This window comes from Scyliorhinus canicula, chromosome 16 (genome assembly GCF_902713615.1).
Source record: "Scyliorhinus canicula chromosome 16, sScyCan1.1, whole genome shotgun sequence".
Classification (NCBI taxonomy): domain Eukaryota; kingdom Metazoa; phylum Chordata; class Chondrichthyes; order Carcharhiniformes; family Scyliorhinidae; genus Scyliorhinus; species Scyliorhinus canicula.
The window spans coordinates 140,869,823-140,989,325 of record NC_052161.1 but is presented as its reverse complement, the minus strand read 5'-3'; the positions used below and the strand labels follow the sequence as shown (position 1 = coordinate 140,989,325).

Here is a 119,503-nt window from a genome sequence, read left to right as displayed (position 1 = left end):
AGCTCCAGGGTCCCAGGTTCGATTCCCGGCTGGGTCACTGTCTGTGTGGAGTCTGCACGTCCTCCCCGTGTGTGCGTGGGTTTCCTCCGGGTGCTCCGGTTTCCTCCCACAGTCCAAAGATGTGCGGGTTAGGTGGATTGGCCATGCTAAATTGCCCGTAGTGTAAGGTTAATGGGGGGATTGTTGGGTTACAGGTATACGGGTTACGTGGGTTTAAGTAGGGTGATCATTGCTCGGCACAACATCGAGGGCCGAAGGGCCTGTTCTGTGCTGTACTGTTCTATGTTCTATGTTCTAATCACTGATTGCAATTGCAGCAGACTGAGCACAGAAATTCCCAGCCTGATTTTCGGTATAGAATGAAGCATTCCTTTTATGCTGCAACAGAACATTTTTAAAAAGAAATCTGGTGAACAGATTTTAAATCTTTCCAGCAAAGTCAAACCCCAGATCATATGTAATCAAACCCTTAGGTTCTACATTAGAATTTGGCATTTTGTCAACACCATTACCCTTGAGTTACAAATCGGGACTAGGACTCGCAAGTTCTTGGTACAAACTGGTTTGGGACCAATAAACTTTTGTTCTGAGATAAGGGAAGTTAGATCTGGCAAAGTGGAAACGTAACATCCCCAGATAGACTCCCCTCCCCGTGGGGTTAACCAGAAGTATTCGGTCTCATCCAAATTTAACCTTATCCAAATTCCTGGGGCATTGGAACCGGTTCTGAGGGTGTCACAGACCTGACGGTCTGCACCTGGGCAGTACTGGAACCAATGTCCCAGGGGGGTGTTTGCTAGTGCTATTGGGGAGGGGTTAAACTAATGTGGCAGGGGGATGGGAACCGATGCAGGAAGTCAGAGGGAAGTAAAACGGGGACAGAGAAACAAGGCAGTAAGAGGGGAAAGTGTAAGGCAGAGAATCCTTAGTCAAAAATCAAAAAGGGCCACAGTACAAGGCACAGTGACTGAGGAAAGCTCAGTGAATAGGCCCAGTAATACTGAAAGGAATGAAAGAAATGGAACTAACCTCATTTGAAGCATAGTTGGGAAAATGCGATTATTATTATTAAATGGAAAGCAACGCAGCAGTTTGTCACATGAAGACGACATGGGTTCAACGATAAGGAAAATTAGGAGAAAAGTTAAAAGGAAAAATAACTTGGGAGAGGTTACTGATTGAGGATCAAAGACTTTATGGTGGAATAGTTGAGGAACAGTGGAGAACCTGCCAAGCAACCTTTCAGTGCTCAGCAGAAGTTTATACCAACAAAAAGAAAGGACGGTAGAAAGAGGGAATATCGACCGTGGATATGTAAGGAAATAAGAGAGAGTATCAAATTGAAGAAAAAAGTATGCAAAGTGTCAAAGATTAGTGGGAGACTAGAGCATTGGGAAATCTTTAGAGGGCAACAGAAAGCTATTATGAAAAACTATAAAGAAGAGGAAGACAGATAATGAGAGTAAACTTGCTCAGAATATAAAAGCAGATAGTAAAAGTGTCCACAAAGATATAAAACAAAAAAGAGTGGCTAAGGTAAATATTGATCCTTTTAGAGGGTGAGAAGGGAGATTTAATAATGGAAGATGAGGAAATGGCTGAGGAACTGAGCTGGTTTTTTGGGTCGCTCTTCACAGTGGAAGACACAAATAACATGCAGTGACTGATGGAAATGAGGCTATGACAGGTGAGGACCTTGAGACGATTGTTATCACTAAGGAGGTAGTGCTGGGCAAGCTAATGGGGCTAAAGGTAGACAAGTCTCCTGGCCCTGATGGAATGCATCCCAGAGTACTAAAAGAGATGGCCAGGGAAATTGCAAATGCACTAGTGATAATTTACCAAAATTCACTAGACTGTGGGGTGGTCCCGGCGGATTAGAAATTAGCAAACAGGACACCAAGGTTTAAAAAAGGTAGGCAGAAAGCGGGTAATTATAGGCCAGTTAGCTTAACTTTGGTAGTAGGGAAGATGCTGGCATCTTATCAAGGAAGAAATAGCGAGGCATCTGGATGGAAATTGTCCCATTGGACAGACGCAGCATGGGTTCATAAAGGGCAGGTTGTGCCTAACTAATTTAGTGGATTTTTTGAGGACCAGTGTGGTAGACAACGGGGAGCCAATGGATGTGGTATATCTGGATTTCCAGAAAGCTTCTGACAAGGTGCCACACAAAAGGTTGCTGCATAAGATAAAGATGCATGGCATTAAGGGTAAAGTACTAGCATGGATAGAGGGTTGGTTAATTAATAGAAAGCAAAAAGTGGGGATTGATGGGTGCTTCTTTGGTTGGCAATCAGTAGTTAGTGGTTGTCCCTCCAGGATCAATGATGGGCCCCCAATTGTCCACAATTTACATAGATGAGTTGGAGTTGGGGACCAAGTGCAATATGTCCAAGTTTGCAGATGACACTAAGATGAGTGGTAAAGAAAAACGTGCAGAGGATACCGGAAGTCTGCAGAAATATTTGGATAGGTTAAGTGGGTCTGGCAGATGGAATAAAACGTTGACAAATGTGAGGTTATCCATTTTGGTAGGAATAACAGCAAAAAGGATTATTATTTAAATAATATATTAAAGCATGCCACTGTGCAGAGGACCTAGGTGTCCTAGTGCAGGAGTCGCAAAATGTTGGTTAACGGGTGATTAAGAAGGCAAATGGAGTTTTGTCCTTCATTGCTAGAGGGATGGAGTTTAAGACTTGGGAGGTTATGCTGCAATTGTATGAGGTGTTAGTGAGGCCACACCTGGAGTATTGTGTTCAGTTTTGGTCTCCTTACCTGAGAAAGGACGTACTGGCACTGGAGGGTGTGCAGAGGAGATTCATTAGGTTGATCCTACGGTTGAGGTCGTTGGATTACGAGGAGAGGTTGAGTAGACTGGGACTGTACTCGGAATTTAGTAGAATATGGGGGGGATCTTATAGAAACATATAAAATTATGAAGGGAATAGATGCGGGCAGATTGTTTCTGCTGGCGGGTGAAAGCAGAACTAGAGGGCATAGCCTCAAAATAAGGGGAAGTAGATATAGGACTGAGTTTAGGAGGAACGTCTTCACCCAAAGGGTTGTGAATCTATGGAATTCCTTGCCCAGTGAAGCAGTTGAGGTTCCTTCATTATAAAGATAGTTTTTTGAAGAATAAAGAGATTAAGGGTTATGGTGGTCAGGCCGGAAAGTGGAGCTGAGTCCAGAAAAGATCATCCATGATCTATTGAATAGAGGAGCAGGCTCGAGGGGCCAGATGGCCGACTCCTGCTCCTAGTTCTTATGTTCTTGACATACCCAGAGAAGGAGCCAAAGCTCCCAAGTAGCTTCATTATCTCAACCATAGTGGATACTAGGTCTGTAATATAAAGAAGCTGGTCATTCGTGTACAAGGACACCTTATGCTCCACCTCTCCCCAATTTACCCCCCTCAATGTACTGGATGATCTCAGCACTGTGGGCAACACTTCTATTGCCAGGGCAAACTGGAGCAGAGACAATGGACATCTTTGCTTCGTGCCCCTATTTAGTGGAATGTAGCCAGAATTCAAAGTATTTGTGAGATCATTATACTCACTTTTATTAAATTTAATATATTCACAAAATCTCTGGCGGACGCTGGGAGGGACCTGACTTTGACACCAAATCAACAAAATGTGGGGCATGGTCTGAAAGCACAATGGCTGAGTAGCCAACCCCCTCCACCAAAGGGAGCAGTGACCTCTCCACCACAAAAAATTCCAAAGGCGAGTATACCTGGTGGACATGTGAGAAAAAGGAAAAATCTTTATCACCTGGGTGCAAAAAAATGCCATGGATCTGCCGATGGCCAACAATGCCCTGGCCATCCCTGATGGAGTCAGTGATTTGGGCCTGGACCGATTCATCCCGGGGTCCAGAACATAGTTTAAGTTACCGCTCCCCCCCTCCCCAATATAAACTGATGAGAATCCGGGATGGAGGCCAGCAACCTGTTAATAAAACCCGTATCATCCCAGTTTTGAGCATAGATATTAATCAAGACCCACAGGCAGCCAATAATAATCTTAGTGACAGAAAATGGGACCCATTGATTATAATCGCTGCACCCCCGGGCCCGACCAAAGGCTGGAAGAAAAACTTGTCCCACCCACCTCTCCCACAACCTTGTCTGGTCTCTGACCCGCAAATGAGACTCTTGCAGAAACGCCACATCGGCATTCAAACTTTTGATGTGAGAAAATACCCTCCACCTTTTCACTGTGGCATTGCACCTGCTGACATTCCAGGTGACCAACCGAATTGCCCCCCCCCCAACATATCCGGAGTCTGCCATTTCTGCCCCATGGGAGATTATTCAACAGTTACACAGGAAGTACAGCAACCAGGCCCACCCAAGATGGTCGCCAAACTCACCAATAAGACTAAACAAGGAGAGCTCTGCAGTCACCGTCAGCAAACTACTCCTGCCCCCACCCCTGCCCTCAGACTCTGCCACACCCAAATACGCAGACAGCAAACAGTAAGGCGAACATAAACCACTAAAACCCACTTCTAGTAAACTAACCTCAAACCGAACAAAAACACTAAGCTTATTAACTAAAAGAACTAAAATAATGAGCTGCAGTCAACCACTCAGTACAACTCCGATTAGCTAACTCTTCAGCGAGCAGGGTGGCTACCGCCCAGTGAAAAGAAAAATGTTTACAGAAAAAAGATAAAAAATATAAAACCCGCATAAATCATAGTATTCTAACGGAGCTATATGTTTTCACACAGAACAAATAGAACAAAAACCCACAAAAACTAAACCCCCCTATTGAGTGGTTAGCCACTGCTGCCTCACAGACAGGGTCTCCTATGTGTGGGAGGGATGTTTGACTTCCCCAGGGATGGTTTGAGGACATCCCTGAAGTGTTTTGTTTGCCCTCCTTGGAATCTCCTTCTGCGACTGAGTTCCAAGTGGAGCAGTCACTCCAACATTGATATGTTAAATGAAATAAAGGGCAGCACGGTGGCACACGTGGAGAGCACCGTGGCTTCACAGTGCCAGGGTCCCAGGTTCAATTCCCCGCTGGGTAACTGTGTGTGGAGTCTGCAGGTTCTCCCCGTGTCTGCGTGGGTTTCCTCCGGGTGCTCTGGTTTCCTCCCACAGTCCAAAGACGTGCAGGTTAGGTGGATTGGCCACACTAAATTGCCCTTACTGTCCAAAAAAAGATTAGATGGGGTTATTGGGTTACGGGGATAGGGTGGAAGTGAGGGCTTAAATGGGTCGGTGCAGACTCGATGGGCCGAATGGCCTCCTACACTATGTTCTATTTAAACGTTACATACGTAAAAACTTAGGAAGAGGAATAGGCCATTTGGCCCTTCGTACCTGCACCAACATTCAATAAAGTGATGGTGATCTGGTTGTGGTATCATTTTTGTATAGATTTCCTCCCATTCTTCTTCTAAATTCCACTTTGCTTATTTTAAAATAAATTTAGAGTACCCAATTCTTTTTTTCCAATAAAGGGGCAATTTAGCGTGGCCAATCCACCTAACTTGCACATCTTTGGGTTGTGGGAATGAAACCCACGCAGACATGGGGAGAATGTGCAAACTCCACACGAACAGCGACCCAGGGCCGGGATTTGAACCCAGGTCCTCAGTGTCGCATTCCCAGTGCTAGCCACTGTGCCATATGCCGCCCCTTAAACTCCCCTTTGCTGTGTGCCCTCCCCCCACCCCCCTGCCTGTAACCCTTGATGAGATCAGTTGTGTCACAGCACCAAACAAATGCCTTCAATCTGAGTTAGCTGCCCTAAATGCACTTTTGCAAAAATTACACTTTTGTTTACCCTTGCTTTTGCCTGGCACAATTGATCAAGTAACTTGGTGTGAAAATAGAAAATGCTGGAAAAACTCTGTCCTGGTCCACTCACGTTGATGCAACAGTCAAGAAAGTCCAACAACGTCTCTACTTCCTATGGAAGCTAAAGAAATTTGGCATGTCTGCATCGACTCTCATAAACATCTGCAGATGTGCCATAGAGAGCATCCTATCCGGCTGCATCACAGCTTGATGTGGCAACTGCTCAGCCCAAGATCGCAAGAAACCGCGGAGAGTGGTGAACTCAGGCCAACCCATCACACAAGCTTGCCACTCTCACATTGATTCTGTATGCAACTCCTGCTGCCTCAGGAAGGCAGACAGCATTATCAGAGACCCCTCCCACCCAGGCATTGCCTTCTTCCAGACCCTTCCATCAGGCAGATGGGCAGAAATCTGAAGACCCGCACATCCAGACATAGGAACAGCTTCTTCCCCACAGCTACAAGACTCCTCAACGACTCTCCCTTTGACTGATCTGTTCCCTGTAAGAACACTATTCACAACACCCTATGCTGCTCTTGCTCATGTATTTGCTTTGTTTGGCCCCTTGTCCCGCACTGTAACCAATCACTTTTTTTTAAAAAATAATTTTTATTCAAATTTTCACATTTTCACAAAAAAGAAAACAATAACAGAAAATTCTAAGAACAAAAAAAAACAGAACCCCCCCCCCCCCCCCCCCCCCGGCCGTAAATACAAAAGAGAAACAATAAATTAACATCTGTCATCGGCAAAAAACATATTCAACCCAAAACAAAAACAAAGAGACAACCCCCCCCCCCCCCCGGTTGCTGCTGCTGCTGACCTTTTGTTTTTACCGTTCTGCCAGGAGATCTAGTAATGGTTGCCATCTCCTGAAAAACCCCTGCACTGACCCCCTTAGGGCAAATTTCACCCTCTCCAATTTAATAAACCCTGCCATATCGTTGACCCAGGCCTCCATGCTTGGGGGCCTCCCATCCTTCCACTGAAGAAGAATCCTCCGCCGGGCTACTAGGGGCGCAAAGGCCAGAACACCGGCCTCTTTCGCCTCCTGCACTCCAGGCTCCACTGCAACCCCAAATATTGCGAGTCCCCAGTCTGGATTGAGCCTGGATCCTACCACCCTCGATACCGTCCTTGCTACACCCTTCCAAAATTCCCCCAGCGCTGGGCATGCCCAGAACATGTGGACATGGTTTGCTGGGCTCCCTGAGCACCTAATACACCTGTCCTCGGTCCCAAAAAAACCGGCTCATCCTTGTTCCGGTCATATGAGCCCTATGCAGTACCTTAAACTGTATGAGGCTAAGCCTCGCACACGAAGAGGAGGATTTCACCCTTTCTAGGGCATCCGCCCACGTCCCCTCCTCAATCTCTTCACCCAGCTCCTCCTCCCATTTATCTTTCAGCTCCTCCACCGAGGCCTCGTCTACCTCCTGCATCACCTGGTACACTTCCGAGATCCTCCCCTCTCCAACCCATACCCCCGAGAGCACCCTGTCCTGGACCCCACGCGGCGGCAGCAGGGGGAACCCCGCCGCCTGACAAACGCCCTTGCATGTACCTAAAGGTGTTCCCCGAGGGGAGCCTGAACTTCCCTTCCAGCTCACCCAGGCTCGCAAACTTTCCGTCTATGAACAGGACCCCCAGCCTCCTGACACCTGCCCTGTGCCAACTCGGGAACCCGCCATCAATTCTCCCCAGAACAAACCGTTGGTTCCTCCGTATCGGGGACCCCATCGAGGCCCCCACCTCCCCCCTGTGCCGCCTCCATTGCCCCCAAATCCTGAGGGTAGCTGCCACCACCGGGCTCGTGGTATACCTCGTCGGAGGGAGCGGCAGCGGCGCCGTTGCAAGTGCTTCCAGGCTCGTACCCACACAGCATGCCATCTCCAGCCTCTTCCATGCTGCCCCCTCCCTGTCCATTACCCACTTACGCACCATCGCTGCGTTAGCAGCCCAATAATACCCACAGAGGTTGGGCAACGCCAGCCCCCCCTATCCCTGCCCCACTCCAAGAACACCCGTCTCACCCTTGGAGTCCCATGTGCCCACACAAAGCCCGTAATGCTCCTGTTAACCCGCCTGAAAAAGGCTTTCAGGATAAGCATGGGGAGGCACTGGAACAGGAACAGAAACCTCGGGAGCACTGTCATCTTGACTGACTGCACCCTACCCGCCAAAGACAGCGGCAGCATGTCCCACCTCTTAAACTCCTCCTCCATTTGCTCCACCAGCCTTGTGAGGTTTAGCTTATGCAAGGCCCCCCAGCTCCTGGCCACCTGAACCCCCAAGTACCTGAAGCTCCTCTCCATCCTTTTCAGTGGGAGCCTCCCAATCCCCCCCTCCTGGTCCCCCGGGTGTACCACAAACAGCTCGCTTTTCCCAAAGTTAAGCTTTTACCCTGAGAAATCCCCATATTCCTGGAGAATCCCCATCACCACCGGCATTCCCCCCACCGGGTCCGCCACATACAACAATAGGTCGTCCGCATAGAGCGACACTCGGTGCTCCTCCCCACCCCGGACCAGCCCCCTCCAATCCCCCGACTCCCTCAACGCCATAGCCAGGGGTTCAATTGCCAGCACAAAAAGTAGGGGGGACAGGGGACACCCCTGCCTCGTCCCTCGGTATAGTCGAAAATACTCCGACCTCCTTTTATTCATGGCCACACTCGCAATCGGGGCCTCATACAACAGCCTCACCCAACTGACAAGCCCCTCCCCAAACCCGAACCTTTCCAGCACCTCCCACAAGTACCCCCACTCGACCCTATCAAAGGCCTTCTCCACATCTAACGCCACCACTATCTCCGCCTCCCCTTCCACCGCCGGTATCATAATAACGTTCAAGAGCCTCTGTATATTAGTGTTCAGCTGCCTCCCCTTCACAAACCCCGTTTGATCCTCGTGGATAACCTGCGGCACACAATCTTCTATCCCCGTGGCTAAGATCTTTGCCAACAACTTGCCGTCCACATTCAGGAGTGAGATCGGCCTGTATGACCCACACTGCAGGGGATCCTTGTCTCGCTTAAGGATCAAGGAGATCAACGCCCGAGACATCGTCAGGGGCAAAGACTCCCCCTCCCTCGCCTCGTTGAAGGTCCTAACCAACAGGGGGCCCAGCAGGTCTGCATACGCCTAGTAAAATTCAACCGGGAACCCGTCCGGCCCCCCCCCCCCCCCCCCCCCCCCCCCCCCCCGACCGCATGTTCCCTATCCCTTTAACCAGCTCCTCAAGCTCAACTGGCACCCCCAGTCCCTCCTCCACCCTCGGAAATCTCAGCCGGTCCAAAAAGTGCCCCATCCCCCCCTTCTCCGCCGGAGGTTCAGACCGATATAGTCTCTCATAAAATTCCCTGAAGACCCCATTAATGTCTACCCCCCTCCGCACCACATTTCCTCCCCGGTCCTTAACTCCACCAGTCTCCCTGGTCGCATCCCACTTACGGAGCTGGTGTGCCAGCATCCTACTCGCCTTCTCCCCATACTCATGCACCGCACCCTGAGCCTTTCTCAATTTCTCCGCCTTTCTGGTGGTCAACAAGTCGAACTCAGCACAAAGGCTGTGCCGCTCCCTCAGCAATCCCTCCTCCGGGGCCTCCGCATACCTCCTGTCCACCCTCACCATCTCCCCCACCAATCTCTCCCTTTCTGCTCCCCTCTCTCCCTGTGGGCCCGAATGGAGATCAACTCCCCCGAACCACCGCCTTCAGCGCCTCCCAGACCGTCCCCACGCGGACCTCCCCATTATCGTTGGCCTCCAGGTACCTCTCGATGTATCCTCAAACCCGCCCCCTCACATCCTCGTCCGCCAGCAGCCCCACCTCCAAGCGCCACAACGGCCGCTGGTCCCTCTCCTCCCCCAGCCCGAGGTCCACCCAATGCGTGGCATGGTCAGAAATGGCTATCGCCGAGTACTCAGCGTCTACTACCCCCGCAATCAGCGCCCTACTCAAAACAAAGAAATCGATCCAGGAGTAGGCCTTATGCACATGGGAGAAGAATGAAAACTCCCTGGCCCTCGGCCTCGCGAACCTCCAAGGATCCACCCCTCCCATCTGGTCCATAAACCCCCCTCAGCACCTTAGCCGGCGCAGGCCTCCTACCCGTCCTAGAACTGGATTGATCCAGTGGCGGATTCAGCACCGTGTTGAAATCCCCCCCCATTATCAGGCCCCCCGCCTCCAAATCTGGAATCCGGCCCAACATGCGCCGCATGAAACCCGCATCATCCCAATTCGGGGCATATACATTGACCAGCACCACCCGCTCCCCTTGCAGCTGGCTGCTCATCATCACGTACCTCCCGCCGCTGTCTGCCACCACACTCGACGCCTCAAACGACACCCTCTTCCCCACCAGGATCGCCACCCCCCCGGTTTCTTTGCATCCAGCCCCGAATGAAACACTTGGCCCACCCACCCCTTCCTCAACCTGACCTGATCCGCCACCTTCAGGTGCGTCTCCTGAAGCATAGCCACGTCCGCCTTCAGCCCCCTCAGGTGCGCGAACACGCGGGACCGTTTGACCGGCCCATTCAGTCCCCTCACATTCCAGGTGATCAGCCGGAACCAATCACTGTTTGTTGATGTACCATTTGTCAATGGTACTCTTTTTACTCTGTTGATTATTCTTTTTGTCTACTATATACGTTCCCTTGGCTGCAGAAAAATACTTTTCACTTCGGTATATGTGACAATAACTCAAATCAAATCAGGTCTGGCAACAACAGTGGCGAGAGAAAGAGTTAATGTTTTGAGTCACTGTGACACTTTTTGGTGTACCTGCCGCTTAAGGTGCCCGGAGGGCAGAGGAACACACTGCCTGGGACGGTGGGAGGATGTCTCACAACCTTGAAAAAGTACCTGGATGAATACTTGGCTTGTCATAACATTCAAGGCTGTGGGCCAAGTGCTGGCAAATGGGATTAGGTGGGCAGGGCAGGTATTTTCGGGGGTCCGTGCAGATTCGAAGGGTCTACACTGCACTGTGTAATTCTGTAAAGCAGAGCAAGCTGATCTCTCATTGCATTTCCATTGTAATTATGCTTTTTTTTGTCGCAAGTTCACCTTAATATTGAAACCATTGGTTCATTTTTTTTGCTGGAAGACAATGATTTGTATGATATGTAACTCTAAAAAAATTAAGAGTCCAAAATTCCAACTTAATGAATTAGAATTGAAGTTATTGTCAGTTTAACCAGTGCTGCTTTCTGGAGGAGCTGGTTTTCACTTCTCTTTTTGAGCCTCTTTGCAAGTTTTCTAAGTTGGTAAGTGTGCTTTTTAATAGCCATGATGTGGAGATGCCGGCGTTGGACTGGGGTGAGCACAGTAAGAAGTCTTACAACACCAGGTTGGAGCTTTAATAGCGACCTGGCAGAGTCCGCAATTGTAACTCGGGGTTTGCCCATCTCGGCCTGAGTGGCTGGGGGATTCTACATTTATTTCATTCTGTTAACTTTGTGATGAGAAGCAGAAAACCGCAACCGTGACAGTTGCTGAGTGGCGCCCTTGCCGGTTGTGCCCGCTGCTGTTTTATTCCGCCCGGAGAAAGCGTCCAAAACTTGTCCGGCGGGTCCGCAACTTTCCACCAGACAACAACAACAACTACAACAACTTGCTACAAACTTCAGGCTGCTGAGGAGACTGCGCGGGGTTGGGCCAGGGCGCGTGCGCGGGGGATGGGTTAGGGCGCGGGGGAGCCAAGACGCGGGGGAGGGGCCAGGGCGCGTGCGCGGGGGATGGGTTAGGGCGCGGGGTTGGGCCAAGGCGCGTGCGCGTCGCGCTGGAGGTGACGCGTTGCAGATGCGACGCCGCGGGTGAGGCTCGGGCGTTGGGGGCTCTGAGGGAACGAGGTGAGGCCTGAGGCCGGGGCTTTGCCCTCGAAGATTTGACTCAGGTAGAGACCTCCTCCCCGACTCCCGGTATTATTAAATAATGTGAAGCTGGCTGTTCTTCATCATTGTCCTGTCCAATGGCGGGCGGGCCTGCCACTGAGGCCGACATTCTCCACTCCCGGGAAACCTGGGCCCACAAGAACGGATAATAATAATAACAACCCTTTATTGTCACAAGTATGAAGTTACTGTGAAAAGCCAGCCCCTAGTCGCCACATTCCGGCGCCTGTTCAGGTAAGCTGGTACGGGAATTGAACCTGTGCTGCTGGTCTTGTTCTGCATCACAAACTAGCTGTCTGGCCCACTGGGCTAAACAAGCTTTAATGCAGGTCTAATACTGGCCATGTCCATTAGAAAACGGGCCTTGTCCATTAGAAAACGGGCCTTGTCCATTAGAAAACGGGCCATGTCAATTAGAAAACGGGCCCTGTCCATTAGAAAACGGGCCCTGTCCATTAGAAAACGGGCCCTGTCCATTAGAAAACGGGCCCTGTCCATTAGAAAACGGGCCCTGTCCATTAGAAAACGGGCCCTGTCCATCAGAAAACGGGCCTTGTCCATCAGAAAACGGGCCATGTCCATCTGAAAACGGGCCATGTCCATCTGAAAACGGGCCATGTCCATCTGAAAACTGACCCTGTCCATTAGAAAACGGGTCTTGTCCATTAGAAAACGGGTCTTGTCCATTAGAAAACAGGCCATGTCCATCTGAAAACGGACCCTGTCCATCTGAAAACGGACCCTGTCCATTAGAAAACGGGCCATGTCCATCTGAAAACGGGCCATGTCCATCTGAAAACGGGCCATGTCCATCTGAAAACGGGCCATGTCCATCTGAAAACAGGCCTTGTCCATTAGAAAACGGGCCTTGTCTATGAGAAAACGGGCCTTGTCCATTAGAATACGGGCCTTGTCCATTAGAATACGGGCCTTGTCCATTAGAAAACGGGCCTTGTCCATTAGAACACGGGCCTTGTCCATTAGAAAACGGGCCTTGTCCATTAGAAAACGGGCCTTGTCCATTAGAAAACGGGCCTTGTCCATCTGAAAGCAGGCCATGTCCATCTGAAAACAGGCCATGTCCATCTGAAAACGGACCATGTCCATTAGAAAACAGACAGGCACCGTCAGACATCTGGAAGGTACATTAATCTCTCCTCCCCTCCCTCCAATTTTCTGTTGCCCCCATTGAGAGAATACATCTGGTCACTGGGAGGCAGATGCTGGTTCCAGTTGGGAGAAAGGGGAGGGGAGAACTGGGGTCAAATCCAGCTGAGGTAATCGGTGAAAAGATTCCTCATGGTGAATCCGGGTTTCATTTTGAACCCTGCTGATGTGCCCACTGCCTCAGCTTGTGGGGGCGGGGCGGGGGGGGGGGGGGGGGGGGGGGGGGAGGGAGGGAGATGCGCTGACCGGCCCCTTGTAATGTAGTTGCGAATGATCAGTGTTTAAAAAGTGTCATGAAATAACTTCATTGCACAGTGTTATATGTTCATTTTTGTGTCCCCTCTCCTGAAGGTGCTGATTCTATCGGTCCATAGGTGCTAGCAGTTCTCTATTATCTTGCCCGAATATTCCTACTTCATATGGGAACCTGGACAGGAGAGTTGGTAGGTTTTTTGATCACGAAAGGCATCACGGCTGAGTCCAAACCCCTCCTGCATACTTTCCATTAAGGGTCACTTAATGATGACCAGACGTAATCCTGAATAATTTCTAGCAAATTTTGGTAACCAAACTTGTTTTTTTTAAGAGGCCCCTTTACTGACTAGTCTTCAGTAAGCAATGATTCATTCATACATTAGAAGTCTGTAACTGACAGATCAGTTGTACTTCAATCAGCTAATCGTTTTTGGTTGCAAGTAGGTCAAAGGGCATCATGCCAGGCTTCAGAGGATTGTATTTGTAGCAAAAAACTGGATTTTAGTAAGGTTAGTTGGTACCGTAATCACTGTCATTTATTAAGGTACAAAAGTTAGACTGAAAGTTTAACTCCTGTTGACAGATAAGACTATGAAATTGATTTACCATTTACGTCATTTTCTTGTAATATCCTGTTATTTGCTATTAATGTGCCCAGAGTATAGTTTGGAGGCAAAGTCTTATTGCGGTGTTAATTTTATTCTCAAAAATGAATCCTACCGTAATTTTTGTTCTGGAATTGTGAAATGGTACTTTGTCACCCTCATGCTTTTGACGCAGAAAAGCCACTGTAAATTGTTTCCTTAATATTTTCTGACGTGCAAACAGTATCAATCCTGCACCCGCAAGTGCAGAAAAATGGTTTTTGCATAGCAGTATTTGCTAATGATGAGCTATTAAGTAAGGAATGATCTCTCTGAATGATTTCAAACTTAGTACGTTCTGTAAATACATTGGCAATTCTTGAGAAACTTTAATACCATTATCTGAAATGAATCATTTGGTCTCTACTGCTTAATTCTGGGTAGCATTTCATTATTTAAAAAATACCATGTTACATACTGAATTCGTATTTTTCGCTTTGGTGTTACATTATCTACTAGGTTAATAAGTTTATAAAAGATGCAATAACAAATTATAGCTCTAATTGATGCCTTTTGCTTTCAGTGTGCTGGGTAAAAACATTCGCAATTCTCTTGGAGCAAGAGTTCATTTTGTAAGTCCGAACAGTCACTACAATGACACTTGTAGCAACAACATTCTAGTGGTAAAGTTACATTTTGTGTTTTCTGTCTTGCTTAGTGTTTGAATTTAATCCTGTTCTCGGCTAGAAAACCTTTAACATGCAGCTTTCCTTTAAGTTCTCCGTAGATGGGTTGTTGGAAGTACAGTGGAGTCCTCATTTATCTGTCTGATCATAACAATTTATTTGAAACTCCAGCTCGTGAATGGATGCCAGTTAATTTTTGGTCTAAAAATGCTGCCATTTTTATTGTCAATTCCTGCCAATTTTAAAATTTTCACAGAAATGTTCATATTCATGTAGGCTTTATTATGGTTTTTTTTTGTCACTTCAGGTTAACTGCATATCAAGGAACAAGGAAAGACACTTGAATGGGAGCTTTTTCAAACCAAGCATTAATTCTGATCAGTTCATTTTATTGACAATTGAGGAGGCAAGGCTCATCAGGAAATGAGATTTACAAATGAGCAGTGACATATCAATCACACGATGTAAAAAGAATGCAATTAATTCCAATATAAATATGTACTTTAAGTTTCTAATATGTATTTGTATGAGGTTTTGCAGTCATTGTGCTGTGCTGGTTCACAGCAGCAGTTCAATACAGGTGTGAACAGATCCTTGTAAGTGGTAGAACAATGTCAATCGTCACAATAATGGCAGTAGCAGTTACTACAAAAAGTGGTTCTTATTTATTTTCTATTGATTTTGCAGAATATTTCATCTTGAATGTTTTAGTAGAATAATGTATCTTGGGAGAACAGTTACCATTTATTGTCACTTTTTTTAGCTGGCAAATTGGAAGTGACAATAAAAGGACTCCACTGTACTGCAGTAATAGACTCACCATTGGTATTACCTAAATCAAGGTCTAGGATACATGTATGTATCAATACAATGACACTCTTGAAACATGTGTAGACAATGTTTTGAGAAGTGAATACTATGTTGATGTGAAGTTTTTTTTTACACGTACCTGCACAAGCTGTTTAGAGCAGTGTTGTCTGTCACTGTGTGTGGTAGCTTGGTATCGTCTTGTCTAAATTCAAAATCTGTCACTATTTTGACATGACTTTGTGGTTAAAATTAGCTTGAGCTGTTTTGGAGTGGGATACACGCTAATCTTCACATTTAGGTGGAAGCATATGAACATTCTGGGATACTTTTCAAAAAATTATTTTAAATTGGCTTGAAACCCAATTTGACTTTATTTTATACTTGTATTAATATGAAGCAGAAGTCAAAGTTGCAATGACTGGATTGTTGTTGCTGAGATGTGTGATATAGTTTGCACAAAAAATAAGGTTCTGAACTGAATTTTCTTGAATATCCAACTAAATAATGAACACCAACTGTCCTTGAAGTCATTCTCAATCCCTACCCTAAACATTGGAAATTATTTATTTTTAACTAGGGGAAATAGATGTCTCTTTGCAAGCCAATAATGGATTGAATTGGTGTTGGTAGCAGCAGGTGGAATTTGATAATTGTTTAGTATATTGGTGTAAGTTTATCCTGCAATTTATTTTTCCAAGAACCGTCTATAGTATGAGTGGGGTAAGACTTTTGAGGGGGGGGAAAGTGTTTCCAGGACTTCTGCGTGCAGTTCGGTAGCAGATCTGAAGAAAGAAATCGTTTGCACTGCACCTTAAGAAATGGAAATAGTCTACAAATAAAATGTTTTAAAAGTTTTTTTTTAACTCCAGCATGAGACGGTGAGGCAAAGAGATTGTGTCTCTTCTAACCTAATGACTAGCATGTAACTGATTCTGTTTTAGCTCAGTGTGGTCTGTTCCAATGGGAGATGAAAAGGATAACTGGAAAGTAAAAACTCTTGAAGAAATTTTGCAGGAAAAGAAGCGACGAAAAGAGCAGGAGGAAAAGGGTGACGTGAAGCGTCCAAAAAATGTAAGTAGTAAATGCTGTCAGCATTTTGTATCCTACGTTGGTGTGTTTTTTATCATGGTGTTCACTTTAACGACTTTAAAACTGTTTGCATTATTGAGCTAAACCTAATTCAACTACTTGTAATTCCAGCCTAAGAACCACGTGGCCAACTTGGTTCACGTGTGGCCTCCACTCACAGCCCGCCTACTATAAGGTGTTGCCAAAGTTGCGATTTAACCTCTTTTTTTTTTTCTCTCCTGCAAGGAAGGCTGCTAGGAAATTATGCCATCGTTAGAGCATATGAACGTGTTTATACAGGCTATATACTTAGCTTTATTAGCGCTATCAGTCCGATGTTCAACATGGCAGCTGCTGGCGTTGACATGTTCAGAAGCTTATTGTGTGGCAGCTTGGGTGCAGACTCTCAATCTGTCACTCTGGTACAGCATTTTGAATCGTTCCTGGGGGTGGTTCTCGAACAAGGGACTGCTCGCAATTGTAACTTTTTACCAAAGGTTTAACCAGGTCGGTCAAGGCAGCCTTGAGGAGGAGTTTATAGAACGTATCCACGATAGTTTCTTAGAACAGTATGTAATGGAACCTACGAGCGAGCATGCAGTCCTAGATCTGGTCCTGTGTAATGAGACAGGATTGATTAATGATCCCATAGTTAGGGATCTTCTCGGTAGGGGCGATCACAATATGGTGGAATTTAAAATACAGATGGAGGGTGAGAACTTAAAATCAAATACTAGTGTTTTGTTCTTAAACAAAGGAGATTACAATGGGATGAGAGAAGAGCTAGCTAAGGTAGACTGGGAGCAAAGACTTTATGGTGAAACAGTTGAGGAACAGTGGAGAACCTTCCAAGCGATTCTTCACAGTGCTCAGCAAAGGTTTATACCAACAAAAAGAAAGGATGGTAGAAAGAGGGAAAATCGACCGTGGATATCTAAGGAAGTAAGGGAGAGTATCAAATTGAAGGAAAAAGCATACAAAGTGGCAAAGATTAGTGGGAGACTAGAGCATTGGTAAATCTTTAGGGGGCAACAAAGCTACTAAAAAAAGCTATAAAGAAGAGTAAGATAGATTATGAGAGTAAACTTGCGCAGAATATAAAAACAGATAGTGAACGTTTCTACAAATATATAAAACAAAAAAGAGTGGCTACGGTAAATATTGATCCTTTAGAGGATGAGAAAGGAGATTTAATAATGGGAGATGAGGAAATGGCTGAGGAACTGAACAGGTTTTTTGGTTCATTCTTCACAGTGGAAGACACAAATAACATGCCAGTGACTGATGGAAATGAGGCTATGACAGGCGAGGACCTTGAGATGATTGTTATCACTAAGGAGGTAGTGATGGGCAAGCTAATGCGGCTAAAGATAGACACGTCTCCTGGCCCTGATGGAATGCATTCCAGAGTGCTAAAAAGATGGCTAGGGAAATTGCAAATGCATTAGTGATAATTTATCAAAATTCACTAGACTGTGGGGTGGTCCCGGCAGATTAGAAATGAGCAAACATGACACCAATGTTTTAAAAAGGAGGTAGGCAGAAAGCGGGTAATTATAGGCCAGTTAGCTTAACTTCGGTAGTAGAGAAGATGCTGGAATCTATCATCAAGGAAGAAATGGCGAGGCATCTGGATGGAAATTGTCCCATTGGGCAGACGCAGCATAGGTTCATAAAGGGCAGGTCGTGTCTAACTAATTTAGTGGAATTCTTTGAGGACATTACCAGTGAGATAGACAACAGGGAGCCAATGGATGTGGTATATCTGGATTTCCAGAAAGCTTTTGACAAGGTGCCACACAAAATGTTGCTGCACAGATAAAGATGCATGGATAGAGGATTGGTTAATTAATAAAAAGCAAAGAGTGGGGATTAATGGGTGTTTCTCTGGTTGGCAATCAGTAGCTAGTGATGTCCCTCAGGGATCAGTGTTGGGCCCACAATTGTCCACAATTTACATTGATGATTTGGAGTTGGGGACCAAGTGCAATGTGTCCACGTTTGCAGACGACACTAAGATGAGTGGTAAAGCAAAACGTGCAGAGGATACCGGAAGTCTGCAGAGGGATTTGGATAGGTTAAGTGAATGGGCTGGGGTCTGGCAGATGGAATACAATGTTGACAAGAGTGAGATGTCCATTTTGGTAGGAATTACAGCAAAAGGATTTATTATTTAAATGATAAAATATTAAAACATGCTGCTGTGCAGAGAGACCTGGGTGGGCTAGTGCATGAGTCGCAAAAAGTTTGTTTACAGGTTCAACAGGTGATCAAGAAGGCAAATGGAGTATAGTCCTTCATTGCTAGAGGGATGGAGTATAAGACTATGGAGGTTGTGCTGCAATTGTATAAGATGTTAGTGAGGCCATACCTGGAGTATTCTGTTCAGTTTTGGAATCCTTACCTGAGAAAGGACGTACTGGCGCTGGAGGGTGTGCAGAGGAGATTCACTAGGCTAATTCCAGAGCTGAAGGGGTTGGATTACGAGGAGAGGTTGAGTAGACTGGGACTGTACTCGGAATTTTGAAGGATGCGGGGGAATCTTATAGAGGCATAGTAAATTATGAAAGGAATAGATAGGATAGATGCGGGCAGGTTGTTTCCACTGGTGGGTGAAAGCAGAACTAGGGGGTATAGCCTCAAAATAAGGGGAAGTAGATTTAGGACTGAGCTGAGGAGGAACGTCTTCACCCAAAGGGTTGTGAATCTATGGAATTCCTTGCCCAGTGAAGCAGTTGAGGCTCCTTCATTAATTGTTTTTAAGATAAAAGATAGTTTTTTGAAGAATAAAGGGATTAAGGGTTATGGTGTTCGGGCTGGAAAATGGAGCTGAGTCCACAAAAGGTCAGCCATGATCTCATTGAATGGCGGAGCAGGCTCGAGGGGCCAGATGGCCGACTCCTGCTCCTAGTTCTCATGTTCTTATGTTTGTCAGTAAAGTTTTAAAGAAAAGTCTCCTGTATTTCCCTCCACCCAACAGCCCTTCTAAATGCTAAAGTCTACGAAAATGGTGTTCGAGTGGAAAGCTATCATAATTAAATCTTGTTTGTCAGGGCAAGATTCCACTACCTCAGCAGTCAACGGACGGAGCTTTATTCAGCTGAATGAATTGGAGACTGCAGCAAGTGGTGATCCATAGATTGTTTATTGGTGCTGTCGAGATGCCCATAAAGCTTGCTAAGACAGTTAGTCAGACTCTGGAACTATAACTTATTGCATTTTCTGCTGTCTCGGGTCATTTTACCTAAAACGACTTGCATACTTAGCAAAAAAATAAATAAATGTTAACTTTTTTTGTAGTTGAGAACTTAAAGACATAATATTTTGTTAGTGTACTAAAAAGTCATTCACCTCCTTAATTGAAGGCAATCATTGCTATTGATCAATGAGATTTCTGATACTGCTTTTGGGTTAAACAATAGCAGATATTCACTGAAGTTTGGTAAAGGCAGGAATGTTCTGAATCAACCAAATGAGTGAATTGTGGCCTTACTATATTTTACTATAATGTTCAGCTATGCAGTAAGTATTAAATTGATTAAATAATTCAGAAAAGCATTTAAATTTGATTGTAAACACTATTTTGCTTCATTCTGTTTTGCTGAATTTCCTCTTTTGCGACGAAGATGTAGAAGAAAAACACGTATTAGTATGTTATGTACTTTTTTAATAACAAAGATATTTCCTCTACTGTACTGAACATACAGTATTAGACTTATTGGCTAGCAGCAGGCAAGTGGAATTGTGACAAGTTGTGAAATTAAAAAGTAATTAAACCAAGTGATACATGAGCTATTACCAGAAAATGGCCATTAAAACTGCCTTGATTGTCTTAAGAACTAACTGGTTCACTAATATTCTTCAAGGAAGGGAACCAGCCATATTTACCTGGTCAAGTTGAAATATAACTCCAGCCCCACACCATATGGCTGACTGCCTTCACAGCTATTAGAAATGGACATCAATATTGTCGTCCCACCAACACTCTCAAACCAAGTACAAGTCATTTTCTTATAATTCGCAATAGTCCGTTTACTAATGTTCCTGTAAATATCTGTCAGTGTAACATAAGAGGTAATCAAGTTAATTCAGTTCAGAAATCTTTTCATAATCTTGCAACATTTTAGTATGTACTGCTGGTTTCAAATAATTGGAGAAGGCAGCTGTTAAAGGGAAGTCCTCATTGTGAGCTTGTTCTAAATATTGGTGAATGCTGAAACGAAAAGTCAAACCCTTTGTTTAATTCCATAAAGCTCTATTTGAGTTCCCTTTCCAAGAAAAATGTATTTTTTGGTTTCATCTGTCGACCTCGTTGTGGAAAAGCCCATCCAGAATGCTGGTTATATAGTTGGTTCTTTATTAATCTATAATTAGTACAATTATTGTCATACATTATAATGTGTGTATGACTCGTAATGATTTGCTTGGTTTCTCAAACCTATACCATCCTTTTCATTCATTATCTACATTGAAAAGGGTCAGATTTAGTTCAAACCCATTTTATTTTATTAGTTTGTCTAATTACAGGACAGGTTGGCAAAAGTTAGCAATGAAGTGTATTTGACCTTATCTGTCAATACTTTTATATCAGTTTTGAAATCTCCTAGTGTAATGGTCATGTTTGCTTATCTAGGTACCATTACGCAGTATTGGGTAACCAGCAAGGATACTTGTTCACAGCCTCTCCCATGTTGTCATGTATGACAGCGCATCCAAGGTTGAGCTGTGGCATCTATGATGTGACCATGTCAATTTTAAAGGTCTGGGCTTTCAATTGCCTGGAAAGCTCAATGTTTTAAAAAGCGTATCTACATCTGGAAAACCACTTGCAGGCAAAAGGAGCAAGATAAGTAAAAGATTTCAAATTACATTTTTACAGGCAAAAAGAATTAGCAACAGTAGATGTTAAATAATGAAAGTAATAAATTATATCATTACTAAAATAAGGACTGTGCGCTTAAATCTTAGAAAACTTTGCCATATAGGTTCTCACTATCTCTTCGGGAAGCTTGATTTTTCTCATTTGTGTTAAACTGCTGTCGTTGTCAGAAAATAATGGAAAAGCTCATTAGGTCTGGAAGCATCTGTGGAGAGTCGAATATGACTCTTCATCAGAACTGGGGAGAGGTACAAATGTGACATTTCATATGTGACATCACATATCTACCGTTCCCAGGTTCTGATGAAAAGTCATATTAGACTCAGAACGTTAACTCTGTTTCTCTCTCCACAGATGCTGCCAGACCTGCTGAGTTTTTTCAGCATTTCTGTTTTACGATTTCTAGTATCTGCAGTTTATTTGCTTTGATTACTCGCGGCAATATTTCTTATCACCCTGTCTTAAAGCCTCAAGTCAGTCCAAGGGTCAAATATTGCTCCCATATCAGGGGGAGTCTTTTCTGACTCCTTCCTCACAAGGACATGATATGCAAACAGTGTCTGGTGTTATAATCTCAGTTGATGATGTAACTGGATGGGAAGATTCCAGAATTTAACCCAAGCTCAAAAGACTGTAACTTTTCCTTTTATATCGTAAAAAGTGGAGGGACAGAGTCACAGGACTGCAATTAGTTTAACAACATAAAAAAATTGGATTATAATACAATATTTCTTTACTCCCCCTTTAAGCTGAAGAAATACAGTTTTAAGGTTAACACGGATTGCAAAGCACATCTTAAGCTACAATGGTCCCATTAACTCTCAGTCCTTTTTAAGCACAGATTGGCTGTGGTCAAATAACTCGGCTCTGAACCCAAGTTGGTGTCCATGGTTTTCTCCCCTGAATGCCCCCAGATGATTTTTATACTGCGAGACACCCTGTCTCACTGAACTGCCAAGTGAATTCAAATTCCACTTTCAAAAAGCCACACTTCCAAGTATTCTTTTAAATTATGCTTTCCCTCCATTGCTTACATCAAGGTTTTGCTTTCAGGTTTTAAACTTCTCCCTTCAGGTTTCCTTTGTTTGAAGGCTTTTACACAAACTCCAGATCCAGTCACTGATTTTCACTATTATTTCTAATAATGTCTCCCAAACTGTAGTACTTGCTCACAAACCGTAGCAATACAGCAGGATATCCTTCTGACCTCTCACGATCCAATGCATTTTCAACTCTCTGTGACTTTACTGAACAGCAGTCTGTTCTGGTTCCCAGTTTCATCTGTTCCGTTAACTCCAGACTTATTGGAAACTTCTCTTCATTTCTCTAGTTTCCTTAACTAGCTGGACTTTGGATTTCTGGCATCGGTTTTCTTAACCATGACTCCATAGTATGGCTATTCCTTTAGCAAGGCTGAAAGAGATGTTTTCTCTTTAGCCTTCAAAATCCAACTGTTTCTAGCAGAGCTGTGAGAGCTGCCTTCTCTCTCAGTACCTATCCAACTGTAATCATATTCAGCTAAATTAAAGCTTCTCTACTTTACAAGGCCCCAGTTGTTAAGCAACCACCACTGGTTTATTTACTCTTCACACCATAACCTTCTCTAAGCACAATATCTACAATCAATGTTGGAATTGAAACAAACCCCTTCCCCACACACGCACACACACACCTTTGCCAGCATGAATCTAAGTGTGAAGTGTGTTTTACTCTTCCAGTCACAAACATTATATTAAACACTCTTAAAACTCTACCTTTATTTCTAAGTTTACCAATACAAATATAAATCCCTTAAAACTACCGTTTCCCAACACTGATGGATGTTTTTTAACTGTGACATCTTAACTCGGAGGAGGCCTCCTTGAATCTATTCTGCTATTTAGTGAGATCATGGTTGACCTCCGATCTAACTCCCCTTTGAACCACATCTCTTAATACTTTGGTTAACGAAAATTTAGCAGTGATTTAAAACTAACAATTGATCTGGCATTAGTTGCTATTTGTGGAAGAGTTCCAAACTCCTTTTGTGTCTTGAAGCTTTTCCTAATTTCACTCCTGAAAGACTTGGCTCTAATTCTCAGTCAGAGGAAATTGTTTTTTTCTATCTAACTTGTTTGTTCCCCTAAACCTAAGAAAACCTTGATCAAAACAACCTTTTAGCTTTCTAAATTTCAGCATAAACAACCCTAGTTGGTATAATCTCTTTCTCCCTTGTAATTCTTTTTGTATTTATCAATGCTATTGTCGTAATTGCTTCTCTGAACTTTCCTTATGCTCCATATGTGTTCTTTCTCCTCACTAGGTTGCCACTCAGTTGGTTTATCCACCAACCCAGAGAAGTGTTTGAAATTGCAGCCTGTTACCCTTTTAACCAGCAGTGCAAGAACATTTTATTTTATTTTTTTAAAGTGATTGCATGTTGATGCAACTACATGTACAGTGTCTCAAAACAGGCAACCGTGGGACCTCGGCTGTGCCAGATTTCAGATCTCGCCAGATTTCGGGTTGGACGGTTTGGGCCATGGGTGATTCGGGTTGGGTGGGGTCAAGGGTCGCTCAGAACGCGGAAATAGACCGCGCAAGCAGCAAAGGGGATAACTAGTCGGGTGCCACACCATTCCAATGCAGTGTCTAGCTGGATCATCCAGGTAAGTTTCTTTAAAAAAAAATGACTGAATTAAAATTGGTGCAAGGCACATTCTAAAAGTGTCCAGTTTTTTTGACTACTCCAGAATTTGGACCGCCGGATTTGAGGCACTGCACTGTATAAGGTTTAAAGCTGCCCTGAACTTTGGATTTTAACCAACATTGTAAACTGTGCAAGTATTTTTCATCTTACTGAGTGAAAGTACTCCACAGGCACACTGCATATTCTATCCCCTGAAGCTAATGGTAGAAATGTGTCAAATAAGGTGAAACATAAGTACAACTTTAAGTTAATGGTGAATGTTTGTTGCTTAAGGTGTCAAAAATGTCTTGTTTTCGAAATAGTGTTGGAGAGTGTGTGTTGTCTATACCACAGTGGAGTCCTTTTATTGTCCCTTTCAATTTGCCAGCCCAAAGAAAAACCTTTTAAGGAGGTGACAATAAAGGTGTTTTCCCCAAATAATATAGTTTTCTCTAGAAAAATGTTCTGCTTTACAATATAGGTTCGGGGAAATGAATCCTTTTTACAGCAACTGCTACTGTTCTTATGAAATTTTTATTTACACTGTCAATTTGGAAGTGGCTGTTAACACTTTGCTGTGATTAAGCTGCAGAATGTTGAATGCCCACCGAGCACCGTCATCAAGGCTGCTAAGAAACCTGTGATAATCAGGTGTACTGATTAAGTTGTGTGACTTCTCTATGCCACTGTTTTTCATTTTAGATTCTTTACAAGCCTTGCCTTTCTCAAAACGATCTGTAACTCATGAAGACATTTCAGGTTCACAAATGCTTAATGAATCAGAGATGATAAGGAAATAGTAATAAAATGTAGTTCGAAACGGAGCAATGATTATGTGGAAACTGAGGATGAAAATTGTCATAGGAGTAGATTAATTGGAACATGAGAAAAGTGTCATAGACAAGATGTGAAAACTAAAATGTCAACAATACGTGAAGCAGTCCAGAATTACCATCCTATTTTTATGCATCTCAGTTGGATGACAGGGATTCTAAGCGGGACTCACTGGAGGAAGGAGAGCTTCAAGATCACAAGGACAAGATGGAAATAACTATACGCAATTCACCACACAGACGAGAAGGATCTATAGATGATCGGTATGTTTTCTAATTTAATAAGCAACACCTATTTCCTTGTCCTCCCAATAACCTTTGTTGTAAATGACTATTTGAAAATAAAATCAGGTCAAATAATTTTTTTTGCAGATCAGTGAAAGATGTCATTGGCCATTAATGTAGACCGTTCACCAGCTTGATCCTATTCTTCAAGCTCAGAATGTTTTCTAGTGATTGCTAAAGTATGATTTTACACAATGCACTCATTGCCGTGTTTTAAAGCAAAAAAAAAGCCAGAGGACACCTATTTTTCAACTTGTCTTTTCTTGATAGCGATTTGAGTTTAGAAGGCTGATCCAGTGTAAAATTTGTCTTTGTTTGAGGACCATGTTACAGACATATGAATTGGGCCTCTGTCTCCTGATGTCATGCTTGGTAACTTCATGTATTGGTACGGTGGAGCTTCCTCTTTCAATGCCTGGTGAAAATAAAACCTTCAAACATTTTCTGGCTTTGATTTTACAATGTTGTGATGGGTATGGCCTCTGTGAGTTAGGTCGGGAAATATGTCGTGTAATTCTATTATCATTACTTTGGTAACAGTTTCGCTTTTGTATATAGTTTCATGGCCATGAAAAATAGAAAACATTTTCTACTGTGGAAGTACAGTACAAAGGTTTTTAAAAAAAAAACTTTTATCTGTATAAATTTCTCTCAATCATTGTTACTGCACTCCAGAAATAAGTAATTTTGTCAAGCCTTTTGCGATATTTTTAAGGCATTGTATAATTAGAGACTTTGATGATATCCATGGATTTATTTTACACATGGATAATTTAACAAAATATGGAAGTTGCACATTTAAAACTGCTTCCATTTATTGTACTGGTTTCAATGGGGAAAATATTGAATAACTGTTCCAAAGTTTCTAGACCGTTCCATAAATAAAGTTCACAAGTCCTGATGGCCTGCTTTCTCAATCAAGCTAAGATAATTAATTTGAAGTAAACCTTTAGCTAGGTTACCTTTTTATTTTTACAGATGGCTATTTTAAAACTCACACGTCCTATGATTTTGGAAATCAGGATATCCAACTTTTGTAACAATTACATTGTTTGTCTATTAGGAAGCAAGGCAGGGTTGTTTGTTTGCCAATCAAATACATTCATTTTAATATTGTTAAATATTTTTTAATCATCTAGAGGGGAGGAGGATGATTCCTTGGCAATAAAACCTCCTCAGCAAACCTCTAAGAAAGAAAAATCACATCACAGAAAGGAGGAAAGGAGAAAGGAAAAGCGAAGGCATCGCAGCAGATCGGCTGAAGGTGAGAATATTTGCGATGTTTAATATTTTATCTTAGACAGCTTTACACAATGTGAAACACACTGCAGTATTTGGAAGAAAATTAGTGTTGACAGATGTCCTATAAAGTAAGATTTCTAATTTATTTTTGCAAGTAATGGGAAAGGTGAAATGTTGGGATTTTTACTTAAATGAAAATTTTAAAGCAGTACAGGAATCATGTAGAAGGCACTTCTGTGCAGTTCATATTAAGCAAGGGAGAGTAATAAAGTAATTAATTTTACTAAAAATTTTGGCAAGTAAAGCGAGAGATAGGGAAGTGTAATGTCCAGAGTAAAGAAATTAATATAAGATGTTGAGACTTGAGTTTAAGATTTTATTTTGCTGAAACAAGGAAAATGGATAAACAGAGGCACCTCAAACATGATTTCAATCATAAAGGAATTTGGTGTAGCTCAGGGCATAGGCTTGTCTGTGAAACACTACCGCACTGGCTGAAGAACACAAAGATTAGCAGTAAGTGTGAAGACGGCAGCAGAATTAATGAGGGGAGAAATTGCTGATGGGGGTGGGGGAATGAGTAATTGACCAACTGTTGGATCTTCAGTAGATGAACAGGCAGATTCTGAGCTGTTCAAGACATACTCGAGAGGCCACGGTTAAAGCAATGGAACAAATCTTGAGAGACGGAGACAGAGAAAAGGGGCATCAGAAAAGCGAGAGAGTGCAAAATTTCATAGTTGTATCTAGTCTCCGATATAATTGAAATTTGGATATTAGTTTGCTTGATATTTAGTGTTTAGCTATAACAATTAACATGCCAGTAGTTGACTGCTTTGATTCTAAAGGTTGTTCTGTGCTTAATTTTAATATTGCTTTTAAAGATCAGGCCAAGGAATCAGATGTAAGGATTTAGAGGAATAAGTTTGCCAGAAGAATGCTAGGAGGTAGAAGAGCAGATAAATGGGTTGTTTAATGACCCCTGCCTTCTCTGTGTGAAGGAAACAAAAAGGCTGCAGTGGCTGAGCAAAGAGGTCATTGTCAATTTGGTGAAGGATTAAGTTAGTTGAGGATGACTGAAATGAGTGTTCGGATAGTTGAACCATAGGATAACAGGGGGAATCTTTTTTTTCATTCTGTGTTTGAAGTGGGAGACTGCTTAAAAACTTGGAAAGAAATTTAAGGGATATTGGATAGAAATGTTGAGGGATTACTAAATGGCAGAAGTGTTAAATGAATTCTTTACAACAGTCTTCAGAAATGAATCATGGGAAACGAAGACTGTTACGAAGAAACTCAAAGAGTTTAATGTCTACAGGTCACTTAAGGCAGATGAGATGAACTTTAGAATCTTCAAGGAAATGAGCCAAGAAATGGGTAAGGCTCTCAATTGATATATTTAGGAGGGCTGTAAATACAGAGGATGTACATAAGGATTGTGAATGTTATCCTAATGTCTGTATTTTTAAGGAATGAGACAAGGAAACTTAACCCAGTCGGTCTATTGACTGTACTGTGAAATGCTGTAACATTTTACCGGATGCTGCAGCGACCATAAGGATTAACCAGCATGGCGTTAAATGTTATAGCTCATGTCTCACTACTGGAATGGAGGTAATTAATTTAGTACATAAGGACAATGAGGTACAATTGACTTACCAAGTCGAGTGGCCACACAATATTTTAACTGCAGCTTAATCTTTTGTGTAGCATTAACATTTCTCCTTTGTTTTTAAACTCTCGTTCCCTGTTAAAATTAGGATCCCATATCCTTGTTTATGGCTTTATCAACTTGTCTTTGTTCTGTTTAAGATTTATGTATCTGAAGCCGTAATAGTCTGAAATATTATTTAGTGTGTGTATATATGTTATATGTATCATATGTTGTATACTTCTTTCTTCCTACCGAAATGTATAAAATTACACATTTATCTGCATTACATTTTATCCAACATTTGTTTGCCGTGTCCAACGATCACTCTTTTTTCCAAAAACACTCCTCTTATTTAACTACAGTCCCTATTTTTGCGCAAAACTTAATATTTGAAGTTTGTGTCACTTCTGCACAAGCCCTGATCTTTTTTTAAATACTTTTAGAGTACCCAATTATTTGTTCCAATTAAGGGGCAATTTAGCGTAGCCAATCCACCTACCCTGCACATCTTTGGGTTGTGGGGGCGAAACCCACGCAGACACGGGGAGAATGTGCAAACTCCTCACGGACAGTGACCCAGGGCCGGGATTCGAACCCGGGTCCTCAGCGCCGTAGGCAGCAATGCTAACCACTGTACCACCGTGCCGCCCCTGCCTTGATCTTTATTGGTACAGAATATCTGTGGTCCCAGTGAGGACGACCCTTGTTTACAATCCTGCTAATTCACACCTTCTGGTTCATACTGCCATATTCCCTCTAATACCGTGTGCCTTAGTTTTATCAGCAAGTTTCCAAAGCAAACAACTCTTGAAAATTAATCCACATAACATTCATACTGACATATATACGTACATAGAAATTTGGAGTAGGCCATTTGGCATTTGAAGTCTGCTCGGCCGATCTGTTTGTGACCTCAACTCCACATTCCACTTACCCCCAATAATGTTTGACTCCCTTGTTAGTCAATAATCTGTCTACATTTGCCTTAATATTCAGTGACCAGCCTCTGGGGTAGACAATTCCAAAGAGTCACAACCCTCTGAGAGAAACAAATTCTTCTAATCTCCATCCTAATTGGGAGACCCCTTCTATTTAAACTCTGACCCCTAGTGCTAGTCTCTCCCATAAGGGGAAAGATCCTTTCAACATCCACCCTGTCGAATCGCTTCTCAATCTTCTAAACTCTGGATACATGTCCAGTCAGCCCAGCGTTTGTTTGTAAGATAACCTCATCCACCCCATCTCCATCCCAGGTATCAGTCGAGTGAACCATCTCTGAACAGCTTCTAATGCATTTGTATCCTTTCTTGAATAATGAGACCAAAACTGTACACGGTACTCCAGATGTGGTCTAACCAATTACAGCAAAAATATCCCTACTTTTATATTCCATATCTCTTGCATTAAATGACAACATTACATTTGCCTATCTAATGGTGTGTTGCACCTGCATACTAACCTTTCCTGATTCATGGACCAGGACACCCAGATCCCTCTGTGCTTCCGAGTCCTACAATTTCTCTCCATTTAAATTAAACAATGCTTTTTCATTTTTCCTGCCAAGGACAAGTTCACATTTTCCCCACATTATATTCCACATATCATATTTAATGAACATCCTTTTTCAGTGCATGCTATTCTATTTTTCTCCAAACATCTATAGATTAGATTTGTGGGCCATCAAACACCTTTAGAAATCTGTCCTGGCAATTATTTTCTAATTGAATATTCATTGTACCCTGAAATATGGCCTCTAAATTCTTATTACTGATTTTAGGCTGGCTGGTTTCCAATCCAATTGTTTCACTTTACTCTTTTCATTTCCAATTACCATGCTCCGTGAAACACTCATTTAGCACCTGCCATTCCTTAATCTCCCAAAGGATTTCCTGCCCAGTCCTTTTTTAAAAATAAACATTTTATTGAGGTATTTTTGGTATTATAACAATAACACAATAAACAATGTACATGAAACTATAAACATAGTGCAAAAGCCGTCTCCCTCCCTTACAAGTCCCGCCTTTATTAACCCCCTACTCTAAGCTAAAGAACATGAGAACTAGGAGCAGGAGTCGGCCACCTGGCCCCTCGAGGCTGCTCCACCATTCAATGAGATCATGGCTGATCCTTTGTGGACTCAGCTCCACTTTCCGGCCCGAACACCATAACCCTTAATCCCTTTATTCTTCAAAAAACTATCTATCTTTACCTTAAAAACATTTAATGAATGAGCCTCAGCTGCTTCACTGGGCAAGGAATTCCATAGACTCACAGCCCTTTGGGTGAAGAAGTTCCTCCTAAACTCAGTCCTAAATCTACTTCCCCTTATTTTGAGGCTATGCCCCCTAGTTCTGCTTTCACCCGCCAGTGGAAACAACCTGCCCGCATCTATCCTATCTATTCCCTTCATAATTTTATATGTTTCTATAAGATCCCCCCTCATCCTTCTAAATTCCAACGAGTACAATCCCAGTCTACTCAACCTCTCCTCGTAATCTAACCCCTTCAGCTCTGGAATTAGCCTAGTGAATCTCCTCTGCACACCCTCCAGCGCCAGTACGTCCTTTCTCAGGTAAGGATTCCAAAACTGAACACAATACTTCAGGTGTGGCCTCACTAACACCGTATACAATTGCAGCATAAACTCCCTAGTCTTAAACTCCATCCCTCTAGCAATGAAGGACAAAATTCCATTTGCCTTCTTAATCACCTGTTGCACCTGTAAATCAGCTTTCTGTGACTCATGCACTAGCACACCCAGGTGTCTCTGCACAGCAGCATGCTTTAATATTTTATCATTTAGCACCTGCCATTCCTTAATTCCCCCCCCCCCCCCCCCCCCCCCCCCCCCCCCCCCCCCCCCCCCCCCCCTTCTGCTGACGATTAATTTTCCGCGAAGAAGTCGACAAACGGTTGCCACCTCCGGGCGAACCCTAACAGTGACCCACTCAAGGCGAACTTGATTTTCTCCAAACAGCTAGCCATGTCTGATAGCCAGGTCTCCAACTTCGGGGGCTTTGAGTCCCTCCAAGCTAATAGTATCCGATTTTAACTTCCCCAACATTGAATGGGACTCTTGTAACGTTGGAGGCGTAGATGGAGCAGAATTTGTAAGGAGCATCCAGGAGAGTTTTTTTAGAGCAGTACATAAATAGTCCAACTTGGGAAGGGGCCATACTGGACCTGGTATTGGGGAATGATGCCAGCCAGGTGGTTGAAGTTTCAGTCGGTGATTACTTTGGGAATAGCGATCACAATTCCGTAAGTTTTAGAATACTCATGGACAAAGACGAGAGTGGTCCTAAAGGAAGAGTGCTGAATTGGGGAAAGGCCAAGTATAACAAAATTCGGCAGGAGCTAGGGAATGTGGATTGGAAGCAGCTGTTTAAGGGTAACTCTACATTTGAAATGTGGGAGTCTTTTAAGGAAAGGTTGATTTGAATGCAGGACAGACATGTCCCTGTGAAAATTAGGGATAGAAATGGCAAGATTAGGGAACCATGGATGACAGGTGGAATTGTGAGACTAGCTAAAATGAAAAAGGAAGCATACATAAGATCTAGGCGACTTAAAACTGATGAAGCTTTGGAGGAATATCGGGAAAGTAGGACAAATCTCAAATGCGCAATAAAGAGGGCTAAAAGCGGTCATGAAATATCTTTAGCTAACAGGGTTAAGGAAAATCCCAAAGTCTTTTATTCGTATATAAGGAGCAAGAGGGTAACTAGAGAAAGGATTGGGCCACTCAAAGACAAAAGAGGGAATTTATGCGTGGAGTCAGAGGAAATGGGTGAGATTCTTAATGAGTACTTTGCATCGGTATTCACCAAGGAGAGGGATATGACGGATGTTGGGGCTAGAGATGGATGTTTAAATACTCTAGGTCAAGTCGGCATAAGGAAGGGGGAGGTTTTGGGTATGCTAAAAGGCATTAAGGTGGACAAGTCCCCAGGTCCGGATGGGATCTATCCCAGGTTACTGAAGGAAGCGAGGGACGAAATAGCTGGGGCCTTAACAGACATCTTTGCAGCATCCTTGAGCACGGGTGAGGTCCAGGAGGACTGGAGAATTGCTAATATTGTCCCTTTGTTTAAGAAGGGTAGCAGGGATAATCCAGGGAATTATAGACCTGTGAGCTTGACGTCAGTGGTAGGCAAACTGTTGGAGAAGATACTGAGGGATAGGATCTATTCACATTTGGAAGAAAATAGACTTATCAGTGATAGGCAGCATAGTTTTGTGCAGGGAAGGTCATGTCTTACAAACCTAATAGAATTCTTTGAGGAAGTGACAAAGTTAATTGATGAGGGTAGGGCTGTAGATGTCATATACATGGACTTCAGTAAGGCGTTTGATAAAGTTTCCCATGGCAGGTTGATGAAAAAAGTGAAGTCGTATGGGGTTCAGGGTGTACTAGCTAGATGGATAAAGAACTGGCTGGGTAACAGGAGACAGGGAGTAGTGGTGGAAGGGAGTGTCTCAAAAGAGTTGGGCAGAGAAATGGCAGATGGAGTTCAATCCGGGCAAATGCGAGGTGATGCATTTTGGAAGATCTAATTCAAGAGCGGACTATATGGTCAATGGAAGAGTCCTGGGGAAAATTGATGTACAGAGAGATCTGGGAGTTCAGGTCCATTGTACCCTGAAGGTGGCAATGCAGGTTGATAGAGTGGTCAAGAAGGCATACAGCATGCTTGCCTTCATTGGACGGGGTATTGAGTAAAAGAGTCAGCAGGTCATGTTACAGTTGTATATGACTTTGGTTAGGCCACATTTGGAATACTGCGTGCAGTTCTGGTCGCCATTACCAGAAGGTTGTGGATGCTTTAGAGAGGGTGCAGAGGAGGTTCACCAGGATGTTGCCTGGTATGGAGGGTGCTAGCTATGAAGAAAGGTTGAGTAGATTAGGATTGTTTTCGTTGGAAAGACGGAGGTTGGGGTGACCTGATTGAGGTCTACAAAATTATGAGAGGTATGGACAGGGTGGATAGCAACAAGCTTTTTCCAACAGTGGGGGTGTCAGTTACAAGGGGTCACGATTTCAAGGTGAGAGGGGGAAGTTTAAGGGAGATGTGCATGGGAAGTTTTTTTACGCAGAGGGTGGTGGGTGCCTGGAACGCTTTGCCAGCGGAGGTGGTAGAGGCGGGCACGATAGCATCATTTAAGATGCATCTAGAAGGGCAGCATGGTGGCCTAGTGGTTAGCACAGCCGCCTCACGGCGCTGAGGTCCCAGGTTCGATCCCGGCTCTGGGTCACTGTCCGTGTGGAGTTTGCACATTCTCCCCGTGTCTGCGTGGGTTTCGCCCCCACAACCCAAAAATGTGCAGAGTAGGTGGATTGGCCACGCTAAATTGCCCCTTAATAGAAAAAATAATTGGGTAATCTAAATTTAAAAAAAAAAAAAAAAAAAGATGCATCTAGAAGACAGATATATGAACGGGCGAGGAACAGAGGGAAGTAGACCTTGGAAAATAGGCGACAGGTTTAGATAAAGGATCTGGATCGGCGCAGGCTGGGAGGGCCGAAGGTCCTGTTCCTGTGCTGTAATTTTCGTTGTTCTTTGTCTCCGGGCTACCAGGGAAGCAAAGGCCAGAATGTCTGCCTCTTTCTCCTCCTGAATTCCCGGGTCTTCCGACACCCCGAAAATCGCCACCTCTGGACTCAGTGCCACCCTTATTTTTTTTAAATAAATTTTGAGTACCCAATTATTTTTTTCAATTAACGGGCAATTTAGCGTGGCCAGTCCGCCTATCCTGCACATCTTTGGGTTGTGGGGGTGAAACCCACTCAGACAAGGGGAGAACGCGCAAACTCCACACGGACAGTGACCCTGGGCCGGGATTTGAACCCGGGTCCTCAGCCTCGTAGGCAACAATGCTAACCACTGTGCCACAGTGCTGCCCTCCACCCTTGTTTTTAACACCATGGACGTGACATCTGCAAACCCCTGCCAAAATCCCCTAAGCTTCGGTCATGTCCAGAACATGTGGACATGGTTCGCTGGTCCTCCTGCACATGTTGCACACCCATCTTCCACCCCAAAGAATCTGCTGAACCGGGCCACTGTCATGTGAACCCCGTGAACAACCTGAAATTGTTTCCTGCCCCGTCCTTAATTAGTCCTATCCTTTCTGCAGTAAACCTTCATGAAAAGAGTAAATACTAATTTGAAGAAAAGATCTGGATATCTGACTTGTAAGGATAAGCATGAATTTGTTTATCAAATATGGTATGGAGCAGTTGCTCATGGGCAGAAATCTAACTGGATAAATGGAGTAATTACACCGCTTGTGCATGGCGAAACATGCTTGATGGTGTCATAACTATTGTTCATGCTTACTTAATCGTGGATTTCTTGTGTCGCTCACGTGACTGCAAATGTTTACTCGCTAATCTGGCCTATGCCATTAATAACCAATCCATAGGAAGTAGGAGCCAGAATAACTTAACCATCTAACCAAAGAGGTTAAATTCTGAAGACAGGTTGCATCAACAAGGCTTGTATTCCTTGAAAACAGAAGATTAAGATGTGGAATTTAAATTCAATAAAGAATCTAGGATTAAATGTTTAATGATGACTATAAAACCATTGTTGTTTGTCATAAAAACCCTTCTGTTTCTTTAATGTCATTTAGGGAAAGAAATCTGCCGTCCTTGTCTGGCCTTTGTGTGACTCCAGATCCACAGCAATGTGGTTGACTCTTAAATAACCTTTGAAATGGCGTGACAAGCTATTCAGTTGTATCAAACTCCTAAAAAGAATGAAACTTGATGGACCACTGGCATTGATCTTGGCACCTGAAACGATGATGGCAACTCGGCAATGTCAGCCCTACTAACGTCTTTCGTACTAACATATGGGCCCAAAATTGGGAGCAGTCATGCTCACAGAATTGTACCTTACACACCACGCAGGGAGCACTGAGGGTGGCAAGGGCGCAGAATGTACTCTGGGTGGGGAACTTCAATGTCCATCACCAAGAGAGGCTCAGTTGCATCACTACTCACTGAGCGGGTCAAATCCTAAAGGATATAACTGCGAGACAGGGTTTGCGGCAGGTGGTGAGGGAACCAACAAGAGGGAAAAATCATATTGACCTCACCCTCACCAACCTGCCTGCTGCGGATGAATCTGTCCGTGACCATATCAGTAGGAGTAACCACGACACAGTCCTTTGTGGAGTCAAAGCCCCCTCTTCGCATTGAGGATACCCGCACATCGTGTTGTGTGGCACTACCACCATGCTATAAGAGAGAGACTTTGAACAGATCTAGCAACTCAATACTGGAAAAATATGAGGGGCTGTGGGCCATCAGCAACAGAGTTATCTGTAACCTCATGGCCCAGCACATCCCGCACTCTACCATTACCACCAAGCCAGAGGATCAACCCTGGTCCAATGAAGAGTGCGGGAGGGCATGCCAGGAGCAGCAGGTGTACTTAAAAATGATGTGGCAACCCAGTGAAGCTACACACAGGACTACATGCGTGTCAAACACCATTAGCAGCAAGTGATAGAGCTATGCGATTTCACAACCAATGAATCCGATCTAAGCTCTACTGTCCTGCCACGTCTGGTCATGAATGTTTTGGGATAATTAAACAACTCATTGGAGGAGGACCATCCTCAATGCTGAGGGAGCCCAGCACTTCACTGCAAAAAATAAGGCTGAACCATTTGCAACAATCCTCAGCCAGAAGTGCCAAGTAGATGATCCATCTCAGCCGCCACCTGAGCTCCCCAGAATCAGAGATGCCAGTCTCTAGCCAATTTGATTCACTCCACATGGTAGCAAGAAATGGGTGCAGGCACTGGATACCACAAAGGCTATGGGCCCTGACAATATACTGAAGGCTTGTGCTCTGGAACTTGCTGCACCCCTAGCCAAGCTGTTCCAGTACGGCTGCAACACTGGCATCTGACCGACAATGTGGAAAATTGCCCAGGTACGTATATCTAACCAACCCAGCCGATTACCATCCCATCAGTATACCCTCGATTATCGATAAAGTGATGGAAGGAGCCATGAACACCTCTATCAAGCAGCACTTGCTGAGCAACAACCTCACTGACGCTCAGTTTGGGTTCCACCAGGGCCGCTCAACCTCATTACAACCTTGCTTCAATCATAGACAAAAGAGCTGAACTCCATAGGCATGGTGAGAATGACTGCCCTTGACATTAAGGCAGCATTTAACCGAGTGTGGCATCGACGGGTCTTAGCAAAACTGAGTTGATTTATTTCTAATTTAAAGTGCGCAATTCTTCTTTTTCCAATTAAGGGGCTATTTAGCGTGGCCAATCCACCTACCCTACACATCTTTGGGTTGTGGGGGTGAGACCCATGCAGACACAGGGAAAATGTGCAAACTCAACACGGGGCCGGGATCGAACCTGGGTCCTCGGCGCCGTGAGGCAGCAGTGCTAATCACTGAGCTACCATGCCGCCCTGCAAAGCTGAGTTGATAGTTGGAGTCATACTTGGCATAATGGAAGGTGGTTATTGTTGTTGGAGGTCAGTCACCTCAGCTCCAGGAGGTCCTCGGGTCATATCCGAGGCTCGTTCATCTGCTTCATCAATTACCTTCCTTCCATCATAAGGTCAGAAGTTGGGATGTTCGCTGATGACGCAACAATGTTCAGCACCATTTACGACTTCTCATGTTCAAATGCAGCAAGACCTGGACGATATCTGTGCTTGTGCTGAAAAGTTTTAAAATAATTAATTTACAGGTTGTGGGCATCGCTCGTTAGGCCAGTCATTTATTGCCCATCCCTAGTTGCCCTTCAGAAGGTGGTGGTGCGTTGCCTTCTTGAACCGCTGCAGTCCATGAGGTGCAGGTTGACCCACTGCTGTTAGGGAGAGAGTTTCTGGATGTTGCCACAGCGAAAGCGAAGGAATTACTGTACATTTCCAAGTCAGGGTGGTGAGAGACTTGGAGGGGAACCTGCAGGTGGTGAGATTCCCAGGCCTGCTGCTCTTGTCTTTCAAGATGGTCATGATTGTGGGTTTGGAAGATGTTGTCTAAGGAACCTTGGTGAGTTACTGCAGTGCATCTTGTAGATGGTACACACGGCTGCCACTGTTCGTCGCTGGTGGAGGGTTTGAATGTTTGTGGAAGGAGCAGCAACCAAGTGGGCTGCTTTGTCCCGGATAGTGTTGAGCTTCTTGAGTTGTTGGAGCTGCACTCATCCAGGCAAGTGGAGAGTATTCCATCACACTCCTGACTTGTAGATGGTGGACATGCTTTGGGTGGTCAGGAGGTGAGTTACTCGCCGTAGGATTCCTAGCCTTTGACTTGCCCTGGTAGCCACAGAATTAATATGGGTAGTCCAGTTCAGTTTCTGATCAATAGTAACCCCAAGGATGTTTATTGTGGGGGATTCGGCGATGGTAATGCCATTGAATGTGAAGGGGCGATGATTAGATCCTCTCTTGTCGGAGATGGTCATTGCCTGACGTGTGTGGCGCGAATGTAACTTGCCATTTGTCAACCCAAACCTGGATATTGTTCAGGTCTTGCTACATTTTGACATGGACTGCTTCATTACCTGAGGAGTTGTGAATGGTGCTGAACATTGTGCAGTCATCTGCAGACATCCTCACTTCTGACCTTATGGAAAGGAGGTCAGTGATGAAGCAGCTGAAGATGGTGAAATTAAATGAAAATGAAAATCGCTTATTGTCACAAGTACGCTTCAAATGAAGTTACTGTGAAAAGCCCCTAGTCGCCACATTCCGGCGCCTTTTTCGGGGAGGCTGGTACAGGAATTGAACCCGCGCTGCTGGCCTGCTTTGGTCTGCTTTAAAAGCCAGCTATTTAGCCCTGTGGTAAACCAGCCCCTGCTTTAGCCCCTAGGTTGGGCCTAGGACACTACCCTGAGGAACTCCTGCAGTGATATCCTGGAGCTGAGATGATTGACCTCCAACCACCACAACCATCTTCCTTTGTGCCGGGAATGACTCCAACTAGCGGAGAGTTTCTCCCCTGATTCCCATTGACTCCAGTTTAGCTCGGGCTCCTTGATGCCATACTCGGTCAAATGCTGCCTTGATGTCAAGGGCAGTGACTTTCACCTCACCTCTGGCACTCAGCTCCATGTTTGAACTAAGGCTGTAATGCGGTCAGGAGCTGAGTGACCCTGGCGGAACCCAAACTGAGCGTCCGTGAGCAGGTTATTGCTGAGTAAGTGCCGCTTGATAGCACTGTTGATGACTCCTCCCAACACTTTGCAGATGATGGAGAGTCGACTGATAGGGCGGTAATTGGTTGGGTTGGATTTGTCCTGTTTCTTGTGTAAAGGACACACTTATGCAATTTTCCACATTTCTGGGTTATGCCAGTGATGTAGCTGTACTGGAACAGCTTGGCTAGGGGTACAGCAAGTTCCTGAGCACAACTCTTCAGTACTATTGTCAGGGTCCATTTGCAGTATCCAGTGCCTTCAGCTGCTTCTTGATATCACATGGAGTGAATTGTGTTGGCTGAAGACTGACTTCTGTGATGCTGGGGACCTCTGGAGGTGACCGCGATAGATCGTCTAATTTGTACTTCTGGTTGAAAATTGTAGCAAATGCTTAAGCCTTATCATTGAGGTGGGGATATTTGTGGAGCCTCCTCCAGTAAGTTATTTAATTGTATACCGTGACCATTCACGGCTGGATGTGGCAGGACTACAGAGCTTAGATCTGTGCGTTCATTGTGGAATCGCTTAACTTTGCCTATTACTTGCTGTTTATGCTGTTTGGCACACAAGTAGTCCTGTGTTGTAGCTTCACCAGGTTGACACCTTTTTCGGTATGTCTGATGTTGCTCCTGGCATGCTCTCATGCACTCTTCATTGAACCAGGGTTGATCCCCTAGCTTGGTAATGGTAGAGTGGGGGTCATGCTGGGCCATGAGGTTGCAGATTGTGGTTGAATACAATTCTGTTGCTGCTGAGTCTTGAGTTGCTAGACCTGTTCGAAGTCTATCCCATTTAGCACAATGGAGGGTATCCTCAATGTGAAGATGGGACTTTGTCTCCATGAGGACTGTGCGGTGGTGACTTCTACCGATATTGTCATGGGCAGATACATCTGCAGCAGGCAGATTGGTGAGATGAGGTCACGTATATTGGTTCCCTCCCCACTTGCTGCAGTACCAGTCTAGCAGCTACAGGACCCAGCCAGCTCGGCATGTGGTGGTACTACCGAGCCACTCTTGGTGATGGACATTGAAGTCCTCCACCCAGAACATATTCTGTATCCTCACCACCATTAGTGCTTGGTCCAAGTGGTGTTCAACATGGAGGCGGATTGATTCATCAGCTGATGGTGGCCGGTGTGTTAATCAGCGGGAGGTTTCCTTGCCCATGTTTAACCTGAAGCCATGATACCTCATGGGGTCCAGAGTCGATGTTGAGGACCTCCCGACTACTATACCACTGTGCCACCCACCACCTCTGCTGGGTCTGTCCCGCCATAAGATCGGACATATCCTGGAATGGTGTTAGTGGTGTCTGGGACATTGTAAGATATGATTCTGTGAGTATGACTGTCAGACTGTTGCTTAACTAGTCTGTGAGACAGCTCTCTCAACTTTGGCACAAGCCCCCAGATGTTAGTAAGAAGGGCTTTGCAGGGGCGGCATGGCTGGGTTTGCCGTGTCGTTTCCGGCACCTGGTTTGATGCCGAGTGGTCCATCCAGTTTCATTCTTTTTTTCGTGTTTCGTAGCGGTTGAATACAACTGAGTGGTTTTCAGGGGCATTTAAGTGTCAACCACATTGCTGTGGGTCTGGAGTCACAGGTAAGGATGACCGATTTCCTCCCTTAAAGGACATTAGTGAACCAGATGGGTTTTTCCAACAAATGACAATGGTTTCATGGTCATCATTGGACTTTTATTTCCAGATTTTTATTGAATTCAAATTCCATGATGGGATTCAAACCCGCGTTCCTGGGTCTCTGGTTTACTAGTCCAGCGACAATACCCGTGTGCCACCACCTCACCTAGTGGCGAGTAACATTCTCACCACACAAGTGCCAGGTAATGACCATCGCCAACAAAGGAGGATCTGACCATTGCCGTTGACATTTAATGGCATTACCATCACGGAGTCCCCCACTATGAGCATCCTGGAAATCTGGACAATTCCCCAAAACCTTTTGAAGCGGGCTGAGGTGGGTGTTCAATTGAAAATTTCAAAACTGATAGATTTTTGTTAGACAAGAGTATTATAGAACCAAGATGAGTGTATAGAGCAAAATGAAATGAAATGAAAATCGCTTATTGTCACGAGTAGGCTTCAAATGAAGTTACTGTGAAAAGCCCCTAGTCGCCACATTCCGGCGCCTGTTCGGGGAGGCTGGTACGGGAATTGGCTATGAACTAATGGAACGAGAAAACAGATTGAATGGCCATCTTCTGTCCCTATACAAAGCTGAGGTGAACCCAGAGGACATTTGTTACTGATTGAAAATTTTAGACTTTGGGTCTGATTAGCTTGTTTTACATCTGTCATAGAATATTGTATAGCATGAAGCAATGTGGGTGAGTCTGAATGTGTGTAAAAATAAAAACAATTAAATCTGGTGAGTCTGCTGCACAACATGTTTCCTGAAGCAGAAAATTGAGAAACTACTAATGATTCAGTTTGTGGCTTTTAATTTACAGCTGATCACTGGTCTTGGGTTTAATTAAGGTGCGAGAGAGGTATAACATACAAATGTTTGTAAACAGGAAAACACATCAGAGGGAAGGAGAAAGATAAGGAAAAGGAGAGGGAGCATGAGCGAAGGAAACGTCAGCGAGAGGAGCAAGATAAGGCACGTAGAGAACGGGAAAGACAGAAACGGAGAGAACTTGCCAGAGAACATTCCAGAAGAGAAAGGTGAAGGGACAGAATTTTCCGTTGGGCTAACGGGCTGTGAAACAGCTGTTTTAAAAAAATATACAAATATGACGATCTTAATTATGTTTCCATAAAGCATGAGATCAGAAATCTTGTTTACTCTATTTTCCATCTTGCTGTGAGGATTTTGAGCGCTCCGCAGTTTTATCTGTTTTAATTTTTAAGCATATCAAATGATTTAAAGAAAACATATAATACCATCTCTGACGCTAGTTGCTTCCAAATGATCTGGAATGACAATTTATGCATACGGTATTTGCTAATGTGCCGTCACCAAACCTTTAAACAAAACTTTGCTATTGCGAAAATGCTACTTGAATTGATACCAGTCTACTTGGAATGAGAGGTAGACTATAAACACTTGAATAGTAATGGTTAAACAGCATGTGATCAATAGAGCCAATTTTCATTTGAGTACTTAAAGGGCAGTGTTCATAACATAATCTATATGTGGATTTAATGTACACATCACTTCCATGTAGACTGCAGTGCAGCAGTATTAGAGGAATGAATGGGTTGCAACAAAGCTGAAAATGATCCTTTCTAATGAGGATCAATGAAAATCTAGTCTGTCTTTCAAATTTGGATAAGACTATTGCAGATTAACAGGAACTGAAACCGAGATGATGCTTGTGGCCCACAATGATCCTTTCCTGGTGTAGCTTAAAATTCAATAGTTTAGCTCCTTCCAGAAGTTGAGATAAAGTATTCTAACATGGATTTTTTCAGATCTATTGCCTTGAGTGAATATTGTGGTTTAATGAGATGCGCAGTGCCTAGGTTGAATTATGTTGAATGTAACTCACTTTAACCTGGGTATAAAATGAGGAAAATGAAAATAAAACTCTTTTCTTCATTGCTCTCAAAAAGCTATTGGTACAGAAGTCCAAAGTTAATCCCATGTTAAACTTTATTTCCTCAAATAACCGTCCAAGAATGCAACAGGCCTTTGCTGATGCCATTTAGCTCAATGTTTATTTCTCTCGCCGATAAGCAAAAGCTGTGATTTTAGAATACAAACTGGATACAAAAGTCCCTTACATTGGTGACTGCAAAATTAATTATCAAAAATATATATTTTAAGTGAGTTGAAATGCCATCAGGATTGATGTTTCTGCCAGTGTCTTTTCAAAATTGCTCATAGCTTGTTGCTTGATTATCAGTTTTTACAAATTCCCCATCATCGGATAGTAGGAGAACATGGCTGCTTCTGCTCTTCAGACATGTTTTATCCATTTCTAATTTCACCTTTTGCTGGGGTTTTTCCTCCCAAGCCTCGCATCTCGTGTCTAATTGAATGGCCAGTAACATTTTAGCCACAAGTTTATATTGGATGCTTCTCACCCAGTTAACTCTTCCTCCTTCACTTGGCTCGCTGCCTTCTGCACAGTTTTACTGGGATTCGAGTATCAGTGAAGCAGAGGACTGAATCTGCATCCCACTGGTCTGACACAGTACATTGGTGCCACGTTGTGTGTCAATGTAACAAGAAAGTCAGTAAGCAGTGCACAGTAACGTGTTCAAATGTAGACTTTTTATAAATTTAAAATAAATCAAAATTGAAAAGTAATTAATAAAAGATTAAATGTTAGGCTCCTTGACTCGTGTCCTGCCAACTGTTTTGATGCTTAACAATGAGCTTGACATTGATTGGCTGCGGGATATTGATCAGCTTCACAAATCGAAGCATTGGGTGTAATCTTCTAAAATGCCCTGGATTCTGGATATGTCCCCACGCAGATGTACATCCCTATTCAAGAAAGGAAGGAGGTCGAAAGCAGGAAACAATAAGAAAGTTTGTAGGGAAAATGCAAGAGTCCATTATTAAGGAGATAATAGGACATTTAGAAAGTCAATATACAATTGGGATAGATGATCTTGTGGTTGCAGGGAATAACGTCCCTGCCTTTGAGCCAGATGTTCTGGGTTCAGCTTCGACTCCAGGATGGCCAAGGAGGGCAAGTTCATAATGTGGCCAGAAGGTTTGTGCATCGACTTGTAAATCCTTCCAACACATCCCAATGGCAGGCTGCAAGAGCGGAAAAGGTTCCTGGTCAGCCATGTGATGGAAAGAATGTTGGAGCCTGCACCAACACTATTCATAGCTGCAGGCGACAACATGTACGTAAGAGTTGCCAGAGCAACTCTTAACTCCTTTTTGGGGGGGGGGGCAGTGTAAATCGGATTAATGCCAGCATCATGCCGTTCAATCACCGTTCTGGCTGGAGTGGATTGGGTCCTACCTTCTTGTCCTACCCATGGTGGAGGTTGTGGCCAGGCGGAGAACTTAAGAAAAAAGAAGAGTACAATCGGGCAGAGTCAGCGTGGTTTTGTGAATGGGTAATCATTTTTGATTAATTTATTTGAGTTCTTTGAGGAAGTAACAAATATCGTGAATAGGGCAGCACGGTGGCACCGTAGTTAGCATTGCTGCCTATGGCGCTGAGGAGTTTGCACATTCTCCCCGTGTCTGCGTGGGTCTCACCCCCACAACCCAAAGATGTGCAGGATAGGTAGATTGGCCACGCTAAATTGCCCCTTAATTGGAAAAAATAATTGGGTACTCTTTAAAAAAAAATAAAAATATTTATATATATATAACGTAAATAAAGGGGAACCTTTCGATGTGTACTTGAATTTCCAAATGGCATTCAATACGGTGCCTCATTAAACGTAACTGAATAAAATAAGAGCTTATGGTTTAGTGGGGTAACATATTAGCATGGATAGAGGATTGGGTGGCTAACAGGAAGAAGAGAGTAGGTACAAGAATAAAAACAAATTACTGTGGGTGCTGGGATCTGAAACAAAAACAGAAAAATACTGGACCATCTCAGCAGGTCTGACAGCCTCTGTGGAGAGAGAGAACGGAGTGAACATTTCGAGTCTGGATGACTTTGTCAAAGGGATAAGAATGAATGGGTAATTTTGGGGTTTGTAAGCTGTAACTTCAGTGGTGGAGTGCCAGAGGGATCAGTGCTGGGGCCTCAGCGATTTGCAATTGATATCAATGACTTAGATGTAGAGACTGAATATATGGTAGTTACATTTTCTGATGATGCAGCTAAGACAGGAAGTTACAAGAGGACATGAAGAATATACAAGGATATAGATAGGCTAAGTGAGTGGGCAAAAGTTTGGCAGTTGGACTATAATGTGGGAAAATGTGAAATTGCGCACGTTGGCAGGAGAAATGGAAAACCAGTATGTTAAATGAAGAGGGACTGCAAAACTCTGCAGTGCAGAGGGAGCTCTGTATCCTGGTGCATAAATCACAAAAAGTTAGTATGTAGGCACAGCAAACAACTAGGAAGGGAAAAGGAATGTTGGCATTTGTTGTCAGGTGGATTGAGTATAAAAATAGGGAAGCTGTGCTACAGCTGTACCTTAGTACTCCTGATACAGTCTCACTGTGTACAGTTTTGGTCTCCTTAAGACAGGATATAATAATATCAGAAGCAGGTCAGAGAAAGTGCTGGGATGAAGGGGCTATTTTATGAGGAAGGGCTGAGTCAGTTGGTCTTGTACACGTGACGTTTGGTATAATGAGAAGAAATGTTGAAATATACAAGACCCTGAAGGGACATGCCACGATGGATGTTTCCCCCTGTGGGGGAGTCTAGAACTGGGACACAGATTAAAGATTAAGGGTTTCCCGTTTCAGATGGAGATAATTTTTTCTCTTGAGGATTGCTATTCTGTGAAATTCTCCCCCTAGAGAGTGATGGAGGCTGGGTTATTGGATATATTCAACACTGAATTAGATTTTTGATTGACAAGTGAGTTGAGGGTTACGGCAGCCAGAATGAAAAGTCCAGACGACAATCAGGTCGGCTGTGCTCTTTTTCAATGGCAGTGCAGACTGGAGGGGCTTGTTCTAATTTGTATCAGCTAATGTTGCAGTTTATTTTTTAAAGACCCTGTGAGGAATGTTGTTGGATCTAATTATACAATTAAGATAAAGTCTTGTTGGGTGGGGTGTTTGTATTAGTAATATTTCAGAATGAAACTCAGCCTTATTCTTTCGTTGTTTTAAAAACATTTTTAAAAATTGTCGATTTAGCTACTGGTTCCACATTTGAAAGTACAGTTTTGGCAATTTAGCGTGGCCAATTCCCCTACCCTGGGTTGTGGGGGTGAGACCCACGCAGACACGGGAGAATGTGCAGACACCATACGGACAGTGACCCGGGGCCAGGATCGAACCTGGATCCCTGGTTCAATGAGGCAGAAGTGCTAACCACTGCGGCACCGTGCCGCCCCGTTACTTTTTAAAAATTGTGTCATTAGTTTATTGATAAGTAGTACCCTGTACCAAGCTTTTAACCTTATGCCCGTTGTTGTGAGTCGTCTTCTCGTCGGTATTTGTGTTTAATGAGTCTAATTGAAAATAAATAAATGGCTGAAGTAGTCGTGAAGGTGCATTTTTCAGAAAACAGCATTTATATTTTTGCTTGACAAATATTTTAGCTATTCCTTTTATTATCTGCATTTGTCAACCAGACTGATTGAAGCCAAGACAAATTTTAATCTTTTGCTATTTAACAATGAATAGATTTCATTGTATTGGTATTGGAGTATTTGGTTGCGAAATATATATTTTCTAAGTAATTTGGCTGCCCTTTCTCCATCTGACTCTGGTAAATTCAACTTCCACAAGCATAAAGTTCATGAGAGTGAATCAATTGCATGTCACACACCTTATTTCCCTTTCTGTTAATATCGATGTGCCACTTGCCCACTAGCAGCTCTTTGCTTGCCTGCAGTTTGGTTGTGGTTTCTCCAAAAGCTCAGATTTGAAATTTCTGTGTGTGTGGATTGTCCTGCAATTCGAGGCTGAGTACATTGGGCTTTATTCACTGGAGTTTAGAAGAATGAGAGGTGATCTCATTGAAACCTACAAAATTCTGCAGGGTGGATGCTGAGGGATTGTTTCCGCTGGCCCGGGAGTCTAAAACACGGTGGCTTGGGAGGTCTCTGGAGAAGAGGCCGATCATTTGGGACAGAGAGGAGGTGACATTACCTTAACGTTGTGAATTTGTAGGAATTCTATACCTTAGAGGAATGTGGATGCTCCCTTGTTGAGGCTGGGATGGGCACATTTTTCATCACTTGAAGAATTGAGGGATACGGGCAGCGGACAGGAAAATGGAGTTAAACCCAAGATCAGCCATGATCAAATTGAATGGTGGAGCAGGCTCAAGGGGATGTTCAGCCTACTTCTGCTTCTATTGTCTTTGTGTGTGACCTCATGAGGGAGCTTGATTGTTGACAAAAGACTATCTGGTTATGAGTGAAGGAATCCCATTGGGACAACCTGAAAAATCATGGCAGCGTTTTGTATTAAATTTATCTGCAAAGCAGACATACCCCTCATTAAAACTAGAGGGGAAACAAACTGTATATCCTATGACATACCAGACCGTGGTGCTGCAATTAAGCTTTCTATCCAATAAAAATAGTGTAAAACTAAGTTTCTAGAACATAGCTCATAGCATTGGTCTTCTAAAACTAAAATGTATCAAACCAACCATTGAAATAAAATTACCTGGATTCTACAGTAGGGTTATTCAAGTGGGTTTTGTTTTTGTTTTGATAGGCACATGAAACCTTTTATAGATACAAGCAATGTGGGGCAGGGCAGTCCTTGGTGAGTGACGTGAGCTGTTGTATGTGATATGTGAAAACACCAGTTGACTTTTCTTTTTGAATGCTTTTTATAAACTTACAACCTTGTGGTGAATCTTCCAGGGACCGTCTTGAACAACTCGAGCGTCAGAGGGAACGGGAGAGGAGAATAAGGGAGAGAGAACAAATGCAAGAACGAGAAAGGCGTAAAGAACGAGATATCAGGAGGGAAGGTATTTATGCTGCTTAAGAATTCCATAATTTCTCAAATCCAATGTACAATTTGTTCTGTCAATTTTTAGAAACCGGTTATTTTATTCCAATAAAGATACTTCTGTCTAGACATAACTACCTAAACCATATTTATCAGGCTTGTCCAATCTGTTGCCCACAGAGCCCATGAAATTTGAAGATTCTGCAGTTCCTGTTCCTCCAAACACATGCCATTTCTCTCATGCTTGCTGAGCCTGTCAGCAGCAAATATGGTAGAGAACCAGTCTCTGATTGGAGGAGCAGCTTCCTTCAATCTGAGGCTGAAGAAATGGCATGACAGCATCAGTGACTCTGTTGGGGAGGGAAAGTTTCTGGAGGGGGGGGCGGGCACTGCCGAGCATCTAGAGCAGGGACTGCGGAGCTGGGGGGGGGGGGGGGCGGGGAGAGAGTGGCTGCATGTTGAGGCATGGGTGGGGGAAGAGGATAGTTCCAGGTAGTGGGAGAAGGAGGGACTGCAGGGGGAGTGGGGGGCCATGGGGAGCACGAGGGCGGCTGCAGGGAGAGTGGGGGTGAGGGTGTTTGCTGGTGGTGGATAGGTGAGAGTGGCTACTGGTGAGCAGTGGAGAGTGACAGCAGGGGGCGGGGATGTGGTGGATGTAGGGAGGGAGTGAAAGTGACTGCAGGTGTGGTGAGCGAGTGCTTGACTCACACGCAGTCTCCAGGTTCTCACTCATTCTCACCCCCACACACCAACATATTCATACCAGCTCACACAGTGGGTGAGGGTGAGTGAGTAAACACCCTGAAACTGGTAGTGAGTCGGAGAAACACAATTTGACCCTCTTGCAATCAAACAGTCGTCTTTATGAATAACTTTTTTAAGTTACCAATTTATTGCCATGACTCATTTTTGCTCAGGAGGCTCTTTCCTGCCCTCCTACCTCATTGAAATTCATGTTTAATACTGTGGACAAGGTTTGGACAAGCCTGATCAATATGACGAGGTATTAAAAAAGCAGAATAATTATACTCCAGACTGTTCAGTGTGCCCGCCTTCACATTGCTCTCAAACCCCAAATACTCTGTACTTGCGACTCCAAAACATCGCCTGATCACTCCCAGTTCACTGCCATAGAAACCCTGAGGGATGTATCTCTGACCTTCAGGCTGGATTACTCCAACCAGCACCAGGATTTTTACATTAGGATGTTGTATGCAAAGGTTTGATTTTTAATGGGTGTTCTGATTTGAAACTGGGATGTGGGCATCGCTGGCTGCGCCAGTATTTATTGCCCATCCCTAATTTCCTTGAACTGAGAGGTTTGCTTGGCCATTTCAGTGGGCTGTACGAGTCAACTACATTTGTTGTGCGTTCTGGTGTCACGTGTAGGCCAGGCCGGGTAAGGACGGCAGATTTCCTTCCCTAAAGGACGTTAGTGAACCAGATGGGTTTTTACAACAGTCGTTGACGGTTGTCATGGCCGCCATTACTGAGACTGCTTTATATTCCGGATTTATTAACTAAATCTGAATTCCACCAGTTGCCATGGTGGGATTTGAACCCGGGTCTGGAGACCATTGGCCTGGGCCTGTGGATCACTACTTTGGCTTGTTTTCCTGTACTGCTGCAACATGAGTGCTATGGGACAGGTGACCATGGGCAAGTTGTGGATTATGTAGCTGAGAAACCGTTGTGAAACCCAGCAGATATTCACTGTGAAATGCAGACATAAATTAAGGATCTTGTGTTTCACTGTAAGAGTTTCTCAATAGGGGTGGGATGTGCGTAGTGGTTAGCACTGGGACTGCGGCACTGAGGACCCGGGTTCAAATCCCGGTAGCCCTAGGTCATTGTCCGTGCGCAGTTTGCACATTCTCCCCATGTCTGCGTGGGTTTCATCCCCACAACCCAAAGATATGCAAGGTAAATGGACTGGCCACGCTGAATTGCCCCTTAAATTGGAAAAAAAATAATTGGGTACTCTAAATTTTAGGGGAAAAAATAGTTTCACAATGGTTCAGTAGTGATTGATGCATTGTTCAGTTTGAGCAGTTTAAAACTTAGAATGTAACATGTTTCATCTGGTTTTACATTCCAACTGCGTCTTTATCGATCGAGAAATAAGAACTGTTGATCCATCTTCCAGCTGCAACGGGTGTAGAATATGGGGTTAAGACCTAGACAGCTGCCACTTAACACCCTGGAAGAGTGTGCAGTGACACGCATAGCATTTAAAGCTTCCCTTTTCCAAAATGTAGCCTTTTAACTGTTTTAATGCTTGGCCATTTTGTTGAATTGGATTTGACTTTTTTTCCTGTTTCTTCAGCCATGATGCACCACAGAGGGTCGAAGGTGGGATACGGTGAAAAGTTAAAACCACACCACAGAAGTCATAGCCCAATGTGGTGCCACACAGAGAGGATTGAAGTTGGGGTTGGAAGAAAAATTGGTATGGTCATCAAATGATTGATTTCACACTGAGGATAAATCTCAAATGACACGTTTTACGTAGGAACATAGGACCAAGAGTAGGACATTAAGTCTGTCTTAACCTGCTTCGCCATTCAATTAGGTCAGGCCTGTCCAACATTTTTGCTCAAGGGCCACATTTCGATGTTTTTCTCACTCGGGTCGATAGCATATTTCAGAAAGGTAAAGTTTGGCACAACAACATACTGAATTTTGAAAAGTTTGAGGGTTTAAGGAAATTGCTGAATAAACATAACTCTATGTCAGAGCAAGAACTGTTGAGTTTTTTTTTTAAAAAGAGCAATAAAAACAACCGGAATGTTAGAGGGTCGGTGTATGTGGGTATGTGGTGGTGAGAGTGAGTGAGAAAAGTGAGGACGGTAGACTCTCATTCACTCACTCCATCACTCGTTCCCACTCCATACCCACAGACATGGTCACTCAGTTACTCCCAGAGACACAGTCACTCCTTGCGTGCACGCACACGCGCGCGCACAATCAGGATCAATCCCACCCACCACACTTGGCCTGTCCATGCCTCCTGGGAGCCTCCTTGAATCCTCATCAAAACTTGGGTTTCCTAGTTTAGTGTAGTCAGCAAAGTTAGGAATGGTCCCCATATCCAAATTCTTTATATTGATTGTGAACAGCTGTGGTCCCAGCACTGATCCTTGTGGTGTACACTAACAGCCTGCCATCGTTCATGGGATGTGGGCGTCGTTGGGCTGGGCCAGCAGTTGTTGCCCTTTAATTGAGTGGTTTGCTCGGCCATTTCAGAGAGCATTTAAGAGTCAAACACATCGCTGTGGTTCTGGTGTCGCGTATAGGCCAGACCAGGTAAGGAGGGCAGATTTCCTTCCCTAAAGAACATTAGTGAACCAGATGTTTTTTTTTACGACAATCGACAATGGTTTCATGGTCATCATTGGACGTTTAATTCCAGATTTTTATTGAATTGAAATTTCACCATCTGCCATGGTGGGATTCGAAACCGGGTTCCCAGAGAATTAGCTCGGGTCTCTGGATCACTCGACCAGTGACAATACTACCTCCCCGTGATCTATTTATTCCCACTCTCTGCTCTCGTCTGATAACCAATTCTCAATTCATACTAACAGGTTGAGTATCCCTTATTCAAAATTCGAAAAGCTCTTAAATCCGCACTTTTTTCTCAACCCCGAAATCATGTTTCTGGTATAAAAAAGACATGATGTTCACCTGAGATCTGCTAGCTATGCAGCATTTCACAACTATACCTATACAGGTATTCCAAAATCCGAAAAAGTCCGGAATCCGAGATGTTCTTGGACCCAAGCATTTTGAATAAGGGATGCTCAACCTGCATATATTCCCCCCCAATTTCATGTGTTTTGATTTTATTTACTAACCTCTTGTGTGGGACCTTATCAGAAGCCTTCTGAAAATCCAAACCACCTATTCTCCATGTTGCCTGAACAATATGGATAATCCTATCCAAATTTGGTGTACTGGCTTGACCGCTATGACACTGACTTGACAGCAGAAATGAAGCCTGAAAGACCTGTGACACAGACTGAGTTGCTGAATCATGCTGTGGATCTTGCTTCTACCACACACTGTGTAGTATTGATGCATACTTGAATATTTTAAATAGTATTTTATCTGTTCCTGATGGAAGATTTGTTTTGTGCAAACATGTCGATTATAAATTGAGAAGTAGAACATGGGAAAGTTTAAATTGGAAACCTGTCTCCAGCTTTGATCAAGTTGGGATGAAATTATGACTAGGCTGTTCCATGCCACCTTTACAAGGAAAGTCACAGCTGCTAAATATTCAAAGTACACCTCTGCCTATTAAAATTAACAATTCCTGGGCAGCACGGTGGCGCAGTGGGTTAGCCCTGTTGCTTCACAGCGCCGAGGTCCCAGGTTTGATCCCGGCTCTGGGTCACTGTCTGTGTGGAGTTTGCACATTCTCCTCGTGTTTGCGTGGGTTTCGCCCCCACAACCCAAAGATGTGCAGGTTAGGTAGATTGGCTACGCTAAATTGCCCCTTAATTGGAAAAAATTAATTGGGTGTACTAAATTTATTTTTTTTTAAATAAAAAAAATTAACAATTCCAGTTACACCATAAGAATTTAAATGACGTCACGTACCTCGTCTGCTATTAAAGCTAATATTTTGTACACACAGGAGTTCCATGTAGTCTTGATTTTTATGAATATAACAATCCAGCATCGAGTTATAAACTCATGAAAAGGTTGGAAAAATTAAGGCTTGTCAAGCTTGTTTCATTCAATGAGCTCTGCAATATCCTATACTCATTCGTCGCTAACAACATTAATTCCAGGGAACGGTAAAATAATAATAATCTTTATTAGTGTATGCTTAAATTAACACTGCAGTGAAGTTACTGTGAAAATCCCCTAGTCGCCACACTCTGGCACCTGTTCGGGTACACAGAGGGAGAATTCAGAATGTACAAAATACCTAACAGCACGTCTTTCGGGACTTGTGGGAGGAAACCGGAGCACCTGGAGGAAATCCACGCAGACATGGGGAGAACGTACAGACTCCGCACAGACAGTGACCCAGGCCGGGAATCGAACCCGGGTCCCAGGCACTGTGAAGTAACAGTGCTAACCACTACACTGAATTTGGAGGGTGAATCTTCTGGGACATTCCTCTCTGATTCCCTAAGATAAGTCAAGATCCCCCATATTGCAGTTGCCTGGGACTCATCACTTGCCTTAAACAACTGAAATGAATTCAAGAAGCTGATAGTAATTCAAACTGGAGGGGGGGTGGGGGCTAGTGGAATTGGAAAATAGTGGTGAGCAGAAGAACAAGGGGCAATGTAGTGAAGAGAAAAAGGGGGGTTATGAAATCAATAGCGACAAGAAGAGAGACAGAGAAAAGGGAAACAAAAAGGGCAATTTAAATATTTAAGGAAACATTTTCCAGTGGAGAGCTAATGAATGATACGAGTAGCAATTCCTTTTGTAAATCTTTCTGTTCTGTTTGTGTTTCTGTGCAGTGATGGAGGAGAGATATGAAGAAAAAGACCCACTGTCTGATTTGCAGGACATAAGTGACAGTGAAAGAAAGACAACATCTGGTGAATCTTCCTCAGGTATTAGCGATATTCTGGCCTTTCTAATACTAAGGCACAAGCATTAGGCTGTAAATACTTTAATAAATTTGTTCTTCCTGAATCACGCGGCTCCAGACCTCATTGCACCCGTGGTGTAATCATGAACAAAACACCTGAATTCAAGAGGTGAGGTGCGTGTGACTGCCCTTGACTTCAAGGCAACATTTGACCGAGCGTGGCATCAAGGAGCTAAATTGAAGTCTCTGAGAATTGGAAGGATATCCATCTACTGGCACAAAAATACCTGTCACAGAAATAGATGCTTGAAATTGTTGGGAGTTCAGTCATCTCAATCGCAGGACATCATTGCAAGAGTTCCTCAGGGTGGTGTCCTAGGCCCAGCCATCTTCAGCTGTTTCAGTGTCAGACGTGTGGATATTAGCTGATGGCTTTCACATTGTTTGACTCCCGGCTCCTCGGATAATCATACAATCTGTACTCATGCAGCAAGACCTGGACAACTTTCAAGCTTGGGCGGATTAATGGCAGAATAATGTTTATGCCACGCAAGTGCCAGGCAAAGACCATCTTCAACAAGAGAGTGTCTAACCATCTCCCCTTAACATTCAACGGAAATAACATCACTGAATCTGAATCTCCGCACTCCTCCACCATCAACATTCCGGGGGTTGCCATTAACCAAATCTGATCGGCACCAGCCATATTAATAATGTGACGACAGGAGCAGGTCAGATGCTGGAATTCTGTGTCTGAGTAACTCGCCTCCTAATGAACATAGGAAATAGCAGGAGTAGACCATTCAGCTCCTCCAGCCTTCTCCATTTAACTATCACGGCTGATCATCTACCTAATATCTAGAAAGAAAGGGCAGCACGGTGGCACAGTGGTTAGCACTGCTGCCTCACGGTGCCGAGATCCCAGGTTCAATCCCGGCTCTGTGTGGAGTTTGCACATTCTCCCCGTGGTGTGGGTTTTGCCCCCACAACCCAAAAAAGATATGCAGGGTAGGTGAATTGGACATGCTAAAATTGCCCCTTAATTGGAAAAAAATGAATTGGGTACTCAAAATTTTGATGGGGGGGGGGGAGAATTTAGAAAAATCTATTGATCTTTTGGCTCAAGTCTTTCCGCCATCTACAATAGACAAGACAGGAGTGTGATGCGATGCTCTCGCTTGTATGAGTGAGTGCAGCTCCAACAACACTCTGGAAGCTGAACACCATCCAACACAAAAGTATCCTGCTTGCTTGGCGCCCCATCAATCGCCTTCAAAAATCCACTTCCTCCACCACTGGTGCACCATGGCAGCAGCATTCTGCACCGTCAGCATCTCGCCAGGGCTTCTTCCACAGCGTATTCCACACCCACAACTTCTACCACCTAGAAGAACAGAGTTGGAAGTTGAACAGGGACACAGCCATCTGCAAGTTCCGCTTCATCACAGCTTGCAGGGGGCACGGTGTTTTGTGTTGGATGGTGTTCAACTTCCAGAGTGTTGTTGGAGCTGCACTCACTCATACAAGCACGGTGGCCTAGTGGTTAGCACAACCGCCTCACGGCGCTGAGGTCCATGGTTCGATCCCGGCTCTGGGTCACTGTCCGTGTGGAGTTTGCACATTCTCCCCGTGTCTGCGTGGGTTTCGCCCCCACAACCCAAAAATGTGCAGGGTAGGTGGATTGGCCACGCTAAAATTGCCCCTTAATTGGAAAAAATAATTGGGTAATCTAAATTTATAAAAAAAAAAATCACAGCTTGCTGACTTAGGAATCTATAGCGGTTCCTTCATTCTTGTTGGATTGAAATCCTGGAGCAGCCCTCCTAACAGCAGAGTGCAAGTATGTACAAGGACCGCAGAGGTTCTAGAACACAACCCTTTTTTTAAATTTAGAGTACCCAATTCATTTTTTTCCAATTAAGGGGCAATTTTAGCATGGCCAATCCATCTACACTGCACATCCTTTTTTCTGTCGTGGGGGCAAAGCCCATGCATGCACAGGGAGAATGTGCAAATTCCACACGGACAGTGACCCAGAGCCGTCTAGAACACAACTCTGCATCATCACTGGAGGTGGGTTTGGCCAATTAATATTGTCTGTGCCCAAATCCCATGAACAAATAAAAACAATATCTTACAATGGCAAGCAGCGATGTATTCATCTGTCACATTGGATACCTGTAGTTTTGCCATGCTAATATATAGCATCTTCGAGCTCATCAGGAAAAAAAAGGCTGTGTGGTATTGTTATTGAACCTGATACCAAACGTGCAGCAAGGTTTATGTGGGAATGCCGTCTATAAACTCAAACATAATGTGAGACACAGGCATATGATGTTTTCTCTTGTTTACTGTTTTTCCCTAGAATGGATGTGAAGAATGAAACTTAATAATGCCAATCTTTATTATTGTCACAATTGGGCTCACATTAACACTGCAAATAAGTTACTGTGAAAATCCCCATGTCGCCACATTCCGGCCTCTTCGGGTAGACAGAGGGAGAATTCAGAATGTCCAATTCACCTAATAAGCACGTCTTTCAGGACTTGTGGGAGGAAACTGGAGCACCCGGAGGAAACCCATGCAAACACAGGGAGAACGTGCAGACTCTGCACAGACAGTGAACCAAGCCCGGGTCCCTGGCATGGGGAGCATCTTGCATCCATGTGGCGACTAGGGTCTTTTCACAGTAACTTAATTGAAGCCTACTTGTGATAATAAGCAATTATTATTATTATTAAGATTGTACTTGCAGCATTTCAACAGTGGAAAGCTATAAGGAAGGATAAATAAATAGATAAAGAAGGATAATTCCTAGGTGGATAAATCCTCCCTCGCTTCTCTGCACGTTTTTTGAGTTACAGAACCTTTCAACTGGGGAGTAATGCATGATGTGATTACTCTAAATGGAGAAGCCAAAATAAGTTTGAAAATCAGGAATGATTTTCATCCCAGGAAATTGTTGCATCACTTAATTAAACCATGAATATTAATTTATTTTAGTTGCTACACTGCTGAGCTCAGTGTGTCATCCAAGCCTGTTTTCCCACCATTCTGTCAGAATTGAATCCTAATCTCCTTCAGTGGCTGTGCTATGCAGAAGGATGTACAGAGTATATTTAAGCACAGTACTTTTTATTATGTAATTATCTAAAACTGTTGCTTTTAAAAAGATCTCTTTATTGTGGCGCATCCTTTATGGCCTAATGTTCTGTCTATGTTCCTGAATTTCTTTAATAGGGTCTGCAACTGCCTCTGAGGAAGAAAGCAGCAGCGAGGGATCGGAAGAGTCTCCGACTGCGTCTGAGGGTGAATCTGAACAATCCGTTGGTGAGGATTAAATTATTTTTCTCAAATCCTGGTCCATGACCTTTAGAACCAATAGAACAGCTGAACCTCGGTAATGAACAGCTGTGTGTGGGTACAAAGTCCCCTCCTCTCCGAGTGGCGACGTGTATCCAGATACAAATCAAACAACTCCTCTGTCCTTAACTGCTCCAAATAGAGAGGCCCAGAATGTGCATCTTAGAATCTTGGGTGAAGTAAATAGTTGAAGGATTTAGATTTGAGCTGCTTTTTAGTTGAAGTGTTTGTTTTTCTCTGATTTAGGGGAAATTACTGAAGAGGAAGATCAGAGTGATGAAGAAAGGCAGAATGGAAATCATATCCAAATAGGTAAATGCTGCTTCTACATCGTTTCCAGTGCAAAGCCTCATTTGTCATTTATGTTTATATCGGTTGTTTGTATTTCCTGATACTGAACATGTTAGTTACAGAGTCAAAGTTTGATCATGATTCAGAAGAGAGTGTGGAGGAGGATGAGGAGGAGATGGAGGACGAGGAAAGTCCAATCTCCAACACTCCCACTGAGGGAGAGTATGTTCCTGATTCCCCACCTGTTTCACCTGTTGAGTTGAAGAAGGAGCTGCCACAGTATTTACCCGCTCTTCAGGTACATAACCAGAATCTTTGTGAGAACTTTGGGCAAACCGTCTAAAATTCTGAGTGGAATTGCGCACTAAGGTTACTCTTCGGTTTCTCCAAACAAAAAGCAAAATGATTAAAATATCAAAGTGCACAGCAATCTTACAGCAAAGTAGGACGGCGCGATGGTGCAGTGGTTAGCACTGCTGCCTCACGACGCTGAGGACCCAGGTTCGATCCCGGCCCCGGGTCACTGTCCGTGTGGAGTTTGCGCGTTCTTCCCGTTTCTGCGTGGGTCTCACCCCCACAACCCAAAGATGTGCAGGTTAGGTGGATTGGCCACACTAAAATTACCCCTTAATTTGAAGAAAGAATTGGATACCCTTAAATTTTGAAGAAAAAAGAACTGCGAGAGGTAACCCAAATATTTCATGGATCTTTGCAGATTCAATGGAACAATGTCATTACACTAAATACAGCCTGGTCCAGCATGAGGGGGTTCAGAAAGGATGAAAAAAACATGTTGACACCAGATCTAAACATTTTTAATTTGCAATTTTCCTTGGCTCATAAAGGATATGCTGCCAATATTGATGCATGCTTCCAACATTGATCGTCTGCAGGAGTGCTTTTTAATTCTTGCTCAGATTCTCATGTGATTCTTCTTGCCCCACCTCAAGATGCGTTATTTCCTCCAAATATCATTGTGTGTCCTGTTTATGCATTGGGGAGTGTCAGTGACCAGGTCCCTCTTACTATCCAATAAAGCCAATACTCTCTCAAAATAAAAATATAACATAATATTAATCTTTATTGTCAGAAGTAGGCTTACATTAACACTGCAATGAAGTTACTGTGAAAATCCCCTAATCGCCACACTCTGGCCCCTATTTGGGTACACAGAGAGAATTCAGAATGTTCAATTCAGCTAACGTCTTTCAGGACTTGTGGGAGGAAACCGGAGCACCCGGAGGAAACCCACGCAGACACGGGGAGAACGTGCAGACTCTGCACAGACACTGTCCCAAGCCGGGAATCGAACCTAGGACCCTGGCGCTGTGAAGCAACAGTACTAATCACTGTGATACCGTGCTGCCCTATGTATTTATGCAACACACCTCATGTGAAATGTACGAAAGCAGCACCCATCCATACTGTTGTAATTAATTATAATTTGACTTTGTTTTAAGGGTTGCCGCAGTGTAGAAGAATTTCAGTGTCTTAACAGAATTGAAGAAGGAACATATGGTGTGGTTTATAGAGCTAAAGACAAAAAGACCGGTGAGTAATCATTTCAACATAGCAGGAAACTAGCTACCTGCAGCCCAAACCATATTCTTCCTCCAATTTCGGACACTTCAATATTTAGTTCAGTTTAATGTATTGCACAACCTGAAATGTGAAAAAGCCAGCAGTGGCAGCTGTAGGTTCTGGATTACTTGAAGATAAAATAAAAATAACCTTTATTGTCACAAGTAGGCTTACATTAACACTGCAACGAAGTTACTGCGAAAAGCCCCTAGTCACCACATTCCGGCGCCTGTTCGGGTACACAGAGGGAGAATTCAGAATTCTCAGCTGGTACGGTAATTGAACCCGTGCTGCTGGCCTTGTTCTGCATCACAAACCAGCTGTCTAGCCCACTGAGCTAAACCAGCGCTGCCTCCTGTTCGGGTGGAGATCAACCTCTCCACCACGTGCCCTGGTGTGGCGGGAGGACCTGCTGGAATTCTTGAAGCTTGAAAAGGTCAAATTTGAACTGAGGGGAAGGATGGAGAGGTTCTACAATTCATGGGCATTATTCATTAAGCACTTTCGAGAACCGGATCATATCGAACATTAGAGGGACGGCTGAGAGGGTTGGGGGGAGAGGGACTGTACGTGTTAATGGTGACTGTGGGTGATTCCTGATTCCTTTTTGTCATTTGTTTATGTTAATATGCGGGCTGCTATTTGGGGGTTTGATGGGAGGATGGGATCGTTGTTATTGATGTTGGGATTGACATTACAGTCGTTACTGATTATTGTTTATTGTTGGGGGTAAATTTGGGAGAAAATGTGAAAAAGGAGAATAAAAAATATTTATAAAAAACCCCCCAAAAAAACAGCCCTGATGTTCATCAGGTTAATGTAAAGGTTGTTAGAGTCCTCTGCCTAGAGCTGGTGATGGGGTACTCTCATATTTTGTATGGAATGTTTTTAAATTCATTAATAGAATGTAGACGTCACCATTTATTTTACATCTCTAGTTGTCCTGAGAAGGTGAGGATTCTGGTTCTTTGTAGAAATCTGATGCTAGGTCATTTCATTAACATTAAAGCACATTGGTTGAGACTGGAGCCATATGAGGCCAGACTGGGCAAGGACAACGAAGCTCTTTCCTCCATAAAGATTATTTTAACAAAATCATTAGGATGTGAACATCACTAGCAATGTCAGCATTTATTGCCTGTCCCTAATTGCGCTTCAACATTCAGAGGGCATTTAAGAGTCAACTACATTGCTATGGGTCTCGAGCCACATGTAGGCCAGGCTGGGTAACCACAGCAGATTTCCTTTCCTGAAGGGGACATTAATGAATCAGATGGGTTTTTATAGGAGTTTAGAGTACAGCTGACTGGAAGCAGAGTCGGAGGGCGGAGGTCCAGTTGGTCCACGGGGCAGCTAATTCTGTAAAGTAAGAGGGGATGGAGGCTAGGGCAGTTGCATGCTCCTCCTGTAGGATGTGGGTGGTGAGGGATACCACTGGTGTCCCCGCTGACTATACCTGCGGGAAGTGCACCCAACTCCAGCTCCTCAGAGACCGTGTTAAGGAACTGGAGCTGGATGAACTTCGGATCATCCGGGAGGCAGAGGGGGTTATCGAGAAGAGTTACAGGGAGGTAGCCACACCCAAGGTACTGGACAAGAGTAGCTGGGTTACAGTCAGGGGAAAGAAAACTAACAGGCAGACAGTGCAGGGATCCCTCGTGGCCGTTCCCCTTCAAAACAAGTATACCGTTTTGGATGCTGTTGGGAGGGGATGACCTACCAGGGAAGGCCCCAGTGGCCAAGTCTCTGGCACTGAGTCTGGCTCTGGGGCTCAGAAGAGCATAGAAAAGCAATAGTAATAGGAGATTCAATGGTTAGGGGAATAGATAGGAGATTCTGTGGTCGCGAGCGATACTCCCGAAAGGTATGTTGCCTCCCGGGTGCCAGGGCCAGGGATGTCTCGGATCGTGTCTTCAGGATCCTGAAGGGGGAGGGTGAGCAGCCAGAAGTCGTGGTGCACATTGGTACCAACGACGTAGGTAGGAAAAAGGGTGTGGAGGTAATAAACAAGTTTAGGGAGTTAGGCTGGAAGTTAAAGGCCAGGACAGACAGAGTTATCATCTCTGGTTCGTTGCCGGTGCCACGTGATAGCGAGGCTAGGAATAGGGAGAGAGTGCAGTTGAACACGTGGCTGCAGGAATGGTGTAGGAGGGAGGGCTTCAGGTATTTGGATAATTGGAGCGCATTCTGGGGAAGGTGGGACCTGTACAAGCAGGACGGGTTGCATCTGAACCAGAGGGGCACCAATATCCTGGGGGGGAGGTTTTCTAGTACTCTTCGGGAGAGTTTAAACTAATTTGGCAGGGGAATGGGAACCGGATTTGTAGTCCACAACTAAGGAAGCCGATATTCAAGACGCCAAAGCACGTAGTGATGCAGTGGGGAAGGTAACACTGACAAAGGAGAGTACTTGCAGGGAAGGAGATGGGTAGATGGGTTGAAGTGTGTATACTTTAATGCAAGAAGCATCAGGAATAAGGTGGGTGAACTTAAGGCATGGATCGGTACTTGGGACTACGATGTGGTGGCCATCACGGAAACTTGGATAGAAGAGGGGCAGAAATGGTTGTTGGTGGTCCCTGGTTATAGATGTTTCAACAAGATTAGGGAGGATGGTAAAAGAGGTGGAGGGGTGGCATTGTTAATTAGAGCTGCAGAAAGGCAGTTCGAGGGGGATCTGCCTACTGAGGTAATATGGGTTGAAGTCAGAAATAGGAAAGGAGCAGTCACCTTGTTGGGAGTTTTCCATAGGCCCCCCAATAGCAGCAGAGATGTGGAGGAACAGATTGGGAAACAGATTTTGGAAAGGTGCAGAAGTCACAGGGTAGTAGTCATGGGTGACTTCAACTTCCCAAACATTGAGTGGAAACTCTTTAGATCAAATAGTTTGGATGGGGTAGTGTTTGTGCAGTGTGTCCAGGAAGCTTTTCTAACACAGTATGTAGATTGTCCGACCAGAGGGGAGGCCATATTGGATTTAGTACTTGGTAATGAACCAGGGCAGGTGATAGATTTGTTAGTGGGGGAGTATTTTGGAGGTAGTGACCATAATTCTGTGACTTTCACTTTAGTTATGGAGAGGGATAGGTGCGTGCAACAGGGCAAGGTTTATAATTGGTGGAAGGGTAAATACAATGCTGTCAGACAAGAATTGAAGTGCAGAAGTTGGGAACATAGGCTGTCAGGGAAGGACACAAGTGAAAGGTGGAACTTGTTCAAGGAACAGGTACTGCGTGTCTTTTATATGTATGGCCCTGTCAGGCAGGGAAGAGATGGTCGAGTGAGGGAACCATGGTTGACAAGAGAGGTTGAATGTCTTGTTAAGATGTAGAAGGAGACTTATGTAAGGCTGAAGAAACAAGGTTCAGACAGGGCACTGGAGGGATACAAGATAGCCAGGAGGGAACTGAAGAAAGGGATTAGGAGAGCTAAGAGAGGGCATGAAAAATCTTTGGCAGGTAGAATCAAGGAAAACCCCAAGGCCTTTTACACATATGTGAGAAATATGAGAATGACTAGAGCGAGGGTAGGTCCGATTAAGGACAGTAGCGGGAGATTGTGTATTGAGTCTGAAGAGATAGGAGAGGTCTTGAACAAGTATTTTTCTTCAGTATTTACAAACGAGAGGGGCCATATTGTTGGAGAGAACAGTGTGAAACAGACTGATAAGCTCGAGGAGATACTTGTCAGGAAGGAAGATGTGATGCGTGTTTTGAAAAACTTGAGGATAGACAAGTCCCCCGGGCCTGACGGGACATATCCAAGGATTCTATGGGAAGCAAGAAATGAAATTGCAGAGCCGTTGGCAATGATCTTTTCGTCCTCGCTGTCAACAGGGGTGGTACCAGAGGATTGGAGAGTGGCGAATGTCGTGCCCCTGTTCAAAAAAGGGAATAGGGATAACCCTGGGAATTACAGGCCAGTTGGTCTTACTTCGGTGGTAGGCAAAGTAATGGAAAGGGTACTGAGGGATAGGATTTCTGAGCATCTGGAAAGACACTGCTCGATTAGCGATAGTCAGCACGGATTTGTGAGGGGTAGGTCTTGCCTTACAAGTCTTATTGACTTCTTTGAGGAGGTGACCAAGCATGTGGATGAAGGTAAAGCAGTGGATGTAGTGTACATGGATTTTAGTAAGGCATTTGATAAGGTTCCCCATTGTAGGCTTGTGCAGAAAGTAAGGAGGCATGGGATAGTGGGAACTTTGGCCAGTTGGATAACAAACTGGCTAACCGATAGAAGACAGAGAGTGGTGGTGGATGGCAAATATTCAGCCTAGAGCCCAGTTACCAGTGGCGTACCGCAGGGATCAGTTCTGGGTCCTCTGCTGTTTGTGATTTTCATTAACGACTTGGATGAGGGAGTTGAAGGGTGGGTCAGTAAATTTGCAGATGATACGAAGATTGGTGGAGTTGTGGATAGTGAGGAGGGCTGTTGTCGGCTTCAAAGAGATATAGATAGGATGCAGAGCTGGGCTGAGAAGTGGCAGATGGAGTTTAACCCTGACAAGTGTGAGGTTGTCCATTTTGGAAGGACAAATATGAATGCGGAATACAGGGTTAACGGTAGGGTTCTTGGCAATGTGGAGGAGCAGAGAGATCTTGGGGTCTATGTTCATAGATCTTTGAAAGTTGCCACTCAAGTGGATAGAGCTGTGAAGAAGGCCTATGGTGTGCTAGCGTTCATTAGCAGAGGGATTGAATTTAAGAGCCGTGAGGTGATGATGCAGCTGGACAAAACCTTGGTCAGGCCACATTTGGAGTACTGTGTGCAGTTCTGGTCGCCTCATTTTAGGAAGGCTGTGGAAACTTTGGAAAAGGTGCAAAGGAGATTTACCAGGATGTTGCCTGGAATGGAGAGTAGGTCATACGAGGAAAGGTTGAGGGTGCTAGGCCTTTTCTCATTAGAACGGAGAAGGATGAGGGGCGACTTGATAGAGGTTTATAAGATGATCAGGGGAATAGATAGAGGAGACAGTCAGATACTTTGTCCCCGGGTGGAACACACCATTACAAGGGGACATAAATTTAAGATAAATGGTGGAAGATATAGAGGGGATGTCAGAGGTAGGTTCTTTACCCAGAGACTAGTGGGGGCATGGAATGCACTGCCTGTGGAAGTAGTTGAGTCGGAAACGTTTGGGACCTTCAAGCGGCTATTGGATAGGTACATGGATTAGGGTAGAATAATGGAGTGTAGATTAACTTCTTCTTAAGGGCAGCACGGTAGCATTATGGATAGCACAATTGCTTAACAGCTCCAGGGTCCCAAGTTCGATTTCGACTTGGATCACTGTCTGTGCGGAGTCTGCACATCCTCCCCGTGTGTGCGTGGGTTTCCTCCGGGTGCTCCGGTTTCCTCCCACAGTCCAAAGATGTGCAGGTTGGGTGGATTGGCCATGAAAAATTGCCCTTAGTGTCCTAAATTCTATGATTAACCTAGGACAAAAGTTCAGCATAACATCGTGGGCCAAAGGGCCTGTTCTGTGCTGTATTTCTCTATCTCTATCATAACAATAGATAATGGTTTTACGGCCATGATTACTCGAGCCGGTGGTGGGTAGCCATGTACACCGGCTCGTCGTCTTTGGTCATTTTAGGGGGTGGTTAAGAGTCAACCGCATTGTATCCTGGCCTGCAGTCACTTATAGGCCAGGCTCAGTAAGAGGGGCTGAGAGCATTAGTGAAGCACATCTGGTAGTTCCATGATCACTATTAATGAGACCAGCATTTTATTCCAATTTTTAATTAATTAATTGAATTTACATTCCTCCAGATCCGTGGTGGAATTTAAATGTGTGTCTTCAAATCATCAACCCAGGCCTCTGGATTGCCCGTACAGTAACCACCATGCTATCCAACCTCCCTGATAATCATTGAATCAGTTGGGTTTTTACAGAAATCTGACTGCTGCTCAGCCACTTTTCCTGCCAAGTTTTTGCTTACAGGTTTTAAAAACTGAATTAAATTTCTCTAACTACTTTGATGGAATTTGAGCTTGTGCTGTGGTTATTGGTCCAGTAATATAACCTTTACACATGGGCATGGGCTAAGTTGTTGAAACCTATAGGCAGGATTTAACTGTGGTTTCAATATAGTTAAAGCTGGAGAAGGAGAGTTGAAGTGTCGGACAGAAACGTGCACAACGAGATTAATTTCTTCTGATGATTCAGCCTTTCCCTCTATTTTGGAGCATCTTGCATTATGTTTTGTGCAGTTTTGTTCACTTTTTGCATTTACTAGGTAGCTTCAGATGAAAGCACCGTCGTGGGCATCACTGTAGAGTAAATAAATCAAAGCAGCAGTATAGCGGAAGCACTGGGGAGATTTAGACTGATGCCATTGAGCACTGGGTGTCACTGCAGCAATTAATGAAGAATAACTATTGCCACATGGATTGAGCCTGACAGCTGACAGGCTGAGTCTGAACGAGCGTTTCTTTTGTACATGTGGATTCCAGCAACAGCCCCTGCCTTTACTGAAAAGCTAAGACTATCACATTTCCATTTCTCTGTAAGGGGCAACAATCAGGCATTCGCACAACTGACAGTCTGTTGTTCTGAATGTTTCACAAGGTGATAACCAAACTTGACTGTCACTCTCAAAAAAGGAACCGCACAATTCAAAACAAATGGAGTGAGCTTTCTGTTAAGTTATTGTTGGTGAAAGATAAGAACTCGGGCAATTTCCGGCCTTGCCTGATCTTAACCTTCCAGCCTTCTGGCTGTTTGTAGAATTCTAACTGTGCCTTTGTAAATGGCCCATACATACAAATGATGCCTCTATAATCACGGAATCATGAAAATGTTAGTCGATGTGATCTTAGTATTAATTTGTTTAGTGTGGGAATTTTGTTTGTTTCAGATGAAATAGTGGCTTTGAAACGATTAAAAATGGAAAAGGAGAAGGAAGGATTTCCGATTACGTCCCTACGGGAAATCAACACCATATTGAAAGCACAGCACCCAAACATTGTCACTGTTAGAGTAAGTAAACAATTAAATGTGTGTGGGAGAGATGTGAGTATACCCGGTAATTAGCTGGTGGTGCGTTAAATTTAGTTTACACAGGAATATTTCAGCAAAGATTGCACATTTTTCCCTTTCGATTTGATAGAATCTCTATAGTGCAGAAGGAGGTAATTCGGCCCATCAAATCTGCACCAGCCCTCTGAAAGAACACCCTTACCTAGACCCACTCCCCCACCCTATTCCCATAACCCTACCTAACCTGTACATCCAACCTGTACACCCCTGGGCACGGGCAATTTTATCATAGCTAATCCACCTAACCTGCACATCTTTGGACTGCGGGAGGAAACTGGAGAATCCGGAGGAAACCCACGCAGACACAGGAAGAACGTGCAAACTCCACACACTCACCCAAGGCCAGAATTGAATCCGGGTCCCTGCTGCTGTGAAGTAGCTGTGCTAACCACTGTGCCGCCCTTGATGAATTGAGTGTGAAGTGTTATATTTGATAACACTGGTTAAATGTTTATTATCCACTGGAATACAGTTGTGTGTGTGTGAGCAGTTGTGTGTGTGAGGGGGCTGCGGAGGGGGAATACAATTAAACTCTGTCAATTGAAAGGATTATAGATTATATCTAAAATTATGTTTTATGAGATTAGATGTTAATGTTGCCATTGCTGTGCTCTCCCATGAGCGGTGAGTGTGCTGTACCAGTGAGAGGTAATATTGTATATGAAAATAGATATTTATTGAATCATCTTTTATTTTTTCAGGAAATTGTTGTGGGAAGCAACATGGATAAGATATATATAGTTATGAACTACGTTGAGCATGATCTCAAGAGTTTAATGGAAACCATGAAACAACCATTCTTACCAGGTACAGTCATCTGTGATCATTACAAAATCAGAAATCTTCCACATTAAAACAATCAACGCTAATAAGATATTGTCAACAAAAGTTGCGGTTGACAAGGACTCGATTGCTTCCAGAGCCAAACACAAAGTGAACCCAAGTCGTGACATCGCAGGTTAAAGTACCAAATTTCCACTCCACCTTTTCGCAAGATAAATTTCCCACTTGTTGAGAAGTCACCTCATTATCACTGTGGCTGCAGGGAATCAGTAAATGTTCTTGTAACGTTAACTGATTATTCAGTACATTGTTTACAGTCACCAGCATGGAGTTGGAATCAAATTATCCTCATTTTTAAATTCTTCCAGCCTAATGAATTCTAAGCAAGGATAGCAAAGTTTGATAATATTCCGAACAGCTGTATTTTGGAGTGTTTTGTGAGGAGTTTGAGGATTAAGATCCACAGTAATGCTGTAATTCCAATCAGTTTAAATTCCCCCCTCTTCCCCTTTTTTGCCGTGACTTGTGTATTTGTGACATTTCATTAATAAGTATTTGTGATGATCATTCTTTTTAATAGGAAATACATTTTGTGTGGCTTTGAATGTCAGCACAATTACCATACAAGTTCAGCACTATGTTTGATATTGTGATGAGGACCCAGCTGTCAATAGCTGCACATCTTTCACCACAACACATGCCTCCAGTGCATTCATTTTGAATTTATAGACTGTAAAGTAATTACTGAATCTTGATAGTTGAATGCATTTTAGGAATGTGGGCTTTTATCAGCCAGTCAGATTGTTAGTGTTAAATATTGCATCTGCAAATGTGCTTTTAATGCTAGCATGCAGTATGTAACTTGGCCACTCTGTGGAACCATACTTCAGATTTTCAATCAGCCCCATGGAACTATTTTTGTCCTTAAAGTTGCTCACCCGCATGCTTTGTGCAAATAATTAATTATTGGAATGTGGGTAACACTGTCAGTGTATTTTCCTTCCAACCCTAAATATGGGAGTACAGCCCAGTCATATGCGTCAGTCTGGGTGGGGGTAGCATGAAGGATGTTAGTGGATATCTATTGCCACCAGCAACTTTCATTTCCATTTTTGGTGCTAGCCTACATATTGCTCGATTTATTACCTTAATTTTTATAAGTTGTTTGAAGAGAGCTCTGGCTCATCAACATCAGAACAGAGCACAGCAACAAGAGTGGAATGAAGGAAGGTTGTGGAGCAATAAACCTGGCATTGTACTGAAGCAAATTCCGTCTGTGCACAATGTTGCCAAAGGAGCCACGTGCAAGTGAGGAAAACTGAAGGCTAAAGGGTCGAGTCTTGGAACAGAACCATTGTGATTGTGCAACAGGAAACTATTACAGGATGTTTGGCTATAATGGATAAGTTGGGCTGTGATAGTGATAATACATTATCACAGAGGATGGGATTTGTTCAGTGGTCATTAAGCAGTTGCAGAAAGGTTGAGGAGGGCAAACACACATCGCAGTATTGCTGACTTTAACTGGGTTGTAGGCGATGGAGCCACTTAAATTTGAAAACTTACAAATCTTTAAAATCCGTTTCCAGGGGAAGTTAAAACACTTATGATACAACTTCTAAAAGGTGTTCGACATCTTCATGATAACTGGATTTTGCACCGGGACTTAAAGACATCTAATCTCCTCCTCAGCCATTCGGGAATCCTTAAGGTCAGTCCTGTTGGAGTGGGATGGTAGATATCACTGACGTGTTTCCATTTTAACAGGATGATGCTCTAAGTCTCTCTTCCTCTGAAACCAATGTGTTTGTGATCACCATGTTCAGAGTGTATATATTATTCATTATAAACGCATATTTCTGGTTTAGCGGTTTCTTTTTTCAGTCCTAAATTGTGCATTATATAGTCTGCAATGCTGTCTCTGTATTTCATTAGTTCTTATCTGGATACGTTCGAGGTGATGCACTTGGGCAGGACAAACCAGGCAAGGGACTATATGATAAACGGCAAGTCAGTGGGCAGCTCTGAGGTTCAGAGGGACCTTGGTGTGCATGTACACCGGTCCCTTAAGGTAGCAGAGCAGGTGGACACAGTGATTAAGAAGGCAAATGGTACACATATATGATGGGCAGCACAGTTGCATGGTGCTTAGAATTATGGCTTCATAGCACTAGGGTCCCGGGTTTGATTCCCGGCTTGGGTCACTGTCTGCACGCTGTCTGCACATTCTCCCCGTGTCTGGGTGGGTTTCCTCCAGGTGCTCCGGTTTCCTCCCACAAGTCCCGAAAGACGTGCTGTTAGGTAATTTGGACATTCTGAATTCTCCCTCAGTGTACCCGAACAGGCGCCGGAATGTGGCGACTAGGGGATTTTCACAGTAACTTCATTGCAGTGTTAATGTAAGCCTACTTGTGACAATAATAGATTATTATTATTATATTCTCCCCGTGTCTGTGTGGGTCTCACCGACAGAAACCAAAGATGCCTTGCTGGATTGGCTGCGCTAAATTGCCCCTTAATTGAAAAATATAGAATTGGGTACTCGGAGGAGATTTACTAGGATGTTGCCTGGGCTGGAGAGTTTTAGTTATGAAGAGAGATTGGATAGACTGGGAAAGTTTTCCTTGGAGCAGAGGGGACTGAGGGGGGGACATGATTGAGATGTATAAAATTATGAGGGGCATAGATAGACAGGAATAAACCATTCCCCTTGGCGGAGGGGTCAATGACCAGGGGGCAGAGATTTAAGGTAAGGGGCAGGAGGTTTAGAGGGGATGTGAGGAAAAACCTTTTCACCCAGAGGGTGGTGGGAGTCTGGAACTCGCTGGGTGATGGAGGCAGAGACCCTCAGAACATTTAAGAAGTATTTGGATGTGCAGTTGTGATGCCACGGCAGACAAGTGCTGGGAAACGGGATTAGAATAGTTAGGTTGTTTTTGACTGGCGCAGGCACGATGGGCTGTAGGGCCCTTTCTGTGCTGTAGACCTCTCTCACTCTATTCCTTGTTTAGTTAGTGTTTTTTCTCATTTCCCTCGCTGTGCAGGTTCTGCACCATTCCTTACTGTAAGGCAACAAATAACCTGCTCCCAGCCACGTTCCTAGGCTGGTTTCCGTTTTGATTCGGGTGTTGCTGCATGAGACTGGCTAAGAATGACTGAAAAGATAATATGTTCAATCCCTTTTCCTCCCACTTGTTTCAAATCTCTCTTCCTCTGCTTGTTGCTTTTTGTAATGTTAACGCCAAGAATGGGATCAGATGCAGAATTGTTCTGACTTCTTGCTGTACTATTGGTATCAAACTAACAACTAATTGCTGATGCACTTTCTAACCGGGTACAAGTTGGCATATCTAATGTGCATTCATTGTTCAATTATAGATTGCATCAGTGGTAAATGACTTTTAAAGCAAGTGGTAAAGATTTTCAATATCAGCAAATTCAGTGTTTTTTTTAAATATTTGTTATTCTCCTTTTTCACATTTTCTCCCAAATTTGCACCCACCCAACAATAAATAATAAACAATAATCAGTAATGAATGTAATGTCAATCCCAACATCAATAACAACGATCCCATCCTCCCATCAAACCCCCAAACAGCAGCCTCCATGTTCACGTAAACAAATGACAAAAAGGAATCAAAATCACCAATACTCACCATTTACACATACAGTCGCCCCCGTAGCTAATGTTCGATGTTATCCAGTTCTTGAAAGTGCATAATGAATAACGCCCATGAAATGTAGAACCCCTCCATCCTTCCCCTCAGTTCAAACTTAACCTTCTCAAGAGTCAAGAATTCCAGCAGGTCCCCCCGCCACGCCAGGGCACAGGGTGGAGAGGTTGCTCTCCATCCCAGCAGGATCCGCCTTCGGGCGATCAACGAGGTGAAGGCTACCACATCAGCCTCCGCACCCGTTTCCACCCCTGGCTGATCCCACATCCCGAATATGGCTTCCCGAGGGCCCGGGTCCAGTTTCACATGCACCACTTTAGAGATTACTCTAAAAACCTCCTTCCCCTACGGCATTGAGGACCTGGGTTCAAATCCCAGCCCTGGGTCACTGTCCACGTGGAGTTTGCATATTCTCCCCGTGTCTGCGTGGGTTTCACCCCCACAACCCAAAGATGTGCCGAATAGATAGATTGGCCACTTTAAAGTGCCCCTTAATTGAAAAAAATAATTGGGTACTCTAAAATAAAAAAAACACGTCCTTCCAGTAATCCTCCAGCTTTGGACAGGACCAAAATATATGAACATGATTTATGCCCCTCCCCCACAACAATCACATACATCTTTACCCCCTCAAAGAGCCGACTCATCCTCGCCCTTGTGAGGTGTGCTCGATATACCACCTTCAGCTGTATCAGCCCCAACCTCGTGCACGAGGTGGAGGCATTCACCCTCCAGAGCACCTCACACCAGAACCCCTCCATCCCCTCTTCCTCCCACTTTGCTTTGATCCCTTCCAGTGGTGCCTTCTCCTCTTCCAAAATAGCCCCGTAAACTGCCCACACTACCCCCTTCTCCAGTCCTCCTGTCGCCAGCACCCCCTCCAGCAATGTGGAGGCGGCTCCACCGGGAAGCTCTGTATTTCCTTTCTGGCAAAATCTCGACCTGCATGTATCTAAACATTTCCCCCTGCACCAGCCCATACTTCGCTCCGAGCTTCTTCAATCCTGCAAACCGATCCCCAAGAAACAAATCTTTTAGTGTCTTAATCCCTTTCTCCCATTTCTGAAAATTTCTGTCCCACTTCCCTGGCTCAAATCTGTGGTTCCCGCAAATCGGCATTTCCCTTGGAAGTGTTGCTGAAACTGCCTCCAAATTCTCAATGAAGCTATTACTATCGGACTCCCTGAGTATTTCCCTGGGTCCATCAGGAGCGGCGCTGTTGCTAGCGCCTTCAATCCCGACCCCCTACACAAACTCTCCTCCATTCTGACCCACTGGGAATCATCAGCAAATTCAATGTTGATGACTCCGCAAGAGATAGTCTATGCTGAGCAGTGTTCCCTTTGAAGTACTTAATGTTTGTAGAATATTAAAAGATGTTCCTGAGTTGTTTTGGTAATGGATGCCAACTTGCCTGAGTAAAACACATTTTACTAAATGTTCTCTAGATTGGCGACTTTGGGCTTGCTCGAGAGTATGGCTCCCCATTGAAGTCTTACACGCCAGTGGTTGTAACTCTCTGGTATCGAACCCCTGAGCTACTACTTGGTGCAAAGGTTAGTGATCTGAGCCTGGCAGTGAGGTGGGTAATCGCTTTGGAAATTGAAAAGAACTCTTTGCAACAGTATCTGTGCTTTTGATTTGATTCTGCAGATCAACATGAAGATACTAATTGTCTTTTTGCAACCAATTTACTGCAGTATCTATTATGATATTGTACTGTATCTTGCCAGTGTTCTGGTGTCTTTTCCAATCAATTATTTATGTTTCCATTAACGCTATAGAAGTAGTGCATCGTGAAACACAGGTTTAAAATAGTGTTTTGGTACCAGACCCACCCTTCAAACAAATGCACTTGTTTGATTAAAGTTTATATTGTAATGTGTGGCTGGTTCGTTTCAGTAGAAATGGAATGTCTGCCATTAATTCAAGATGAATGTGGAACATATTTTGCGATAGAATCAGTGAATAACAATTGAGTCACTGCAGCAATTGTGGACAATCTGATTTACTAGGACATATTTTAAATGATGCCTATCTATCTCACTGTGTTGCGGAATCAGAGGATTGGTGTTTAATTTGGGGGGAATTCACGAGGGAGAATATTGGGCCTGGCCTTGCTAGTACCCCTACACAAAGGTAGCAAATTTGCATATTTAAATATGTATCTAATTATCTCCACCTACCCTGATGAGGAAGGACTATTTTGATTTTTTGTGTAGGATCACTGGAAAGTTTCTTTTTGAAAATAGATGTATGAAAACAGTGCTGCTGGCATCTTACTGTTTGTTTTCTTTGTAGGAATACTCAACTGCGATTGATCTCTGGTCTGTGGGCTGCATCTTTGCTGAGTTTCTAACTCAGAAGCCTCTGTTTCCAGGGAAATCAGAAATCGATCAGATTAACAAAATTTTTAAGGTTTGTGACCTTATTAAAACAGGTATCCGACATGATTTTGTTCAGACATGAGGCCAGCGCCTGTACCGTTCACTTTCTGCTCTCTGCTAATCACCATAGTTCCTGCAATGCGGCTTTTCTCAAACCTGCCTTTTTGGTGGGTTTCCAATAATAATACAAGAGAAAAAATCCCAAGCACATTCCCTCGACAGTTCTAAAGATAAAGCTGGTGCCTGCCTCAGGGGGCTCATTCTCTCCACCTTTCACTTCAACACACGCACTTTAAATTTTACTAATTGTGCACTATTTCTAAACTCACAAAAAGGTATGCAATTGCCTGACCAATGCAGTGTGTGGGTGTTCTTGCACATTGGCATCTGTCACAAAAGGTCATTGGACCCATCAGCTCCATTAGTGCTATTTCTACATTGAATGCTGACCTTTCTGCCCCCCTCTTCTGCCTTGTGGATCATCAACCCCATAAAACTTGATAAAAAGACTAACCTCTTAGCCCTAGATTCCAGTTGATAGATGGACTGATAGTCTAAACTGGGTTGGTTTATGATTTTCTTTGTAGACACACTGCTGCATCTGCATATGCAGATTTGCTAAAAGTGTAAGCTTGAATTCAAAAAGCAACTCGCTCTGATTACACTAAATTGAGCTGTAATTATTTTCTCCTCCAGGAGTTGGGCACACCCAGTGAGAAGATCTGGCCAGGTTATAATGAGCTTCCTGCAGTGAAGAAAATGACCTTTACCGAATATCCATTCAACAACCTCCGTAAGAGATTCGGGGCCCTTTTATCCGATCAAGGATTTGACCTCATGAACAAGTAAGTGTAGGGGTTCAGTCTGCTTTGTGTTGTTTTGCTTAACTCCAATTTACGGTATTCGAGACGCGAGGTTTTGTTGTCGGGTAGGATTAAGTTTGGTTACTGGTTGTTGAACCTGGGTGCACAGTTCTTTTGGTCTTTCAACCCCTGGGTTCAATCAATCCAGAATGATTGAATGAATTTGTCTTCAGACCTCCTGGTGGTAAGGGCCCCAAATAAAATTGAATTGGGTTTTCTAAGCCCAGTTAATAATGGACGCATCCCGCTGCCCATCATTTGACACTAGAATAGCAATTCTTAAATTGTGTAAAAATAGTTTGTGCAGGTGCAGGCAAAATTCTCACTGGTATGTGACTTTAGACACCAGCCTGTCTGACCTTTCCTGTGAATTTGATCCATAGAGTTCAGACACCTGTCATTTCTCGCTGAGTCCCACACGGATGTGCCATTAGCCTGTGATCTTTTTTTTAAAAAAGACCTGTTCCTTCGTCTTACTCATAATCATTCTGGGTCACCTAATCACGACTTCATAATTCATGTTTTATTTGAACAGATTACTGCCCTCCAGTTAAGATTGCTACCTGTTTAATCTAAATGGCAAAAGTGTTCTGTTCTCCAGCTTTCTCCAAAAACCACAAGAGCTTAAAATTGTAAGAAGATTTTTGAAATTGAAAAGTAAATTAAACACCATTGGTATGGAAAAGTGTGAAGCAAATGATGTAAATTGGGAGGTACTGATTTGGTGATAACAATCTTGAACTTTAATAGGTTGCAACTTGTATGAGCTTCTACAAGTTAAATCCTCTCCATCATTACTGTTTAAGTCTAAAGTTTGAACAAGTTTTGAAACTCGCGAAGATAAACACAATTTGCGAATACTGTTGACAATGATTTTTATTTCATTTCAAATAATTTGCTGGTGACAAAAGCAGTATTTTGTTCTTGCTGTGGAATATCTTTATGCAGCTACTTAAAAGATTTTTTTGAAAAGTGCAGATATTTACAAAGTTAACAGACCCTCTGCAAGCTGTCACAATTCTTTCTCTTTTTGAAACAGATTTTTGACTTACTGTCCTGCCAAAAGAATTACGGCTGAAGAAGCTTTGAAACATGAATATTTCAGGGAGACACCACTCCCTATTGAATCAGCCATGTTCCCAACTTGGCCTGCCAAGAGTGAGCAGCAAAGAGTTAAACGTGGAACTAGTCCTCGACCCCCTGAAGGTGGACTTGGCTATAGTCAATTGGTAAGTTTTTTTTTTATGCGCAGCTGGTATTTATACAAGGATTTTATAGTGGGGAGACGGTGGCGTAGTGGTATTGTGACTGGATTAGTAAACCAGAGACCCAGAGTACTCTGGGGACCCGGGTTCAAATCCCACCACTGCAGATGGTGAAATTTGAATTCAGTAAAAATCTGGAACCAATGTTGATTGTGGTAAAAACCCATCTAATTCACCAATGTCCTTTTAGGGAAATAAATCTGCCGTCCTTACCTGGGTTGGCCTAAACATGACTCCAGATCCACAGCAATGGGATTAACTGCCCCATCAAGGACAATTAGGGATGGACAATAAATGCTGGTCCAGCCAGCGACGTCCACGTCACATGAACGAATTTTTAAAAAATGTTAACACTGAAAACCGCTTCACCACAGAGTAACTGGTTGTAGCCATTGTAGGAAAGGTGGGTGGAAGCTTCATCTAAAAAAAATGCATCATTTTAAAGCCACAAACTAGGAAGCTGGGAGGGTTGAGGGAGAATGGTCCAAAGGGCCACCAATGGTGAGAAGTGACTGGAAGCCTGAATTGGGAACCATGTGCAAAGAGTGAACAACAAACAACTAAATGTGGATCCACTTCTTGTGAGGAAAGAAGGTGGTGGTGGGGAGAGGATTGTAAATTGGGACGAGGATTTTAACCGCGATACATTGAATTGCGTTACAGGGAGCCATGGACAGAGGAATGGATAAACAGGACTTGATGAAGTACAGGAAGGGATTAGTGGAGTCCTGGGTGGGGTTGAGTGTAAATGTTTATGAGACGGAAGTCTGTAAGCAGAGTGTTCGAGAAACTTAAGTCTGTTGGAAAAGATCTGTAATGTTTTAAAATGATGATCCAATAAGCCTGTTCCTTTGTGTTGATCTCCTTTCCATCAATCCTAAATTTCTTTCTTTTTCAAACATATTTACACTTCAGTAGGGCAGCAAGGTGGCGCAGTGGGTTAGCCCTGCTGCCTCACGGCGCCGAGGTCCCATGCTCGATCCCGGCTCTTGGTCACTGTCCGTGTGGAGTTTGCACATTCTCCACGTGTTTGCGTAGGTTTTGCCCCCACAACCCAAAGATGTGCAGGGTAGGTGGATTGGCCATTCTAAATTGCCCCTTAATTGGAAGAAAAATGAATTGGGTACTCTAAATTTATTTATTTTTTAAAAAAAAATATTTACACTTCAGTAACCCCGTAATCACTGACTTACAAAGTATACTGTAGGGAAGATTATTCTTTAATGTATGTGTTTTGTGCGATACTACCTCAGAACACTCCCGTGCTGTTAATGTTACAAACATGGTGTTTTCTTCACCATTCAAGTGAGAACAGTCCTAAATTGTGCTTCACTAAAATCATTTTGTGTGATGTGGAGATGCCGGCGTTGGACTGGGGTGAGCACAGTAAGAAGTCTTACAACATCCGGATTCACCAGAGGAAGGAGCAGTGCTCCGAAAGCTAGTGTTTGAAATAAACATGTTGGACTTTAACCTGGTGTTGTATCATTTTGTGTGAAATATCTCCCTGGTGCCACTATTTATCCTTCGTTACTAATATTTTTACCACAACAATTGTTGAATATAATAAATGATCTGACACAGTGAAAATAGTTTTTCTCTTGTATCTGTAACCAATGACACCACGAGGACTGGGCGATTGAGGAAATAGTTCTGACATCACAGGCTGCAGTACAATGATAGTTCATTCATTATGTTCTGCAGTCTGATTTTTTTTTTAAATGACAAACTGGTTTTTGCCACTTAATTCAACACAATAGGCTGGATTTGATAACCTGCCAGGCCGAGCCTCTGTATTGAGTACTTTGCAGCTACTGCTAATTCCACTGCGGATGGGAGTTCTTGCTCATTAGGTGCACGGAAATCTGCAAAGTCAATGCTATTTTTCCCAGGGCAGAAGAGTCAGTTACATGGGGACATAGGTTTACAGTGCGAGGGGCAAAGTTTAGAGAAGGTGGGTGAGAGAAGTTTTTTTTCCACAGAGGGTAGTGGGTGCCTGGAACTCGCTGCCGGAGGAGGTGGTGGAAGCAGGGACCATAGTGACGTTTAAGGGGCGTCTTGACAAATATATGAATAGGATGGGAATAGAGGGCTATGGACCCTGGAAGTGTAGCATGATTTAGGTTGGATGGGCAGCATGATCGGTACAGGCTGGGAGGGCCGAAGGGCCTGTTCCTGTGCTGTACTTTTCTTTGTTCTTTGATATCTGGTTTCCCTGACCTGACTGGGGAATAAACAAAAAAGACACAGGGTGAGAAAGGAAAGAAATGAAACGAGTGCTTTGTAAACAGCTTTATTTTGTCGGTTTATTTACAATCTCTTTCCTTTTACAGGGCGATGATGATTTGAAAGACACTGGCTTCCATCTAACAACCACAAACCAGGGAGCCTCTGCTGCCGGTCCTGGTTTCAGCCTCAAGTTCTAATGCACTGACGTTTTATTTAAAGATCAGGATGAAAGACAATTCAGCAGCTAAAGGATGCCGTTTCTATTTAGCATCTTAAAACTCTGCTTTCTAGCGGACAGTGTGCTGTGTTCCAATACAGCATCGCAGGTCAGCAGGCTTCAACGTCAAATTTTTTTAAGCTTTTAAATATTCATATGTAAAATAATTGAATCAAGTCATTTGCAATGTGAAGAATAATTGGTCAACTCGACTGGTTAAAGTGGAATATTTTGTGTACATGTAGAGTTTTGGTAAATTTAAAAATAAAGTCCAATAAAAGTTTTACTTTGGTGCATTAGATTATGAACGGAATATAGATTTCAACTGGAGAATAGAAAGGGTTATTTTTTTCAATATATGAATCCATTCTACGTGGATGGTAGAGGAATGTTATGCAGCGATTTTCTTTCAGAAAGCTTTGCACACTGAACTAAACGCCCGTGTGAAAAGTCCACATTGGGGATGGATGAGATTCAGGATTTTGATGGCGAACCTGGGCTATCGGAACAAAAGCTGTAACAGAGCCAACATGGTTTAAATGTGATATGGACAGTCATAATCGTTTTAATTTTGCAAAGCACATTGTGGAAGGTGTTAATAATTTGCACAGACATTGATGTACCATGTAGAGTGGCCTTAAATGCAAAATGTCTGTATTTTTCCATGGGGTTATCTATTTTACAAGACATTTAAAACCAAAATCTGAACACTGGTCTTGTTCTGATATGATAATGTTTTGTTCTGACTATACAGCTCGTTTTCAATAGAATTAAATTGCAAATCAAACATTCCTGAATAATGTTTGTAAAGGTAGGTTTTGCACTTGGCCCAATTACTGTATTCTCAAGTTATTCTAAAGATGTATGCACATTGGATTGAACAAGAGGAGAGAACCAAATCAGCGATCAACATCAATAATGGGTGATATGCAAAGACAAGATGACATTGGTATAGTGAAAAATAGAAGATCTCTTTAAGTGTATCGGGACCGTTAGGAAGGGGCACCGGATTGTTACCAGTGCCTTAAGAACTAATTATTTATCACCCTTTCCGCTGAAAGGGGAGTTTGAGAATTGAGAACACGGGGGAGGTAGTAGACAAAAACTTTTCACTTGGAAGCTGAAGATGAACAAATTTCTTGACAACCACTAATTGCAATGAGGTTGTGACGCCAGACCCTAACCAATATTTTTCAAAGCTCGTTACAACATTCAATGCTTGTGTCTCATTGGATTGGAAAATGTTATCCATCTTTAAAAATGGGAATGTGATGAACCAGTTAGATCTCCATGTCTGATGGAGTCCAAAGATGTGCAGGGGAGGTGTGGTTATGGGAATAGGGTGGGAGGGCCTAGGTAGGGTCAGTGCAGACTCGATGGACCAAATGGCCTCCTTCTGCACCAGGAATTCTATGAAAGAACAATAGATGTCAAGGACTAGGATTAAGGTAGTAAATGAACCTTGTTAGACCCATAAAAGGGTGAAATGAAAGCTAATTTCAGTGCCCACATCAACACTATCCAGGAACGATGCTCTACACTATTAGGTTGAGCCATTTTCAGGCACAGGTGGTGCTTATTCAACACGAGCTTTACGATGCTCGCAAGGGAGCCCCTCACGTCACTGTGGAAATTAACACAAAAATAACATCTGGTTTATTGCCCTCCTGTAATGACAGTTAGATAATCTACTGGTGACTATTTAATTCATGTCCAGTTTCCAATAATTAAATAATAGACGGGACAGGACAATAGTGATTCTTCCTCCTGAATTCACTCGTAAAACAATTCTGGAATCTCATGGATTGATGGGTGACCTTGTTTGACCAACTTTCTCACTTTCGCCCTCTGTACATGTGAAATGGAACCAAAAATCATCAGATCAAAGATAACGTGCCACCTATTACTAAACAGCTGAAATTGCCTATGGCTGATAACGGCCGTACGACTTCTCATTAAAAAAATACAAGAAACACCCAATAATTTAGGAGATGAAACTGTTGACAGCTGAGGAAATTTATGTCCGAAACAAGATGTCCTACAGCTGCCAACAGGCTGAACACGAATCGGGCTCTCGCTGCTTAACCTGAACCCTGGATAGCGAATCGGGCTCTCGCTGCTTAACCTGAACCCTGGATATCTAATCGGGCTCTTGCTGCTTAACCTGAACCCTGGATATCTAATCGGGCTCTTGCTGCTTAACCTGAACCCTGGATATCTAATCGGGCTCTTGCTGCTTAACCTGAACCCTGGATATCTAATCGGGCTCTTGCTGCTTAACCTGAACCCTGGATATCTAATCGGGCTCTTGCTGCTTAACCTGAACCCTGGATATCTAATCGGGCTCTTGCTGCTTAACCTGAACCCTGGATATCTAATCGGGCTCTTGCTGCTTAACCTGAACCCTGGATATCTAATCGGGCTCTTGCTGCTTAACCTGAACCCTGGATATCTAATCGGGCTCTTGCTGCTTAACCTGAACCCTGGATATCTAATCGGGCTCTTGCTGCTTAACCTGAACCCTGGATATCTAATCGGGCTCTTGCTGCTTAACCTGAACCCTGGATATCTAATCGGGCTCTTGCTGCTTAACCTGAACCCTGGATATCTAATCGGGCTCTTGCTGCTGAACCTGAACCCTGGATATCTAATCGGGCTCTTGCTGCTTAACCTGAACCCTGGATATCTAATCGGGCTCTTGCTGCTGAACCTGAACCCTGGATATCTAATCGGGCTCTTGCTGCTGAACCTGAACCCTGGATATCTAATCGGGCTCTTGCTGCTGAACCTGAACCCTGGATATCTAATCGGGCTCTTGCTGCTGAACCTGAACCCTGGATATCTAATCGGGCTCTTGCTGCTGAACCTGAACCCTGGATATCTAATCGGGCTCTTGCTGCTGAACCTGAACCCTGGATATCTAATCGGGCTCTTGCTGCTGAACCTGAACCCTGGATATCTAATCGGGCTCTTGCTGCTGAACCTGAACCCTGGATATCTAATCGGGCTCTTGCTGCTGAACCTGAACCCTGGATATCTAATCGGGCTCTTGCTGCTTAACCTGAACCCTGGATATCCCTGAATTTGTTCTCTAAGCAGAAGTATTTTTCTCCCGAGATATTCATTGGGAGGTTTGTAATTCTTGAACCTCACTGCATCAGTTCTATGAATATTTTCTGCATGACCTGCCCGTTGAAATTGGTCAATATTAAGGAATAGAGAACCTAACTGCAAATTGGTGCAGAGCTTAGAGCCCAACTTTTGTGGAAATTTAGACTGCTGTCATCATGGCTGTGTGCAGAGCAGCTTGTCTTTATCTTCATTTTCTGCCCCACACACACACAAACGGTCAATTTAGTCTTGCTCAAGTAAGATGGATAATCAAATTCTCACCCAAAATGTCATTAATATTGAAAAAAAAATCAAAGCATAATTTTAAAAATGAACATTTTACCAAAACATGCAACAAGACCACGCCTGGTTTTTTTTAAGTTTAAAACTTTCATGAGATTTGCTTCAACCCATTCCAGATGGACTTAAAAAGCACAACGCTGGCCCATCAAGAAGTGCTGCTTGAATATTTTTCTATCCATTCTGGGGTGTTAATGAGGACTTTGTATGAAATTTGCTATAACTCCACTACCACATATAACAACTGAGGAATCAGCTGCAAGCCACGTCCAATTTGCTGGGTCCCCACATCAAGAAGAAAATTTATCGCAATGGGCTCAAGGGACTTCCAACATAAATTTCAGGTGAGATGTATCTCCAGACCAGAACACAATGATTTAGTTGATTTGACTCACAGGCTGGGGAGGCTCCAGAAGCAGACATCATCATTTTTAATTGTTGCTTTGTCACAATCTAGTATCTGACACTCTCCCACTGATTGTTCAATTCCATCAGAACTAGCCAGCTGAACTAATGACACAACCTACTGCTGAGCTCATTGAAAAAATGTTAAATTTAGGATTCTTGGAACAAGGACACACGATAAAACAGCAACTCATTGACCCGAACATGATAATGATTATGTCTCAATGGCAGCTCTGGAACTAATACATTCTGTTATGTTGCATTGGCAGCGAGACATTATAATTATCTTTATCGTCACATTAACACTGCAATGAAGTTACTGTGAAAAGCCCCTAGTCGCCACATTCCAGCACCTGTTCGGGTACACAGAGGGAGAATTCAGAATGTCCAATTCACCTAACAGCACGTCTTTCGGGACTTGTTGGAGGAAACTCACGCAGACACACTGAGAATGTGCAGACTCCGCACAATGACCCAAGTCGGGAATCGAACCTGGGTTCCTGGTGCTGTGAAGCAACAGTGCTAACTGCTAGCATTCCGCCCATAAGCTAGTTGGAAATTTGATTCCTGGTCAATGTTGGTGAGTAGACGTCAACTGGAGCTAACAGCACTCTGCCGATGGGCACCCACACAAACCTGCTCAAATACCTGCTCCTTGTGAGAAAAAAACAACATTAAATACTCTTAACCATATATAGCCTTCAGCTCAACACATTGGTCAGTCAAATTTAATGCATTTTTAAAGATCATTGAAAAAACCAAAATCCAGAAAATTTCACATGTACAAAACACTGCACTGAATACACATCACTGTACAGACACAGGTTCACATGTACAAAACACTGCACTGAATACACATCACTGTACAGACACAGGTTCACATGTACAAAACACTGCACTCAATACACATCACTGTACCGACACAGGTTCACATGTACAAAACCCGGCACTGAATACACATCACTGTACAGACACAGGTCCACATGTACAAAACACTGCACTGAATACACATCACTGTACAGACACAGGTTCACATGTACAAAACACTGCACTGAATACACATCACTGTACAGACACAGGTTCACATGTACAAAACACTGCACTCAATACACATCACTGTACCGACACAGGTTCACATGTACAAAACACTGCACTGAATACACATCACTGTACAGACACAGGTTCACATGTACAAAACACTGCACTCAATACACATCACTGTACCGACACAGGTTCACATGTACAAAACCCGGCACTGAATACACATCACTGTACAGACACAGGTCCACATGTACAAAACACTGCACTGAATACACATCACTGTACAGACACAGGTTCACATGTACAAAACCCGGCACTGAATACACATCACTGTACAGACACAGGTTCACATGTACAAAACACTGCACTGAATACACATCACTGTACAGACACAGGTTCACATGTACAAAACCCGGCACTGAATACACATCACTGTACAGACACAGGTTCACATGTACAAAACACTGCACTCAATACACATCACTGTACCGACACAGGTTCACATGTACAAAACACTGCACTCAATACACATCACTGTACAGACACAGGTTCACATGTACAAAACCCGGCACTGAATACACATCACTGTACAGACACAGGTTCACATGTACAAAACACTGCACTGAATACACATCACTGTACCGACACAGGTTCACATGTACAAAACACTGCACTGAATACACATCACTGTACAGACACAGGTTCACATGTACAAAACACTGCACTCAATACACATCACTGTACAGACACAGGTTCACATGTACAAAACACTGCACTGAATACACATCACTGTACAGACACAGGTTCACATGTACAAAACACTGCACTGAATACACATCATTGTACAGACACAGGTTCACATGTACAAAACACTGCACTCAATACACATCACTGTACCGACACAGGTTCACATGTACAAAACCCGGCACTGAATACACATCACTGTACAGACACAGGTTCACATGTACAAAACCCGGCACTGAATACACATCACTGTACAGACACAGGTTCTGTTTTATTAAAAAATACAATAAATTGTTAATGCCTCTAACCCAGTCACTATGTTTAGCAAGTTATTACAGACATTTAATTAACCAGTTTATTTTACTCTTTGAGCACTACCTGCCAAGAGTATTTTGTAAGGATTTTGTCTTTTTTCTTCACTAGGCAAGTGTAAGTTCCTTCATTGATTGCATTGGCGATGATACTGAGCCTATTGCCCTTCATGGAGATGTAACCAGGATATGAAATCTCTAATAGTTCACCATCTTTATACCATCTGAAAATGAATTAATAATAAGAATCGTTATTAGTGTCATAAGTAGACTTAAGGGACTTGTGGGCGGAAACCGGAGCCCCCGGAGGAAACCCAAGCAGACACGGGGAGAACGTGCGGACTCAGCACAGTGACCCAAGTCGGGAATCAAACCTGGAGCTGTGAGGCAACAGTGCTAACCACTGTGCTACCGTGCCACCCCAATTAATACTCATGAATGGGTGTCCTACACCAATAGACTATCTCAAATTTAATAAGATTCATTTCGACCTCTTTTGGATGAGAGGCCCCAGCTGCCCTGTCAGGCTGTGCGAAAGATCGTACACCATGTGAAGAGGAGAGGAATTGTTTCTGAGGTCACTAGCCAGCAATCATCTGCCCATGAAGAGCTGGTGAACTCAGAAACCACTGGCCGATCTGAACAATGCTCAGGAAGCACCATTTTAATAATAATAATTGCTTATTGTCACAAGTACGAGTGAGACTTTGTTTCGTAGTAGCATTCCCGCTTCTGAGGCAGGCAGTCCCGGCAGGTTGAGACTGCAGAACCAAACACTAAGACGACATCGAGCGGGGATTGCATGCTTCTGTTATGTCTGGGAGGGGCTGCTCTGGCATTGTTGTAAGTGTTTCAGGAACTGATTAAACCACCGTACCTTTCATGACTAACCAGCTTATTGGCTGCTTTATAGTTAAACGCTTTGATGAGTCAGTGGCATTATTGGCCTATAAACGTTCCAGTGGCAGGGCAATGGGGATTAATAAGACCCATGGGTAGGATGTATGAAATTTCATAAGTCCCTCCAAATCTAATCAGCAGATGGCACTAATTCAGTTTGGTGATACCAAATGTAGTTACTTTGGAATCTATTCTAAACTAATACTGTTAATTACACCGAATATAAAGCACAGAAAAGGGGCATTTGACCCAATGAACAGATTGAACAGAAATCCTAGCAGCTAAATGAGTATTAACAGATGTTTATTTAAACTTAAGGTAATTAAATAGCTTTGATGTAAACTCTAAATAGCTACAAAGGGTAGCAATGATCAATGAGATACTAATGACAGATAGAGAACATCTTTACCCAGTTCACCGAGCACACAACTGGATAAACAGCAGAAAGTCAATTAAAAAGCATGAGTTAAGTGTTGTAAATGGCAGGGGAATCATTTTGAATCTCAAAGAATCATCGTGGTTGTGCGCGAAATTATAAGGGGGCGTAATGAGCATCTTGCTAGACTTCCACTTAAGAGTTACGTTCAAATTCCGAACCTCTTGTGGTTCTGAGGTGCCAGCAGTGAAAGAAATGCTGAGGCTGTAACTGACTTTACTGCTATCAGTTTAGCTAAGTACTTCCTCCGCCACACTGCTTCTGCTGGCTGGAGCGATTCACAACATTTCAAAACCATCCATCATTTTCTGCTACCAAAGTTTAATTCTTCACATCGACCTGTTCGGTTCCTTTGTGAACCTAGAGGAGCACATACTGTACATGCATTTGCAACAGTAAAGTCTTCAGCAATAGGAAGCCTGGCTCATTAGTCCCTTTGCAACCCCGGATCACTTGGGGTTACCCAACTGTTTCCCCAGCCGCCATTAGCTTACTAAATGAAGATTCAGTGTCATCTTTCCTTAATTTGTTTTTTATCTGCATAGCTGTTTGCAGAGTGATTGATTGGATGCGTGTGAATCAACTGTTCGCATAACATGCCACTTGTCTGCCCAGCCAGCTGACATTAGACTCTTGAGAAACCACAAATGTTATTTGTCCTGGCTTACATCTGAAAAAAGCGATACACGCTGAGACATGAAATCCTCAAGGATCCTTTAATTTCCGAGTCTCTGGTTGTGTCAGTGCTGCCGGCGGTCAGTTCTCAAGTTGTCTCATGTCAGTGGTTAGACACACTTCAGCCTGTCCAAAGCTGCTAGAAATGTCTCCAAACAAAGACTTTAGTTTGCAGAATGGCTGGATCTTGTTCAGATTCGAATAAGAAAAATTTTGCATTTCAAAAGTGTCTTTCACAAACTCAAGATAACCCAAACTGCTTTCCAACTGGATTTTTTATTAGATGTTATTACAACAGAAGTATTTTTGACGTGTTGTCACTGTTGTAATAAAGGAAGTTTATGGCAGCCAATTTATACACAGCAAACTCGCACAAGCAGCAATGCGATCATGATCGGTTAGGGATGTTGGTTGACATATCTCCTCTGCTCTATTTCACAATAGTGCCACGAGGTCTTTTATGTCCACCTGTGTGTGCAGAAGTGTCCATCACTGCATCCGCAGCACAATACAGGTAGCCTTTTTCCTCAGGACCTGAAAAACACCTGGAGACATCTACTGTCTAGCAGATGGCTGCAGCAATAACGCTTCAGGAGGAGGCATTAAGGACATCTGTGACTTCCTGAGTAGCAGCTTCCAGTGCCAGTTCAGGATCAGCCTGAACATTACACTCACACACACAAACTTCCAACCAGTTGAACCTTTGAGCTTGTGCCTAACATCAGTGGACTTTATTTTTAATAAACATTTTATTGAGGTAGTTTTGGTTTTACAACAGCGACAAAATAAACAATATACATAAGTCTATAAACAGTCCAAAAAAAGCCTGCTACCTCCCTTGCAGGTCCCACCGTTATTAACCCCCTACTCTAAACTAAACTAACCCCCCCCCCCCCCGCGCCCCCTTCTGCTGAAGATTAATTTTCTGCCAAAAAGTCGACGAACGGTTGCCACCTCCGGGCGAACCCTAACAGTGACACTCTGAAATGAAATGAAATGAAAATCGCTTATTGTCACAAATAAGCTTCAAATGAAGTTACTGTGAAAAGCCCCTAGTCCCCACATTCCAGCGCCTGTGGGGGGAGGCTGGTACGGGAACTGAACCGTGCTGCTGGCCTGCTTTCAAAGCCAGCGATTTAGCCCTGTGCTAAACCAGCCCTTCTCAAGGTGAACTTGATTTTCTCCAGACAGAGCAAGCTAGCCATATCAGTCAGCCAGGTCTCCGACTTCGGGGGCTTTGACTCCCTCCAAGGTAATAGTATCTGTCTCCGGGCTACCAGGGAAGCAAAGGCCAGAACGTCTGCCTCTTTCTCCTGGATTCCCGGATCTTCCGACACCCCGAAAATCGTCACCTCCGGACTCGATGCCACCCTTGTTTTTAACACCGTGGACATGACGTCTGCAAACCCCTGTCCGTGTCCCCTAAGCTTTGGGCATGTCCAAAATGTGGACATGGTCCCCCCCCCTCCGCCCGCACACCTTTCACACCTATCTTCTACAACAAAGAACCTGCTCATCCGGGCCACTGTCATGTGGGCTCGGTGAACGACCTTGAACTGTATCAGGCTGAGCCTGGCACATGTTGTGGGCGTGTTGATTCTACTCAACGCGTCCGCCCATAGACCATCCTCTATCTCTCCTCATAACTCCTCCTCCCATTTGCACTTCAGCTCCTCAGTCTGCGTGTCCTCTGACCCCATGATATCGGATGATATCCCTTATAGATGTCGGAGACCTTCCCTTCTCCCACCCCCACTCTGGAAACTACTGTATCCTGAATCCCGGGTGGTGGTAGGAGCCGGACGGTTGAGACCTGTCTACGCAGGAAGCCCCTCGCCAATCTGAATTTCTCCTCCAGCTCCCTCAAGCTAGGAAAGCTCCCTTCTATAAACATATCCCCCATCCTCTCAATTCCTGCCCTCTGCCATCTCCGAAACCCCCTGTCCATCTTTCCTGGGGCAAATCAGTGGTTATTACAGATTGGGGATCAGACCGATGCTCCCTCTGCTCCCACATGCTTCCTCCATTGCCCCCAGACTCTCAGGGCCGCCGCCACCACCACGGGGCTGGTGGAGTACCGTGCCGGCGGGAACGACAGAGGTGCCGTTATCAACGCCCCCAAACTGGTGCCCTTACATGAAGCCGCCTCCATACGCTCCCATGCCGACCCTCCTCCCCCCCCCCCCCCCCCCCCCCCCCCCCCCCCCCCCCCCCCCACCCCCCCACCACCTACTTCCTGATCATGGCTATACTCGCCGCCCAATAATAGTTACTGAAGTTTGGCAGTGCCAGCCCGCCCTTTCCCCGGTTCTGCTCAATCATCCCCTTTATTACTCGCGGGGTCTTGCCCGCCCATACAAAGCCCATGATAACTTTGTTAACCCATTTAAAGAAGGTGCGTGGAATAAAGATGGGGAGACACTGGAACACAAACAGGAATCTCGGAAGGACCGTCATCTTCACCGTCTGGACCCTCCCAGCTAGTGACAGCAGGAGCGCGTCCGACCTCTGACAATCGTCCTTCATTTGGTCCACCAGACGGGCCAGATTAACTTTGTGTAACCGTTCCCATTCCCGCATCACTTGGATGCCTAGATACCTAAAACCTCTCCCTACCACTCTAAACGGCAGTTCCCCCAATCGTCTCTCCTGTCCCCTTGCCTGGATCGCGAACATCTCACTTTTCCCCATGTTTAGTTTGTACCCCGAGAACTGGCCAAATTCCCCCAGAGTCCTCATGATTTCTTCCACCCCCCCCACTGGGTCCGACACATACAGGAGCGGGTCGTCTGCATGGAGCGAGACTCTCTGCTCCACCACACCCCCGGACCAGCCCCTTGAGGCTCTCAGCGCAATTGCCAGCTCTATAGCTAGCGCGAACAACGGGGAGCGGGGAGTTACACAAACTTAATCTGTCTCATTCCCCGGTGTAGCTTAAAATAGTCCAGTGTCGTCCTATTTATCCATATGCTTGCCACAGGAGCCTGATGTAGCAACCTGACCCAGTCAATAAAGCTCCAAATCCGAACCATCCCAGCACTTCCCACAACTATTTCCATTCTACTTGATCGAAAGCCTTCTCTGCGTCCATTGCGACCACTACCTCCACCTCCCTACCTTCTGGGGGCATCATGATCGCGTTTAGCTGCCTTCTTACATTGGCCACCAAATGCCTGCCCTTAATGAACCCCGCCTGGTCCTCCCCAATCACGTCCGGAACACAATCTTCAATCCTAGAGGACAACATTTTTGCCAGCAGTTTGGCGTCCACATTCAATAGGGATATCGGCCTGTGTCGACCCACACAGCTCCGGGTTCTTGTCCCGCTTCAGAATCAGAGAGATTGTGGCCTGTGACATTATCGGGGGAAGCACCCCTCTTTCCCATGCCTCATCAGCAGCGGCCCCAATATCCCAGAGAACTTTTTGTAGAACTCCACTGGGTACCCATACGGCCCCGGGGCTTTACCCAACTGCATGGCCTACAGACCCTCTTCGATTCTGTTGGGGCCCCCAGCCCTTCTACCAGCTTCCCGTCCACCTTTGGGAAATTCAGCCCCCCGAGAAAGTGCCTCATCCCCTCTGGTTCCGGTGGGGGTTCTGACCCGTACAGCCTACTATAAAACTCCTTAAACGCCTTATTCACCCCCTGCTGAGTCTCCAACCAGGTTCCCATCTCCGTCATTTACTTTCCCTATTTCCATGGCTGCCTCCCTCTTTCTAAGCTGCTGTGCGAGCATTCTGCTGGCCTTCTCTCCATGTTCATAAATCGCCCCCCTCACCTTTCTCAGCTGCTCCACCGCCTTCCCTGTAGTTAACAAGCCAAACTCCGCCTGTAGCCTCCGCCGTTCCCTTAGAAGCCCTGTCTCTGGGGGTCTCCTGTCGACCTGTAGTATCTCCTTTATCAGTCGGTCCATCTCTGCTCTGTCTGCCTTCTCTCTATGGGCCCATATCGAGATCAGCTCCCCTCTATCCACCGCCTTCAATGCCTCCCAGACCACCGCTGCTGAAATTTCCCCCGTGTCATTGACCTCCAGATAACTGTGAATACATTTCCTCAACCGCCCCCACACCTCGTCCGCTAAGAGCCGCATGTCTAATCTCCAGTGTGGGCGCTGGTTACTGTCTTTACTAACCTGCAGTTCAACCCAGTGCGGAGCGTGGTCTGAGATTGTAATCGCCGAGTACCCCGTGTCCACCATCCCTGCCAGCCAGGCCCTGCTCAGAATGAAGAAATCGATCCGGGAGTACACTTTATGCATGTGTGAGTAGGCAGCCTCTGCCCCCGACCTCCTCTCTGTCCCTTAGCAACAGTCCCTCCCTTGTCAGCAGAACATTTCCCCCCCCCCCCCTAGTAACAGCGCTAAATAAATCAACCCCTTTGATAAGCCTAGCATCTGTTCACCCCCCACTGCGCTTCCATGAGCTAGCCCGCCCAGCTAGCTTGGTGGCCCTCATCCCTGGCACCAGACAATCCTTCCCCTTATTGTTCCTTCCCCTTCCTCCCCCTGCTCATACATATATATATTCAAATGAAAAACAATCCCAACACAATTGTCCAACAAGAGATGAAAAAAAAACCCTAGTTGAACTCAAACAAACAAAAAGGTCAAACAAAAGATCCAGCATCTGAACAAACACACCTCCATCCCCCAACAGTGCAAGTACAAACTTTTATCACACTCAGCTCTGCAGCTGGTCCCAGATCCATACAGCAGGCATTACACATAATGTCCAAACAAAACCAAGAAACTTTTTCTTTGCAAAACATGAACGCTACAGCCAAATTCAAAGTTCTCAGTCCGACAGCAGTCCTTTCCTTTTCGCGAAGTCCAGCGCTTCTTCAGGTGACTCAAAATAGAAATGTTGTTCTTCGTATGTGACCCAGAGGTGGGCCGGGTACAACAGCCCGAACTTCACCTTTTTCTGGAAAAGGATCGACCTGATCTGATTGAATCCCGTTCTTCTCCTGGCCACCTCCGCACTCAGGTCTTGATAGATCCGCAGGATACTGTTCCATTTGCAGCTCTGTGTCTGCTTGGCCCACTGTAAAACACGCTCCTTATCCAGATATCTGGAATCTCACCACCATTGCCCTCAGGGGGTCTTCCATTCATGGCTTCCTCACGAGCAGTCTGTTCACCTCCAAGGGTCGGGGGAATGCCGCAGCGTCCACTCCTTCAGAACCCTCCGGGAGCCGAACGATTCACAAGTTCTGCCGGCGGGACCTATTCTCTCGGTCCTCCACCTTCTCCAGGAGCGCCTTCTGCTGGTCTCAGCATCCCCACCTCCAACTCCACCGCTATTTGATGTTCCTCCTGCTCAGCCAGCGCCTTCTCCACTTTCTGGATCACCCGATCTTGGGCGTCCAATCTAAGTTCCAGCCGCAAAATTGCCTCTTTAATCGGGTCCAAGCAGTCCCGCTTCTGCTTGGCGAAGCCGTCCTGAATAACTTGCATCAGCTGCTCCGTTGACCGCTGGGTTGACAAGCCAGAGGCCCGGCCCTCCGCCTTGCTGTCTCCCGCTGCAGCTTCAGCCCAAGCCTTCTCTGTCTTTCTGTTTCTGCCTTTACGAGCACTTCCAATCCTCCTCTCCATGCACCGATGTGGGAATTCAGTACACAATTGCCTCTGTCATCAATTTTCAAATCAAGTCTGGTAAAAAAATCGGGGGAAAAGGTCCAAAAGTCCGACCCGAGTGGGAGCCACCAAATGTGCGACTTACTCCTTCATAGCCGCCACCGGAAGCAACATCAGTGGACTTTTAAGGCGAGGAGCTGCTGTCTCTGAACAATGGTCTTGAGCTTGCTTTCTCAAGACCCTCTCCGCCTAGACATAAGGAAGCTTCAACAATGAGTTCAGCACCTCTTATTAGTGCAAGCAAAAGGACTACATTATTTGGCCATGCAATGTTATATACGGGCAAACGCAAAGCCCAGCTCATTCACCGAGGTTAATTCTCCAGTTATTTAAACAGTACAAAAACCTCTGTTTATTATCCGTGATTAAAGATATGATGGTACAAACTGCTGCAAAGAATTCTGATTAGCAAGGAATCAGGTTCCTGAGGATTTGTTACTGCCTTGATCACCATCTAAATCAAACTTCTTGCAAACTGATTAATTTCCACATCAATCGATGTGGCCTGGTTTTATGGACAATTTTATTCAGTTCCATAAGGAGCACAAATAATTCAGACAATACGCAGTTACATAAATTAGACGCAACTGTGAGCAGAAATATCAAAGAACTGGATACGGATTTAACAGATCCTAAACCAACAGAGACCAGTAACATTTTCCCACTCCGCAGTGGGTATGTGTACAAGTAATTAATGCAATGCTGGTTAATTCCTTTTAAAAATAGGTGAATAAGACACTGAGCAAGGTTTTAAATTCACCCCCGAAAATGTCTGCTGGTAAATTCTCTGCAAAATTAATCTCAAGCCGGCTCCAAGTGAGTACGAGCCTAAAGTGGTAAAACTGCACCTGATTATTGGCAGTAAATTTATAATCTCACATGAAATACCAAGATTATTACTGGAACCATGTTTGACTGGTTTATATGGAGGTGCTATCTTTAGGTTGGGGGTGAAAAACAATAATCTTTATTATTGTTACAAGTAGGCTTACATTAACACTGCAACAAAGCTACTGTGAAAATTCCCCAGTCGCCACACTCCGGCTCCTGTTCGGGTACAGAGGGAGAATTCAGAATGTCCAATTCACCTAACAGCACGTCTTTTGGGACTTGTGGGAAGAAACCGGAGTACCCGGCGGAAACCCACGCAGACACGGGGAGAGCGTGCAGACTCTGCACAGACAGTGACCCAAGCCGGGAATCGAACCTGGGACCCTGGCGCTGTGAAGCAACAGTGCTAACCACTGTGCTACTCTGCCGCCTTCACTGATGCAAAGTAAAGGGAACTCTAAATTCAGTATCTAACCAAACTGGTTGATCTTCATACTGGCTGTCCAAAATGGAAAAGCTCATATAAAATATTAAGTTACTGAATGCATTCAGATATAAGGATCATTTTTAAAAAAAAATACTTACTGCAGTATCCCTTTCTTATGAGCAATCTTTTTTCCACATTGAACTGTAATATTCCGTCCTTTGTGAACTCGCCTGACCTTAGTCCTGGGAGGAATAGCTGTAGGCGCATCGGTTGGGATGGGAGGATCTGCAAAGCAACATATTTTAACATTTAAGTCATTATTCGCCACTTTAATTAAAATTGTTGGCTTGGTGTATTTTTTGCAATGGAAAAACAGGAGAATAATTACTTCAGAGCTGGGAGCTACAAGTCCCAGTGTTGTCTCAAATCTACAGGGATGGGGGCTAATGATGAATTTAAGCAAATCCTTGGCCAAATTACAAAGCAAAGTCTTGGACGGTACAAGAGAAATAGGCTGTATACATCTGTCTATGACGCTGTTGAAACCATCATCAGTGCCTTTGTTGTCATTAAACATGAATATTCCAATGTTTTCCTGGCCACCCTCCATAAAGCTGAGGTTATTTAAGGCACATCCTCTTGCTTCCTTACTGCTCCACCCCCCATCCCCCCAGTCCCTTTTACCCCCTGTGCTCGCTGACCTACACTGACTCCCAGTTAAGCAACATTGCAATTTGGAAATTCTCATCTGTGTTTTCAAATCCCTCCATAGCCTTGCCCATCTGCATCTCAGTAAAATCCTCCAGCCCTACGAACCTTGGAGATATCGGCGCTCATTTACGTCTGGCCTCTTGAGCAAGGCCTGATATTAATTGGTGGTTGTGCCCTGAGCTCCCAAGGCCCTAAGCTCTGGTATTCACTCCCTGTGCCTCGTCACTGGTTTACCAAACTTTTCTGCTTTAAGATGTTCCTTAAAACCTCTCTATTTGATCAAGGTTCCTGCCCTAATATGTGTCAAACCCCACTTTATAACCGTCCTGGGAGGCACCCTGGGCTTTTTATTACATTAAAGGTGCTACATAAACACAAGTTTCTGTTGTTGAACAATCATTCGGTTTTTAATAACAGGAGACCGTGTGAATGTCGATTTTCCGGACTTTTTAGTGATAACCCAAATCCAGCAATTTTATGAAGAACATAACCACACTTTCAATTTAGAATTTAAGCTTCAATTCGAATGAATAGTGCAAAACCTATGTCTGGTTTAATTGCAGAAAATGCTCACGAGGCTGTCTTTTTTCAACGTTTAATGACAAATTTCTGCCGAATTATAAACTAAGAAAGTGATGAGTGGAAGTTTTCTATCTTTAGCTGCCTGTGTTGCACATGAAACGGCTGAAGTCAGCAAGATAGACACAATGCGCAGCGACCTTTACTGGAAAATACTTCCATTATTTCTAATTATTAGAGCTTCACCCCCACAGAAATCAATTGTTTTTATGGAATTTGAGAGCTCAATGATGTTCAGTGAATGGATGGAGGGTTTATGGTATGCACTGCCATAACCTTGTGCTAAAAAGGGCATGAATGATGGTAACTGCGACGAGAGTGTGTCACAGGTGAGAATCCAGAGGAAAGAGTTGGTGAGTGAACGGCAAAAGATGCTGTTGTACCTCTGCAGAAATCACAGATCAGTGGGCAATGCTTCTTCATTAAAGTACGGTGTTTCTCACAGAAACCCTCGTTAGCCCAGGAAGAACATTCATCAAGTCTGTCCAGGCAACCTTCAAATTAAGGAATAAGTTGGGTCAGTGATTATATTTTTAATTACAAAACCATGCCAATCTTTTATAAAATCGCCTCCGCCTCATGATTGTTCACAGACTGATTTACTCTCCTTCCCTTCAGTCAGGGGATTGTCGATGTCTCCAGAACAGCTTTTTTTAAAAGAAAATAATTTTTATTAAGATTTTTACAAAATATAAACATCACAACAATATTAACAGAACAACCACAGTAAAACCCCAAGAACAACACCCAACCAACTTCAAAAGCAACTGCAAACAAAACAAAAAACAAAAAAACACCCAAACAACCAAAGGGAAAGAGATAACACCCGCCACATCCCACAAACCCATGTACACAGTTCTCCCTCCCACCGAACCAAACCCCCCCCCCGGATTGCTGCTGCTGCCGGCCTATTTCCCTACCGTTCCCCCAGGGAGTCCAGGAAAGGCTGACACCGCCTAATCCAGAACAGCTTTAATGACATCAGAAGCTGTGCCACAGATAACATTTTACAAAATAATGTGGATGAAGTAGAATAGATAGAAAAAGTGCACAATGTGAACAGACTAATGAACATTAAAACTGATCATTTTGTTATTTAACAATTGAACACGAGTGGTGCTTTTACAACAAACACTCTGAAGCTTTTCCATGTCAGGGGTTAAAAATGTTCCTTTTTGGAGGAGGGAAATAAAAGCAGATAAACTTAGAACAAATTTCATCTCTAGATCTGGGCCGAAGGGTCTGTTTCCGTGCTGTAAACATCTATAACTCTAACAAGCCCCTTCCCACTTCTGCTCCAATTGCTGCCCCCATCTCAGGGAGCTGCATTACTTTTCACCTGTATGCTGGCAACCCAGCAGGGACGATAGTGACATTTAAGGGGCATCTTGACAAATACATGAATAGGGTGGGAATAGAGGGATACGGACCCAGGAAGTGTAGAAGATTGTAGTTTAAACTAAAGTTTAGACTGTGCATGGTCGGCACAGGCTTGGAGGGCCGAAGGGCCTGTTCCTGTGCTGTGCTTTTCTTTGTTCTTTGTTCTATCTCACCACTACCTCGTTAGAGTTCTCCACAGTTTCTGAATTATCAAACTGCTTACCTGACATCCAGCACTGGATGGGTGAAATTTCCTTTCAATTAAACTTTGGGAAGAATTAAGCTGTGGTTTCGGGTCCCAGCTCAAAGCGCTGGTCCTCACTAACCCCCTCCCTCTCCCTCGCAACACTAACCCCCTCCCTCTCCCTCGCAACACTAACCCCCTCCCTCTCCCTCGCAACACTAACCCCCTCCCTCTCCCTCGCAACACTAACCCCCTCCCTCTCCCTCGCAACACTAACCCCTCCCTCTCCCTCGCAACACTAACCCCCTCCCTCTCCCTCGCAACACTAACCCCCTCCCTCTCCCTCGCAACACTAACCCCCTCCCTCTCCCTCGCAACACTAACCCCCTCCCTCTCCCTCGCAACACTAACCCCCTCCCTCTCCCTCGCAACACTAACCCCTCCCTCTCCCTCACAACACTAACCCCCTCCCTCTCCCTCGCAACAGTCTGACGTTTAGTCAGTCTGTTCATAATGCCCGTCTCACAAATCCTGAGATCAGCTTCCAATCTCATATTCTTTTCACCGTGCTCTGTTGTAACTTTGCCCACTCTCAGCTCAGTAGCTGTTGGAGCAGGATTGACCCGAATAGATTAACTGGGTAAAAACAAGCTTGATGTGATTTACTTGCAAATTTTTACTTCTTTTCCTGAGAGAGGTGTATGGCCTCCATTCCTATTTTTCCGACAGTGCGGTTAAGATGACAAATCCACTATTTGGGAGCCAGGACTGGAAATGTCAAACCACTACATCATACTATCATTGTTCACATCACTTCTTTTACAGGCGTGTAGAGTGCCACAACATTCAAACTTACCGTACAGTCTCCAAATCCCCCAGATATCGTCCTGAGTGATTTTATCTTTTCGTGTTAAAGTAGCATTTTTGTGCATAATTGCATTTGTGTTCAAAGAGTGCATTAATCCAAGGCTGTGTCCAATCTCATGGGCTGCAATGTGTACGAGGTCAGTGAGCCAGACCACTGTAATAGAGGCAATTCAGAATCAGATTCGCATTTATAAAATAAATGTTCATTTTGGAATCATGCAAATTTAACATGACAGACAATATTGTTCCACCAATAACAAGTCTTACTCCCAGATTTCACTCTTCAGACTAGCTCTGAAAGTGTGCTTTATGTTAATGCAAATCGTTAACAGCTGGGATTATTTTTTAAATGTTTCCAATTAAGGGGCAATTTAGCATTTCGCCATCGGATGCCGGACCCGGCGACACTTCTGTGCAGGTCCCTCTGGGTGGCGGTAGTGAGGTGCACGACCTCGAACCATAGGGTTCTCTGTCCCAGCCACAAATTCTGGAGGGAAGCATTGAGGGACAAGGGGTCAGCCTGGAGGGGCCTCCAGAGATAGAGGTCTCCCCGGAGTGTTACCCTCTCCCCTGTAAACGCTGCCGATCCAGGTTCTTTTCCATCGATGTCACGCCCAGTCCCCAGAAGAAAAGAGGTGGGGGGGATAGTGAGGAAATCCCAGCAGCTGCCGCTGTCCCCCGAGCAGGGTGCTTCGGGGTCGGATGGGACCAGAGAGGGCCGGTTCCACCCAGTACAATTTAGCACCCCGGACTTGTTCACTTTCTCGGGGGAGGGGGTCAGCGATAACCCCCTGTTTCTCAGGTTCTAAACGGGTGATGGTTTGGAAGACCCTCTGTCCCAACCGCTGTCTTTGGGCACCTCTGTCACCATCACGGACCTGTTTCCGGAGTTACTTCCGGGGTCTTCCAGTGACCAGGCGGCAGGGGGCGGAGCAGGCATCTGCATCACCACCTCCCGCTGGCACAGGACCCCGGGAGGACCCTGAGGAGATCCTGTTTGTCGATGATCCTGGGGGTGGGATCAAGGCAGACCCTGAGTTGGTTGGTGGGCGCATGCCGACCGTCGCACTCAGTGTGGTGGAGGATTCGGGCCCAGAGGGCGACTGTCCGAAGGCTGTCAGCCGCCTAGTGTCGAGAGCGCAGGGTGCACGAGACGCTCTGTAGCGGGGTGCGGGTCTCACTCGTGCCTGACACTGTGTCACCCCCTCACCCCTTCAGGGGAACTCCCAGAATCTGGCACATCATAATTGAAGGTTCTTTTGTTTTTCTGCCTCTGTAGATTGTTCAGGCAAGGGCCCTATTGGGCACCCTCCCCACCGCTCCACCAACACTCCGACTCTCTCCCCACACCCCCCTTCCTTTCCCTTCTGTTGGTACAGGGGCCAGGGTATCTGGTCTCTCCAGCGCAAAGTTTAGTGCTTGTACCATTTGTTGTTTGTACAACTGTGTTGTGAACTGTTTTAATAATCAAAGTATCCACCCCCCCTCCCCGTACATTGGTACTGAGGGGAGGGTACCCTGTTTCTCCAACACAAAATGAGCGTTTGTACCGTTTGGCCTTGTATATGTTTTTACTGTTTTAATAAAAAGATATGGCCAATCCACCCCTCCCCCCGCCCCCCCTCTTTCCCTTCTGTAGGTACAGAAGCGAGGGTATCTGGTCTCTACAACGCATAATTAGTGTTTGTACCATTTGACCTTGTACAAATGTGATGGTTACTGTTTTAATAAAAAGGTATGGCCAATCCACCTACCCTGCACATCTTTGGGTTGTGGGGGCGAAACCCACGCAAACACGGGGAGAATGTGCAAACTCCACACGGACAGTGACCCAGAGCCGGGATCGAACCTGGGACCTCGGAGCCATGAGGCAGCAGTGCTAACCACTGCGCCACCGTACCGCCCCTACAGCTGGGATTATTCACGATCGTTCTGGCGCAGGAGAACCATATGTTATTTCCGCCCCCTCAGACCACGGTTGCTGCAGTTACATTTTTTAGCTGCGATCAATGCACTCTGGACAAACCAAGGGTTGATCCTCGCGCTATTCTGGTCCAGTTTAGTGGAGCTGAGTCCACAAAAGATCAGCCATGATCTCATTGAATGGCGGAGCAGGCTCGAGGGGCCAGATGGCCTACTCCTGCTCCTAGTTCTTATGTTCTTGTGTAGTTCAGTTCTTCATTTAGCCATTCAGATAGCCAAGTGTGGTGGCTAGAGACATACACAGGAGGCTTCCTGTAGTTAACAAGATGTTGACTGATGAAGGGCAAAGCAGGAAGTAAGGCACAGAACAACAATGTAAATACTGGTCACTATGGCTCTGCGGTCCACATTGCCTGGGGTTCTGCTCTCAGGATCTCTTCCAAACTCCCTCTTGGCCGGGGTTCGCGTGCACCCATGCAATTGGCCCTGAACTGGGTATCACTGTGGCTTCACAGCTCCAGGGTCCCAGGTTCGATTCCTGCTTGGGTCACTGTCTGTGCGGAGTCTGCATTCTCTCCCCGTGTCTGCGTGGGTTTCCTCCGGGTGCTCCGGTTTCCTCCCACAGTCCAAAGATGTGCAGGTTAGGTGGATTGACCATAATAAATTACCCCTTAGTGTCCAAAAAGGTTGGGTGGGTTTACTGGGTTATGGGATAGGGTGGAGGGCTTAAGTGGGGTGCTCTTTCCAATGGCCGGTGCAGACTTGATGGGCCGAATAGCCTCCTTCTGCATTGTAAATTCTATGTTTCTGTGGTCTATCAGTCTATAAAGGGCAGTAAGAAGTCTTACAACACCAGGTTAAAGTCCAACAGGTTTGTTTCAAACACGAGCTTTCGGAGCGCAGCTCCTTCCTCAGGTGACTGGAGAGGTACCTCTCCAGAATGAGCAGTGCTCCGAAAGCTCGTGTTTGAAACAAGCCTGTTGGACTTTAACCTGGTGTTGTAAGGCTTCTTACTGTGCTCACCCCAGTCCAACGCCGGCATCTCCACATCAAGTCTATAAAGGGGCTGCACTCCCACACCAAATTTCCGAAATTCCAATTTAGGCAAAACTTTTATGTGAGCTGTTCGCGGCTGATTGAGGTTTGGTGTTCAATCTGAGATTCGGTATTCAGTCAATCCAATAAGATAAACAACTCCTCAAACACAGAGACCAATGGCTTTTCAATGATGTTCACTTTTGGAAACTCAACAGTAAAATTAAAAGTATGTTCAGTGCAAATATCATCTTCATTTCTGAACAAGGTGGGCCATCTTTCAGTCTGTAAGAGGTTATTACCCTTGAGTATTTTGTACATAATGAAATAACAGAACTTCTGATATCTGTACCAACAGATACTGGTGTATAATTTCACTTCTTAACACACATGAAAGTTGGAATTGAATCAAATAATTAGCAGAATAAGAGATCGGGGCAATATTTCACAATTTCTCATTTTAGGTTGCACAATAATTTTACAAAACATACCCTTCTGCCAGCTGAAGTATGTTTTCCCCAATATCCAATGTTCAAAATCATCAAAATGGATTTCTCCGTGGGACGGGAAAAAAGCATGTGCCAGTTCTCCAGTTATCCCATCGAAACATGGATGGGAAGAAACTTGCAAGCAGTCAGTGTGATTTATGGGATAAAATCCTAGCAAAGAGGAAGAGAAACAAAACATTAAAAAATATTTCATTGCCTTTTGCCCCCCACTGAAAAGATTTCAAAGCGATAGCGTGATCAAATGTGTCCATCAAATTCTCTGAACCGTATCCTGTTGTGGCCTGGAAGAAATCCATCTTGGACTTTGGGATAAATGCTGGGATTTGGTTGGAATTTGGCATTGGACTGGGATCTTTTCGTTTTCCCTCTCCAGTTTCAGTTTGGGTCAGGTGGCCAAGTTACTCCTGAATAACCAAATATGAGCATTTCATTTAAAACAAAATAAAGCAAGGAAACAGGAGGCCTCGTCAGAGAGGAACGCTTTGGGAAGGAGATCAGATTGGGATTTAAACCAATCGACAAACTAGTTTATCAATTATCTCCTCACTTTCTATTTTAAACATCTTTATATCTTTTTTGACACCAATAAATCGGCTACCTCGAACTCACCTATTTTAATATCAGCACTGGCATTTGCAGGAACCTCAGTGAAATTGAAAGGTGAAATTTCGCTCCACATGTGAAAAGCTTCTGCAATGCCCTTTTCTGTATCCTTTTCATTAAGGGTCTTTGGAAAGGACAGAATTCTGTGAATGGAAGCAACTTCATTCATGGTTGATATTACAAATAAAATACACATAAAAGTTATGTACCACATGTGGTTCCACTATATATTGTTTGGAAAACTGTGCTTGAAGCTTTATTTATGGGATAAACTTTACCCTTCACTTCCAACGGTGCTCCGTGATTAAGTTGTGTGAATTGGACACTGACCTCCATTACTTCCTTCGGAGTTGGAATAAGGTTCAGAAGTAACAATTTGAACTCGTCAGCTTGTAGTTGGAGGTCAAATATTCAGTGGTCAACTCACTGCACTCTCCCATTGGCTTTCAGTTTTCCAATTAACCATTTCAGCTGCCTCCCCGATAATACTGGACACATAATCTTACTTGGAGTTGGTTTTAGACCTCCAGGACATCAACATCACTCAGCTAACTTGGTAAAATTGGAGCTCTTCTCCCCTGTGAAAAGACGATCAGGAACCAATTCTTACAGCCCAGCAGTCACGTGATAAATAAGCCTACAAGCATGGCAAGCAGATTCAGGCCCCAGGGGAGCACTGAAATCAGCAAACCTTTGTACTGTAGGCAAAATTGTCAAAGTCAAAAATAAGTAGAGGAGAGACAATTACATTTTCCCAGTAGCATTTCATGTCAATTGTTGGCACTACTTTTTTTTTCAATTTATTCTTTTTCAATTAAGGGGCAATTTAGTGTGGCCAATCCATCTACCCTGCACATCTTTGGGTTGTGGGGGTGAGACCCACACAGACACGGGGAGAATGTGCAAACTCCACACGGACAGTGACCCAGGGCCGGGATTCAAACTCGGGTCCTCAGGGCCTTGAGGCAGCAGTGCTAACCACTGAGCCACCGTGTCGCCCTTCTTCGTCCGACTTAACCAAGAAGGCATGGCAGAGCAGGAAGGAAGTTTTGAGATTAAATTTTGAAAGGTTTATTTTAAATGAATTGCAGTCTTACTGTTGCCCATTCAAATCTCAAGATGCCAGCTACACATTGTTCTCCAGACTAACAATTTGATGGTTCTCTTCCGTCCACAGTTATTCTGCAATATTTGGTGTGACACAATGAGGACTTGCTAACTGACGCAAAAGTTGCAGAAAACTGGGCCAGATAATTTATTTGAATTGAAGTCCTTGAATTATTCATACAGAAAATTTGGTAAGAATGTAATTGAATTAGAGTCAAATAATTTTCTGCACGGAATTAATTGGCTTTAACTAAACACAATCAGTAAAATAAGAAAATGGTGGATTTATGAACATTTAAGTCTTTGCAATCAGTTAAAGTCATTTTAATGTACATTGTTATGCATCCTGTCACAGGGTCACAGTTAGAGTTTTGTTTTAAATAAGAGTGGACAGATAATAAAGACTTTCTAGTTTGTTTTGACAGTGGGGTACAGACGGGCAGTATTTTATCTGACTCAATTAATGATGGTTTCATGAATAAAATATTCATTACAGCTCTCCTCTTATTCAGAATCTCCAAGCGTTAAGATAAAAGGAATAATAAAGCAGAACAAGGCGATAGATAATTTATTAAGATGCTCACTTCCATGTTTTTAAGGTTACAGCTTTGTACTTTCATCACAGTCGTTATATAGAGGCCTGGACTAATGATCCAGAGACAGGAGTTTAAATCTCACTCATGGTAGCCGGACGTTTGATTTCAATTAATGAAATAATCTGGAATAAAGAGCTAGCTTCAGTAACAAGGATTACAAAACTACTAGATTGTAAAAAAAAAACATCTGCCCTTTACCAGGGCAGACTCTGTCTGACAGAAGGCAGAGAGTTGGGATAAAAGGTTCTTTTTCGGAATGGCAGCCGGTGACCAGCGGTGTCCCACAGGGTTCAGTGTTGGGGCCGCAGCTGTTCACCATATATATTAATGATCTGGATGAAGGGACTGGGGGCATTCTAGCAAAGTTTGCCGATGATACAAAGTTAGGTGGTCAGGCAGGTAGTGCTGAGGAAGTGGGGAGGCTGCAGAAGGATCTAGACAGTTTGGGAGAGTGGTGCAGGAAATGGCTGATGCAATTCAACGTGAGAAAATGTGAGGTCTTGCACTTTGGAAAAAAGAATCCAAGCATAGACTACTTTCTAAACGGTGAGAAAATTCATAATGCCAAAGTACAAAGGGATCTGGGAGTGCTAGTCGAGGATTCCCTAAAGGTAAACATGCAGGTTGAATCTGTGATTAAGAAAGCGAATGTAATGTTGTCATTTATCTCAAGAGGGTTGGAATATAAAAGCAGCGATGTGCTACTGAGCCTTTATAAGGCTCTGGTTAGGCCCCATTTGGAGTACTGTGTCCAGTTTTGGGCCCCACATCTCAGGAAGGACATACTGGCACTGGAGCGTGTCCAGCGGAGGTTCACACGGATGATTCCTGGAATGGCGGGTCTAACATATGATGAACGGCTGAGGATCCTGGGATTGTATTCATTGGAGTTTAGAAGGTTAAGGGGAGATCTAATAGAAACTTACAAGATAATACATGGCTTAGAAAGGGTGGACGCAAAGAAACTGTTTCCGTTAGGCGAGGAGACGAGGACCCGTGGGCACAGCCTTAGAATTAGAGGGGGTAAATTCAGAACAGAAATGCGGAGACATTTCTTCAGCCAGAGAGTGGTGGGCCTGTGGAATTCATTGCCGCGGAGTGCAGTGGAGGCCGGGACGCTAAATGGCTTCAAGGCAGAGATAGATAAATTCTTGATGTCGCGAGGAATTAAGGGCTACGGGGAGAATGCTGGTAGGTGGAGTTGAAATGCCCATCAGCAATGATTGAATGGCGGAGTGGACTCGATGGGCCGAATGGCCTTACTTCCACTCCTATGTCTTATGGTCTTATGGTCTTATATCTGGTATTGCAAATGTGTGACTCCAGATTCACAGCATTGTGGTTGACTTCTAACTGGTCTCTGAAGCAGCCTAGCCAGTACCTCAGCGGGATCAAAATGCTGAGTTTGCAGAGGTCCAAGAAAGCAGTTCATCACCATCTCCTTAAGGCCAATCAATGATGGCCTTGCCTGTGACACCCACATGGGTTATCGGTCAACTGGACCAGTTGTGTGTACACGGAGTAGGCACGAAAGTGGTGCCAAGGCCTCATTAGATCAGCCATGATCTTATCAATCGGCAGAACTGGCTTTTTAAAAAATATTTTTATTAGGGTATTTGCAAGTTTTTATAATAACAATAATAACAATGCCATCAACACATGGTACAATAAATATTTCCCCCCCATCCCAATCTTCACATACCACAACCATGAAAAACAATCCGTCCCCGCCCCCCCATCCCAATCTTCACACACCACAACCATGAAACAACAATCCACCCCCGCCCCCACTTTGGGATACTCCTTCTGCTGACAGTTAAATTTTCCCCGAGAAAGTTGATGAACGGCTGCCACCTCCGGGTGAACCCGACCATTGACCCTCTTAAGGCAAACTTTATTTTCTCGAGACTAAGAAACCCAGCCATGTCACTAACCCAGATCTCCACGCTCGGGGGTTTCGAGTCCCTCCACATTAACAAGATCCGTCTCCGGGCTACCAGGGAGGCAAAGGCCAAGACGTCGGCCTCTTTCGCCCCCTGATCTCCCGGCTTTTCCGACACTCCAATGATCGCCACCTCCGGACTCAGCACCACCCGTGTTTTGAGTATCGTGGACATTGCCTTAGTGAAACCCTGCCAGAACCCTCTAAGCTTCGGGCATGCCCAGAGCATGTGGACATGATTTGCTGGGCTTCCTGCGCACCTCGCACACCTATCTTCTACTCCAAAAAACCTGCTCATCTGGGCCACAGTCCGCATCCCACAGCTCCTGGTAAATATCCGATACCTTCCCCTCTCCCACCCAGGTACTGGAGACTGCTCTATCTTGTATCCCCCGTGGCGGCAGCAGCGGAAATGCTGGCACCTGTTTTCTCAGGAAGTCTCGCACCTGCAAATACCTGAACCCGTTCCCTGCTGGCAATTCAAATTTATCCTCCAAGGCTTTCAAGTTGGGAAAGCTCCCATCTATAAAAACATCCCCCATCCTTCTAATTCCTGCCCTTCGGCATCTCCGGAACCTACCATCCAGTCTACCCAGTACAAACCAATGATTATTATAAATCGGGGTCCAAACCGATGCTCCCTCCACTCTCTTATATCTCCTCCATTGTCCCCAGATTCTCAGAGCTGCCACCACCACCGGACTTGTGGAGTATCGGGCCGGCGAGAACGGCAGAGATGGTGTTATCAGTGCTTTCCAAACTTGTGTCTTTGCATGACGCCGCCTCCATCCGTTCCCACACCGACCCCCCACACTACCCACTTCCTAATCATGGCTAGATTAGCTGCCCAGTAGTAATTGCAGAAGATTGCAGAACTGGCTTGATGGGCTGAATGGCCCACTCCTGCTCCTTTTTCTTTTGATCTTATGTCGAGGTTTTTTGTGGAAGCAGAGCTTTATCTGCCTTAGGGAAATATTGATATTATCACAGCTCCCAGATGCCATTGACAGTCAGCAAGAAAGCCACAATCTGCTTTCCCTTGCTCAGAGATGAATGTGGCCTCAATGGAGAGGAGTTTACAACAAAATAAAACATGTATTCATCTAGCATTTTTAGCACAATAGAACAAGATGCATTATTAAACAAAATTTGACACCAGGCCACAAAAGGGAGATGTTGGAACAAATGAACACAGTTTGATCAGAGACAGGTTTCCAGGAGTGTCTCCAAGGAAGAGTGTTCGAGGGGCAGAAAGGTTAAGGAGGGAATTCCTCAGTTTAGGGAGCCGAAGGTTGTTAATGGTGGAGGGATAGACTTTTATCATTGCCAACTTTAGCAATGCCCAAGAGGGCAGGGCAGAACGGGACAGAGAGCTGAGATTTAGAGGGCACTGCAGGAGGTCACAGAGAAAGGGAGGGGCAAAGCCATGGAGGGATTTTAAAACGAGGATAAGAATTTTAAAACCAAGATCTTGTTTGACTGGGAACCAATATTGTTCAGCGAGCGCAGGGGACGATAGGTGAAGGGAGATTTGGGTGAGTTCAAGTCAAAGTGGGGGAGGATGGCCTGGGCTGCGTTGGAACAGTCTAGTCTGGAGATGACAAAGGCATGGATGAGGCTTCAACAGCAGATGGCCGAGATAGTGACTGAAGTCGAGCGATGTCACAGTTTTAGCAATGGACTGAGTAAGTGACCAGAAGGCCACCTCTGGGTCAGTTACAACTCTGAGGTGGTGAACAGTCTGGTTCAGCTTCAGACAGTTGTCAGAGATAATATTGATGTCCAGGGAACAGGGATTATGCGAAGGACAAAAGGAAATGGCTTTGGTCCCATTAACATCTACCAGGGGGAGGCAGTGGCGCAGGGGAGGCAGTGGCCAATGAGAGGCAGTGGCACAGGGGAGGCAGTGGCCAATGAGAGGCAGTGGCACAGGGGAGGCAGTGGCCAATGAGAGGCAGTGGCACAGGGGAGGCAGTGGCCAATGGGAGGCAGTGGCCAATGGGAGGCAGTGGCCAATGGGAGGCAGTGGCGAATGGGAGGCAGTGGTCAATGGGAGGCAGTGGCAAATGGGAGGCAGTGGCCAATGGGAGGCAGTGGCGAATGGGAGGCAGTGGCCAATGGGAGGCAGTGGCCAATGGGAGGCAGTGGCGAATGGGAGGCAGTGGGGAATGGAAGGCAGTGGCCAATGGGAGGCAGTGGCGCAGGGGAGGCAGCGGGGAATGGGAGGCAGTGGCACAGGGGAGGCAGTGGCCAATGGGAGGCAGTGGCGCGGGGGAGGCAGTGGCCAATGGGAGGCAGTGGCCAATGGGAGGCAGTGGCCAATGGGAGGCAGTGGCGCGGGGGAGGCAGTGGCCAATGGGAGGCAGTGGCCAATGGGAGGCAGTGGGGAATGGAAGGCAGTGGCCAATGGGAGGCAGTGGCGAATGGGAGGCAGTGGGGAATGGAAGGCAGTGGCCAATGGGACGCAGTGGGGAATGGGAGGCAGTGGCGAATGGGAGGCAGTGGGGAATGGGAGGCAGTGGGGAATGGGAGGCAGTGGCACAGGGGAGGCAGTGGCGCAGGGGAGGCAGTGGCGAATGGGAAGCAGTGGCGCGGGGGAGGCAGTGGCCAATGGGAGGCAGTGGCGAATGGGAGGCAGTGGCGCAGGGAGGCAGTGGCCAATGGTAGGCAGTGGGCAATGGGAGGCAGTGGCGAATGGGAGGCAGTGGCCAATGGGAGGCAGTGGCACAGGGGAGGCAGTGGCGAATGGTAGGCAGTGGCGAATGGGAGGCAGTGGCACGGGGGAGGCAGTGGCCAATGGGAGGCAGTGGCCAATGGGAGGCAGTGGCCAATGGGAGGCAGTGGCCAATGGGAGGCAGTGGCGCAGCGGAGGCAGCGGCGAATGGGAGGCAGTGGCCAATGGGAGGCAGTGGCGCGGGGAGGCAGTGGCGAATGGGAGGCAGTGGCCAATGGGAGGCAGTGGCCAATGGGAGGCAGTGGCCAATGGGAGGCAGTGGCGCAGCGGAGGCAGTGGCCAATGGGACGCAGTGGGGAATGGGAGGCAGTGGGGAATGGGAGGCAGTGGCCAATGGGACGCAGTGGGGAATGGCAGGCAGTGGCCAATGGGAGGCAGTGGCGAATGGGAGGCAGTGGCGCAGCGGAGGCAGTGGCCAATGGGAGGCAGTGGCGCGGGGGAGGCAGTGGCCAATGGGAGGCAGTGGCGCAGCGGAGGCAGTGGCGAATGGGAGGCAGTGGCCAATGGGAGGTAGTGGCCAATGGGAGGCAGTGGCACAGGGGAGGCAGTGGCGAATGGGAGGCAGTGGTCAATGGGAGGCAGTGGCCAATGGGAGGCAGTGGGGAATGGAAGGCAGTGGCGAATGGGAGGCAGTGGCGAATGGGAGGCAGTGGCGCGGGGGAGGCAGTGGCACGGGGGAGGCAGTGGCTAATGGGAGGCAGTGGCACAGGGGAGGCAGTGGAGAATGGGAGGCAGTGGTGCGGGGGAGGCAGTGGCGAATGGGAGGCAGTGGCGCGGGGGAGGCAGTGGCCAATGGGAGGCAGTGGCACAGGGGAGGCAGTGGCGAATGGGAGGCAGTGGCCAATGGGAGGTAGTGGCCAATGGGAGGCAGTGGCACAGGGGAGGCAGTGGCACAGGGGAGGCAGTGGCGAATTGGAGGCAGTGGCGAATGGGAGGTAGTGGCCAATGGGAGGCAGTGGCCAATGGGAGGCAGTGGCACAGGGGAGGCAGTGGCCAAGGGGAGGCAGTGGCCAATGGGAGGCAGTGGCCAATGGGAGGCAGTGGCCAATGGGAGGCAGTGGCCAATGGGAGGCAGTGGCCAATGGGAGGCAGTGGCCAATGGGAGGCAGTGGCGAATGGGAGGCAGTGGCCAATGGGAGGCAGTGGCCAATGGGAGGCAGTGGTGAATGGGAGGCAGTGGCCAATGGGAGGCAGTGGCCAATGGGAGGCAGTGGCGAATGGGAGGCAGTGGCGAATGGGAGGCAGTGGGGAATGGGAGGCAGTGGGGAATGGGAGGCAGTGGGGAATGGGAGGCAGTGGCGAATGGGAGGCAGTGGCGAATGGGAGGCAGTGGGGAATGGGAGGCAGTGGGGAATGGGAGGCAGTGGGGAATGGGAGGCAGTGGGGAATGGGAGGCAGTGGCGAATGGGAGGCAGTGGCGAATGGGAGGCAGTGGGGAATGGGAGGCAGTGGCGAATGGGAGGCAGTGGCCAATGGGAGGCAGTGGGGAATGGGAGGCAGTGGGGAATGGGAGGCAGTGGGGAATGGGAGGCAGTGGCGAATGGGAGGCAGTGGGGAATGGGAGGCAGTGGGGAATGGGAGGCAGTGGGGAATGGGAGGCAGTGGCGAATGGGAGGCAGTGGGGAATGAGAGGCAGTGGGGAATGGGAGGCAGTGGCGAATGGGAGGCAGTGGCCAATGGGAGGCAGTGGCCAATGGGAGGCAGTGGCCAATGGGAGGCAGTGGCCAATGGGAGGCAGTGGCCAATGGGAGGCAGTGGGGAATGGGAGGCAGTGGCGAATGGGAGGCAGTGGGGAATGGGAGGCAGTGGGGAATGGGAGGCAGTGGCGCGGGGGAGGCAGTGGGGAATGGCAGGCAGTGGGGAATGAGAGGCAGTGGCCAATGGGAGGCAGTGGCCAATGGGAGGCAGTGGCCAATGGGAGGCAGTGGCCAATGGGAGGCAGTGGCCAATGGGAGGCAGTGGGGAATGGCAGGCAGTGGCGAATGGGAGGCAGTGGCGAATGGGAGGCAGTGGGGAATGGGAGGCAGTGGCGAATGGCAGGCAGTGGCGAATGGGAGGCAGTGGCGAATGGGAGGCAGTGGCGAATGGGAGGCAGTGGCGAATGGGAGGCAGTGGCGAATGGCAGGCAGTGGCGAATGGGAGGCAGTGGCGAATGGGAGGCAGTGGGGAATGGGAGGCAGTGGGGAATGGGAGGCAGTGGGGAATGGGAGGCAGTGGGGAATGGGAGGCAGTGGGGAATGGGAGGCAGTGGGGAATGGGAGGCAGTGGGGAATGGGAGGCAGTGGGGAATGGGAGGCAGTGGCGCGGGGGAGGCAGTGGGGAATGGCAGGCAGTGGGGAATGGGAGGCAGTGGGGAATTGGAGGCAGTGGCGCGGGGGAGGCAGGGATATAGCGGTATTGTCACTGGATTAATAATCCAGAAACCCAGTACAAGATCTTGGGACCCGAGTTCAAATCCTGCCATGGAAGATGATGAAATTTGAATTCAATAAAAATCTGGAATAAATAATCTAATGATGATCTTAGAACATAGAACATAGAACGATACAGCGCAGTACAGGCCCTTCGGCCCTCGATGTTGCACCGACATGGAAAAAAACTAAAGGCCATCTAACCTACACTATGCCCTTATCATCCATATGCTTATCCAATAAATTTTTAAATGCCCTCAATGTTGGCGAGTTCACTGCTGTTGCAGGTAGGGCATTCCACGGCCTCACCACTCTTTGCGTAAAAAACCCACCTCTGACCCCTGTCCTATATCTATTACCCCTCAATTTAAGGCTATGTCCCCTCGTGCTAGCCACCTCCATCCGCGGGAGAAGGCTCTCACTGTCCACCCTATCTAACCCTCTGATCATTTTGTATGCCTCTATTAAGTCACCTCTTAACCTTCTTCTCTCTAACGAAAACAACCTCAAGTCCATCAGCCTTTCCTCATAAGATTTTCCCTCCATACCAGGCAACATCCTGGTAAATCTCCTCTGCACCCGTTCCAAAGCTTCCACGTCCTTCCTATAATGAGGCGACCAGAACTGTACGCAATACTCCAAAAAATCTTGATGGTCATAAAAACCCCTCTGGTTCACTTATATCTTTTAGAATCATAGAATATATAGTGCAGAAGGAGGTCATTCAGCCCATCGAGTCTGCACTGGCTCTTGAAAAGAGCACCCTTCTTAAGCTCACAACTCCATCCTATCCCCGTCACTCAGTAATCCCACCTAACCTTTTGGTCACTAAGGACAGTTTATCACGTCCAATCCACCTAACCTGCACATCTTTGGCCTGTGCGAGGAAACCGGAGCAGCCGGAGGAACCCCACGCACACACGGGGAGGACGTGCAAACTCCACACTTACAGTGATCCGAAGCTGGAATTGGACCCGGGACCCTGGAGCTGTGATGCAGCAGTGCTAACCACTGTGCTACTGTGCCGCCCACGGTGCCACCTTCTCCTTAGGGAAGGAAATCTGCCATCCTTACCTGGTCTGGCCTACATGTGACTCCAGACCTACGGTCTGGTTGCCTCTTAAATGCAGTTAGGGACAGGCAATAAATGCTGGCCCAGCCTGCGATCCTCACTTCCCATAAAATGAATTTTTAAAAAATTAATACGAAATAAAATTTAAATTGTTAACGTCGGTACTTAAATTCCGAAAGATACAGGAAGACAAGAAGTATTGAAGCAATCCAACAAGACACGCACACACAAACCGGGTTTACTGGCTAAGATTAAGAATTGAACAGTGTGACAAGAAGCCACTAGGGGAATCTAAACATTACTGGAAAAAATTGATTCTAAAAATCCTTGTGACCTAGTTCACGGAATGTCGGAGTGCGAAAAGAGAACAAAAATCGGCAATGGCACCTTTGTCCTGGATAATATCTGCGCGTTTTTTATGCTTCTTGTAAACATATTAGCTCAGATATTTAAGTGGGAACATTACTGTCTTTTATTAGATTGTCAGACTGCATTTAAGACATTGCTGAGGGTGAGTTTGCCCAAACCAATAATCTCATGTGAAAATCAGAGTAACCTGGTTTTGGTAAACCACAGACATCAGGAGAAATGTGGAGCAAACCTTTGCAAAAAGGAATGCAAAGTAGTTTGCTACACAAGATTGAACGCTAACTCGTTTTCCGGCTTGCATGTGACATGAAATGAAGCTTTTCTAAAATAATCAATTTTGCATGAAAGGTAGGTCAGAAGCAACCCTGCAGATAGACCAGCAAACTAAATAATTAGTGGCTAAACTGTGTTCACACTCTGAATTGCAGTTCACTGTCTGGACAGCATTTGAATCTCCTTGAAATTCAAACTGGTCTAAACGCTAATTTCCTCTAACTTTCTGTACTCCTTTCCCGAAGGCATTGATTCACACTGGAGCGTGGTTTCATGTGGTTTGGCCGGCATTCAGCACCTCGCCCAAGTTGGGATTCTCCATATGAATGTGTTGGCACGCGATGCCATCAAAAGGCGACCACAGCTAAACCCAATTCTGTTTAATCCCAAATCCACACTACTCAGCAACAATTACCAGATGGTAATCAGACGTGGCTGATTTCTTCCTTTTTGAGTCCATTGCAGCCAAACTGTCGGGTAATTCTGCCAGATTTCGACTTTCCTTTTACTCTGGCCTCTTGTGAGTCCCCAGTTTTAATCAGCTCCCCACTGATGGCTCTGCCTCCGATTCTCTCCACTCTCGGATCGTTAGGTGCCTGAACAAATAGTTCAATTCCTAACCAGACTGTAACTTTAGTCACTTAGATACTATCCTAGCTTAAACCTCAATCTTTAAAGTGCATCATAATAAAATCAGTTTTGTTTTAGTACTTTATCCTTGGATTAAATAAATAAATTTCAACATTAGATTGGGCAAAATGGTCAGTCTGAAATTACTGAAGCAGATTACCCCATTAATCTCCCACTAGTAACTGTGCAGCCAGCTTTTTGTGCTCCACTTTAATATTGTCCTTTGATGAAGTCATGACTTAACCCTTCATCTTCCTGCTCAAACTCTTCTCTCCTCCCTACCTCTGCACCTTCCCCTTCAACCCCTCCCTCTCCTTCCAAGACTCCTCCCCCACATCTTCCCCTTCAAACCCCCCCCTCTCTCCCCCACCCATCCATCCATCTTTCTCCATATCATCCCTTTCAAATCCCTCTCCCGCAGCATCTCCTTCATACCTCCTCCGCACCCTGACAAATAGCAATGGAACGGAATGGCTTTGTGAGTCAGGTTATTTTTCTTTCTCTATTGCTGAGCTGGTGGACCTCCACTCATGGTAACATGGCCGGAACACCACCTGCTCACTCAAATAGGCTCAGGTAGGGAGAATTTGGAGATGGTTAGCAGTTTCAAATTCCTAGGGGTGCACATCTCCAAAAATCTGTCCTGGTTCACCCACGTCGATGCTACCACCAAGAAAGCACAACAGCGCCTATACTTCCTCAGGAAACTAAGGAAATTCAGCATGTCCACATTAACCCTTATCAACTTTTACAGATGCACCATGGAAAGCATCCTATCGGGCTGCATCACAGCCTGGTATGGCAACTGCTCGGCCCATGACCACAAGAAACTTCAGAGAATCGTGAACACAGCCCAGTCCATCACACAAACCTGCCACCCATCCATTGACCCCATCTGCACCTCCCGCTGCCTGGGGAAAGCGGGCAGCATAATCAGAGACCCCTCCCACCCGGCTTGCTCACTCTTCCAACTTCTTCCATTGGGCAGGAGATACAAAAGTCTCAGAACATGCAAACAGACTCAAAAACAGCTTCTTCCCCGCTGTTACTCCTAAATGACCCTCTTATGGACTGACCTCATTAACACTACACCTCTGTATGCTTCACCCGATGCCGGTGCTTGTGTAGTTACATTGTGTATCTTGTGTTGCCCTATTTTGTATTTTCTTTTCTTCCCTTTTCTTCCCATGTCCTGAATGATCTGTTGAGCTGCTTGCAGAAAAATACTTTTCACTGTACCTCGGTACACGTGACAATAAACAAATCCAATCCAATCCAATCCAATCGCTGAATGCTAACACCAGCAACAACTAAAGGCAACCCTGTGATTTGGAGAGAAATCATAAAGGATTCTCTGTAAAATGGGAGGCAGATACTTGTAGGAAGTTCCATTCAAAAAGCATCAATACAGCCAACAAGTATCAGAGAACCATCATTCTGGGTTGGCTTCAGATGCAGACCCCAAGGTTAAAGGCGTATTCTATAACCAGGAGCCTAAAGAAAGCAATTTCAGGCATAACATGCCAATGGTATGTGAACCAGATGATCTTCAATTAATATGTATTACTGGGTGGAGGTTTATAGTTTTGTGTTAGGAATGATCCATGGGGCAGCACGTTGGCACAGTGGTTAGCACAGCTGCCTCACGTTGCTGAGGTCCCAGGTTCGATCCCGGCTCTGGGCACAATCCGTGTGGAGTTTGCACATACTCCCCATGTCGTGGGTTTTGCCCCCACAACCCAAAGATGTGCAGGGTAGGTGGATTGGCCATGCTAAATTGCCCCTTAATTAGGAAAAAAAAATTAATTGGGTACTCTGAATGTTTTTTGAAAAAGGAATGATCCATGTACAATGTATTTGGTGCAATTGTGGCCCAATAGCAGTGATGGACTACCTCATTAGGTTCCGTTGGCAGGAAAATAAAGCCTAAAAATAATCACGACCAAGGTAGGTGGATTGGCCACGCTAAATTGCCCCTTAATTGGAAAAAATGAATTGGGTACTCTAAATTTATTTTAAAAAAGAAAAAATAATCACAACTATCATAAAAAATTTATGATGTGGAGATGCCGGCGTTGGACTGGGGTGGGCACAGTAAGAAGTCTTACAACACCAGGTTAAAGTCCAACAGGTTTGTTTTGAATCACGAGCTTTCAGAGCACGGCTCCTTCCTCAGGTGAATGAAGAGGTGGGTTCCAGAGACATATATATATATAGACAAAGTCAAAGATGTCAGACAATGGGGCAGCACGGTGGCACAGTGGTTAGCATTGCTGCCTACGGCGCTGAGGACCCCAGCCCTGGGTCGAATGTCCGTGTGGAGTTTGCACATTCTCCCCGTGTCTACGTGGGTTTCACCCCCACAACCCAAAGATGTGCAGGGTAGGTGGATTGGCCACGCTAAATTGCCCCTAAATCGGAAAAAATAATTGGATACTCTAAATTTAAAAGATACCAATGCTTTGCATGCGAGCATTTGTGGGGGCAAAACCCACACAAACACGGGGAGAATGTACAAACCCCACACGGACAGTGACCGAGAGCCGGGATCGAACCTGGGACCTCGGCGTGTGAGGCAGCAGTGCTAACCACTGCGCCGCCGTGCTGCCCTTCTGACCCTATTAATAAGGATCAGATGAAATAATATTAGTTCATTGGTTGTGGTTTTTGTGGATTTTCATGGACCAAAGAATTTACCATCAGCTACTAAGCGATGGTCAGATACTATAGTCATCTGAAAGTAGATTCAGTCAACTCAAACACTTAACGAGAGTTAGACAGTGGGAAGTATTCTGTTTCCATAAACATCACCCCAGGCAACTCCTACTGAGACTTCTGTATGTTGTTAATGAATTTAGATAGTGTAAACATAATTGACAGGGACAGCCAGCGTGACTTTGAAATGCCTTTAACAACGGAAGTTAGGTTGTTTAGGAATATAGCAACTCTTCAGTCCTCCCTCTCCAGGAAGCCTGGGAGATGTGATGGGACATGGAAGCTACATGGGACAGAGAGATCACGCGGTGGGGGGTGGGGGTTGGGGGGGGGGGGGGGGGATTAGGTTCAGAGAGTATTTAAAAACTGTTGGCAGCTGTGTTGCTGTATTGGAGATCTGAGATCGGCATTTTAACCGGCCCAATGCGCAAACCCAAATCTGGTGTGAAAAGACAAAATGGCAAAATGTGAAGTGACCCATGGACCGGTGGCCAGCTTGCGAGGTGTGACTCAGGCCAGGTCTCCCCGAGCCCAGAGGAAAGTTCGGCCTGATGTTTTTCCAGCGACTGAGGGAAGCAAGTGACTGGCTGCCCCTTTGGTCAATTCCTAACCAGTAACTACAGAACACCAACAGAGATCTACCAGTAACTACAGAACACCAACAGAGATCTACCAGTAACCACAGAACACCAACAGAGATCTACCAGTAACCACAGAACACCAACAGAGATCTACCAGTAACTACAGAACACCAACAGAGATCTACCAGTAACTACAGAACACCAACAGAGATCTACCAGTAACTACAGAACACCAACAGAGATCTACCAGTAACCACAGAACACCAACAGAGATCTACCAGTAACTACAGAACACCAACAGAGATCTACCAGTAACTACAGAACACCAACAGAGATCTACCAGTAACCACAGAACACCAACAGAGATCTACCAGTAACTACAGAACACCAACAGAGATCTACCAGTAACTACAGAACACCAACAGAGATCTACCAGTAACCACAGAACACCAACAGAGATCTACCAGTAACCACAGAACACCAACAGAGATCTACCAGTAACTACAGAACACCAACAGAGATCTACCAGTAACTACAGAACACCAACAGAGATCTACCAGTAACTACAGAACACCAACAGAGATCTACCAGTAACCACAGAACACCAACAGAGATCTACCAGTACCTACAGAACACCAACAGAGATCTACCAGTAACTACAGAACACCAACAGAGATCTACCAGTAACTACAGAACACCAACAGAGATCTACCAGTAACCACAGAACACCAACAGAGATCTACCAGTAACTACAGAACACCAACAGAGATCTACCAGTAACTACAGAACACCAACAGAGATCTACCAGTAACTACAGAACACCAACAGAGATCTACCAGTAACTACAGAACACCAACAGAGATCTACCAGTAACTACAGAACACCAACAGAGATCTACCAGTAACCACAGAACACCAACAGAGATCTACCAGTAACTACAGAACACCAACAGAGATCTACCAGTAACTACAGAACACCAACAGAGATCTACCAGTAACTACAGAACACCAACAGAGATCTACCAGTAACCACAGAACACCAACAGAGATCTACCAGTAACTACAGAATACCAACAGAGATCTACCAGTAACTACAGAACACCAACAGAGATCTACCAGTAACTACAGAACACCAACAGAGATCTACCAGTAACTACAGAACACCAACAGAGATCTACCAGTAACCACAGAACACCAACAGAGATCTACCAGTAACTACAGAACACCAACAGAAATCTACCAGTAACTACAGAACACCAACAGAGATCTACCAGTAACTACAGAACACCAACAGAGATCTACCAGTAACCACAGAACACCAACAGAGATCTACCAGTAACTACAGAACACCAACAGAAATCTACCAGTAACTACAGAACACCAACAGAGATCTACCAGTAACCACAGAACACCAACAGAGATCTACCAGTAACTACAGAACACCAACAGAGATCTACTAGTAAATTGGGCAATAGGTAGATTTGGGGGAAATAAAAATTAGGGGATTAAAGACTGTTTTAGATTACTACCAGAGAATGATGGGAAATGGAAAATAGTCTGTTGAATTGCTGAAAATATTCATGAAATAAATGAATATAGATGAATATAAGCTACAAATACTGGGCCGGGGATTGATATCACTTCTGAATTATAAATAAGCATCGAGAAGTAACCCAAGAGCGTGCAAGGTCACACAATATCACCATAGAGCAATACAAAACATAATTTCTCCAGTTTCAGGCACATCCATATAAAATACACTCACCCTGCAGACAATAAGTATTACGAAACAATCAAATATTCATTTCATGGCTGACTCTGGATTCGGAACATCGCAGGAAAAAAAAGCCCAGCGTTTCTGTTCAGCGTCTCTTCATACTTACTTGTAAGTTAGGTTGAAGTGATCCCATTTCAGCTCGTGTGGAGTTAATGTGTACCTTTTTTCCCTCACCAGATGCTGCATTGTGGAGCGGACATCAAACACCAGCAAGCTGGAAGGTGCAACATGTTCCTAAAAGATAAAGCCATTAGCTGCTTACAGAATTTGAGCAGAATTCCTATAAAGTCATCATCAGTATGGGGTGATCAGTGAGAAATATATATTACCCAATGCAATTTGGTTACTATCAAAAATCTCAGTATCATGGGCAGCACGGTGGCACAGTGGTTAGCATTGCTGCCTACGGCGCTGAGGACCCGGGTTCGAATCCCGGCCCTGGGTCACTGTCCGTGTGGAGTTTGCACATTCTCCCCGTGTCTGCGTGGGTTTCACCCCCACAACCCAAAAGATGTGCAGGGTAGGTGGATTGGCCACGCTAAATTGCCCCTTAATTGGAAAAAATAATTGGGTACTCTAAATTTATTTTTAAAAAAATAAGAAAATCTCAGTATCAGTAGACGGGTTGGGGGGGGGGGGGGGGGGAGAAACCAAGGATCTGATAACACTTTAAACTTTGGCAGGATATACACTGCCCCTTGAACCACAACTAGTGCAAATTAGATAAAAGCAGAATATCCCATTGAACATTAAACATTAGGTGCAAGTGCACTGACTCAGGCCAAGGAGTGACCTGCTTTGCCTCAGCACTGATGTGGAGATTATTGGGGCATAACAGGTCCCCATGTTGCCCTGAAGTGCGGTTTGTCACCAACTTCTGAGTGCTTTGACCATGTATCATTTTTGTTTTTTAAATTTAGAGTACCCAATTCATTTTTTCCAATTAAGGGGCAATTTAGCGCGGCCAATCCACCTACCCTGCACATCTTTGGGTTGTGGGGGTGAGACCCACACAGACACGGGGAGAATGTGCAAACTCCACACGGACAGTGACCCAGAGCCAGGATTGAACCTGGGTCCTCGGAGCTGTGAGGCTGCAGTGCTAACCACTGTGCCACCGCGCTGCCCCAAACCATGTATCATTAACTAGAAAACCTGCGAACCGAGAAATGAAATACCAAAGTTCTTGAATTCATGGAGATAATTCATATCAGTCAGCTTTTTCTCCCCCACATCGACCTCTTCACTTTCACACATCCCGCAGCAAGAATTGGGTTTTAAGAAACAAAAGGTAAAACCATTTCTCAGCTTGGTTCGTTCACAATAATTAGAACAATATGAATTTTTTGGCGTTTAGACAATTGCCCCATTGGATAAACAGTTGCCATTATTTGGAAGGGGGAAATGACCCCGAGTGTTTAATAAGCAGCATTTGAACTCTCAGGATGTGCAGAATGTTGAAACCTTCTTTCTACATTCTATCAGCCAATTTGGTGTTACTGCGTTGCTTTTTCAGCTGGAATATTAGGAAGCCAATGTGGACGGTGAAGTTATTGAGACAATTATCACATCACACAGATGTACTGGGATGGTTTGGGCTTATTCACTTTTACTTCCACAAAGCCATTAGGAGCTCTGTTAGGTGAAGGTTTTGTGTTTGCATCTTTTGAAATCTCAGCTTTATAGCCAATGATGTGCTTTTAGAAGTGTGGTCACTGTTGTAATATAGGGAAATGCAGCAGTCAATTTGCTCACAGCAAACTCCCACAGACCAGATGTGGGTCTTATGACCAGATCATGAGTTATAGTGATGGTTGATTCATCTCTGATTACTCCCATGGGATCTTTTACCTTCACCCTGAGAGGGCAGGTGGGGCCGGAGTTTCACATGTGATCTGAAAGACTGAAAGGCAACACTTCCAACAGTGCAGCACTCCCTCAGTACTGGATTGGATTATGTGCTCTGGGGCTTGAATCCAAAACCTTCTGAATTCAGAGGCAAGTGTTTTATTTATTTTTTAAATTACAGGATGTTGGCATCACTGGTTAGGCTACCCGTAGTTGCCTTTCAGAAAGTGGTGGTGAGTTGCCTTCTTGAACCGCTGCAGTTCCTGAGGTGTAGGTACACCCACAGTGCTGTTAGGGAGAACGATCAAATATTTTTCCCCAGCAAGAGTGAAGGAGTGGAGATATATTTCCAAGTCAGAGTGTTGAGTGACATGGAGGGAAAGCTCTAGGTGGTGGGGTTCCCAGGTATCTGCTGCTCCTGCTGTTCTAGACGGGTGCTCATGCGTTTGGAAGGTGCTATCCACTGAACCGAGACTATCACACCTGCCAAGAACAGAAATAATGTGCAGAGTGAGTTAAAATGATGGCCGCAGCTTTATTACATCAGTGGAGCTGTCAGACCATCACATTTGGTGAAGGAAAATTTGAACAAAATCAAATTCAATTGGTTAGAACAAACACTTCTAATAACTAATAAATATTCCTTAAAAATAGCATGAAACAAATGAGTGATAATTACAGTTAAGTGACACATGTCACACTACCACAACTGCGCTTTACGTTACAGGTTACACCAGTTATTTTCTAGAGATATGATCAGATCCAGTGATGACATTAGGGTTGGAATTTTCCACCTGTGCTCACCACTGGGATCTTCGGCTCCTGCTCCCCCCTCTGCGGGTCTCCCAGCAGCTGGCAGGGGGTTTGCATAGAATGGAAACCCCATTGACAGCGGCAGGATCTTGCCAATGGTGACCACCTCTGCCACGCCAAACATGCCTTGGAAAATCCTGCCCTCGGAGTGCAAACAAGCGGTGATGAATTTTTGGCACATCCTCAAAGGAACGGAGGGGGGAATCAAAGTCTCCCTAGGTCAAGGATGGAAAACTTTGCACAAATAGTATTGACAGGAGCTACAGAGAGAGACAATTTCCTTCAACTGATTACTGGAATCGAGGGTTGTCCTATAAGGAGGAACTGAGCAAAGTGGATTTATTTCATTTGTGGAATTAAAAAGAATGAGAGGTGATCACATTGAAACTTGTAAAATTCCTGGAGGGCTTGACAATGTAGATGCTGAGTGTTTAGAACGAGGGGTCATAGTCTCAGGTTAAATGGTTGTCCATTTAGAACTGAGATGAAGAGAAATATCTTCACTGAGATGGTGAAGAATGAGTATATTCAAGACAGAGAGAGAGTTAGATTTTGGGTTCTAATTGACTCGAGGGATATGAAGATAGTGCAGAAAGCAGAAGCGATGTAGAGCTTCCTCCAAGCTCGTCCTGAATGGTGGAGCTGGTTTGAGGGGCCGAATGGCCTACTCTGCTCCCATTCCTTACGTACGTCCAACAAGATAATCCACAGGTCTGTTCATTAGGCAAAGGAGCCAGGGAAAAAAGATTACTGTCAACAGAAAGTTAGCAGCAAAGGAAGTTAAATTATCCAAGTTGCTCAAGTCTGATTAGTGTCATACTTTTTCAAATGTTGAAAAAAGAGACTGTAACAATATCTATGCTAACTAATTGTGGCTATAGCAAAAAAAACCCAAAATTGCTAAATTAGATTATTAAATTAGAGAATGCAGTTCGCTGATCTAGCCATCCTTGATCCATTGCACATTGTTAAAATTTAATTTGAGATGAAATACTATCGAAAACATAAGAAGCAGGTTTTAATGAATTCCAGTCTCCAAGAAGTTAATATCAATAAGGTTTATACTCACTAACTGAGGTCTCCAAGTAGGAAATGCATCTACACCTTGATCTCCAGTTATGACCATAAATGCCATTGCAATGCATATTAAAACTTTAATATTTGTCAAATAATCTTTATCTTCCGACCTTCGAAAAAAATCCATCTTGGCCAAAGTGGTAACAGCTTGTTTTCCCACGTTTTCTTCAGAATCTGAGACTCGGACCACTCTGTCTGTGGATCATTGCCCCGCTTGCAGTTCAATCACAAAATTATTGAGAAAGTGGGTTGTCAATTGCTCTGTTTGGTTCAGTAGCACTTCCATATACTGCATTTCCAAGTGGCTCTGACAGCCAAACAGTATCACATTACTTCAAGAGTAGATCTCCAAGCTTTCCTTCATCAGTATGAAACTTTGACAGGAACAGCTGGGCACACTGCAGCCTCTCTGGATTTGGACCTAATTCAGCATTATAATCAATCTCAGATGTGCAGTCATTGGCGTACAGTACACAGCGGAAAAGAGCAAGATGAGTACAAACTGAAATTAACTCCATACTGGACAATTTACATGACATTAGATACGCATAAATTACAAGACACTTGTCTAAAAGCTGCATTTGTCAACAGGTTTTGTACCCCAGTGCAACAATTAAATCAACATTATTTTGAAAAAAGTTTTTTGTTTAGTGGCACCTGTTGCAATTTACTGAATACATATACACACACACACTGTATATATACTTATAAATAGGGCTGTGTGTGGGTCTGCTTGGATGAGCTACTCATAGGAAATGTTGAACAAATACATCCACAGCTTCCTCACTCTCCAGTAAACACAATAAAGATCAGAAGCTTAATAAAATAGCTCCAGTAAAACATTCGGAGTATTTATAAACAGAATGTGCTCTGAATATTCAGCAGATAGGCAGTATCTGGGCAGAGGTTACAAATCTGCAAAGTTAACTCTGTTTCTCTCTCCACAGATGTTTGCCTTAACATCAAGCTGACCAGGTAGATGCCAGCAATAACAGTTGCCGTAGCAACAACCCTCACATACAAATTTCTTCCTGCCGAATATCATTTAGGTTAAAGGTTTGTAAATGTAAATGTTGCCACACTCCCAGATGA

At 44.8% G+C, this 119,503-nt stretch overlaps 2 protein-coding genes across 25 annotated transcripts; one reads left to right on the top strand and one right to left on the bottom strand.

Moving 5' to 3' along the window:
• Positions 1-11,597: 11,597 nt before the first annotated feature.
• Positions 11,598-76,569, top strand: cdk11b (cyclin-dependent kinase 11B). Of its 24 annotated transcripts, none has more exons than XM_038773929.1 (25): positions 11,598-11,730; positions 13,247-13,338; positions 14,318-14,366; positions 14,728-14,826; positions 16,172-16,301; positions 24,821-24,942; positions 26,103-26,227; positions 27,457-27,582; positions 40,586-40,736; positions 46,357-46,407; positions 46,509-46,618; positions 48,926-49,048; positions 52,086-52,181; positions 55,400-55,489; positions 55,769-55,834; positions 55,930-56,111; positions 57,274-57,364; positions 64,258-64,379; positions 65,141-65,246; positions 66,812-66,933; positions 70,345-70,452; positions 71,198-71,314; positions 71,980-72,128; positions 73,186-73,375; positions 75,745-76,569. In XM_038773929.1, exons 5-25 carry the CDS (start codon positions 16,191-16,193, stop codon positions 75,835-75,837), a joined length of 2,451 nt encoding a protein of 816 aa, XP_038629857.1. In that variant the 5' UTR covers positions 11,598-11,730; positions 13,247-13,338; positions 14,318-14,366; positions 14,728-14,826; positions 16,172-16,190; the 3' UTR covers positions 75,838-76,569. The 24 variants fall into 24 exon arrangements, with proteins under 24 accessions (XP_038629857.1, XP_038629852.1, XP_038629851.1 ...); XM_038773924.1 differs by having other exon boundaries at positions 14,728-14,884; XM_038773923.1 differs by having other exon boundaries at positions 14,318-14,417.
• Positions 76,570-80,368: 3,799 nt separating this feature from the next.
• mmp23ba (matrix metallopeptidase 23ba) lies at positions 80,369-118,782 on the bottom strand. The gene is made up of 8 exons (XM_038773569.1): positions 118,404-118,782; positions 114,780-114,907; positions 98,474-98,610; positions 97,847-98,014; positions 94,387-94,551; positions 92,350-92,460; positions 90,835-90,961; positions 80,369-81,993 (listed from the first exon to the last, which is right to left on the bottom strand). Exons 1-8 carry the CDS (start codon positions 118,536-118,538, stop codon positions 81,819-81,821), a joined length of 1,146 nt encoding a protein of 381 aa, XP_038629497.1. The 5' UTR covers positions 118,539-118,782; the 3' UTR covers positions 80,369-81,818.
• Positions 118,783-119,503: the final 721 nt, after the last annotated feature.

What these genes read in the sequence shown, in the direction of transcription:
- cdk11b (XM_038773930.1), top strand. Translation starts at nt 16,191, where the DNA reads ATGGGAGATGAAAAGGATAACTGGAAAGTAAAAACTCTTGAAGAAATT. An exon ending in AGTATTTACCCGCTCTTCAG is followed by an intron (nt 56,112 to 57,273) that starts GTACATAACCAG and finishes CTTTGTTTTAAG; the next exon opens with GGTTGCCGCAGTGTAGAAGA. An exon ending in AGCTACTACTTGGTGCAAAG is followed by an intron (nt 70,453 to 71,197) that starts GTTAGTGATCTG and finishes TTTTCTTTGTAG; the next exon opens with GAATACTCAACTGCGATTGA.
- mmp23ba (XM_038773569.1), bottom strand. Translation starts at nt 118,538, where the DNA reads ATGGATTTTTTTCGAAGGTCGGAAGATAAAGATTATTTGACAAATATT. An exon ending in GATCTGTGATTTCTGCAGAG is followed by an intron (nt 90,962 to 92,349) that starts GTACAACAGCAT and finishes GTTGCTTTGCAG; the next exon opens with ATCCTCCCATCCCAACCGAT. An exon ending in CATAAGAAAGGGATACTGCA is followed by an intron (nt 81,994 to 90,834) that starts GTAAGTATTTTT and finishes ATTCATTTTCAG; the next exon opens with ATGGTATAAAGATGGTGAAC.